The 139,643-nt window shown below is 41.1% G+C and overlaps 2 protein-coding genes, 1 long non-coding RNA gene and 1 other non-coding gene across 4 annotated transcripts in view; 2 read left to right on the top strand and 2 right to left on the bottom strand.

Moving 5' to 3' along the window:
* The first annotated feature begins 31,000 nt into the window (after window positions 1–31,000).
* prkcha (protein kinase C, eta, a) lies at window positions 31,001–86,849 on the top strand. The gene is made up of 14 exons (XM_007903837.2): window positions 31,001–31,375; window positions 52,070–52,133; window positions 55,197–55,371; window positions 56,099–56,133; window positions 57,068–57,150; window positions 57,813–57,942; window positions 59,832–59,971; window positions 61,482–61,625; window positions 62,102–62,275; window positions 66,565–66,719; window positions 75,846–75,984; window positions 77,958–78,146; window positions 84,094–84,240; window positions 85,990–86,849. Exons 1-14 carry the CDS (start codon window positions 31,031–31,033, stop codon window positions 86,122–86,124), a joined length of 2,055 nt encoding a protein of 684 aa, XP_007902028.2. The 5' UTR covers window positions 31,001–31,030; the 3' UTR covers window positions 86,125–86,849.
* Window positions 86,850–108,364: 21,515 nt separating this feature from the next.
* On the bottom strand, window positions 108,365–111,356 carry LOC103185382. The gene is made up of 2 exons (XR_488629.2): window positions 111,233–111,356; window positions 108,365–109,792 (listed from the first exon to the last, which is right to left on the bottom strand). It is a non-coding gene; the product is annotated as an uncharacterized LOC103185382 (long non-coding RNA).
* A 475-nt stretch (window positions 111,357–111,831) lies between these two features.
* hif1aa (hypoxia inducible factor 1 subunit alpha a) overlaps window positions 111,832–139,643 on the top strand; it is a 27,889-nt gene continuing 77 nt past the window's right edge. The window contains exons 1-14 of the mRNA XM_042338105.1: window positions 111,832–111,948; window positions 126,929–127,119; window positions 128,728–128,873; window positions 129,767–129,851; window positions 130,927–131,039; window positions 132,611–132,813; window positions 133,510–133,616; window positions 134,413–134,560; window positions 134,813–135,039; window positions 135,968–136,230; window positions 136,799–136,921; window positions 137,488–137,927; window positions 138,374–138,491; window positions 139,509–139,632. Coding sequence (XP_042194039.1) covers window positions 111,884–111,948; window positions 126,929–127,119; window positions 128,728–128,873; window positions 129,767–129,851; window positions 130,927–131,039; window positions 132,611–132,813; window positions 133,510–133,616; window positions 134,413–134,560; window positions 134,813–135,039; window positions 135,968–136,230; window positions 136,799–136,921; window positions 137,488–137,927; window positions 138,374–138,491; window positions 139,509–139,632 — 2,353 coding nt within the window. The 5' untranslated portion in view covers window positions 111,832–111,883. The remainder of the gene's footprint in view (window positions 111,949–126,928; window positions 127,120–128,727; window positions 128,874–129,766; window positions 129,852–130,926; window positions 131,040–132,610; window positions 132,814–133,509; window positions 133,617–134,412; window positions 134,561–134,812; window positions 135,040–135,967; window positions 136,231–136,798; window positions 136,922–137,487; window positions 137,928–138,373; window positions 138,492–139,508; window positions 139,633–139,643) is intronic.
* On the bottom strand, window positions 136,591–136,662 carry trnat-ugu. Its single transcript has one exon. It is a non-coding gene; the product is annotated as a tRNA-Thr (tRNA).

Below are 139,643 nucleotides of genomic sequence, written 5' to 3'. Positions count from 1 at the left end.
GGGTTGACCTTGACAAGTAGGACCGCACATGAGCCAGGAGAAGATCCAGGAAACACTACCCACTCCAATGATCCCACCGAGAGTGGTTTGTGCTGAGCTAGTCCAGACTCCTCTGAGTGATATTTCCCATCATCTGTTCAATCTGCAAACATGAGGCTGCATTGGTCCTGATAGACTGAAAACTCAACAGTCAAAATGCAGATGGTGTGCCCTCAGTAATGTGTAATATGCAGAGGAATAATACAGACTTTATGTGATGGGAAGACTTTTTGGGGGGGGGGAATTACAATACAGATATTATTAACTCTTACATTACCAGTATGTGGGATAAGTATAATATATATGTGCTGCTGTGCGCAATTGACTGTCGCGTTTCGCCCACAAAATATATAATCAATTCGCTTTACAGTATTTTCTGTGAAACACTTTGAGACGTCTCGAAGATGTGATAAAGCGCTGTATCAAATGCAAGGATTATTATTGTATTATATTTTTAAAAAGTTACAGCTTGCGCACTGCAACAGAACGAGCACTAATGTTACAGTAATGACACTGATTGCTGATTTTTTTTTAAGGTGCAATAATTCTGACGTCCCAAAGTGGAAACAAATCAAACCAGGAAACAAAATCGTTCTGAACATTTTTTTTAATTTTGAGAATGGTTCAAAGAAGTTTTCTCTGCTGAATTAAAATAGCATGGTTATGCCTGCGTGAGAGTGTCAGCCTGGCTCAGTTATTGTCAATCTCGCCTCTAGATCAGCAGGTTGTGAGTTCAAGCCACAAGTTAGCACTTGAACTTATAGTCTAAATTAATGCTCATGTACAATATTTCCTCAATTGGTCTAATTAATAATAATAATAATAATAATCCTTGCATTTGATATAGCGCTTTTCACGTCGGGAGGACGTCCCAAAGCGCTTCACAGAACGCACTGTAAAGTGAATTGACTGTATATTTGTGGGCGAACGCGGCAGCCAATTGCGCACAGCAATGTCCCACAAACAGTCGTAGATTGAAAATGACCAATTTATTATTGTTTTGTTTTGGAGGGATTATTATTAGGCTCTGTGTGGAGTAAGGAAACTTGCCCAAGTTTTCGCCCTCTGCCTGGAATTGAACTCAGGTCTCTCACTTGCAAAGCGAGTGCTCTAACCACTGAGCTACAGGACTCCACAATTGCTGCCTTTTGAATGAGGGTCCTGTCTGTCCGCTAAGCGGGTCACTAAAGATTTCATCTCACTATTCCTCCCAATGTCCTGCTCCTTCAGATTAGTTGGTGATTCACTCCATAGCTGTTTGTTAGTCCTTGCTGGCGCAAGAAAAAAATAGCTCCTACATTTGAAAATCACTATAAGTTTTGCTCTTGCATACGTTTCAAGCTGATAAAATGAATGTTCTTTCTTTGGCTTTGAGTTTGTAATTCATAATAATAATGATGAAATAATAATCCTTGCATTTGATGAAGTTCTTTCATGTCAGAGGATATGAAATTTGGCAGCCAATTTGCAGCCAATTTGCACACAGCAATGTCTCACAAATATGCACAAAGTGAATGATCAATTTTACCTGAGTGCCAGGATATTGGGAGAAACTCTACTGTTTTCGAACAGTGAAATGGGGTCTTCAACGTTTAATGTCTCATTTGAAGGAACGCACCTACAATGACCAGCTCTCTCCCAGCGCTATATTTGGAGTGTCAGCCTAGACTGGGAGTTCAAAGTCCTGGCGTGGGGCATGTCTACTGTCTAGTCCATTGATATCCCTGACTCCTTTATCGTGTGAGTGGAGGAAATCATTAGCTCGATTATCTGTCTGTTGGACAAGAAAACATTCTCCATTTTCTGAAGTTCTCCTTGTAAATCCAGAGACATCTGTGTTCTTTCAAACAGTGGTACAACGAACACTCAGTTGAGTTTTTCCAGATTTCCTCAAGAGTTTCTCGAGGACTAAGGAGCTGTTTCTGTGGACTGGATGAAACAATGCAGACTGTCTTCTAGATATTTCTCAGCTGAAGTTAGCACGGCCTTTCACTGATTTGACAATGACAGTTTTACTCCTTCCAAATGGACAGAATTATTGTGTTGACATTTAAAATATATTGACGAATACTTTTTCCTTTTTAAATCTATTTCTTTTCCCTTCATCCCTCTTCCCCCAACCACTGCACTGCATTAAAGGGGGAGTTTACGGCATAGAGCATGGCATAACGTTTATGCCATTTCGTAACCCATCCATGTGTTGATTAACACAAGGAACACATTATCACAGCAACCTTTGCCCTCCCATTTTTGTTGTCGAACAAAAAAAGAGCATTTGAAATGAATATAGCCCATATATGTTTGTATAGCGCCTTTCACGTCGGGAGCATGCACCAAGGCACTGGACAGTCAGGGATTTGGACCTGAACAGGGGGTTGGGATCAGGAGTGGTGGATGCTAGGGAGAGTAGGGATAGGAAGATGTGGTTAAAGAGAGGGCCTTGAGACAGGCCTTGATGGAGGCAAGGGAGGGAGTGCGGAGAAGGAACTGTAGGATATATACATGGGAGATAGATGCCTTATTTTTTCCTGGCTTCTTGGTGCTCCCCTGTTTGTCAAGTGACCACAAAAGGGCTGTATTTGATTGGTGCCACTTTGGTTTTTTGCACTACCCTAGTAAAAAGTGTCGTATTCTCATGAATAGCTCAGAAATTAGTTTGAATATAATCAATTGCTTTTATGGATCTCATGGAAAAAAAAACATTTGGCTGAAATTTTGAGTACAGCAGTAAAGTGCAACCTACTGATTCTCACACACACCAGAGTGTGGATGTTTAACGATCACAAAGATCAACAATTCTTGATACATTGGTGGGATAATTCATTTTAAATCCCAAGAAGGAGTCTATTCTTCCCCTTTGTATTGTTGAGATCTTCTGTTTTAGATCAATAGCACAACTGTTTGCTACTCGTTACATTCCTCAAATTCCAAACCAACTCTTAAATTAATGGCGTCAAAAGTGATTTGTAAAATTTTCTTTATTTACACATGGATTCAATTTCAGACCCCACTTTCCAAAATAAGGCAAGTCCCATAAGTAGACCTTATTGCAGTTCTGTTGACAAACCATCACTGAGTTAATACAATTGTAAAACAAAAGTGAGGGCCATTAATTTTAGTGAATGATGATGTATCTTCTGGCGCTTCACACGTTGAGAGCCTTGGCCTGTGGTTTATGGAGGTTTGACAAGAAGGAGTTGCTCTTCTTTACTTCTTCTTTTTCTCTAATCCTCCCAGTGTCCCGGCCAACAATCCTCCAAAATAAATTGGCCATTTGCCTTTTGGTTGTTTGCAGAGCACTGCTGCATTCCCATCAGATGCTGCGTTCATCCACAAATGCAATCACATATGACAGTAATTAACGTAAAGTGTTTGGAGACGTTTCAATGTTATAAACTCGATATCAAATGCAAAGTCAATAATAATAATATCATACAAATTACATTTGTATCGCGCCTTTCAAGTCGGGAGGATGTCCCAAGGCACTGAATAATAACAATAATAATAATCATCATCCCTGGATCTGATAGTGTCTTTCACATCATGAGGACATGCGTTTTGTAGGATTTGCTGTAAAGTGCAGTGACTGCGTAGGATTTTGTAGGCAATTTATTGTTCTTACGAACAATGAACTGACTTGATTGTTGAATGGATTGGGCCAGTCTAATCACGTGACTGTGTCACTCTCCTTTTATGTTTGAAACTACTCTGAGTGTCAATCAATACCACGCGTAGGATCACATAAAGGGGGAAGGGTGTTGTGGGGCATGCTCCCTCTTTGAAAAATTAGACCTCGAAATGTGCAGTTTCCTGCAATTTTAGCCGATACTCTCTGAGAGATCCCACATGGGGATGGAGAGAGGATCATGGCTTTTCTGCTACAAGTCAGTAATCTTAAGGTATGTGATGGTTTAAAAGCACTTTTACTTCTTTTGTTAACCTTTGCAGAGAGACTTATGTAGCACAGTCTATAATTCCACTGAACAGGTTTCCGGAGGATTTGATCTTCAGCTAAGACTCCGTCAAGGGAATTGAGTCCACTGTGAGAGGAGTTTTCAATATGTCAATTGTCTGTTTTAGTTATTTCCATTATTTCTGTAACAATTACTGAAGCATTTATGGAGAGTTCCAAGACGTCCAAATAAACACAAGGGGTTATTTCCAAAACGCTCAGGTTTAAACTGATCTTTCTCGCTGGGTGTATAACACACTAAGAGATGTTAAAATAAGGTGGTGGAACTTGAAACAATAATGAAATGTTGGAGAAATAATAAGGAAAATTAGTGACCTGGCAGAATGGGGGAAAAACTGCAATAGCTGTTCATGTGGCTTTGACTTACAGAACTGAGCCAGAGTAAACTTCACCAGCAAACGTGGAAAGTTATCTGATTCGTTGGCCGGCTTCCATTTCAGTTATTGAACATTACTTCAGTAAGTTTGAGAGCTGCAAAATCCTTTTATTTTTTTTGGACTACATCGCAAAGCTGGATTGCATATTAATTTCTCCTGAACCCAAGTATATTTTTCTTGCACTAGTCCGGGCACTTTGCCATTAATAAAAACCCTCGTAGGCCCAAATCGTACCTTTTTAGTCACTATTAAATGGATTAAACTATTAAAAAGGTCCCAAGTTTCCAAGCTCTTTCTCCTTCCTCTCTTATCTCCCAGAGTGCTGCAGGAATTGTAGGAGCAGCACCCATTTATATTGACATATATCAGAAGAAAGGAACTGTAAGCCGGTTTGCTCAATATCTTCTGCCTGTTACCTGCAAAAAAAAAGTAACAAAAACATTTGGGGTGAAGTGAAAACTACAGCATTACAAGTTCAGTATGTCAGGCCTTCGGTTGGCAGCAGTCTTGCCTCTGAGTCAGAAGATTGTGGATTCAAGCCCTACGCGATGAGTTTGAGCTCCTGGTCTCTCGGCTGACACTTCAATGCAGTTCTGGGGGAAGTGTCATCCACTGGTTGAGACGTTAAACTGTGGACTGGTCTGCCTGTTCAGGTAGCTGCTTAAAAACAAATCCCACGTCGCTATTCGAATAGAGAAGGGAGTTTCTCTCTGTGTTCCGGCCAGCAATCCCCCAAATCAAAATTGATGATTCACTTTATTATTAAAAATAATAATAATCCTTGCATTTGATACAGCGCCTTATCATGTCTTCCAGATGTCTCAAAGAGCTTCACATGATATACTGTAAAGTGAATTGACTGTATTTTCTCGGCGAAATGCGGCAGCCAGTGTCCCACAAACAGCTGTGGATTGAGTGACCAAATTATCATTTTTTTTGGTCGGGGGAGTGGGAGAATTATTAGTTATATGTGGCAAATTGACTGCCCTGTCTTTTACAAATACACAGCCACTACTTTACAGGCTTTGAGATGTTTCGATGAGATAAAGTGTTGAATCAAGTGCAAGATTTATATTTCGAGAATACAGAAAGAAAAGTTTTTAAAGAGGCATTAAATCTAGTTGGAAGTGGGACAGCCATGTTGTGTGTGAATGATCTGAAACTCACCATTTAAGGCCGTGTTGATAGCTGTCCATGTTGAAAGTTCTTCAGTACCACTGAAAGGCAAATGACACAGATGAGGATTTGAGTATAAGATGCCAGGTATAAGATGCTCAGGAATGAAAACCAGAGGAGGAATGAGAAGTGGAAATTCACTGCTGGGGCCAGAAATGTAATCTGACAAATGTGCAACCAGTAAAGTAAATAATGGTGCCTCGGTACTCTGGCACTGTAAGCCACATAAACAGCCAAGAGCAAAATTGGCAGAGCAACATTGCTGACTAAGGAAGGATGAAGAGAAACCCTCCACACAGCAAAATACAACGGGTGCAAGACTCGACATGGACAAAACTTTAAATGAGAACTAAAAGGATAGGGCACCCCCTTCCTCCACTCCCTCAAATCTAACAGAAGGCAATCCAACCAGACGCTATATCACACGAGTATGAAGGTTAATGCATAGAATTACATATACAACAATAATTTTGTCACTCAATCCACGACTGTTTGTGGGACACGGTTGTGTGTAATTGGCTGCCGTCTTTTGCCCACAAAATACCGTCAATTCACCTTACAGTATATCAGGTGACGCGCTTCGAGACGTCTCGAAGAAGTGATAAGACGCTATAACAAATGCAAGGATTATTATTATTACAGCACAGAAACAGGACATTTGCCCAACTAATCCGAGCCAGTTTATACTCCACATGAGCCTCCACTCGCTGCTTACTCCCTCTGATACCTTTCTATTCTCTTTTCCCTGGTATGTTTTCCTGGCTTCCTCTTAAATGAGTCTATATTTGCACTTCAAGACGTCTCACTTTGACTGTCAACTCCCCTCTCTCCTGGGTACGGAGTCCAGCTCAGCAGTGTAATTGTTGAACCCTTTAGCGCTGATTTAAAGCAAACGATAGGTGTTTAAACCCACAAACCTCTGACCGACTGAGCCAGGCCAGCCAATAATTGGGTGAAACATAAGCAAATGGTAATTAATGCTTTTAATATATACAGTATTTTAATTTAAGTCTCTAGGCACTCAAAGGGAAAAAAGCTTTTAACTTGGAGTTTTCAATTGCACTCTCCGTCCTAATCCTTTTCAAGCCCAAATCTTGCACGGCTTGTTGTTGCCTATTTCAGTGCTTGCAAGCCACTAATTGGGATGAAGACTGCCGTTCTGAAATGCTCCCCAAATTTTCTGTGGCAAAGGTTTTTACAGACACCCATTGGCACGGCCACCTTTCATGTTCCAACTCTTCCAAATACAACGGCTTAACTGTTCTGCCTCTGCAGGAGGGTTCCTTTGGGGGTTGGTTATGATTGGGTTAATTTTCAATGTCTAATGTACGTTTGGAATTTGGGGATTTTTTAATATATATAAACGCTGCTTCTCTTCAGTGGGAATAATTATGCGAGTTAAGTATAAAACCAACTTCTTGATAATGTAAGTGGAGACTAATTCAGCTGATAGCAAGACAAGAAGGTGGGTGGGTGGGTGGGGGTGGGGAGAGAGAGAGAGAGAGATGTCTGAGGTGACTCTGGCACTCACGGAGTCTGAACATCTGGCTTGAATTAGTTCTGATGAAAAGGTGACTTGTAAATATATGACGGAGCCAACCTCGGTTACCAGAGAAGTGCACGCAGAACACTGGGTCGCTCAAGTGCCAGGTTCAAACCTCTTGTTTTCTGAAAGAAAAAGTTCAGTTAAATTGCAATAAATTTTCCCAAGAATTTTTATGAGCTGCTGCTTGCAAATGCAGAACCGTACACATGATAAAAATGCTATTACATGCTTCTAAGACTTACTTTTAAGCCCGTCCCCTACCTTTGATGGAAAATTGCTCTCTCTAGGCAACCATGAAATGTTATAGCTATTGAAGTACTTTTTTTGCTTTAGCTCATTTCTGTTGTGATCGTTAAATGAGCGTGTCTCAGTTTTTATTGGTTCTGAGCCAAAAACCAGAAACGTTTAACTGAAACATTTACACATCAGAAAATATGTGCTTATTTAAGGGCACCCCCTAGACTAGTCTTAAACTGCTATTTAAAAACTACTGGTCAAACATAGATCAACTCACTGGTTTTAAGCTTCTGAAAATCCCAATATAATGACTAATTTATTTATTGTGTTCGAACAATGACTCCAGCAAGGGTGGGAGTAAATGCTAGGCAGTCATAAGCACTAAAGCCTTTTAAAATGGTCATGATAATAATCATAATAATAATAATCCTGAAAGATCTCATAGTGCTTCACAGAGAATTGCTCTCAGGTGAGAGTGAGTGTGTATTTGCAGAAGGAAAAGTGTTCACTACCAATCTGTGGGGAAGGGAAATGAGTAACTTTTTCAAGTACTTACGTAGCCCATTAACAGACCCCAAAAATTAATGTGTTAAATATTAGCCCATAAACAGGACACACCGAACAGAACACAAGTTCCACAGCCAAGTGTCAGCCTCCCTGAGTTGATGGCACTTTTGCTTCTGAGCGAAACACTCCAATACAGTGCTGACAGCCATTGTGTTGCCGGAGTCATCTCTGCTCTACCACAGGCTGTTTTACTGGAATAATTGGGACTGGGATAGATGCCCTGGTCCCAGCCTGGGGCAGAACTCAGGCACAGATTCCAAAAGCTGCAGTTTAATAATAATAATAATAATCCTCGCATTTGATAAAGCACCTTATCATGTCCAAGCCCTTCACAGGATATACTGTAGAGTGGAGTGGCTGTGTATTTTATGGGCGAAAGCTTTACTAAGAGTGACTTGAAGTGTCGGTATTGTCACTTGAACGTGACTCAAAGTCCAGTCAGCGGCGCAATATAAAACTGCAGTTACGTAGACTGCACACACCCCAAAACAGGCCTTACTGCCCAACTACTCTCCACATGAACCTCCACCTATCCTAATCGTCTCTCCCTATACTTTCCCCCCACGACCCACTCACTATTCGCTACTCCCTCACCCATGCAGGAAGCTTCCTCCCAAATTGCTATTTCTCTCCTATTTTCATCTATTTGCTCTTTAACAGATGGTTCTTGCTGCAAAAACATCTTCTCTTTGATCGCGTGAGTCGCCTGGCAATTGAAACTTTCAGGTGAGTGAGATTTGTTAAAATAATACTTTGATAAGACATATTTTGCTACTAATCGGGTCATTTGGCAAATAGCAACCATCTGAAACCATTTTACAGTTTCTGAGTATGGGGGTGGGGGAGACTGAGAGAGAGACAGAAATGCTACCTGCAAAATTGCAGACTGCATGATGTCTGCTTACAATGATGGTCAGAATACCCGGGGGGAGGAGAGAGAGAGAAAAAAAGATAATATCTCCAAGGGCAATGTTGCAGCTCCAACCCACTCAAGCGACTTGGAACATTTCCGAGGGCTGTGTTTTTTTGGTGAGTAAACTACAGAATTTAAATTGATGTTGACTGTAATTACAGTGATGTAGTTTAATGGCCTTCGAATGGACTATGAGTTGCATTGAAATGCAAAGTTAGATGAATTAAATTCAATTGACAAACTTTCTCTTGCGTACGTCAAATCCAGATGGAAAATTGCAATTTTGTTTACAATTTGTTTTGCTGCAGCAGTTCCTTATTTTGGGGGAAAACAATCCCACTTTAGCTGGAGGAGGGCCTGATTGGATCTCTAATTTTGATAATGAAAGAGGTATTTGGGGTTTGCTAAGCAATGTCAGATTGTACAGAGAATTTACGCTCGAAGCATTGCTTTATTTTTTTGTTCCTGTTGAAAGCTTTTCTTATTTCTCTGGCTGTAAAATCCCTGCTTCTTCCCTCTCTTCATCTGCAATACCTCACAATACTCTATGTCGAACATGTTACTGGGATATGGCAGTTTATGTAAGGCTATTAGTCATGGGGATACATAAGTGCCATTGAAACCATTTTTATTCCTTCTCTTTTTTTCTCATCCTCACAACCTCCGAGTCAACCTTACAACAATGCCCTTCACGTAAAGTGAGGTCTCGGAGCGCTTGACTGTGGTGGCGACAGGCGCCAAGCAGGGCTGGAGGTATAGGGAGGTGTTGAGGGAGTGAGTTCCAGAGGTTAGGGGTGTAGAATTGGAAAGCTCGGTCACTGATAGTGGTGCAGATAGGACCGGGGTCATTCAGCTATCCCGAGTTAGCCAAGCAGAAGGAGTAAGCAGAGGAGTGGGGGGCGGAGGAGATAGGAAGGTGCTTAGGGTGTGAAGGGATTCAACACTAACACAGTCTCTGTGGTCAAAGCTTGGTTTCACGTGCATTTCAGTCTGAAGAAGGGAGTCGCGTCCCCTTGCGTTTGCTCCGTTTGAAATGTCGTCCATTGTTACCGCTTGATTTGAGTTCGTCCCCTTCGCTGACACTGTTTTTGGGATGGGATGTTAAAGTGCGCTCCCTTTGTATCTGTTCAAGGGGATTATAAAAGATCCCATCAATACAATTGGAAAAGAGAAGGGAGTTTCTCCTCCTGTCCTGATCAACAGCCTTTCAGATAAAGAATTTGTCATTCACCTCATAACTATTTTGTGGATCCTTTTTGTGCGAGAGTGTGTGTGCGTGCACCAACATGGCTGCTACGTTTGCCCGCAGAACAATTGCTCCACTTGACAGTAATTACTGTAAAGTACTTTGAGATGTTTCCACGTAGCGGAGCAAGATAAAAATTCAAATTCTTTCTGTGAGTCTGTCTGTCTTTTACTAGGTTGATTTAACTCCTGAGACGGGTCCATTTAGATGATTGAACAGCATGGTTATCCAATGTTTGGATAGCTGAGGGCCTGCACTATTGATTTCAGTTGGGAATGCAACTTCAAAGTTCTCTTATTAGTGATGCTTTTCAGATCAATCACCAGTGTACTGTACTTTCAGTAATAAAGGTTTTAATAGATCAGAAGCGAATCTAGTTCAAAGTGACTTGAGATTTGCTGGATTTGTAGCTGGTTGTCCTGTGTCACTGTTCTCCGTTATTAATATTGCTGACTCCCTGTAGACCTCTCTCGGTGTCTGGCACAGTCTGGGCTGACACTCTAATGCAATGCTGGGGGAGTGTAGCGTTGTCAGAGGAGCCATTCTTTGGAAGAGAAACCGGTTAAACTGAACTCCGGTCTGCCTGTTCAGGTGGACGTTAAAATCCCGTGGGGCTCTGAAAGGAGCAAGGAGTTCCTCCTGGTTTCCTGGCCAACAATTCGCCAGATAAAATTGGTCATTCGCTTTGTGGCTGTTTGTGGGACATTGCTATGCACAAATTGGGAGCACTTGATCGCTCACAAAATACACAGTCACTACACCTTGCAGCATAATCTGACGTGAAGGGCGCTACGTCAAATGCAAGGATTATTATTTATTGTATAAAAGTTCTACACATATACAACAAGAACAATTTGGATTTATATAGCGCCCTCCACGCCGGACGGCTTCTCAGAGCGCTTCACAGTAACGGATCCCAGGGCCGAGCCGGGGGGAAGGGGGAGGAAGGTGACCAAAGGCACAGTCGAAACGAAAGGTCTTTAGCTGAGAAGAAAGGTGAGATACAGATACACCTCAACCAAGGTTGTCATTAATTGCACGTAGAACCACTTTGTCACCTGGAAACAGACGTGTAGAATGTTTGTGTGCTTAGAAACATTCATCTGACCCAGTCCTATTGGCGTATTGTTAGTAATTTTTACTGTTTAATTGTTTGCTCTGGTATTGTTAAAGTAACCTAGTAATTAGTTTTTTTCCTCTAATTGTCTCCTCTCCCTTCATCTCATCAAAGTGTTTAATTTTTTCCCTTTTCACTGACGTAGATTTCCACATAGTTAACACTGATGCTGTATAATAATAATAATAATCCTTGCATTTGATAGAGGGCTTCATCACATCTTCGAGACGTCTCAAAGCTCTTCACAGAATATACTGTACAGTGAATTGACTGTATTTTGTGGGCGAAACGCAGTAGCCAATTCTGCACAGCAGAGTCCCACAAACAGTCGTGGATTGAGTGACCACATTATTATTATTATTTATTTATTATTAGCCTAAAAGTGACCCATAAACAGGTCACTTTTAGGCTGCTGCAAATGCAGTCGGGATCCATGTGCAACAGCTGGAGAATTCCTGATACAATACTGTGTGGTTGTTTTAAACGTGTCGGTAGTTGTGCCATCTACTTGCGTTCCTGTTTATTCAGCCCAGTAGAGCAGGTCACCTAAAACCGACTGTTTACTTTTTCAACAAGAGAATTATTTAAAGTTGCAACATGATCTCCTTTAAAAGTTGAACAGCCTACTTCATCTTTAAAAATGTCAAAACTTTAAATTGTGAGTTTTTTTTCTCTCTCTCTCTCTCTCTCTCTCTCTCTCGTTCTCTCTCTGTCGCAACAACAATATATTCTGGGATCAAATTCTGTTCCAACATTTGAGGTTTCCCCTCCTAAATTTCCAAAGGCACTATATCAGCAGTTTGCAAGCGAAGCCTCAAATCGGTGGTGCTGTAATCTTGCCGAAGAAAATGTAGAATTCTTTAATGCTTTGAATGTTTAAAATGAAACCGTGTCAATGCACCTTATTATTATTTTTGGAAACCTGCTCAGAGATATGTAGAGCTGATCAGGCGAACTTGGGGTGTGATAATTTAGTTTCTGTGATGTCAGCACGCACCGAACAAATGATTCTCTCATTAGTCATTTGCTGGTTGCTGCTTTCATCTGCCACTTCTTTACTTGACTGGCACAGCTGTACTTCTCTTCCAAAGGTCAAACAAGAATTCCCTGGCAGCCACAGGAGCATATGACCACAAGTGTTTTCATAGTGCTCAAGTAAACAGAAGACCCAGAACACTATTTGTTTTAACCCTCCTCCACCCAGAACTTGAGAGACACAGAACGAGAGTGTGAGAGAGAGAGAGAGAGAGAGAGGTGGATGCTTAGCACAATGATGCACTAACACTTCATCTTCATATAGGGAGGAAAAGAAAGAGGATATAACACCTTTCATGTCAGGACGACGTTTCAAAATGCTTCACAGAGTTTTACTGTACTGTTCGAATAGTACAACAAGGTCTTTAATGTCCACTTGAACAGGCAGACAGGACCTTGCTTTAATATCTCATCCAAAGGAACCCCCTCTCCCCACCCCTATCAATTCAGCGCTCTCTTGCACTGTATTGGAGTATCAGCTGAGACTCTGAGGTAGACATCCTGACGTGGGACTTGAACCAACAATGTTTTGACTGAGATAACAATGCTACCAATTGAGCCAACAAACATGCAGCTCCTCTCTTTAAAGGGAAGATTCAGTCTGGACCATTCAAAGGCATTTTTCAATGACTAATTCTAGAGCAGTACTGCCAGACACCAGGGAATAGCCACTTTAGGTCTCCTTCTTTCTTTCTATCCTCAGCTGTTCTGACGTACGTTGTGTGCGTGTGTGTGTGCGTCCTTTTCTCTGCATTTCTGTCCTGGGGCATTTAAGGCCAAATACCACCTCCGTCCTGGGTGAGACAAGCAAATTGTACAGCCTGCTGTTTGCATAGGACATCTTGGAGATGAGCAACCCTCTCAAATAGAACAGGAAGGAATTGAACCCATTGTGGTGGTTTTGTACTGGGACACGCTTCACAATAAATACATATTCACATCGCCACTTAAAGGCATTTTAACTGCTGCAATAATTAATTTACTCTCGCTTAATTTTTTTTGAGAAATGCTAGAAATTTCTGACTTTCAGGGACGAGTGGGCTGGCTTTTGCCTTGTTGGACCTTTCATTTGTGGTTGGTGTTCCATCGAAAGATACCATTTAAGCCGCTGGTCTGGCTCAGTTGGTAGCATTCTTGCCTCCCAAGTCAGAATGTTTGAGGGTTCTAGCTCCATGTCAGGACTTTGAATTCACATTGACCGACTGACGTTCCAAGGCAGTACTGGGGACGTGTACACTGTTTGAGGGGCTGTCCTTTGAATGAAACATTAAGTCAAGGGTTTTTGTCTTGACTGTTCCGGTGGAAAGATCCCATGGCACTACTCTTGAGGGTAGGAAGAGTTTCTCTCAGTGTCCTGGCCAACAAAACCCCAAATAAAACATTGTTCATTCACTTCTTGGCTGTTTGTGGGACATTGCTGTGTGCAAATTGGGTGCCTGCGAGATACACAGCTACAGCCCTTTACAGTAAAATGCTGTGAAGCATTTTGAGACATCCTGCTGACGTGAAAGGCGTTTACCAAATGTGAAGATTGTTCATTATTATGAACCATCATAATAAGCTCCAGGCTATAATCGAATTGCTTCTGCTGAGCTCATTCTTGGAATGTGGTCTCTTACCAAGTATCAGCTCCTGCGCTCTCAACTAATACGATCGCAAGGTCCAGTAATCTATCCATTAATATTTACTAAGGGTTGCCATGGGATTTTGAGCGGTTATGAGAAATCTTGTTATTAGAAGTGACATCATCGGATGTCCAACACTAACAATTGCCGTAATTCCCTGACTCTCTGCTCTCGGGGCCTTGCCCCCAGACCTAAGCGTAATTAACTGGGATTCCAATAAATTAGAACATATTTAAAGGCCGAAGGTCATAACATGTATTTGTTTTTCCTCCGCCAACTTTCTGATTTAAGGCTTGCGATTTTTTCTTTCTTTTTTCTTTCCTTTCTCTTTCTCTCTCTCTCTCTCTGTTTCTCTCCCCCTTTCCTAATGATTTCGCTGCTTTCTTCAAAAATAATACTAATACTAATAATAATTTGGTCACTTAATCCACGACTGTTTGTGGGACACTGCTGTGTGCAATTAGTTGCTGAGTTTCGCCCACAAAATATGCAGTCAATTCACTTTACAGTATACTCTGTGAAGCACTTTCAGACGTTTAGCATAATTGATAAGGCTCTATATCAAATGCAAGGATTATTATTATTATATTCATTATTATGAATGAATCGATGAATAAACCAGTCTCTGGTGAGTTACTGAACTTAATTAATGAATGGAACACACATTCATCTTCCAAGTGCAAATGATCTTTTGAAACAAAATTCTTCGGGATGAAATACTAACGTCGATTTCTACTGATGATCATTACGTAAGCTCTAACTTTCATCGTTGGCCAACAAAAGACCAAGGTAAACGAGAAACTTTGAAATAGGAACGGTAAAGTTACACGTGAATTTAAGATGCTCGTAAGTGACCATTTCTCAACAGTCAGCCTGCAAATTGAGGAGGTGTGTTTTTTTACACCAAGCACGTAGCTTCATTAGCACACAGCATTTTTGCAGACTTTTGAGTGTTGAAAAGTTCTCATGGAATGTGGTTAATGAGGCTCACGTTAGCAACAAGTTCCCACAACTTTCACTAGACGGGGTTAACTGCTGGTCAAGTGGTGTTGCTGCTGGTCAATAACCCTGTAAATCTCAACCATGACTAGTTCTGAATTCAAAAGAGAAATAATGTGCGTTTGAAATCCATTCTACTCCGATGTATACTGTCAGCAAGGAAAGTGAGTAAAGTGCTGGAAATGAAGGCTCATTTTCTACCACTGGTTGCAAGTTGAGTTCTGTCCCAGAAATACTTTGATCACAAAAATGATTTACACTAATAAATAATAATAACCCTTGCATTTGATATGGTGCTTTTTATGTCTTTCCAGATGTCTCAAAGCGCTTCACAGAATATACTGTAAAGTGGATTAGCTGTATATTTTGTGGGCAAAATACGGCAGCCAATTGCACACAGCAGTGTCCCACAAACAGTCATGGATTGAGTGACCAAATTATTATTGTTTTCTTTTCTTGAGGGATTATTATCAGGCGTGTGGAGTAAGGAAACTTGCCCAAGGTTTCGCCCTGCCGGGAATCAAACACAGTAAATTATGTGAAGAGAATGCTCTAACCACTGAGCTACAGGACTCTGTAACTCAGTGTGAAAGACATTTATTTAATGTATTTAACATTGGGAGCATGTCTCAACTCATAGTGCTTCACAGAGCTTAATGGGAGCCCAAACTGTAGGGGGAAAGGTGACTGATAGTATGATCACCTACAAAATATATATCCACTACACCTTATAATAAATCCTGTAAATCTTTTAGAGAGACCTTTCCAACGTGGAAAGCACTGTATCAAATGCAAGTATTGGTGTTGTTGTCTTCTATAAACCCAAAGTACTCATTAAATTAAACAGATACCAGAAACTGTGTGTGTGTGTGTGTGTGTTAAATATCAGTATGTGAACACCTTTTGTATCTGTAGTTGATATTTTTTCCCATCTATTTCCTCTTCATTTGCATCGCAATCCGATCTCTCTTCGGTGGCAGACAGGACTTATTTTTTGTGCGTGGAGGGCAGGCAGGGAAGAAAGAGAAATTAGCTTCAGTTGGACTTTTGTGTCAGATAATACTTTCTCTTCAACTGTGTTCAATTATAAACATTTACAATTCCTTTAAACGGCATACAGACCCGACTGTTACAAAGAGCGTTTTGGTGTACAGACTTGAGGTAAAAAAAAATAAAGAACCATTATAATTTTTTTCCCCTTCCCAGTACCATCTGTCATAAAAATTGTTGCTTTGTTGTAGAGTCGGGGTTAACTTCAGGATCACATGGCTTGTGGATTGCTGTTGCTGACCTCAGCTCTTCACCCACTCCTCCCTCCCACCCCTCCACTCCCCCCCCCCCCGTTCCCCCCCACCCCCCCATGACTGTCACACAATTAGGACTTGGCGGTAAGAGAGGGTCAAAGCCACGAGCACAGAGCCTCATTCCTGAACTATAGCCAAGTGCCTGAGTTTCAATATTTTCATAACTGATTGAAAAATGAGTTTCTTATTCTGTTCCTTGTATTTCGGGATGTTTAGTTACAGGGCGGTGGTGGGATATTGCAGCTTTCAAATCTGTTTTTTTGGGGGGGCTGTGGGAGGTCTACAAGTGAATTTAAAAACTGATATGTACGTAGATTTGCTACTTTAAATGGACCTGGCCGTGCCCATTGGCACATACCTGCATCTCACACACACACACATAAGGGAAGGAAGATTAAAGTTAATGAGATTTGCTGCAACCTTTTCATTTGTTCTAAATGGGCTATTAAATGGAAGATTCGAAAACTTAGTGCCTGATTGAAGGCTTGCAGTCTTGTTACTGTCTGGAAGGCTCACCCATAAGGCTTGTGATATTGACAAGACTTTGGCATGCCACGATATAATGTTCTCACCCTCCTTTGGATTTTCACCACGTATTGTATCCAAAGAGACTACAGGCTCTACTGACCCATATCAATGGCTGTTTGGGAGGCTGGATTGTTGATGGTTAATCGCAGTGTTGAAGTTTGGAGTAAATGGTTTTAACGTTCGATCAATTTAAGGAGAAGGTTTGAAAGACTGTGTGTCTGGAAACCCTCTGTATTCAGACCTCGTTGCAAATTTATATTTCCTTATTGGAAGTACAGTTCAAAATGTTAGAGCTACTTTTGGTGCTGGGATTAGATGTTTAGTGAACACTTTATTGTTCTTCATTCAAAATTTGATGTGTACATTACAGAAGGGAAGGGTACATGTGACTCAACACACATGGATGGTGTTTTATGTTTGTTGATGGATTTTGATTTACATTTATTGGTGAATATGTTACCAGGGTTTATTTTTATTAGCACCGATGTATTTAACATCATCTCTCGTGTATATTGGTTTGACGTAGTATTTGATATATTCCGCTCAGCGGACTCCGACCCGCTTTATTTCCCCCTCTTTGCCTGACCCTCAGCCTCTCTGCCCCTACCCTCTGTCACTCCATCCCACAGTCCCTCTGCCTCGCCCCCTCCCTTGCCTCCTTCAAGACCCGGCTCAAGAGCCTCCTCTTCGACACACCTTGGGACATTCTTCTGACGTGAAAGGTGCTATGAAAATGTAATTTGTTGTTATTGTTGATATCATTTGTCCTCATGGAGTGATTGGACATGGGTTGGAAGCTGTGATACTCAGTGTGTTTCCCAGTCTCGCAGGGTGAACTCGACCAGACACAAAGGAGAAGGCATTGTGGGGAAAGCCAGATGGTGGGTCACCTCAGTTGCTGCTGCACATTGAGAAGCAGCTGGTTCGACAACAGCGACAGAGCAGGATTGACAGATCTGATTTATTCATATTTTTGAAAATGTTTGCTACACTTTAGCATTTGAGATGTTTAGCGAACGATCTGTGTATCAGCTGACTGTAGAATTTCAGATGATTTAGTTAAACTGAACCTTACTTCCCCTATTCTCTCCTGGTGCTTGCTTTTTGTGTTTTATTTAATACTATTTGTGCCAGGATCAGACGAAACAGATTTAAAAGGAACTTCAATAAAAAAAATCTGATGAGAAAGCAATATAAAGGGCAAAGGTTTTGGATTCGTAGCTCGTGTCAATGGAGGAACTCTTGCCTGTTTACACTTGATAGGCTGAATGACTTAAGTGGTGATTTCTGTGATTAGTGTTAATTTATTATTATAATAATAATTCTTGCATTTGATACAGTGCCTTATCACGTTGTTGAGACATCTCAAAGCGCCTCACAGAATATACTCAATTGACTGTGTATTTTTGTGGGTGAAACGTTGCAACCAGTTGCGCACAGCAATGTCCCACAAACAACCATGGAGGTAGTGAGTGAGCGACCAATTTTTTATTTGGGGGGACACTGGGAGAGAGAAACTCACTTCTCTTTTCGAACAGTGCCACGGGATCTTGAACATCCACCTGGGATCTCAGTTTAATGTCTCAACTGAAGGATGGCAAATCCGACAATGTAACGCCCCCGGCCCCCCCACCCCCAGCTCTGCATTGGAGTGTCAGCTTCGTCCGTGTGATTCCAAGTCCCTATGTGGGGGCTTTTAACTCACAGCGTCTGATCTGCTGGTTCTAGATGATCGAATGATGTAATGTTATCGGGCACTCCGGGTTCTGCTTTGTTGTCGTCCCACTTCCATCTGTAGTTGCCGGTGACCGATAATAATCAGGTACCTGAATAAGCAGCTCACAGTTATACTCGAGTCTTGTGCGCCCTCTCCAGGCTGAATTGATTGTATGCAGCACTTGAGAAAGTAGAAACTTCCCTTCCTTTTTCAAGAAGTGCAATGGGATCTTTCACATCCACCTGAACAGGCAGGCTTTAATGTCTCGTCCAAAGGCTGGCACCTTTGCAACGAGAAATGCAACGTTTCCACCAGTACTACTACACCAGAGCGTAGGTCTGGACTATGAGCTCAAAGCCCCGACGCGGAGATTGAACCTCTAGCCTTGGTCTCGGAGGCAAGAATCCTGCCAAAGGAGGCAAAACAACCTAGTTATGTGGTGTGAATTCTGTGTATAAAGCTGCACTGCCCTTTTGGGGGTGTTACTCAGCTGGACCACACTATTTAAATCGCAATCACCGTGCACAGAGCTAACTCCAGTAGCCAATGCCTATTGGGAGGTGCCCTGCATGAGGATGCCTGCACTTGACCTCTGTGCACTGTAACCACTTCAATGAAAGACCATATGGGCAGCAAAAGAACTGTATTGGAGAAGCCTGACATAAAAGAATGATTCCAGGCGTGCCTGGGATTCACTTCAGCTGCTTAGAGTAATTCTTTCCTATCCACATAGCCCTGTTGCTTCCTGGTACAGCATTTCATTGAGTTAGCCCCTCTGTTTCATTTGTTATCCATTGTAAGCCACGTGTTCTAATTCTAGTTTTACTTTAGTCTGCGTAATCCATCACACACTCTCTCTGCCTGCGTATCGGTTGCTAGACTCAACATTAATTACCTCAAAGTGCTTTTTTGGCTTGACGTAGCTCTATCTAAATACTGTTTCTTCTTTTGTTTGAATTTAAAAGCAAGAGAGGGAATGCTTGAAGAAAATAATAATAATAATAATAATCCTTGCATTTGATATGGAGTCTTATCACGTCTTCGAGACATCTCAAAGCGCTTCACAGAATATACTGTAAAGTGAATTGACTGCATATTTTATGGGCAAAACGGCCTCCTTTTATGCTAATTTTTAAAAAAATTCCCTGCATTTCATCAGGCACTTTATCAAGTTGAAACAAACGGAACAACCGTCCAGGTTTTCACTGGGAATAGGGCGCAGAGTGTATCAGGGCATCCAATTACACATGTACACTTACATTTCACATGCTCTTTGAATGATTTCCTTCTTGATCATGTTAGCCAGAGGATTTTTGCAAGAGCTGTTCACATTTAGAGTTCAGTTGCACTTTGGTGAAGATATTTTTGCTTACACATTTTAATTAAGGAAACGTGTTAAAAATGTAAACCAGATTTTTATTTTACAATGAGATGTGTGGTGTTGAGAGGACCATGCTGGGCTGCAACACCTGCTAAAAGTCAATCCCAATCAGTTTTCAGTTTCAGGGTCAGAAAAGGGTTTCTACTGGTTGTGAAGCAGTTCGAGCTACTTGACTCATAGTCTCACAGGGAGATGGGCCATTTCTTTGCATGGAGGGTGATTAGCGACTGCAAAGGGTTACCAGGAAGGATGGTAGCATCAAGGACATTAGATCTATTGCACTTAAGGAACAGCTGGGTGCTGTAATGGGAAAATGGGAAGGATGAGATCAAATGGGCTGAAAGGCCTTCATCATCTGAACCTCTTGTTCAGGACAGACACAATGATTACGTTTCAATATAGCATTTACTTATGTAAAGGAAAATTGGGGGTGGGTGTGTTATCAGACATTTGACAGAGAGAGAAAAAAAACAACGGAAAGGATTAAAAAGGAAAACAGCAGCAACCAACTGCAATCCTAGACTTTTGGGGGTTAAAAGGAACACTGAATGAAAAGCCAGCAGGAGAGAGAGTGCACGGCTAGCAAAGTCAGGGCAGACTGATGTAGGTATTAATGGGATTTATTGTGACCAGTGCCGCAGATTAAAATAAGTGCCTTTTTGCCTGTTGCTTGCTTCAAAGAAGAGCTCTTTGGGCTCATAAAATTGCAGAGTACAAATAGGTGCCTCTGAGCTCCAGTTATTACTCCATGTCCCTGTTCCCCCCCATCCCCCCGCCTCCCCCCTCCTTTGAATACAGAGACATATAATCTGTAAAACATCAGCTTCAAAGTTCCACAGAGATTGGCGTTAACCCTGACCCTTGACCCGACACTACTTGGGGGATGTCCATTTGTGCCTCCGCCAGGTGTTTTGAATAAGCACAATTCATTTGAAGAGTTGTAAGCAGAGCACAGCATTTCACACGTCCAAAGATATTCGCTTGATAAGGTTTGCTTTATTCCTCTGCACCCCACCCAGACTCCCTAGTTATTTTCCTGTGGAGTCCTGTAGCGTATTGGTTAGAGCACTCGCCTTGCAAGTGAAAGGACCAGGGTTCGATGCTGGGGAAGGGTGAAACGGTAGGCAAGTTTCCTTACTTCTCATGCCTGGGATGCACTTCAGCTGCTTAGAGTAACCCAGTTGTTAGTCGATTGGCAGATCGCTTTCCCGGGGCTAATAATCGCTTAAAAAATAAAATTTGGTCACTCAATCCATGACTGTTTGTGGGACACTACTGTGCACAATTGGCTGCCGCGTTTGGCCCACAAAATATACAGTCAATCACTTTACAGTATATTCTGTGAAGCGCTTTGAGACGTCTCAAGATGTGATAAGGCGCTATAACAAATGTAAGGGTTATTATTCAGCCCAATGTGTCTGTGCCACAACCACCTATACTTTATTATAAATCCTGCTTTCCAGCTCTCACCATATCCATTAATTATTTACTTCACAGATGATTATCCAGTTCCCTTCAGAATGCTTCTGTCCTTCAAGCCTCAACAGACACTGTCATTGACATCCTGACAATCCTCTTGAGTGAAGAAATGGCTTCTAGTTTCAGCCCCGATTTTACTTGGTCCTGAGATGGTGACCTCATTGTTGTTGGTTATTTATTTTGTACAAATTTGTTTAAAGCAAATCTAGGGTCTGGCAAGAGGAAGTCTCTTTGTGAGGCTACATTCAAATAAAACATGTGTTGAGCTTGGTTTTCAAGGTAATGTTTTGCCTAAAACACACAGTTGATCAATTTTACAATTATCGCATGTGAAGCGCTTTGAGACATCTCGACGATGTGATAAGGTGCTCCATCAATTGCAAGGATTATTAGGTTTTCTCCTGTTTGTCTCTCCAGTGCGACGCACTGTCCTGAGTCAGGAGACTGGACAGGCTATGTTATCATGTCAATTCGAGCAGCTTGGATGATGCCTCCTGGTGGGGAAATGTACAGCATCTGCCTTGTTTATCAGTGAAGAACATTGTGCACTGGCACACACCATCGAAGCTCCAGATATAAGTACAGAATGATTCACCCCAGTTGCTCTGAAAGAGATCCATGATGAGATAAAATCACATAATGTGGCAATTACGGAATCCCCGTGTTAATTTTAAGTGACTTGTGTTGAAACACAGATATTTTCAAATCATGTCCAACAGATGATAGAAGTATTTTTGGTTAAGTATCAGAAGATCAGTAGCATTTTTTGCAGGAGTGTGACGAGGACACACACACACACACACACATACACACACTGTCCCTTTTCCTAAAGAAATCCAGTGTCTTTTTGGGAGGACACCGAATAATAATAATAAAAGACAAATTAAACCTAGCATTTGATATGGTGCCTTATCACATCGACGAGACGTCTCAAAGCGTTTCACAGGATATATTGCAAAATGGTTTGACTGTGCTTTGCGGGTGAAACTTGGGTTAGGATTAGGTCTAGTGTAGTTTTTTTTTAACTATTCGTGTCACAACTTAGTGTTTTACATGCAGACAGCACCATAAACAAATTCTCCCTCTCTCCCTTTCCTCCCTCCCTACCTCTTGCACAATAGACTCTTTACCTTTGCATATTGTTTGCCTCTCTTATTGTTGTTTCTGACCGTAAAGTTTATATTCAAGTGGAGGTTCCAGCAATCAGAATATTAGTTGCAACTCTGAGATCGAAAGCGTTATTATTAAAAATACAGGATATTGCTTCTTTATTCCAGATATTTTCCACAAATATAACTAAACATGTGACCGGTCAACTGATCCATAACTGTCCAGAATTAGACTGTTGGCAGCTCTACTTTGTTTTTCTGATGTCACTTTGCCCTTTGATACCATTTCAACTTGGACAAGCCTCGTCTTTACTTGCGACATACTATTAATAAACCCTGCATTTGATGTATTTCACGTCAGAAGGACGTCTCAAAACACTTCACAAGACTTACTGTAAAGCGTAGTGACTGCTTTTTGTAAATCAGCAGCTAATTTAGGCACAACAATGCACCTCAAACCAATTTTATCTGGGGTGGGTGGGGAAATGGTTGGCCAAGGACACTGGGAGAAACTTCCTAGTTAACAGTCCTGTACAATTACCCCGTTGTTGAGCATTTGCCAATGATCAGTACAGGTGCATACTGTGCTGAATTCTCTTTATTATTGTAACTGCTTTTCTCTTTTATTACATTTTTAAAAAAAAAACTTTTGAATGTTAATCACATTACCTTTCAAGCCATTTTCAAAATCTGTAATTCAAGTGAAATTGGTGGCCAACTTACTCCAGCAACCTTAACACTTCAGAGGAATATAAACCCTTCCAAACCATCTGTCGTACGTACCCTGTTAGTCTTTGCAGTTGTTAATATTGTTTCAATTTTTTATTTGAAGTCGGGTTTTGAAAGAATGTGCATTTGTGGAGGGAGTGGGGGCAAAGGCTTGTGAAGTCAGTAGTCGAAAGGTTAATTGGCTTCTCTTTCACTGACTGCTCCTGGGTGGTAGCTGTTGGAGGTTCAAATGCCATTTACTTTGATCCAAATATAAAATGAGTGTGTGTAGCGTGTGTGTGGACTTGTTGACGTGGTAGCTGGACGGTTTGAAATTCCCAATGATTACACTCCTGCAATCCAAGAGATCAGTGTAACCATTCCAAAACTCACAGCTAATACCCCCTAATACGTTGTACGGTGGATATAAAGCCATTTTAATCCCTCCGTGCTTCACCCTCCCTCCTCGGTGCGTTTTATTTTAAAAGCTCTTATTACCGCGCCAATCTCTTTTCAGCTGAGTTAAATCTCCTTTTTTTTTGTATTTGACCGACGCTTTTAAATAAAACAATATTTAGTCCAAGTATTTATGGGGCTGATTCTCTGAATTAGAGTTCAGAGAAAATTACGCATGGGTGGGAATTGTTAATGATTTTTACAGCAAATTAAATTTGCAACAGCTGAAGAAGATTGATGCTCTCTAACAGCAAAGCACAGTTTTACAGACTTCTCTTTCTCTCCCACCCCCATTAATTTAACCCAAATTGTTCTTCACTAATAGTGACTCAAATTAAAACCAGCCTTGTTGTTCTTAAGGTAGTCATAATTTTCTAGGTTAAAACGATACCATTGTGTGTTTCTTTTTAAATGCCAAAATTTGTTTGGCTTGTAAGTTAAGATCAAATGTGTATACTTTTTTATTTAAATGAGAAATGATTTTGAAAGTGTTTAATGGGAGGACACCGAATAATAATAATAAAAGACAATTTTGCAATTTTCTGTACCTTTTGTTACCTGGTTACATACAGAACCAGTTCCTTATTTCTCTCCATGTGCGTTTTCTCCGCCCCCACCATCTCCAAATCTAAACCGGAGTCACAGACATGGTCTGTACTTTGTGAATGTCTGTTACCTCCATCTCCCCTGAGGGCACTGTCTGAATATGAGCAGCAGTCACCGTCTAGGCTGGTGCTCTGTGAATATTAAACCTCCCCCACTCTTCCCCCTTCCTCCCTCCTTCCCCCTCTTCCTCCCTGTGGGGTAGTGAATTGTTTCACTTTTGATTTTCTATCCTGTAAAGTAATTGTAAGCGTGAACCACATCTACTTGGTTTCGACCTATCATAGCTGTTAAGATGTATGTTCTCCATGGAAGGTGCTATATATATAGATATATATATATATGTAGTTTGTTGTGCCATTGAACCTGGACAGTCATTGCTTTGAACAACTGTACTTCTTGAAGTGTTTGAACACTGGGATTAGATAGAATCATCCTCCTGAAGGAAACAGCGCTGCATAAATAATGATTTTTTTTTGTTGAGCTGTGGGGATTGCTAACTGTGCAGTTATACTGTCAGCAATCGGCAAAGTAAATGTTTATTTTGACTTTCCAACGTAAATAAAACGTTGGTAAAAGGCCTCACCTCTTTTGGCAGACCTTCCGTTTAAAGTGCAGACTTGCTGTGTGTGTGAGAGAAAATGCCATTGTATTTTCCACCCACTTGGATCCCAGTTCCACTTCTCAATCAGACACATGTGTTGGGCACACCATTGTGTCTGTGTCCACAAAATATACAGTCAATTCACTTTACAGTATATTCTGTGAAGCGCTTTGAGACATCTAGAAGACGTGATAAAGCGTTGTATCAAATGCCAGGGCAGAGATGGACATAATAATAATTTTATTATTATTATTATGATGTCCATCTCTCCTTTGAACTGCAGACAATTCAGGGATGGAATTAAAGTCGGCAGAATCCACTGGCTTGAAATTAAGTCATGTTAAAAGATTTCCAAACTAATTTAAACAATTCTTTCTTTGCCCGGACCCCATCGAAAAATCATTGAAAACAATGGATGAAGGACCCAGGCTGATAATTACCTATGATTTTGCATGAGTTTGTTTTTTCTCTAAAAGTTGAAGCTTTAAATGGGAGTTATGCCCCATTGGGAGCCTTTTCTTTAGAATTAGGTCCTGGCTTCTGCCAGCGAAAAGAGTAAATCCAGTTCTATCTGATCCAACACCTCTGTTCAAAGGCATCAATGAGCACTCCATAGACGAATTAACTGTATTAGTCGCTCTGTGTGAGATTCATAGTTTCCGAGTGCATTTTAGGTGATATTTTGAAGTCTTGTCATCACATAGTAATCACTGCACTATACCAGCGCAACTTAGGTGCGTTGCCTTGAAGTAATTCATTCTCGAGTGACCTTCCCTCACCCAACAGCTGCTTAGTTCATTAACACAAACCATCAAAAAGTTTTAAGAACTTTCATCTCTTTAAAGGGTCAGAAAAAAATCAATAAACTGGTTGGCTGGTAGTGGCAGGGGACCTCACATGGCTCAATGGGTGGCTGTTCTGAACACAAACCAGATGCTAGCCTTCAGGATAAAGTCTGATCTGCACCTTTTACTGCTAAAATAGGACTGTAATTACAGATTGGTATGGCAACCGAGACTCAATACTTCGGATCAAGATTCAGAAGTTCTGGGGCCTGGAGAAAGATTTTAAGAACGACTGAAATAAATATTGAGAGAATGGGTTTTGAGCGCTGAGTGTGATATGTTTGATGGTCTATTAGCTTGATGTGTGCAACCATGGATTCCAGAGACAGTCAGCTGTGTGTGTGTTTGTGGGGGGGGAGGTTGGTGGTGGGGCTGGAGGAGAGGGGGGGTAATATTCCAAAAATGCATTGATTAACTAACTCACTCAGTAACTTGAATAGAATGACATCAATTTTGGGTGTTGGGTGGATGATACTTTTTGGAAACTCAACACCAGTGTCTTGTCTTCAGTCAGAGGAAGCTGGAGCATGCACTGTGTGAGGTCCATTTCATCTTTAATTTCTCTCTCTTTCCTCCTTCCAACCCCCCCTTTCCCCTCAAAGCCCCCTTAACCCCCCCCCCACCGTCTTTGTTCAACTCCCCCACCCCCGCCACTCTCCATACACACCTAAATCTACAAATCTTGTAGTGCCTACAAGCCTGAGTCCATGGGCCCAAATAAGGGAAGGGTTCCACTTCTCACTAGTAAAAGTAGTTTTGATGAGCTTTTAACGTCAAGACTGGTATTAGTTACAGGGTATTTTACTAACTCTGGTTGTTATAGAGCCAACCCACTGAAGCTCCTGTGCCATATCATCTACTTGGTAGGACTCACTAGAATCAGAGCAGCAAAACAATAGGAGCAGGTTTTTTGGTTAGCTGAGTGTCTGACTAATGTGAAAACCCATCACCATGTTTAAGATTATCCAAACCAAACAGAGGATTCCACGCATGCCTCCTATACGTGGAAATGTGGAATGGAATGTGACTCTCTCTCCCCAGAGGGAAGCATTCTGCTGACTTCATGCTGGAGATTATCAGCCGCTGGTTAGCAAGAGCCAAGGATCCCAGAGTGTACGTTGGGGGTACAGCTGGAGTCCAACCATCTAAAACCACATAGCTTGCCATTGAAAACACGGTCTGGCAAACTTTCGGCCTCTTGTTCAGCTAGGATCACAATACTGTTTGGCCAAAGTGAGTAAATCTGCACCTTTGTTGTCCTTCCCTTCAATAAGCTCAAACCTGTACCCCACATTTATCTCAGAATAGATCTCAGAATAATTTGTTGTGCCCAGCAGTTTCAAATTAAAGCCACAAAAATACAGGTCTAAATATTTATGTGAAACTCACCACGATCCGTGAGAGACTCTAAATCAGCAGCTATCACGAGAGAGAGAGAGAGAGCTCCAACTGACCTGAGCAGAAGATTTTAATGGAAAATTGCTTTATGTTTATGCGCAAACTCCAGCACAATTCTAAATACAATTTGAGACGACAGGTCATACGGGATTTAAAATCTTGCGTTTGACAAATAAAACCTTTACAGTCTATCCTGTGAAGCACTTTGAGATGTCTTGTCGACGTGGTAAGGCGCTACATGAAATGCGAGGGTTTATTTATTACAGTACAGTACAATGTAGTGTTAATCTTGCAGTGATTTTCAAATCCAGCAGGGGACGCATTATGATGGGACTCTATACGTTGTGAGATGCTTCTCTGTCACTGTGTTTGGAAACTATCCCAAAGAATTTGTTGAGGTTTAAAGACCCTGAAAGTTGGTCAAGATTATTGAAGCCCCGGATAATTAAAACTGCTTTTTAGTGTTTCTTCTCCTGTTTTGACCGGTATCCAGGATTACTTCCTTAATGTACTGGGTTTCATATCTGTTTCGTCCGATTTGAATGTTGGATCGACTAGAACAAAGATCGTTCTGTGAATATATTTGAATAGTGTTTCACTTTACAACACGCTTGAAGATGGAATATCGCATTCGATTTGATCCACTGATCTTAGCAAACAACAACTTGAAAGTTTTATATTGACCTTCACGTAGGAGGATAATGTCTCAAATTTCACAAGGACAGGGCTGGACATCCATTGAGCAAGGGAAAAGGCAGAGGGGCAACTAATCGTGGGTGTGGGTGAGGCAGGTTTTTAGGCAGGATTTAAAGTCAGGAGGAGATGGGGTGAGAAGGATGGGTAAAGGTAAGGAGTTCCAAAGGGTGGGAGCTTAGTTGCTGAAGGTTCAGCCATCAATGGTGACGCAGAGGAATCAGTAATCTGGTTGCTGAGCCAGGCAGGTCTGTGGTACTCTAAGGCACTGTTGATAATAATAATAATCCTTGCATTTGATATAGCGCTTTTCACGTCGGGAGGATGTCCCAAAGCGCTTCACAGAACACACTGTAAAGTGAATTGACTGTATATTTGTGGGCGAACGCGGCAGCCAATTGCGCACAGCAATGTCCCACAAACAGTCGTAGATTGAAAATGACCAATTTATTATTGTTTTTGTTTTGGAGGGATTATTTGGCCAGCAAGCCTGGTTCATTGGTGGGAGTTGGAGGGGTAGACCGGGCTTTGGGATTCTTCCTATTAGGCTCCTGTTAAGCTGGTAAGCCAAAAGCCTAACAGATAGAATTAATAAACTCCAGTAAGCAGGATGTGGCCATCTGGGAAGAGTGCTCAGCCCTATACCGAACAAACAGAAATATGTGTGTGAAACTTTTCAGTAGATTGGCCTGGAGATTCTTAAGCAGGGTTATGATTTTCTCCACTGCCCAGACATCCAACTAACTTTTTAAAAAAAACTCTTATTGCACAAAAAGTTCTCGCTTTGCCGCTCCCAAATACTGATTGCTATCTCAGAAATGCTAGGTGAATGAATGTGCACCGGCCAATAGTAGAGCAGGCAATGTAAACGACAATTTATATATAATAGTTAGTGCTTTTCAGAGTTGCGTAATTATATAATGCCTGTCAGGAGATCAACTCAAAGTGCTTCACACAAACTGACTGGAACTTGAGCTTGGGGAAGGGAAAAGATCACAAGATTGTTTTGGCCTTAAAACACAGTAGGGAATTTCAATTTTAATCCTCATATGATCAGTTTGGGTGAATAAGGGCCTTTGACCCATTTGATCTCATTCTTCCAGAAAACCCACCATACTGTCACAGAAACAAGTTTTGTTTTAAGACGAATCCAGGGTCCTGGGGTCAACCACCCTTCCTGGGAATCTGTTGCAGTTCGTTAATTTCCTCTGGGGTAGAGAAAATCTTCCTGGTGTCTGTCCTAAATGACCCTTTTGCAACTCTACAGCTATCAACAACAACAAAATTACATTTATAGAGCACCTTTCATGTCGGGAAGACGTCCCAAAGCGTGGTGTGCTGTTGTTCCACTGTCTTTGGTATATTTTCAGGTTTTATATATTTAACCCCATTTGAAATGTTACACATATATCTGAGATACCTCCTTTTGTGGAGTCCTGTAGCTCAGTGGTTAGAGCACTCACTTTGCGAGCGCGAGACCTGAGTTCAATTCCAGGCAGAGGGCGAAACCTCGGGCAAGTTTCCTTACTCCACACAGAGCCTAATAATAATCCCTCCAAAACCAAAAACAATAATTAATTTTTAATCTACGACTGTTTATAATAATAATAATAATAATAATCCTTGCATTTGATATAGCGCTTTTCACGTCGGGAGGACGTCCCAAAGCGCTTCACAGAACACACACTGTAAAGTGAATCGACTGTATATTTGCGAGCGAACGCGGCGGCCGATTGCGCACAGCGATGTCCCGCAAACAGTCGTAGATTGAAAATGACCGATTTATTATTCTTGTTTTGGGGTTTGGGAGGAATTATTATTTGTGGGACACTCCTCCAACGCCAATCAATCAATCAATCAAACGAATGAATGATAATAATAATAAGGAATGAATGAATGAATTGAATGAATGAATGAAGTTGGCCAAAAAAAACCCAAAACCTTTAAATAAGGAGGAACCGCCCTACAATAAAACCCAAACCAATGACAACTAAATGTGGGTGTCATTGGCCAAGTCTGAGCCCCAATGGTGGGGTAAGTTTCCTGCTTTCTGGGTGTTGTGGTTCGAAGGCAACAATGTGTCCCAAAAACGCCCAGAAAATAAGGACTACAAACCCCAGAAAGCGGTGGCAACAAAACAGACCTTATTTTGGGGGAGAAAAAAAAAAGGGGGAAAAGACATCAGAGGGGACGTGTACCTGTGGGGGGTGAAGGGGGACTGTTCCACACACACACACACACACACACCCTCTTGTGATGGTGAGAGCAGCTCTTGTGGTAAAGGGGGAGTGTGTGGGGGGGTTTTGGTGGTGTTTTAGGGGGAAAGAGGGAATCCTTTTTTTTTGTGGAGGGGATCGCAGTCGAAACTCAGTGACAAGTGGATGCGGAAACTTGACGTTTGATCGCTTCCTGGTTTTTGTTTCACACACTCACACACTCACACACACAGAGAGAGAGAGAGAGAGAGAGAGGACTGCGCGCAAATCCACAGCACTGTTCACCATCTCCAACGTCCACACAGTCGCAGACACGACACCACACAGAGGAGGAGGAGGAGGAGGAGAAGTTTTGGTGACAGAGTGGCATCAAAACTCCCAGAGCAGTGAGTGCAGCTCTCAAAACCCCCTTCACTGGGTCTTCCATTTCATTTCCGTTTTCCACCTGAAAAGTCCTCGTTATATTTTTGTTTGGTGGTGGTTGTTGTTGTTGTTGTTGTTGTTGTGTGTTACAAGTGGGGGAGAGAGGAACTGAGAGCCTTCACCAGAGAGAGAGAGAGAGAGAGAGCTTTTGCTGTTGTTCACACAACATCTGGACTTGTTTTCTAAACACCTGCAATGTTTAGCATTCTCTCTCTTTTTTGGGGGGAGGAGGGGGTTAAGACCCACAATTTTGGGGTAAAACCCCCCCCAAAAAAAGGTCTTTTGAGCCAAATGTATTCCTACATTTAACAGGTGATGTGCAATCTGATGAGTGTTTTTTTTATATAAATGCATATTGAGTGCAATGTTCTTTTATATGCAGTATATGTATATATATATTTTTAAAAAGGTTCTTTTTAACTTCCTTTTGACCAGGTTTTTGGCTCAACTGTCTCATCTGTGTGTGTGTGTGTGTGTGTGTGTGGGGAGGAGCATAGACCAACCCTACAATAATACAGAGCACAGCAACACCTGTGTGAACCTCACACACAACATACACATAACACACACACACACACACGCACACAGCACAGGAAAAAATCCCTTTGAAAACCAGAGGTTGTAAATTGGAGCGGAATTTTGCAACCCTCAACCTTCTCCCCCCGGCCGGCCCCCCCCCCGGCCCCCCCCGGCGCCCGCCGGCCCCCGAGACCAGAATGGTGGTGTTCAGTGGGTCTTTGAAAGTGAAGATCGGGGAGGCGGTGGGCTTGAAGCCAACACGATGTGCCTTGAGACATTCCATCTCCAGCAAAAACTACCAACTCCTGGATCCTTACGTGATCGTCAAAGTGGACAACCGGCGGATCGGACAGACCCTGACCAAACAGAAAACCAACAAGCCCACGTTTAACGAGGACTTCAACACTGAGATCTGCAAGAGCAGTGAGCTGGAGTTGGCCGTCTTTCACGACACCCCCATTGGCTACGATGACTTTGTAGCTCATTCCACCTTGCAGTTTGAGGACCTGCTGAAAAATGGCACCACCACTTTCGAAGGCTGGGTGAGTTGTTCATAGCAATATTTACTGAACGTTTAATGTTTGATTTGGAATATTGATATTGAAGCTTCAGAAGTCTCTCTCCCCCCCCCCCCCCCCCCCGCCCTCCCCCGCGCCTCAAACCCCTACTCTGCATCCCCGCTTATAGACCTTCCTTCTCGACCATGTTTGCGGTCACCTTTTATTTAAGCGGTGCAGGGTGTGTGTACGTGTGTTGATTCTTCAGAAATGATTTAATGTGATAATTACACAAAATCTGTTGTGCGACATTCATTCTCCCCCCCACCCCCACCCCCTAACACACACACACACACACAAACACTTGCTTTTAAAGCACCTTTTGCGTGGGATGTATACGACGGTATTTTCACTCGTTACAATATATTTTTAAAAAAAGCGAAATTTAGGACTGCAGTGTTTTAGCCTGCGTTATATCTGATCTGAGGGTGCTTGATGTTCTAAGGCTGCCCTGGTAGCGCATTGAATCAATGACCTCTCGTAATGTGTATTCCTCCCCCACAGATCAGCACTAACCTTTCACTTCCCCCTCCTCCAACTTTGTGTAAGTGGCCGTTCCTACTTATGGTTCCTCACAACAACACAACACAACAACAACTTGAACTATATAGCACCCTCTACGCAGGCTGGCATCTCAGAGTGATTAACAGTGGCGGAGCCTGACTCTGAGCTGGTGGGGCTGGTGGGCTGGTGGGGAGGCGAGCGTAAGCACGGTCGAAGAGGAAGGTTTTCAGGCGGATCGAGCGGTGTGGGGAGTGCGGGGGTCGGTGAGGTTGGGAGGTGCCAGGGAGTGAATGGATTTGAACACGAGTGTGAGGATTTTAAAGTCGAACATTGGCAGCCAATTGAACTGATTTCTTCTTATCTATTCGTCCACAAAATATATACAGTCAATTCACTTTACAGTGTATTCTGTGAAGCGCTTGGAGGTGTCTCAACAGTTTAATAAGGTGCTACATCAAATGCGAGGATTATTATTATTATTATTACGTATTATACAGTAAGTACAGAACAGGACAGGGTTGGTTCATTGCACTGTGGTGAATTAGTTGATCTTTGACCCCTCCTCTAGTTTAATAGACTCAATGTGTGGAGTTTGTGGGTAAGGAGTTGCTGCCAATAAAGCATAGTAGGAAGAGGAAACCGGTGCTTAGTTATTGTTGATAAGACTGAGTGGAAAAATCGAAACAACGTGCTCTATTTCCCAGCAAGCTTTCCTTTCACCTGAGAGAAATATTAATAAAGTTTACCTGTAGTTGCCTTTTTTTAAAAAAAAATCAAATGTTCTTTCCTGGCGCTTTGTTTTAGAAAGTGAAGAACTTTTTAAACGAATAATGTGATTGCCTTTTTTTGCCGAATGCCTTTCTTTTTTGGCAGCTGAATCCTGAGCAGATTTATTGGTGGGGATTAAAAGATGTTTTCATGAATCCCTGAGTCTGGAGGTTTAGTAATATCCATTATCCTGAATGTTTTCTGTGCACCTGCATTCACTCTGTGTGTGTGTGTGTGTGTGTGTGTGTATAGAAAGAAACATAAAAACAGGAGGAGGCCATTCAGCCCTTCAAGCCTGTTCCACTATTCTATAAGATCATGGCTGATCTGTACCTCAACTCCAATTACCTGTCCTTGCCCCATATCCCTTGAAACCCTGATCCAACAAATATCTATCCACCTCAGTCTTGAAAATGTGAACGGATCGAGCACCCACATCCTTTTGTGGAGTCCTGTAGCTCAGTGGTTAGAGCACTCGCTTTGCAAGCGAGAGACCTGAGTTCCATTCCAGGCAGAGGGCGAATCCTTGGGCAAGTTTCCTTACTCCACACAGAGCCTAATAATAATCCCTCCAAAAACCAAAAACAATAGTAAAAATTGGTCATTTTCAATCTACGACTGTTTATGGGACATTGCTGTGCGCAATTGGCTGCCGCGTTCGCCCACAAATATACAGTCAATTCACTTTACAGTGTGTTCTGTGAAGCGCTTTGGGACGTCCTCCCGACGTGAAAAGCGCTATATCAAATGCAAAGATTATTATTATTATCATTATCGTTTGTGTGTGCACCTGCGTGCGTGTGTGTGTGTGGGGAGGGGGTGTTCATGTATGTATTGGAGAAAATATAAATATATGCAGTGAATCAAGGGCACCTAATGAAAAGCTTTCCCGTAGCATCTATTTATTAAATCTTTCATTTGTAATAAGACACTATATCAAATGCAAGGGTGATTATTATAGATTCAATTGGCTGCTGCATTTCACCCACAAAATTTACGGTCAATTCATTTTACAGTCTATTCTGTGAAGCGCTTTGAGACGTCTAGAAAAAGTGATAAGGCGCTATATCAATTGCAAGGATTATTATTATTATATTCACTCAGGTTACTTTCCATTAGCATTGCAAAGCTCAGTGATTTGCTCACACATACACGCGTGTGTGTATGTTCTGACCAAAACCCTCTGATGGTTTTTCACATCTTTATTTGACTTTCAGACCAGGATACTTCCTCATTCCATTGTAAATAGTAATTCTCAGTGTTGTCACCAGCAAGCTACACAGAATTCACTTGCCAGCTCTTGCCTTTTATCCGAATCTTAGTGACGATGCTGATATTCAAAACCTATAATGCATCCTCTTTGATTTTTGTAACACTTTTATGACCCCAATAGCGCTCCGAGACACTATCCTGCTCGAAGGGCACTATGTAAATGCAAGTTATTGTTGTGATACAAAGCATTATAATCTTGCATTCAATATAGCAGCTTATGACAGTGACATTTCAAAGCATTTCACAGGAATTTTACTGTGTATTTATAGGTGAACTTTGTAAATGTGTTTTTGAATATTGTCAGTTTCTTTTTACTTGACTGAATATAAGAATTGATACATATATACACTGTGTCTCTGTGAATGTGTATATAATGTGTATATATATATATACAATGTATATGAAATAATTAATTTAGTGCAACCAGAAACCTTTCAACAATTTTTTTTATTTAGCAATTTTCATTTAGCCGTTTAAGGTAAGCTCTCTAGTCCAGTCAGCTGTGAGGAAACCTGATCGATGCAAGTTAACCATCTGACATTGTTCGAGCATCGATTTCCAGTCACTACTCTCTCAAGAGAAGAAATGGAATGTTATTACGCAAGGAATCGCGTAAGCACAGCTGTGAGAGATGCGTGCAAATACTGTTCCTCACACGTTACATCTTTTCCCTCCTTCCCTCCTTTGCGGAAAAGCTCTGAGGTGAAGCTATGTGTTGCAATATCATTACAGATTGATTATCTATTGAAATGTTATGTTGACACTTTCATGAGGGATGATATCAATGCATTTAAAACTGCACAGTCTCCGGCAAATGCAGTCACTACATTTCAGAGTAAATCCTGTGAAGAGCATTGAGATGTCCTTTTGATATGAAAAGCGTGACATCACATGCCAGGATTACTATTAGAAATGCAGGTCTTTGTGCTTAATGTCCTTGAATAGGCTTTATCTGCCGTTGGAGTGATTCAAATAGGACACCTTTGTAACCATGATAAATATATAGTTTTTAATTTAAACAGTGTATTTTGTATTTTGAAATGTCTATAGTTGGTTGCAGAGCAGCCATGTTAGAAAATGGTTTTCGACAATCTTTCATTGAGTGAAATCAAACTAGCCATGACATGCCTGAAATCTACCTCGAATCTTAAACGTTTCCACGTCAAAATATCTGTCCGTTTAAAGATTTACTCTTTTTTATTTTCTCTTTTTTCTGGAAGTTGAATAAACTGGTGATCAAAGTTTGTAGAAATGAAAGGCGAAATACTGCAGATGCTGTAAATCTGAAATAAATAAGAGAAGTCGCTGGGAACACCCAACCGGTCAGGCAGCATCTGTGAAGAGAGGCAAGTTTCAGGTTGATGATCTTTTGTCAGAACTGGTTTCGTCAGAACTTTGTTCACAGAAATGATCTAAGTTACAAAATAACAATTTCAAAATGTTGTGTTTCACCCTGACATTGAGTCCTTAGTTTGTGAGGACTGACCTAATAATAATAATAATCCTTGCATTTGATATAGCACCTTAGAACGTCATTGAGACATCTCAAAGTGCTTCACAGAATATACTGTAAAGTGAATTGACTGTATATTTTGTGGGTGAAATAGTTAGTTAATTACTCTAACCCTCGGCTCTAATCAACATGCAAATGCCTGAAGCTAAACACAGTTAGGTATTTTAACACCTCACTGAATGTAACCACAAGCAGTTACCACAATTGCGTTCTTGTTTTCCAATGGTGGTCGATTCCCACTGATGCCACCTGTTCCTTTGGAGTATTAAACCTGTTCTAACCACCACCATCACCACATCCTTCTGTTTTGTTCCATCATCTCTCTGTAATACCTTGCCTTGTTTCCATTCAATTCCAAGTGCAAACCTGCTTGGAACAATACTGAACAATTGGTCTCACTTCTCACCAAATATTATTTAGTGTGAACTGCAGATCATTGTGACCTGGGTTTGCAGTTGCCTGAAGCAGTTAAGTTTCCATGTCCTACCAAATTACAGTGAATCTGTGACTATTTTGCGACATAGAGAAAGGGGGTTTCTCACGGTGTCCTGGCGCAAAATCCCCAAATAAAATTATTATTATGATTATTATTTTCCACCCTTTCAACTCCATAACAAAATACTGTAGAGCTCACGTAGTCATTGCATGCTAATCTAGGTTTGAGTTGTACTTGTATTTCGTCCACTAAATCTACAGTCAGTTCACTTTACAGTATATTCTGTGAAGCGCTTAGAGACGTCTTGAAGACGTGATAAGGCGCTATATCAAATGGAAGGATTATTATTAATAATATGATTTGATATAGCGCTTTTCACGTCGGGAGGACATCCCAAAGCGCTTCACAGAACACACTCTAAAGTGAATTGACTGTATATTTGTGGGCGAACGCGGCAGCCAATTGCGCACAGCAATGTCCCACAAACAGTCATAGATTGAAAATGACCAATTTATTATTGTTTTTAGTTTTTGGAGGGATTATTATTAGGCTCTGTGTGGAGTAAGGAAACTTGCCCAAGGTTTCGCCCTCTGCCTGGAATTGAACTCAGGTCTCTCACTTGCAAAGCGAGTGCTCTAACTACTGAGCTACAGGACTCCACTATTATTATTATTACTTGTGCCTTGGAGTTTCGAGTCCAACATTACCACTGGACCAGTGGAAGACCTAACCAACCTACTCAAACCTCTCCAATCTCAAGAGAGGTTCAGATGAAGAAGACTTGATCAATTCCTTCCAGAATACTCACCCCTCCCTTATCACAGTATTGAGGTGTTTCTTAAATGAGTCCAGCATCCTGGCCTCACCCATCCTTCTGAGTAACTCAATCCAGCTGTTAGTTACCATTGAGGTAAATAAATACTATTCTAAAATTTCTCTCTGCAGCTTTGAACCTGTGCCCTTTTCTGCTGCGTTGGCATTTCCAAAAGTAATGTTCTGGGTATAATTCCTTGATTCTAATTCTTGTAAATCTTATTTCTAAAAGGTTCCACTAAAACATCTCTTTTCAAGACTGAAAAGCCCAAGCTTCTCTGACTTTTGCTTACAGCTCATTTCATATTCTCAGAATCGGCCTCATTTGCTTCTTGGGACTCCCTCCTCACATGAAAAGCGCTATAAAATGCAGTGTTGTTGTTGTCGTTGGTGGTGTTGGGCCTCAGCAGTTCTCCTACTCTGCAACAATCAAAATGTAATTAATACTCCAGGTGTGGCCTGACCTGATCTGAACTTGATTTGTGGGAATCTGATCCAGATTGCTTTAGCAATGTAGACCAATATCATATTTGCCTTGTTTATTGCTGCTTCACATTTTGATATACCGAGTGAGTTATCAGTCAATCTTTGGTCTCTTTCAGTTCATCCTATACCTCAGACATCTCATTCATGTACATGTGCCTCCTATTGTTTACTTCCTATACGTATTGGATTCCACTTCCCAGTCATTATCCATGTGCGAACACGAGCAAGCTTTTTTTTGTAAGATCTTTGCTGCCTCCCCTGATTCCACAGCTCTCCCAATTTGGTATCGCATGCAAATTTAACTACTTTAGACTCAGATCCCAATGCACTGCAGTTCACACTAAATGATTTTATACTTTGCAATGGAACTTTAACACCTTGTGAAACGGTGAGAAGTGAGATCAATTGTTCAGTTGTGCTGTCTGCACTTGGGAATTGAATGGAAACAATGACACAGTGTGAGTTACAAAGGGCGGGTGGAAAAATCTTATTGAGAAATGTGGCCAGGTCGAAATTCTCCCACCCACCTCTCAAAAGGCAGATCTTGTAGTTAGAACTCCATCCCACAGTCCCTTCACCTCGCTTCCTCCCTCGCCTCCTTCAAGGCCGGTCTCAAGACCTTCCTCTTCGATCGTGCTTCAGTCGCCCTCCCACTTCTCTGCCTTCCCTCACCCCTACCCCACCCCTCCCCCATGTTCGGGTCCTGACCCCTGACTGTCCAGTGCCTTGGGACGTCCTTCCAACGTGAAAGGCGCTCTAGAAATGTAATTTTGTTGTTGTTGTGGTTGTAGATGTGTTTTATCTGTACAGAGAGATCAGGACAGCACTAAAGTCATTGAGGAGATTTAAAAAGTTAACTCAAGTCAGTGTTTCGGACCCGAGCTGGGGGTTGGGATTGGAGAGGGTGACCGAAGGCACGGCCGAAGAGGAGGGTCTTGAGACAGGTTATCTAGGAACTCATCTGAATCAGAGGAGGGAAAACTCATTCTAAATGTACATTATTTTTGTTTGGGAATGAACCTATGGTAAGGTGATCATAGGAAAACACTTGTGTATTCTTCTGTCCATTAACCAATTTTTCCATTTGCTTGTAAAATGTCTGTTTCCATTGAGTGAATGTCATTTTTATCTTGGTAGTTACGAGCTGACATTTGCTAAGTGTGAATACCTTACAACAACCGGTCAGTTTTAGTGTCTTGCTTCACAACTTCCTGTTATATTGTTCTGTAATGGAAGAATTATTAGTCCAAAACCAAGCAATTATTCCCCCACCTACAAGCACTCACGCTGCAATCTAGCCAACCAGAGAAACGTGTGGGTGTACTAGCTTTCTGTGTTGTGCACAATTGATGTTTTCTGATTGTTTGTTCAAAGAGGCAGTTTTTCTGTAGAGCATTTCTGCATCTGGTCTGTGCCTCTAAATCCATCTAGTTCGTCAGTGTCTTCATTTGGTCTTACTTCCAATAAATTGTTACTTCTAGTTTAACCATCCTTTGGATTTTGGTCACCCTCGTACCAAAATAAATCACCAGTGATCTGCTATGTTAAGAAGTGCCTTTAACGGATAAAACAATAACCCAAAGACACACATTTAATAACCAAAAGGTACCCATTTTTACTGTGACTCTGTTTTTTTAAAGGCTTTGCTTAATCTGCTTCTTGTTCCACTTACCTGTCTGGTGGAGGTGAAGTGTGTTAACTTGGGAAAACTGGAGGACTGTGTGTGGGACTATATGATTTCTGAGTATCCTTATATATTTATTAAAAGGCTTGGCTTCGGCAAGTACCTGACAGACCTGCGGAACAGGTTATGCCTCTCATTCTCGTTCGGCCAAAATATTTTAACGTTCAACAAAAACAAGTGCTGGAGGTTTCATAGAGTAGCTTGAAGGATGAGAGCACACATACCACTGAGGTGTTGTGGGAGTGGTGTGCGTGGTTGAGCTGCCTGCTTCATTTCTCATTGCTAAATACAATTTAGAGGCTCCCCTGATTGCCTTGTAGATAAAGGCGCCATCCGGTGCAACTGTTAAGTGGACTTTGTCTTAGGCACTGCAGTCAAAAGAGCCTCTGAAATTCACAGTCTGGACCAACGACTGATGAAATACCAGAGGGCCCATAGCAGCTGTTGTGAACAGGTTGCTCCGAGCAGAGAAAAGGAGTCCAATAGGAGGAGAAGAGGACAATTAGTTAGGAGAAGGGAGAGCACAAAGTATACAATCAGTTCACTTCACAGTGTATCCTGTGAAGCGCTTTGAGACGTCTCGAAGACGTGATAAGGAGCTATATCAAATGCAAGGATTATTATTTGGCAAGGCAGAAGAAATATATTGGTTCATGTTTTGGCCAATCTTAGGCTCAGACGCCTGAAGCATCCAATGGTGCTGGCTTTGTGAACTTTGCATTAAAATTTAAGATTGTATAGAATTTGGCAAAATTCTGTGCCTTTATTTGGAACCCGATTTTTCTCCCCTCCAACCCCCCACTCCCTCGCCACCCCACATTCCTTGGGTTTCTTCTGGTTAAAGGAATGGCATGCCAGCTTCCAAACTACCACTTAAGAATTTTGCAAATTTCTACAGAATCTTAAATTATAAGACAATTGTCTTGAGGCTGAGACAACAAGCAATTTATGGACCTGTGGAATTTTGAAGGGTATAATTTTATGTAATGGTCGGGTCTGCCTATTTGTGGGTTCAGCCTTGCTTCACTTTATATCACATTTCAGTGGCTTCGTATGAATAATATTGATAACCATTGCTTTTGATATAGCACCTTTCAAGTCGAGAGGACGTCCTAAAGAGCTGTGTAAACAGACACTCACTATGCTTCACAGTACGCTTCACTATAAAGCGCTTTCAGACATGCTCTCAATGTTAAAGGCCTTATATCAAATGCAAGGAGTTTTATTTTGATATATTGTTAGGTAGAGAATTCTCTGGCAGCCAGGATCTCGGTTGATGATTGATACTGACCAGCAGAATAAAAAGATCGAGTGAAAGGGTGGTGGAGGCCGATTCGATAACAACTTTTAAAAACGCGGTGGACGGGTATTTGAGGAGGACGGGTTTGCAGGGTTATGGGGAAGGGGCTGGGGAGTGGGATTGACATTAATTGCTCTATTCAAAGAGCCGGCACAAACTCGATGGCCTCTTTTTGTGCTGTACGATTCTATGATTCTATGAGTGCCTGAGAACGAAGGGCACAGCATTGTCTGTGTCACACAGACCTCATTGCATTGTACATGCGGTCAGATTGTGGGTTTGTTTGCAAACTCATAAACTGGCTTGCAAACATTTTTCTTCACACCTACCATAGTATTGGAGCAGTTTCACCTGGGTCAGTTCATGTACGGTTTCAGGCATTCATATCTAAAAAGGAATTATTGTAGAGTGCGGTGACTTGTGTTTTCTAGGTGAACAGAATTTTTATCTTCTGCCATCACACCCCTCCGCTGCCCACCTATCAATCTGTCTATGTTTAAATTGTTAGGGATCAAGACAAAAGGACTGACATAGTTTTGCTCTCAAGCCCCATCTGGGCCTTGTTAATCTTCGAAGAAATTTCACAGCTTCACAGACTACCCGCTGGCTCTCACTGCAGGGACAACAGTTCATGCCAGGTAACTTGATCACCCAACAGAGAAGGTAGTCAATGCCAACTTTCCCCGCAACAGTTAAAAGCTGAAATGTAGATTCTGTGTGCGGATTCTATGTCTGCGTAAAGTGCTACAGTGAGAGAGTTCCATAACTCATTGCTCTGCATTAAGGAGAGGCAAGACTGGACTTGCGAGGTGTTCTTGCAAATCAGTATTGTGCATCGCTGTTTAAACCCAACCCCGAGGAAGCAAAGCGAATAAACTCGGTTGATTTTCTCATCATTTCCCATTTTTTTTCATTTGGAAAATTGTTCAGTGCAGGACTCTTTTTTTTTTGTTTGTTTGTTCAAAGAGTTCAGGTGAAACCGAGAGAAAATCGAAGCTGTCGTCTGGTCTTGAGCAGAGAAGACTAGACACGGATGAATCAGCAAGTGCCATCCCATTCTTTGGTGCGAGCAAGCATTAAAAACGGGCGATTACATGAGAAATTACACAAAGTATTTGGAACAAGTTGCTACAAGCGGGGTTTGAGGCCAAGTTAATTTCAACGTTTGAGAGGTGAGGATAAAAGATAAGCGCTTGAAGGATGAGGGTGTAGATGGTCACGGGAAAATCTCAACAATCCTTGCATTTAATATAGAGCCTTATTGCTGTGAGCAATTGGCTGCCGCGTTTCACCAACAAATATACATTCAATTCACTTTACAGTGTATTCTATGAAGCGCTTTGAGACGTCTCGAAGACGTGATAAGGCGCTGTGTCAAATGCCAGGATTATTATTGTTACTACATCTTCGAGACGTCTCAAAGCATTTCACAGGATTTTAACTGAAGTGCCATATGTGACATGGGTGAAGTGAGTGTATCTCTATGGCGTCGGAGAGAGGTGCAGAACAACACAAGCACAATGGGCTGAATGTTTTAAAGGTCTATCATCCTATGAATCAAGGCCAGGCCTTGAGATGTCTTTCATGGTCAGGGAGAGGTGGGGTGATTTGGGTGGTTCCTCAGCTTGCCCTGATGGGAGTTTAATATTTTAATTATCTGGGTGGTGTTTTCATTTTTTTGCATGGAAATCAGCCAAGACTCCAAACCCAAACATTGGGAAACATTACCAACCAGCCAACGCTGACGCTTCTGTTGCAAGGCAAACCTTGTACAACGTAAATGAGCTCTACAACTGCCTCACCCATTTGCTTTCAGACACAGACTGTTGTGTTAGTTCCCAGGGAATGGGCCAGTTTGTGTGGTCTCTCTGCTAAAGGGTGTGGTGTTTGAATGTAAGTAATGTCACTTACTCACTCAACTCACTCACTCACTCACTCACTCGATAATGCATAAATCATAGAAATAAAGGAGTTAATTGCAAAATAGCTGTAACTTGTTCTGGAGGCTCAGAAACCGTTCTAGAGAGGGAGGGATAGGCTCAGAACTATTACTAGGGAAACAACAGATAATAGAAGGAAACAGTCGGAGGAAAGGATTAGGGATAGAGGTTTGTAGAGGAGTGAGAACCCATTTCCAGAGGCCCAGAAAGCTATTCGAAATCAACAGCACGAGTATTACTGGACTCATTCCAAAATAAGCACCCATGTTTATTGACTTCTTTGCCCATTAATCATAACCCAGCGATAGTATTGCCAACAAAACAGTGCAGGATTTCTGCATTAATATAAGAGAAGGACTGACAGACAAATGTGTGTGCGTGCGTGTGTGTGTGTACACGCCAATACAGTATTGTATATCTTTTTCTTGCATTATTTACAGAAGCCTGCACACTTGAAGGGTGTAGTTGTGTAGCTTGTTATTTTTCAGGAAGAATAACAGGGTTGAATTTGTGGCATTTTGTAACCATTCGTTCAATAACATATGTTTTAACTGAGATTTCTAACATATTCGGCATTTTTGAAATTGGATGGGAAATATCATCCAATTGCTGGGAACAAAAACAGCGTGGTGAGACCATACTGTACTGTCTACAGTTCTGGTCTCCGCAGTACAAAAAGGATATTGGAGAAATCGAGAAGGTACAGAGGAGGGCAACCAAAATGACTGAGGGAATGGAGGGACTCGACTATGAGGAGCGACTAAGTCAATTGGGCATCTGCACGCTGGAAAAGAGAAGATTGAGAGGCGACATGATTGCTGTCTTTAATATTCTAAAGGGGCAAGACAATATAGATCCTGACGGGCTGTTTCAACTTATCCAGAATAATACAACCAGAGGACACGGCCAGCGATTGAAGGGGGTAAAATCACACTTTCCAGCAGAGTTTACTCCTTTGGATTTGGACAATGTAGCTGATTTTCCCCCATTTCTATCTCAGGTTCCTGCGGTCAGTAATGTCCCTATTGTCCCTATATTCAGGGTTCGACCTTGAGACTTTCGGATCCTGTACTGTTCAGTCTTGCACCAGCCGATGGCTTTATGGACTGAGCTGTTAGAGGAACAATGTGCTTTCTATCTAATTGGAAATCTGAGACCATAACCTCGGTTAAACTTGTGTACATTCAGTACTATTCTCTGACCTATTGTGTCAGCTTATGGCTTCAGTGGAAATAATGCGAAAATACTCAGCAGCAGCTTTCAAAATCCCCTTTCAGCAAAATCGGATTGAAGCTGAATTTTCATTGCAAAACTGGACCTTCATAGATTCAAGCTTGCACTCTGAGTGAGGGGTGAAAGAAACTGAACAGCTGTTTCACTTAATCTTACTTGTATTCGCTGATGGTGAAGGCATTTAGTCCTTTCTACGGAGTCCTGTAGCTCAGTGGTGAGAACACTCGCCTTGCAAGCAAGACACCTGGGTTCAATTCCAGGCAGAGGGCGAAACCTTGGGCAAGTTTTCTTACTCCACACACCTAATAATAATCCCTCCAAAACCAAACAATAATAAATTGGGCATTTTCAATCCACGACTGTTTGTGGGACGCTGCTGTGTGCAATTAGCTGCCGCATTTTACCCACAAATATACAGTCAATTCACTTTACAGCATATTCTGTGAAGCGCTTTGAGATGTCGAGAAGACATGAAAAGCACTATATCAAGTGCAAGGATTATTATTATTATTACTACTAATGTTTTTCCAAGTGCCCGTGGGTAGCAAGTTGTAGACAATCCAATAACTCGAAGAATAAAGAGATTTGCACGAGGGAGGACTTTAGGATGGGTATTCTGGAAGGATGAGATCAAATTGGTCAAATGGTCTTCTTCTTACTCCGAAACTCTCTTTTGAAGAGATTACAACATTTAAAGCTCTTCCATGTGTCAGTCAGGCTTTTTTTTTAATTTAATGTACATTATGCAAGGGTGCTTTTATTCCATTTGGATCTGTGTTTTGCAGTAAAATATATTAGGTTAATAGCCAGGGAGTTTGGGAGTCGTTGATGTAGGACAACAGCCGAGAAGGACATAGTGGGTTTGATTTAATTACTGCATATTTATCGAATGATAATCTACAGTCAATTGCCAGGTACTAGAAGACAAAGCACATTACAAAAATATAGTTCAGAGACTCACCTGTTATTTTGCCTCATTTAATCCCTTAAAAGCGTTCTCGCTACCATTTTTGACAGCAAAGAGGTAATGAAAAGGCTGAGTGTCACACACTGGATAGGCACAGCAGATGGCTGGAGGTGTGTTGCGAGGTTGGATGCTGTCCACTTTTGTAGTACGCCATCAATTGCGAGATTAATTTCTACAGCTACTTCTAAAGCCTGTAACCTTGGGTGTTCCCAGCATCTTTTCTAATAAATCCACCTCCCAGCTTGCTGTTTTAATTAAAAATTCACATCCACTACACTTAGGGCAATTATCTTTTTTAAGATGTTTTGATCTTCTAATCTAGACCAGTGGTGGCCAACCTTTTTGGGTAATAAATCTTCTTGATTGAATATTTCTTGATTTATGGCATAAATCGCCATTGGTCTTACTGCTCCTCGCCTCCTTCAAGGTCCGTCTCAAGATCATCCTCTTTGTCCGTACCTTTGTGAGGCTTGAACTGACTCTGGAGCGAGATTGCTGTAGGCTGAGCCAGGCGAACCAGATCCCTGGCGTTGTCAGGTGACCTCAAGTAACGTGATCCACACCAACAACAACAACGTGCCAGGACTTAACCAGCTCAGACGCAGAATCCATGTTGCATGTTCGCATCCGCCTTCAAAACACACGGTCATTACACTGGACAGTAAAGCGCTGTGAAGCACTTCAACAATGTGAAAGACACTCTACCAAATGCAAGGATTCTTATCATTGTTACCCTTCCCTTTTTATTTCACACTGACAAAGAGTAATAGAGAAATGGAGAAAATCCTCCACAATTTCAAAATTGAAGATGATGATTTTTAGGATGAGATAATAATAATAATAAGATGTTGCATCTTAGCCTCCGATCTCCATTCAGAGTCCACCCTACTGAACAGTGTTTGTTTATGTGTGTGTGTGTGTGTGTGTCTGTCTGTCTGTCTGTGTGTGTGTGTGTGTGTCTGCCTCTGTGTGTCTGCCTCTGTGCGTCTCAGTTTGTGTGGTGAGGACAGAATTGAACTCAGCTACAGCTAAGTAAAAACAATTGCCATCAAGGCTAATGCATACTCAAGAGTGAGAATTGCTGCCAGTAAAAAAAAGGGAATGAGATGTCCCTCCACGCCGGGCAGCGGCTACCGATGGTGGAGAGGAGGATTCGGGGGACATGGAGGAGACTGGACCCAGTAGAGCAGAGGCAGCGGATACTGCTGTGGGGAAAGAGGAGGTTAAAGAGATGGGGGGGGGGGGGGAATAGAGGGATTTAAACACTACAGTGAGGATCTTGAAGTCGATCTGCTCTGTGACAGGGAGCCAGCGGAGTTTGACAAGGACTGGAGTATCGAGGCACGAAGATCGGTGCGGGTGAGAATGCGGGCGGCGGAGTTTTGAATGAACTGGATTTTGTGAATAGTGGAGGAGGGGAGACCGGCGAGGAGGGCATTAGAGTCGTCCAGCCGAGAGGTGACAAAGACACGGTCAAGGGTTTCGGCAGCTTTTGGGGTGAGGTATTGTAGGAGACAGGCAATGTGGCCGAGGTGGAAGAAAGTGGTGCTGGTCAGGGACCAGATGTGGGGGTGAAAGGAAGGAGGTGAGTGCACCAGTTGAGTAAGGACCTTTCAGGAGGTGCTTGTGTAAAGTTGCAATTTACCTTTATTTAAAATTCATAGAACACTTCAAGCAAAAGCAGAAATCAGAATAATTTTGCATGTACCAAACTGCTCTGATGAATACTCACTGAGCGTTTTGTTAGCCGATGAAGCTGATGAGCTCATTGAGTGTTTTACGAGCTGATTGCTACAATAAATGTATGATTCAATTTTTCCATTACCCCCAGCTATTGCCATTGTATAATAATAATCCTTGCATTTTGCACAGCACCTATAAAGGTTGAAACATCTCTGAACGCTGAACAGGTATTTACAATCAAGTTCAGTGACTGTATTTATAGCCAAAAGCAGAAGCCAATCTGTGCACAGCAGGTGGTACAACAAGCTATTGGTAGAGATGGACATAGAGAGTTCATTTTAGGGTGTCAACAGGGGATCTGAAACTTCTCTCTTTCTCTGTCTCCCTCATTCGCCCTCTCCCAGGTGTGGATTGGAAACTTCAGAGGAAGTGGTTGAACGGTAGATAATTATTCAGGTACAAAGGGGATGATAGCTTATAGACTTTAGTTGAGATGGTTCCGAGTCATATGCAACTGGCAGCTTAGTTTGCAGACTGCACCTCTGTGCTCTAAGCCTCTCTTCCAAAACCACTTTGCCTTGCTGCCTCTTATCTCGCCTTCAAAATCCTCCTTTAAAACCATCACCTCTTTATGGCAGTGCTTTGGGTAAACTTTCTCACTTGCATTGTCAATTGGTTGAAACATTCTGCAAAGACAGCAGTGATATTTCTGTACGTAACCTTGACGTGTTGCCACATGGGAGGTCACGTAAGCAGCCCTTTAAGTTCAAATAACTTGCCAACTCATTGATCCCAATAGAGTTGTTTTCCTTCCTTATTCTGATAACTGAGGAAATGGCCTCCTTTTTTACTTCCTCTCAAGGCCACAGTTAGAGAACTATGTAAAGCAGACATTGACATTGGAGAATCATTGCTGGAAAAAGCTTTACATTGTGTTGACATAATTGATTTTTTCCCCCCCACTTTCCTCACTGTTTCTGCGTCTTTTCCCCCTCTGGTTGTCCTGACAAAGATTTTCATTTATAACATTGAATGAGATCGCTCTTTGCGAGCGCAACTTGGGTTTTGCAAAAGTCCACGTTTTTATTTGATGGGTGGGTTGGTCTGGATCTCAAGGTACCTTGTTTATATTTTGCACAGGTGTTTAAGTGGATTGTGATGCAAGTAAGTGTGTGTGTGTGTATTGACATTTTCCTCTGGAATGGAGTGTGCATTCTCTGCTCAGAGTGATGCACTTTGCTTACCATATTCTGGACAGTATTGGGAAAATTTGGGCATGACTTGGGGAACCCCAATGTGTGCCTCAGGGGCACTGCTGGAGTTCAAACAGCTAAAATCGGGTAGCTTCAAATGAGACACTGTCGTGTCTGTGCCAGTTAATATGAGATTGCAAGGAAGGCAATTCTTGTGCATGCCTAGTACTCATAGAGGAGGAAGGAAAATAGCAGAACAATCAGCCGTTCATTTCTAGTTCCAGATTTCTTGAGATTGTTTCCTTAAAAGGATGCCTCCAAAGCACAGTCGTCCATAAGTTTATGCTTGAGTGCTTTCCGTGTGTGACCGATAGGATTATAATCAGGCGTTTGTGTCAAACATATATCCAGTCAAAGACTCCCAACAAGAGGACAAGCAACAAAAACAACCACAGCAAATTGCATTTGTTTAGCTCCTTTCACGTCAGGAGGACGTCCCGAGGTCCTGGAAATCTCGTACTTACGTTTAGAGTTGGATGGAGAAATTTCAGGAAGTTTTTCTTTAACCAGAAAGTAAATGACAACTGGAATAGGTTACCAGGATGAGTGGTTGAGACCAGGACATTGGACTCATTTTAAATTAAACACAGCTTGATACTATGATGGGAAATCAGTTGGGTGGATATTCTGCAAAATTTGATCATATGAGCCAAAGGGTCTTCATGATCCAAGCTAATCTTGTGATTTTATGATGCGGTGAAGATATTTTCCCCAGCTGATGTTTGTACTTTGAATAATTCAGTCTGTCCATTGTACAGGTACCTGTTCATCCTTCAGATTTTCCGCTTATGAATATTTCATGAAAATAACTTGTTGGCTTTTCTTTGAAAGACGGACACCACATACAATTGAATTGTGGTGCTCTTGTGTTCGCTCAGGAGGAATGGCGACATTCAGTTTGTTTTGCTTCAACATCAGGGTGTCAGCCTGACTCAATTGTTAGCACTATGAGTCAGAAGATTGTGGGTTCAAAGCCACATCTATGTTGATACTGCAGTGAGATGCTTTCTTCTCTTTAACATCCTCCTGAACTGGCAGAGGGGACAGAGAGTCAGCCTAGGGTATCCAAATGCGAGACACTGGGTTTATGGTTTTTGACAGCTATTAAGAAGAACCAGCTTCCAAAATAAAACCGAATATAAGAATTTTTCATAATTCCACGCAATCTTAAATTTTAAGTCAAAATTATCTCGGGGGCTAAAACGAGGTGGAATTTCAGCCATCAGATGAGGTCACAGGATTGTGTGGAATGACCCCTTCCCCCTTCTTGGGGTGTTTTACAGTTGCACTTTCAAAGGTTGTTTAAGTGAAATTTGGGGATCGTTCGATGGTTTAAGCTTGCAGTGACTGCCATCCCCGCATATGTTGTCTTCTATTCACTGTTTAAAGGTTGCTCCGTGGTAGAATATTATCTGGAACAAGTTGAATTATTATTTTAGACTGTTTTCATACTCAAACCCTAAATTCTCAATGCCTTGCAATCTCCCTCCCTGCCTTCACGCACCTTGGGATGTCCTCCCGATGTGTAAGGCGCTATACAAATGTATTTTGTTGTTGTTGCTTGTTAAAAAAACTTATCTCTTCGACTGCACTTTTGGTCACCTCTCTTCTTACCACTGACACCATCTTCTGTGAAGGACTTTGATAAATTTTCTTATATGAAAGGCGTTACTATTGCTATCAGTACTATCAATCCTTGCATTTGATATAGCGCCTTATCGTGTTGTTGTGATGCCTCAAAGCGCTTCGCAGAATATATTGTAAGTTGAACAATAAAACCAAAATAAAATGCAGGGATAAATTTCACGGTGCCGATGGTGTGTGGAGCTATCCAGCAAAGCCACGTCGAGCGAAGTGTTACCTTTCACCATCGTCCACGAAATCGACAGCGTTTTCACATTGCACCAGAAATGAGTTTCGTCTGCTCACAATGCCAGACCGCAGTGTGGATCTGAGCTCAATGGAGCGGTTTGTCACCCAAAGGCTCGACAGATTGTGTTTGTTTTCCACATTTGTGTCGTGGGTGTAAGAAGAAGATGGGATTCAGCTAAAGTCACTCAGCTCAGGAAGTTCCCCTGTCGATGTGGGCAGATTTTTTTGCTGTTCCCACCTGTGCTGGAATAAAGCCCATCTTCCTCTCTCTGTGCCCTGTTGAATCTGGAAATCTGATGGTATTTCCAGCCTTCCGCTCTGCAGTCTTTCCTGGCTCGGAGTGGAGTCTGTTACCTCCGTGAGCATCTGCTTCAAACGCTGCCTGCTGAATCGCTCTCTATCCAGTTCTAAAAAAAGGGCTTCAGTTAATTTGCCTCCTTTCACTCTCCAGGCGCACTGTAATATGACATCTCATTCCCTTTTTTTTACTGGCAGCAATTCTCACTCTTGAGTATGCATTAGCCTTGATGGCAATTGTTTTTACTTAGCTGTAGCTGAGTTCAATTCTGTCCTCACCACACAAACTGAGACGCACAGAGGCAGACACACAGAGGCAGACACACACACACACACACACATAAACAAACACTGTTCAGTAGGGTGGACTCTGAATGGAGATCGGAGGCTAAGATGCAACATCTTATTATTATTATTATCTCATCCTAAAAATCATCATCTTCAATTTTGAAATTGTGGAGGATTTTCTCCATTTCTCTATTGCTCTTTGTCAGTGTGAAATAAAAAGGGAAGGGTAACAATGATAAGAATCCTTGCATTTGGTAGAGTGTCTTTCACATTGTTGAAGTACTGCACAGCGCTTTACTGTCCAGTGTAATGACTGTGTGTTTTGAAGGCGGATGTGAACATGCAACATGGATTCTGAGCTGGTTAAGTCCAAGCAAGGAAAGTCTGTATGTAGTTCCTTTTAATAAAAAAAAATCATTCAGCAAACAAAAGATACTTAACTACAAAGGATTCGGCAAACACTGAGAGATTATAATGCTAGATTTGAGAGGTTGATTTGACTCCCGCAGAACACGAGCAAAATACCAACCCATCCATAGCAGTGATATCACATGCAGCAACACTGAACATCTCACAAATTGATGCATGTCATCTGCCAAATTTAACACAGGCTGACCAATTTCCTTGACGTACAGTACAATATTTCCTGAAGTGAACAAACTGAATGTGATAAGTGAGAGAGAGAGAGATCGTGTCCTTTTATTGAAGTTTATTTGGAGTGCTCGTGGCTGGAGTGGCTGAATCCGAGTCAACTGAACCCTGAAGCTTGGATTACGACCCGTAGGTTTCACCTGACCTGACCCCCCACCACCACCCCCAGCCCCCTTCACAGTCAGAGGCAAGACGCTCCATTCTCCTTCACTCTCTCTCATCTCCTCCGCGTGTTACATTCAATCGCTGGCTTTTGGGGCCATCACTCGTAAGGACCATGTCAATAATTCCGTTAAATTGGCCTTGAATGCCCATTGGCTGACCCTGAGCGATTCTCGAACCCATTCCCTGTTAAAACATCTTTTTTTAAATATCCCATTAACTCCCAATTGTCTTATAAAAAGTAAATTTAGGAGATTGCAATCTGTAGGCTAAGTAGGGCAGAGAGATTTTGTGGTTACAGATAGAATGTAAACACACTGATGTCTGCAGGTTAAAGTCATTTAGTGATTATATTGACAACAGATAACTAAAATAGTGATATTTAACTGGTGGTTCAACCTCAGAACTTGCAGAGAAAATATGCGAGCAAACTACTTGCAAGTACACGACTGGTAATAATCCGTCAAGAAAAAAAATTGGTCACTTCAATCCACGACTGTTTGTGGGACTCTGCTGTGCGCAATTGGTTGCCGCATTTTGCCCACAAATATACAGTCAATTTTACAGTCTATTCTGTGAAGCGCTTTGAGACGTCTTGAAAAGCGTTATATCAAATGCAAGGATTATTATTATTATAAGTAGATGTTTGTGTCTGTGAAAGTCAAATGACAAAAACAGTAATAATAATAGATTAGATATTAAATAATCCTTGCATTTCATACAGTGCCTTTCATATCAGGAGAATGTCTTAAAGTGTTTCACAGAATATACTGTAAGTGTTTTCTTTAAATACAGTCAAGTGTGATCCTCTATGCGATTGTGCATCAGAGATGTGTGAAAAATGCAGTCAGGTCCTTATTCACAATTGTTTCTGCCTTTCTGCGAAATTAAAGCTGCAAAATGTGTAGAATGTGTATGTACCGTTAAATAAAATAAAAACAATAATAAAAATAATCAAAAAATATAAGGACAGGAATGGGTTATAGGGACAGTGGTTGAGGCCAGGCCACTTGATTCCTTCTTACAAAAAAATCTTGATTCTGTGATGTTAGAATGATCGGGTGGATGTTCTCGAAAGATAACAATCTTTGCATTTGATATAGCGTCTTATCACATCATTGAAACGTCTCAAAACGCTTCACAGAATATACTGTAAAGTGAATTGACTGTGTATTCTGTGGGCGAAAAGGTGAGGTGAAAGGGCCCAAAAGGCCTTCTTCTTAATCCAAACTAATCTTATCAACATACAGTTTTGCTGCGATAAACACAAAGGTGAGATATTAAAGATATCTAACGACTGTGGATATGACCTGAGCAGAAGGTATGCCCTCTGGTGAGCAGGGAAGGCGATGGATGGGCATAAAGTCTTTGGCTGTTTTGAATTGGCCTCATTGGCAGTTATTTTGCATGGAATTGCTATGATCTTCTTTTATCCAGACCCATAGCGATCAGTGGAAGATTGTGCGTTTCAGTGTGTGTGTGCAAGGTCACGAGTGCTGTAAACTAGGACATTTTGCATTATGCACATCTCCTTGATCACCTCCATTTCTTTCCTAGATTGATTTGGAGCCTGAGGGCAAGATTTACATCATGGTCGAAATGAAGGACGTTTCTTGTGAAGGTAAGATCCTGGTTTGGGTCTTGGTAAACAAGACCCTATTTAGCACAGTTCCACTTTTTAACTGCGTGAAATGATACATATCTAATTTGCAGCCACAACAAACAAAANCTTGCATTTTTTAAAGCGCTCTGTGATGCTACCCTGAATGAGGGGCGGACGTGAGGGTGGAAAAGGCAGGGAAATGGGAGTGAATGGATTGCTCTTTCAGCGAGCCAGCAAAGACATGATGCACTGAAGGTGCATCAGTGCTGGGAATTTCAAGGAGCTAATTAACTGTGTGCCTATCACTGTTACTTAACGGTACCCGATTCACTTGATTGTCATGAAGTGTTTTCATTTGTCACCGGGCCTTGGTTTGTGCAAGCGTCTTCACTGATGTGTTGCAGCTTTGCTTTTTGTTTGTAGAAGTTAACACTACTTTCTTGCATGTGTTGGGCTGGGTGTGAGGCGAGTGGCAAGAATGTACGCGACTTGCTTTACACTTGAAGTTCTGATCGAAGAACATGTACAGAAGCCTGAGTTTCTATTTCCTGTAAGAGAACCCACTTTTCAGATAATAAATAGCACGTTTGCTGTGCATCCAATGACTACACTGCAATTTAATACATGTCATTTGCAAAGGCATTGCACTGCTGATCATTCTCTCTTTTGGATGCAAATGTTATTTCTGAAATCTTCTACTGGGGGAAAAAATTCTTGTGAAGAACTTCAACAGCCAAAAGTCACTCGTGAAATGAAACGCTTATTCAAAAGTCCCTCAAAGAGTTACCTATATTTTGGGCTGCATTCTGCTGATTTCACGTCTCCTCCACTGGAAAGCAGCTCTACTTGTTGTTGTGGCTACTGAGCCTTGCATGGGGACAGAAAATTGCACAGGACATTAACATTTTGGAGTCTGTCACATGCTGTAGGTGTGTGACAGCTCTGGTAATATTGTAATCCTTTAAAGTTAGCGAATAACAAGAATTTTATAGGCATCCAGCTAGTTTCGGTAGTTCTAAATCCGTGTTAATGAGAAAACTTTTTTTNGCATCGAATTCTCTACACAAGACTTGAATTTGCTCTTGATTTACCAAAAGCTATTTTGTGTGAAATTGTCAGGAACCCAAATCAAGTATGAAAGTTTTAACTCAGGCACTGCTGCTCAAACCACCACTCGAATCTGATGCAACTTAAGTGCATGTAGCCGGTTAAAAACCACAACCTCACTGAAGCTTAGTGTAAAACTAGGGGTGACCTGCAAATGTCTCTTACGCCTACCCTGCGTGTATGTATGTGTGCGTCTCTCTCTCTCTCTCTCTCTCTCATTCTCTTTCTGTCTCAACCCACTCTTTCCTCCTCCCCTTCCCCCCACCTCCCCCACATCACACCACCACCATATGATGTGGATCACATTTGCTAAATAACACAAGTTTACAGCCAGCTCTTGAAGCTTTTGAGAAAATGTCAACTTGTTTTTTTGTTAAACGAGGTGCAATCAAAGTGGATTTAAAATAAACAACAAACGGGCATTTATTTAGCGCCTTTCAAAGATCTCGAGGTTTCAAGTACAATACAAAATTACATTTGCGAAGCGCTTTTCGCGTTGGGAGGACGTCCCGAGGAGCTGGATAGTCAGGGATTTGGACCCGAGCTGGGGGTCCGGATTGGGGAAGGGTGGAGGGCAGGGAGGGTAAGAGGGTGGCCCAAAGCTTGGTCGAAGAGGAGGGTTTTGAATGTCACGTCTCGCTCCGCATTTCGGCATTAATTGACCTCTTTCTCACACTGAACAGGAGGCAGTATTTAACACTTCACTTCAGAAGGTGTTGATGATAACTCAGACCCACAGAGGGAACGAGCCTGGTTTCTTCCGTTTGCAATTGGCACAGCTTATAGTTCACAAATAAATATGTCACACCCAGAGAACAGTTTAGCTTCAACTAGTGATGGACACTGAGATCTCTGTGGTTTATCATTCACAGTGGGACGCAGCACTGTCTAAGATTAGTGTAGCTTATCTTCCAGAGAGAGAGACACACACACAATGACATCTCAACGAGCGAATGGAGATGCAAGATAGGATTCAGTCCACATTCCAGCAGGAGCTTTTCTGAGTTGCTGAGTTTGAGAATGTGAGCCTCATTCTCAATGTAGTCAGTCGATAAATTACCGACAGTGGCAACAGATATGCTCTTGTTTGCTTCTTTTCAAAGATCTTGGCTGTGCGATGGCCAGACTGGGAGAGATGACTCCTTTAAATCCCATAGCAACACAAGCACTTTACCGTCTAAATGGCCTCAATGCTCTCTTGATGGTCTTCAGAGACGATGGTCTGCTGCCACATGGTGGCAGGACAAGCACATTGACTGGATCAGTACACGCAGTGTTAGTACTACTTCTGCATTTTAACGCTAAGTCTTGTCCCAGACAGTCATGCACACACGACGGTAGTCAGCAGCTCTCATTCATTTCTTTTCCACAGCTATTTGTTCTATTGTCTCAGCTATTCTCTTATAACTTTAATAAATGCTTATTGCAGGGTAAAATTAAAGAGGAACTGTGTTTATTTATAGATCGACAGAGAGAGTGTCGTTGTGTCATGTCACTTGCAACTGACCCCATGACCTGTTTTGGTGACTTAAGTCTAAGCACGAGTTTGCCTAATGCTTTTTCTTGAAAAGCTTTAAAGTCTCTGCAGTGACTCATCCTTAACATGGTTTTAAGAGGTTGTGGGACAAAGAATAATAATAATCCTTGCATTTGATACAGAGCCTTACCATGTCTTCGAGACGTCTCAAAGAGCTTCACAGAATATACTGTAAAATGAATTGATTGTATATTTTGTGGGAGAATAAAGGACCTCAAATGTTCTTAAACTTTATTGAAGGGAATATTCAACCCCTGACTATCTTTGTGTTGTGCTCTATGACCCTGCTCCCCCCAAATGGGGAAAAGGCAGGGAAGTAGGATTTACATTAAAAAAATTGCTATAATCTAATAAAAAGCCGGTGGAAAATCAGTTGCATATTTTCAGATGTCCCTTATAGCACTCGCTGCATTGTGTCTTGCAAATTCATCTCATAGATCCAGACGTGCAATTGGTGAACGGTTCAAATGGGAGAGCATTTAAGGAGCGGATGTTTTCCAGAAAACGCCAGGGGGCAATGAGGAGGAAGGTTCACGAGGTCAACAACCATAAATTCATGGCCACCTACCTGAAACAGCCTACATACTGTTCCCACTGCAAGGAATTCATATGGTAATAATAATAATATTAAGCCTTACATTTCATATCGCGCCTTTCAAGTTGGGCGGACTTTATAAAAGCACCTAATTGTAAAGTGTACTGACTGTTTTTTTTGCAGACGAATGACTCTGTTAATTTGCACACGGCAAATTCCCCCAAACAGTGAATGACAAAATTTCTCTGGGCAATTGTTGGTGGGGACAGACACCGGGAGAGAGAAACTCTTCTATTTAAATATAACATCCACCTCAACAGGGTTGGTTTAACGTTTCATATGATGGCACCTTCGAGAATGTAGTATAAGCCCCATTCCAACCTGACCCCCTCCCCCTGCCCCCCCCAACCCACACCCCATACACACCATGGCATTGGAGTGTCGGCTTAGACTATGACTTCAGAGTCTCAAGACAGGGCCTGAAACCACAACCTTCTGACCCTGAGCCAAGCTGACACCCTTTAGTGCTCCCATACATACGTGGTTTACTGCGTAAGATGATTGCTCCTGCATATTTTACATCTGAGAGAAATAGTTTTAACAATAGTTTAACATATTACTTTGACAGGATGAAGTATTTTTCACATATAATATTAATTGTGAACACTGAAAATGCTGTTTTCTCAGCCTTACGGGGCTGGTTTCCTGGGCAGTGGATTATGTTTGGCAAAAAGAAATCTACCTTATGTTCTTGAAAAGATAAATAATACTGTTACCATCTCACGGCTCTTGTTTCTTTTACAGGGGAGTCTTTGGGAAGCAAGGATACCAGTGTCAAGGTAATCCTTCCATTTGATCAAATAGGATTGATGGGAATGATTGAGTTTGAACAACTAAAATCCTGAAATCAACTCCCAACCCAACACCAGTTCAGAACCTCAGAAGCAAACCGTTATAGGTGAAGTCCTGTTCACACAGGACAACTCAGTGGAGAACACAATACAGAGATAACAGTAGAGGTCAGCACACACTTCCTCTCGGAGACCCAGATTTGAATCCAGTCCATAGTGTTGGACTAATGGTCTCCATTTGTCTCCCAACTCTTAGTTGAAATCCGACATAAAATCAGTTTGGGGGCATTTCATCAACTTGTATGCTAGTCAGATCAGCAGTGCAAAACAACATCAACAACAAAATTGCATTTATAGAGCGCCTTTCACATCGGGAGGACGTCCCAAAACTACCAAGATACAGACACAAAGTTGGTATACAGTAGAGGTGAAGGTAGCTGATGTTGACCTTCACACGGGAGCAATTCTTAGTGTTCTAAGGTTGGGGTGTATTGGTGAGGCAATGTAAAGGGAGTTACACTGCATCAGGCTGTGTAGTACTTGGTCTGGGAGTGACCAGCGCTGATCTTTAACTTTGCTCTGGACATAAATCGTATTCCCCTGGTGTAACTATGGCATAGATCCACTTATTGGTGGGAATTGGTGGGACGTCCTCCTGACGTGAAAGGCGCTTTATAAATGGAATCTTGTTGTTGTTGTGGAATCCCAATTTGCAAGATTTCTTGATTTCCATTCCTGCAGATCAGATACTAAACATTGCAGATTAGACACAGCCATGTTTGCCAAACTGCCAAGATACACCGCTAAAACCAAAGACTATTGGCATGTACAAATCTTGTTGTTCTAGTTTTCTTTAGCAGACTTGTGATTGGGCCTCGGGTGTAACCGCTTGGTGCTGCTAACCTGTTCTCTCGTTCCGCAGTGTGTACGTGTGTGGTGCACAAACGTTGTCACCAGTTAATTGTCACAGCCTGTCCTCGGATAAAGAAACAGAAGAAAGAGGAGGTAGGAGCATGGTTCTGAAAGCCTGGGTTGCTTTAGGAAATGATGCAGCTCCAGTGGTGTGAATGTACATGAAACATGTTGTGTTGTAAAAATGATCTGTTGTAGTGTGGTTTATGAATATAGTAATAACAATAATAATCCTTGCACTTTTTAAAAATGTGTTTGGGGGGGGAATGATTGGCATGTGTATGTGAGGAGTGATGGTGCGTAGGTGTTTAATATGAGAAGTGTGTGCGTGTAAACTATGTGGATGGGTAAGTCCTCAACGACATCTATATACAGTACATGTCATGTGTATGTAGGAGGGTGATGTGTATGTGCATGTGTGTGTATGTTTGTGGTGTGGGTAATGTGTAACAACATGTGTGTGTGAGGAAGGGAGGGAGGGGTAATAGTATGTGTTCAAATGTGGGGGCTAGGGGAGGGTGCAATGGATGACATTATATGTTCAGTGGTGACTGATAGCTGGTGTGTGACCATATAAGATTGCACTGCAGGAGCCATAGTGAGAGAGATCTAGTTAGATGTGTCTTTAACGATGTTTCTCGGTTACGTGGGGGAGGGAGTTTTGACGTCCTTAATTTTGACAAGAAAATATTGAAGCAGGAATCAGCCCAGCCTGGGGGTGATTGTCTGCTTTACCTGGAGATTGTCCTTTGCAGGCGTGTGAGCAACGATTCAGCATCAACGTTCATCACCAGTTCTGCATCCGTAACTACAAAATGCTCACGTTCTGCGACCACTGTGGTTCTCTGCTGTATGGACTGTTGAAGCAAGGAAAGCAGTGTAAAGGTAACCTGCGCCATCCTTTAACTTGCAGCACAAATCCTCATAATCCTTGCGTTTGATACAGCGCCTTATCACATCGATGAGACGTCTCAAAGCATTTCGGAGGATATACTGCAAAGTGGATTGACTGCAAATTTTATGGACGAAACGCAGCAGTCAATTGCGCACGGCAGTGTCCCACAAACAGTCGGGAATTAAATGACCAATTTAAAAAATAATTTTTTTGAGAGAGATTATTACTCCCAGAAAGCGATCCAGCAATCGACTAACACCTGGGTTCCTATTTACTGTTAGGTAAGCAGAGGCATATGGAGTAAGGAAACTTGCCTAAGGGTTCTCCCCGCCCAGTAATCAAGCCCGTGTCCTCTTGCTCAAACTATAGGACTCCATGGTTAGACTCCAGCAGTTACCCCAACGCACACTCTGTGTAATGAATAAAATAAACATAAGAACATAAGAATTAGGAGCAGGAGTAGGCCATTCGGCCCCTCGAGCCTGTGCCCCACCATTCAATAAGATCATGGCTGATCTTCAGACCTAACTCTAATTACCTGCCCTATCCCCATATCCCCTAAACCCTCTATTTTTTAAAAATCTATCAGTCTCAGCCTTGAAGATGTTCAAGGACTGACATCTACAGCCTTCTGGGGTAGTGAATTCCATAAATTCACTACCCTTTGAGTGAAGAAATGTTTCCTCAACTCTGTTCTAAAAGACTGACCCTTAATTTTAAGACCATGACCCCTGGTTATAGATTCTCCTCCTGGGGAAACAGACCCTCAGTGTCTACTTTATCAGCCCTTTAAGAATCTTATATGTTTCAATAAGATCTCTCCTAATTCTTCTGTACTCCAGAGAATACAGCCCTAGTTTATTCAGCCTATCCTCATAGGTCAGTCCCCTCATCCCAGGAACTAACTGAGTGAATATATGCTGCACCCCCTCGAGGGCAAGTATGTCCTTTATTAAATAAGGAAACCAAAACTGCACACAATACTCTCGGTGCGGTCTCACCAGGGCCCTATACAGTTGCAGCAAGCCTTCCCTACTCTTGTACTCTAAACCTTTTGCAATGAACGCTAACATGCTTCTTAGTTGCTGCTGCACCAGCAAACTAACGTTTTGAGACTGGTGTACAAGGACACCCAAATCCCTCTGAACACTAACACTATCTAATCTTTCCCCCTCTAGAAAATAATCTGTTTTTCTATTTTTTCTACCTAGGTGAATAACTTCACACTTCCCCACATTAAATTCCATCTGCCACCTACTCGCCCACTCCCCTCACCTATCTATATCCCAATCTTTTTGCATCATCCTCAGAGCTTACTCTCCCACCTAGTTTAGTGTCATCCGCAAATTTAGATACGTTACATTCAATGTCCTCGTCGAGATCATTGATGTAAATTGTAAATAGCTGAGGCCCAAGATAATAAAATGAGAAAGGGTGTGGGTCACTCATGAGAGCTTCTGTTATTTCCTGTGTACCTATTAAAGCTGGTTCCAAGGAGGGGGTGTTGCGTTATATGTGAATTCCTCGGAGTACGTTAGTTATTCCTTTCACTGTGAAAGTGCTGAAAATTGCGCATGGTGAGGATGGGTTGCTGGGAAGCCCACCGTGCAGAATGATTCACTTTTCTAATATTAGATAAATATCACGCTCGCATTTGATTCAGCGACTTATCACGTCTTCGAGACGTCTCAAAGAGCTTCACAGAACCTACTGTAAAGTGAATTGACCGTATATTTTGTGAGCGAAAAAAAACAGCAGTGTCCAACAATCAGCTGTGGATTGAGTGACCAATATATATATATATATATATATTTTAAGGGATTATTACCCCCGGAAAAGCGATCCCTTTTCTCATTGTGTGGTGTTGTGTTGTCCGCAGTTTGTAAGATGAACATTCACATCCGGTGCGAGAACAACGTGGCCCCAAACTGCGGGGTCAACTCAGTGGAACTGGCCGCGAGGCTGGCCGAGATGGGGCTCAGCGCTGGCGGCATTTCCACCTTGAAACGAAAAGCCAAGGTAAGGACCTGCTGCTGCACAGGGCAGAGCAACTTCATTTCTGTCACAGTAACCTTAATGATTTATTTCGCTCTCAAAATACAGTCACTCCGCTTGACAGTATATCCTGTGAAGCGCTTTGAGACAACACCACCACCACCCACTTGCATTTATATATCGCCCCTAATGCATGGCAGGGTCCCTGACGTCTCAACCACGTGATAAGGCGAGGCCACTGGAGAATTGTAGAAATCTACAGCACAGAAGGAGGCCATTCAGCCCATTGTGTCTGCACTGGCTCTTTTAATAATAACATAATGATAATCCTTGCATTTGATATAGCACTTTTCACGTCTTCTAGGCATCTCCAAGCGCTTGACAGAATAGACTGTAAAGTGAATTGACTGTATATTTGTGAGCGAATCGCGGCAGCCAATTGCGCACAGTAACGTCTCACAAACAGTCGTGGAATGAAAATGACCAATTTATTATTGTTTTGTTTTGGAGGGATCATTATTAGGCTCTGTGTGGAGTAAGGAAAGTTGCTCAAGGTTTCGCCCTCTGCCTGGAATTGAACTCAGGTGTCTCGCTTGCAAGGCGAGCGCTCTAACCACTGAGCTACAGGACTCCTTTTAAGGGCAATCATTTCAGTCCCATTTATCTGCTTGTTTCCCCCTCCGCCCGCGCCCCCCTCCCCCATCCCTGTAGTTTATTCCTTTTTAGTTATTTATCTATTTCCCTTTAGAAAGTTTATGTGGATAAATATTTTTCCTAACTTCCCCTTTTGTTTGCTAAATATCTTAAATTGATGTCCTCTGTAGTCACTGACTCACCCACCAGTGGAAATAATTTCTCCATATTGACACTCGTCAAAACCCCTTGTGAGCCAACTGTTTATACCTAGTTTACCTGCTTAATCCACACACTGGGGAGAGAGCCGATGCAGTGTATCCTTGAACAGACCAAGGAGGTTCAACCATGCTCTTATCAATGTGAATCTCTAACCAGATGCAGCACATTTTATTACATGTGATACGTCTTTGCTTTTGCTGCCACCTCCCTCCCCCCCCAACCCTCTGTACACCCACACACCCATTCACAGCAACCCCTCACCCACTCCCGCCCCCCCCCCCCACCACCCACCCCACACACACATCTGATCAATTGCTTCCTTTTAGCAAAGCAAAACCAACTTTTTTTGTAGTAGTTTTCACCCGTTTGTGTGGCAATATCCCCGCCAATGTTTACATGTTAAACGTTTTCCTACGGTTTGCTCGTGGTGAAGAGCAACACAATGGGACGTAGGGTTTTGTGTTCTAAACCAGCCCGCACCCCCAACCTAGCCACTCGCTCTCTCTTACTCTCATCTCACCCTTGCAGAATACCCACCCTATGGTTTGTCCATTACATCAAGCCTCGGGTTTCTAATTGAGCCAAATTGTGTCGTGTTAATTACCGCTCTGTAAAGCAATGGTGTCTAATTACCTTACGGGCGACAGTAACAGTTTCCACGTCTTATTCCTCGAAAAAGAGTCTGAGCCAGAAGCTTCAGGAGGAGAGCCCGCCACCCATCGAGCAAGGAGGGAGCAGTGAGGAACAGCAACGGGTACAGTGCAAGCTGGGCATCGATGATTTCACCTTCATCAGTGTGCTGGGGAAAGGCAGTTTTGGAAAGGTAAGACTCCCAGTTACGCTCTGGCAAAACACCGAGCAGCCCTGGTTACGTCTATGTGTAATGTCCCAGGCTGAGGGAATCCCAGGACTGTCATAGAACCAGATCCAAATCAAGGGTGTGTTAGTAGCTTCTTTATTTGTCAGTCCAAACTCTCAATAATCCACCACTCTAAACCACACACTCTGCCCCACTCTCAGTGTCCATCTGTACTCCCTGCGCTTCTTCTTAATGTCCCTTTTGTTAATTGTCAATCAAAGGAGTATCCGACAAGGATGAGGTTCTACCTCCCGGCCTGGCTCAGCATCTAACTGCCAGCCAGCTTCTCATTCTCTTTCAATCGCTGTCCTAAGCCGTGGAGAAACTCAGTAGTCGAACCACAAGCGCAGGTTGGACCTGAGTTTCTGTTGGGAGAGGGAGTAGGGAGTTTTTATCCAAATCTGGAATTGGCCCACCTGCCACTTCCCTGTTCCCTGCAGGTGATGCTGGCTGAACGGAAAGGCATGGAAGAGGTGTACGCGGTGAAGATATTGAAGAAGGACATGATTCTCCAGGACGATGACGTAGAGTGCACGATGACCGAAAAACGCATCCTATCCCTGGCCAGGAACCACCCGTACCTCACACAGCTCTTCTGCTGCTTCCAGACTCCGGTACGTCAGTGATTCCTACTCTGACCACACGCCAGAGGAACTTTCATCTCCACAATAATAATCTTTGATTTATTTCGCTCTTCAAGTAATGTTCATAGTTGCCAACAGGTGGCACTGGTAACAGTGTGGAGGAGATGCAATCCCAAGTCAAAGGGACTTTTATAAAACTGTACTTTATAATTCAGAAGTTTATAAAGCACATGATTCCAGTGACTAAAACCTTGCCCCTTTCTTTCCCCCTTCCCCCTGCTTTATATTGATTATACAGCAGTTAAGGATAGCAAAAATGGACATTAAGAAAAGGATTCCATTAACTTGGCTCCTATCACAGCCATGCCAAACAAACTGTGTGACTGACTAACCACTCTATCTCCACGGATAATGTTCTATGTAGATCCTTCCTGCTCTCAAAGATAATTCAGAATATTCATCCATCTACAATACAGGAATTGGCATTTGTAGAGCTACCTGTTGAATATATACGTGTGTGTATATTAAGAATTGACCAGTATGTATACCTGATGTGTATCTATGTTTGTATAAACATAACCAATTTGTGTACCTGGTGTGTGCAAGCTCAGGAATACCACATTGCAAGTTACCAATGCATTGTGTTTTATGTTAAATTCTTCATACTCTAAGGGGATTTTCAGGCTGAGAGCCACAGAGCTGATGTGAGTGGAGGAGAGGGAGAACTTAAGATAAATTCTCCAAATGATGGAAGAGAAAGCGAGTGTGGAGAAGGTGATGTTAAAGTTGCGTAAATTAGATGATACAATACAATACAAAATTACATTTGTATAGTGCCTCACACGTCGGGAGGACGTCCCAAGGCATCTGACAGTCAAGCAGGGTGTTGGGATCAGGAAGCGTGGAAGAGGAGGGTGGTCGAAGGCACGGTCGAAGAGGAGGGTCTGGAGACGTGCCTAGAAGAAGGCAAGGGAGGGAACAAGGTGAAGGGATTGTGGGATGGAGTTCCAAATGGTGGGGGTAGAGAGGCTAAGGCTCAACCTTAAAAGTAAATATCTTAAAAGTAACTTTAGAAGGGTGTAACAAGGAGGAAATCATACTTGCTGGAAGCTGTGTCACAAAGAACATGTTTGCCAAGGAAGGCAATTGTCTGGAATATTGCACCATCTTTCCTAGACTGGGCAAGGCATGTGTATTTACACAGTATTGTCTCGTCATAGTCTCTTAGAGAATGACTAATTGGGATTTGGACTTTTATTCCAAAAGGAGCAGTTAAAATGCTACTGCCGATGTGGCAGTCTTATATTTTGCGCACCAAATTCCAAATGCTATTATTATGACTTCATCCTGTTCCCATGTTTATATTTTCCCTCCCACTCCTCTCCCAGCTCCTAGAGCACTGGCCCTGAGGTCACAGATCGACGGATGGGCTTCGAGTTAAAGGTCAGGGCCGTTGTAATTTTCAGTTCAACCACAACACAAACATCCCCTATAACATACTGCCAGGTTAAGCGCTCTGAGACTCTAACCTGCTTGGAGGGCGCTATATAAGTGCAAGTTGTTGTACCGGAGGATAAATGAATCTGATCATTATCTGTAGTGTGGGTCCAACCCATTAATAAACCTGGAGCTAAACCCCAGGGATCAGTGTCTGCTTTATCCTCTTCTGACTTAAGCCGTTCAGGGTTATGTAAACAGCTCCATAGCCCCTGCGCTGTGCAGGCCTGACCTTGATGTAGCAAGAGATTGAAATCAATGCTGATGGACAACAGTTATGGGGGCTACGTTGTGGTGTTCCTAAATACATACCGTTCCTTAGTAAGGTAACAGCAATAAAATATGTTTTTAAGCCTTCCCCCTCCCCATTTCTGATGGCTAAAAAGACCTAAACATCAACACTATCTTGGATTCACACAATTTTGAACGTTGGAAACTGCCTTGTTGAGATTTCCATGGTCACAATGACCTGAACTCAAGGTCATAATGATAATAATCATTTTGATACAGCACCTTATCAGGTGGTTGAGACGATTCAAAGCGCTTCACAGGATATACTGTATATTTTGTTAAGGAGACTTGTTATGGAGCCCCTCTGTCTGTGGGTCTGCCTGAGTGAACCTCCTCGAAACTGCAGTGTTCTGCTCTCTGTACTAAGCCGATTTCCACCATCGATTTGGGAAGCTGACACTAATGCATTGTAACAGCAACAAGGCAGGCTTTGACGAAAGGCTATTACACTAATGAACCGTCCAAGTGAATTACCTGAGCAGTGAACCAGAGTAAAACTGATCTGAAATTTATGTCCGTTCCAATTATAGTCAGGTGGAAACACCTCTGTTTGTCTTCTAAGTTGCCATTCAACTTTTGTGGATGCAGCCAATCGCAGCCCTGTTAATTTCATCTGCTCGGTGTTTTGGGTGGCAGTGCAGTGGGTAGCATTGATCAGAAGAGCAATCCTCTTGCTAACGGAGCTTGAACTCATTAGAACGCTGGGTAACTGGTGCAGAAACTACCCCAAAGGGATAATTGTTGAATCATTTGGTGAGGTTGTGAGAAAACGAATCTTTGAAAACGAAGAGGTCTACCTAATCAAAAGTGTAACTGACCACACAGGGCTCGTGTGTACTGGTTAGCTATTCATAGTAAGCCTTGCATTTGATATAGTGCTTTATCACGTCGTTGAGATGCCTCAAAGCTCTTCACCAGAATATATTGTCAAGTGGGATTGACTGTGTATTTTGTGGGAGAACGTGGCAGCCAATTTGCACACAGCCATGGAGTAAGTGACCAATTTTATTCAGGGGATTGTTGGCCAGGACACCCTTCTCTTTTCGAATAGCGCCATGGGATCTTTAATGTCCACCTGAACAGCCAGATGGGACCTCGGTTTAACCTCTCATCCGAAGGACAGCACCTCTGACAATGCAACACACCCCCATCAATACATTGGTGTGTCAGCTTAGACTATGTGATACCAAGTTCTGACGTAGGGCTTGAACCCACAGCCTTCTGACTCAGAGGCGAATGTCCCTGTTAATAATGTTGGCTGCAATATTTGGTTTAATTTTTCCAACTCATGACCATTCTTTATCAAATAATTGGACTTGATACGGTAAACAGGAAATGATGAATAGTGGCCTTGAAGTTTTTTTTATATACAGTCAGGATGTTTGCCACTGATAAGGTGGTGATAGCAATTGCTTGCTGTCTGAGCTTTCTTGACTATTTGCCCAAGTTTGGTGCAGATATTAGGAGAGCTGCTGTCAGCTAAGGAGCCTGAAATTCATGAGCTTTAACACAGCAGTCAGTCTGCTATTTACACTGCAGATGGACGCACCTGTCAAGTGTGGAGGTGGGCAAAGCAGGAGAAAGTGAACACAACTTGTATACATATAGCGCCTTTCCAGCAACAGTAAGGCACATGTCTCAAGACCCTCCTCTTCGATTGCGCCCTCTTCCACCCTCCTACTATCCCTGCCCTCCACCCTCTCTAATCCCAACGCCCCCCCTCCCCCTGCTCAGGTCCAAATCCCTGACTCTCCAGCACCTTGGGATATCCTCCCGACGTGAAAGGTTCTATACAAATATAATTTTGTATTGTGTTTTATGATTGATGTGTGAATGATCATATCATGGATCGCATGTTTCACTCTGAAAACGGATGGACTTCCAGCATTTTAAATTGCTTGTCTCTGGGGATCGGTTAATATTTCTACAGAGCTTGAAGGTGCCCAGGAGGATATTTAATTTGTGGAAGAGTGTTTTTTACAAAGTCCCATGGTTACTGTATTTCAGCCTAGCCCATTTGGAAGAAATACTAAAAGCAGTTCATCTGAGATTTCTTTGTTGCTTGTGACTTGGCAACCACTCGTAACCATTTGGCTTCTTACGAAATCCTTAGTTAGCTTCAAGACTCAAACATTTCCCCTCCTTAAGCAATCCTGTTTCAGCACCACATTTGGCCACTGATAGACCATTGTTTTAGAACTAGGCAATGATAATTGAACATGACAAAGTGGAGGATTTGTTCCTAGTCATCGAATTATTTTGCTGCTTAAACCATTGGAACCAATTTCCTTGTGGTTGCCAAATTAAACTTGCCCTTTGCAATCTTGATACCATTCCATGTGAACCTTTCAAACTAACATGTGTTGCAACTGTGGTCCTCAACCTCTCTGGTCACTAATAGCTTCCATTTACATCTCTGGCAAATTCTGAATACGTAGGAATGTACTGGACGGGGAAAGACCACTGCGGTCCAGCTTGGCTGGTTACAAAGCCAAATAACAAGATTGATCTTTGCGTGTTGCCTTTTGTAGGATCGGATGTTTTTCGTGATGGAGTATGTAAACGGTGGGGACCTGATGTTTCAGATTCAGCTGGTCCGGAAGTTTGATGAAATCCGTGCCCGTTTCTATGCTGCGGAGATTACATCAGCTCTCATCTTCCTGCACAGTAAGAAAGTCATATACAGGTGAGGAGAATTCCCTGCATTTGATGCTAAGTTATCATGCTTTTTTTGTGTGTGACCTTGACTTTGAGGTGCGCTGCGGAAGCTTGCCCTATCCTAGATCGCTACCGTTCCATGGTATCTTGCAGGTGTTGCAACTGTGGTTCTCAGTCTCTCCAAAAGCGTAAAGCCGATTCCAAGCGTTTCACAGGCCATATTAAAAATAATAATCATTGCATTTGATATAACGCCTTTCACGTTGGGAGGAAGTCTCAACGCGCTTCACATGGTTTACTGTAAAGTATAGAGATTATTTATTTTGTAGGTGAATGTGGCAGCCAATTTGCACGCAGCAATATCCTAGAAACAGCCATGACCAATTTATTCCAAGAGGCCGTTGTTGACCAGGACATCAGGAGGCACTCCTTTCCTTTATGCCTCACCTACCAGGCGAGATGTAGTTTTAGTGTCTCAACTGAAAGATTATTCCCATTCAGACCAGGTCGTCCTTTGAAACAAGCCAACATGACCCACATTAGTCACATCAATCTTTTACTCTCGTTCCACCATTCACCTCTGGAGCAGTTTCCAGATTAAGACTGAATTTAAGAATTCTGACGTGACGTTACATTGTAAAATGATGGTTTTAAGGCTCAAGAACACAAGGGATTTCGAGCCTCTGGAGTCTTCGTTGTGTATTTCCAGGAGGTATTGGGGGAGAGCAGTCCAGAGCAGAATCCCTAGCCAACTTCAGGACTGTATTATCCCTACTGATCTTGAGGCTTTAGAGGCGGCATGTACAGGGAATTCTGAGAAGCTCCAGAAGGTGACCTTTAATTGCTTCATGTCAATTGGAAGTGATTCAGCTGCAGATTTGCTTCACATAAATTTACATTTTAAAAGTTGCTGCCTACTTAAGCGAGTGACAACAAAAAAACTCTACATTTTGTAATGGTTTCCATGAATCCTAGCCCTGTAGCTTTCTTTTTAATATACACAATGCACATAATCTAATGTCCCTGAAGATTAGTAAATTGTTCCCAGTTTACTCCTATTTAACAGGCAGTGGTGGAGCATAGTATTCGTATTATTAGTCTGATTATTAAAGTAAACCCAGGTGGTAAAGTCAATCCTCCAATTAGATTCACTCTGTTGCCATTAATTATTGTGGTTGTTTCTTGCTCCACAGTCTGAATGCTTTGTACTCACTAATGGGTAAATTATACATTCGAGTGCATAGTTCCCACATAATGATCCAGTACCATAATAATAATAATAATAATAATAATCCTTGCATTTGATATAGCGCTTTTCACGTCGGGAGGACGTCCCAAAGCGCTTCACAGAATAGACTGTAAAGTGAATTGACTGTATATTTGTGGGCGAACGCGGCAGCCAATTGCGCACAGCAATGTCCCACAAACAGTCGTAGATTGAAAATGACCAATTTATTATTGTTTTTGGATTTTGGAGGGATTATTATTAGGCTCTGTGTGGAGTAAGGAAACTTGCCCAAGGTTTCGCCCTGTCTGGAATTGAACTCAGGTCTCTCACTTGCAAAGCGAGTGCTTTGCAAGTGGTATCTATCTTTCTTTGTAAAGACACTTTCTCTGATTGTCAAACGCTACCATTTGCCAAGAAAATAGGCAAGTAACCTTCTCCCAAACACCTGCGAACAGTGCTGTGAAGCTGGCAGCTGGGAAGCTTTTTTTTTAACATGATGAGTTTAAACAATTTTTTATTCACTGGTGCTTCAGTGAGTTCTTGCACTGTGCGCTGTGGTATTGAGCTATATAGACCATAAAGGTCTCTCTTTTGATTTTTGTTCTGTGCTTGCTGGTCTCACAACCTCTGTGGGTGCTGGGCTCCACCTCAATGTCTCAGGCTTGGAGAAGGGGAAACATAAGGATTCCCAATTCCTGATCATTGCCCAATGACCTCTTGCCAGTAGCACATTTGTGTGGAGATTGGGTGAGGATTGGTTTGAACAATCCCCAGAGAGTGGGAAAAAAATGATCATTCGCACTTCATGGCTGTTTGCGAGGCATTCCTGTGAGCAAATTGGCTGCTTCGTACACCCACAAAATATAACCACTACACTTTACAGCAAAACTCTGCGAAGCGGTTTCACATGTTTCGACGTGATAAAATGTTGTATCAAATGTAAGGATTATTCAGGGTTATTGTTACGGTGTTACCTCTGTCATGACATTGCCTGGATAGAAACACAGGCTATTGAGTACAAAGACTGAAAAGTGAATCTAGTGGCAGTTCATAAGCTAATTTTCCATTACCCCTGAGGTTTTCCTTCAGGATTTCACTTAGAAAGGCCAAATAGCCAAAGAAAGTCTATAACCATTTCTGCTTCAGTTTGTATATCAGAATCAGCTGTATCACTGCTTGCCATGGATGCATCATTTCACTTAGTGTTTCCACTATTCGCCATCGCAGAACTGCCAACACATGCAATATCACAGATTTAGAAAAGCCTTTTGAATTATAGATGTCGAGCTGCTCTATAGTTCACGAGAACTGAACAATTGGCTGCCTCACTTCGGCAAACAAAACAACAAAAGGAGTCAATTCTCCTTACAGTATATTCTGTTAAGCACTTTGAGATGTCTCGAAGATGTGATAAGACGCTATATCAGATGCAAGGATTACTTATTTATTTTATTTATTATTTACATTCTTAAATTCAGTCTTAATTTGGAAGCTGATTTTGCATAATTCTTAAAAAGAACTGTGGATAATTGGAAGCCAAGTTGAGATTCAATTTAAGAATTTTCACAGTCTTAAATGTTAAAATATTAAGACCAAGGTTTTAAAGATTTAGCACTATGAGGAATTTCGGGCATCTGGTAATTTTCTACACAAGTATTTAAAATTTAGACCGACTGCACCAATCAAAGCCTTGTATGAAATATTAATCCAAGATCACATCAACATCATCCATAAAAGTGCAGTTCAAAATCAAATACATTTTTCCGAAGGAGATTGTTCAATTAAAAATACTAAAAAGATTAATTAAGCACTTTCTCTGAAGCTGGCTGTCTTCATTCAGTGGCCTGTGTGTTTTCCCTCAGTTGAAACGCACAAACACATTTTTCTTGTCATTGTTGATGAAGTATTGTTTCAAAATCTGAGTAAAATCAAGTCAGCATTGGCCTTGCACAAAATACTGTGTCAACTTGCTAATTGCACTGAGGGTAATATGCCTTTCCTTAGACACCGTGAGCTGTCTTTATGTTGAATCGTGTTGAATTTTGTTTCACAGCCTTTGCGTTAACCTTTCCTCCTTCCGCGCTGAATTAGATTATTAAGTAAACAGTATTTGCATATGTGGTTTTAAAGAGAGATCAACCCCTCCCAAACACACACAGGTACACACTCTCAGCCAGCTTTTTATTGAGGGACTGTTTTGCAATCTGGAGACATCTCTTTCAGCCCAATCTGTTCCTGGCACTGGCTGTGTGACCTCAGCTTCCTTGTGCTAAAACAAATTAAAAATATCTGTTGGATTTCAATGTCTGTGAACTTTCGATCGCTGAGCTGAGTTTTGATCTTGGAATGAGTGCAGACTGTAACCAGGAAATGCTATCTCAGGAAATCCAAATACACGATTTTCAGATGGAATTAATGGAAACGCCAAACATCGTACAGGGCAGGCAAGGTTTTCTTATTGACTTTGAGGTACTTTTGTAGCAGTCCAGGATGACTGGGAAGAAACTGCCTCTTGTGACCCTATAGTTCACGTTTGAGGGACATTCTAACTGACCAGCTATTATTGCAATGACCCCAATATCTCCCCATTCTGTCTTGGAAGCCAGTCCAGTGGGATTCCATGGGATATTTGATTGGTCATAAGTTTCTTTTAAGTGGAAGACCATTTCTTTAAAGTTAAGAGCGGGCGGAACTTTTGAAAGCAATCTTAAATTTAACACCCATTTGGAAGCCTATTTTTCACAGCACTGAACACAAACATTTTTAATGACTTTACACAGTAGAGAGTAGAGTGGCAGTGTACGTGGAGGAGACACAGTTAAGGCAGATGGTGTCAGCAAATTTTGAAGATGGGCTTGGATAGGTATTTTGGCGAAGAATCAGATTGTGAGGTTTGAGAGATGGAAGTATGATTGATTTTATATACAGACTTGCCAGGCAGACAGACCACAAAGGTTCACTCATTCCTATATTGTTATGGCACCATTAATATTTCAGTAAACTGATGCATCAAAGAAAAAAAATCAAAATACACAGCCAAAAATAATAAGGCAGTCAAATGAAAAAAAGCTGAGGTCTGAGACCTTACCACTCATTGCCCATCCCTTCATGCAAAATGTCCAGGGAATCTACAGGCAAAGTAAGTTAGTGCAGGTTAGTTATAACAGCAGGCAAACGTGAACCACTTGCTCAGAAGAACTTACTTAATTCATAGGCTTGGTCTTAAGGCAGTCAATGGCATGTTATTGGATCACCCCAAATGAAGGAAAAAATGTTTATGTAATTGCTGTCAAATACTATAAGAAGCTTCACATTACCAATGCTTAATAATCTGAGGTGACATTTCACTCCTTTGTTCAGGTAGTGACCTTCTATGACTCTAGTGCTATTTATGTTTTTTTCTTGTTTGTATGTAAATAGCAGTAAAGCTCTCTAGAGAAATATGTGAGTAAAATATCAAGTCTAGATCTTTGATAAATGGTAGTATAGTTTTACGTTTGATTTTATTTATCTCCATTTGGGACTCCAGATCCTAAATTCATAGCTTTAAGTTTATCCTTGTGAAGCTCTTGTGTACCATTAATCTTCTTTTCAAGGTGAAGGTTAAATGCGCATAAGAATTTGACCTGTTAATGTACAGAAGAGAAACTTAAGCTTGATTGATCCCAGCCCTGATCGCACCAGAGCAATGAAAGCAGCTTGAAGAGCTGGCAAAACAAATCGCAGAAAAATAAGGTCACCTTAGTGTCAACCTGTTATCACTTACCTGGACCCCAGTCAAGAAAGTTACTGATACGAAAGTTCATTAAAGCCATCAGAGTTTGGACAGTTAACAGGCCATGGTTCCACTTGCTGCACAGATCAGGATTATTAATAATGAATCTCGCGTGTTCATGCATCTTTCATATTCACATGAGGTGGCTGTGAGCTCATTGTCTGAGCTAAATGACTGGAGGAGCCTCTGATAAATTATTTCAATGTCGTAGGCTCCATTTCAGATTCAAGAATAATTATTATGTTGAGGAACAAGGGACCATAAATTGATTGTGCAGTTACTTTAACACGTGTTCGGAATGTTAAGCAGGGAAGTCTTACGAGTCAGAAATCAAATATTGGCAAAATGTTTTGATGAATCAATCTCAGGCAAGTGATGATGAATTGCTGAGTAAATTAAAACTGTGGCTAAATTTATCACTTCTAGCCACTGGCAATATATCCCCACAGTGGCTGAGGGAAAAGCAATGCGTTATTGACTTGCGTTCAGCTGACTGCAAGTTGGTGACGTACTCACATGTATTGGAAAAACCTAAAGTACATTTAACACGTGTCCCTGAGAAAGGAAGCTGCCAGTAAATGTTTGTCCATGGTATTTTTAATGAAGTGTCACGATCGGAGTTGAGAATTGGGATGAGGTATTAAAAGCTTCCTGCACTTCAACATCACTTTATAACCTCAGTGTTTTGTATGAGGCTTTGATTGACATCTACTCCTTTAGCCTCTCCAATCTCCGAACACCAAGAATAGGTATTTTAGATTTCACCCTAAATCGCTGCAGTAATACCCTGGTTTCTTGCTTCCCCCCCCTTTTCATACCGTGTATTTGCCCTGTTTTATGTTTAATTTCTCTTTGCTGGGTGATTTAAACCCATGCCTTGACCCCGATATTTGTCAAGCGTGCTCTTGACGTGGCCACTAGGAGGTGCCAAAGAGTGGCTCAGGAAGATCTGCGATGTGATTACCATCCCACCATCTTCCACCCCTCCAGCAGGGATAGCAACGGCCTTCTGCCCACTGTCTTCCTCACGCACCTGCCTGACATGGGCAGTCTCAAGAGGGAGAACCGATATTCCAACCCTCACAATGGAGCACGTTGTGTATCACCAGATTACTCTCACATTCTTTTCTTAGTTTTGAAAGGTGTTGTGTAGTCCAGGAGCATTGAGTTCTTTGGTTCCGGTTTGGACTCTTGACACAATACAATACGTTGGGAGTGCTGGGGATTAGGACTTGATATTACCAGTGATGTGGTGCTTTCACTGAGGGCCTGTGCTATCTGGGAGCTAGGGGTAGGCTTGACTGGAAAATTGGCTTGGGTTGAAAAGGCATAGTTACATAAACTATCCTAAGTTTTTCCACAAACCAGAGGGAGCCCTCACTAGTTCTAGGTGGAAAGCTTCCCATTTCTTTTCTTACAACAACAACAACTTTCAGGTATATGGCACCCCTCACACAGGGTAGCGTGAAGACTTTTGCGGAGTAAAAATCCTGGCACGGACTGGTTGGGACGAGTGGCTTGTTTCTGTGTCGTACATTCTTTGTAAACCTTTGTTAATCTTACGTGAAGAGCTCTCTATAAATGCAAGTTGTTGTTGATGATTGCCCCTTCCTAACCCAGGATTCATGTTCCATTTGTATCACCTCTAATGCTGTCCTGGCTGAGAGAGACAAATTCAGGAGATGAGAGGATTGAAGGTGGGTGCTGGGGAAACCAACAGAGCCCTTAAGGAGGATTTTTATGGCAAATTAAGTTTAACGGAGAGCTCACTGTGGGTGAAACTCTATTTCCTGCATACTTATTTAAAAAGTCAGGCAATCAATGCCGTGATACATTCGGTATGAGTTTACCAGAATTCCACTGGCACAAGGAAGTGTCGTTGGCAACTTAGAAAGAACCACAAAATCCATATCAGCACCTGATCTGAGCCACTCCTGTGACATTTAGACTGGAAATGTTGCACCAGATTGGCAGTGGACCATGTTGTCATTCGTGGCGTGATCTGTAGCCCACAACGCCCATCCTCGCTGCTGGTAATTCTCCGCAGTAATTCTTCGCACTAAGTTCCGACATTAAGGCTAGCCTGCAATTTTGAAAAATACTGACAATGATTTCATTGATGGTGTAAAAACCTGTGCTTTTAGTGCCTATGGAAAGTACTGTAATGCAGCATTGCACATGCCAAGTACAGCAAAATTCTCTTGCAAGCAAAATTGTAGATTAATGGTTCTGTCTACGGAAAGAGTAACATTAGCCTCACCCTTTAACTGCGGTGCATTCTGTACACTGCTACGTATAAACACAAACCAACTGAATAGCTTTTGCCAAGAAATGTCTTTGATTCAGGCGTCCCCATGTCCAACTGTTTCTAATTGATCCCAGCCAACGCTCACGCACAAAGCGATTAACTTTTTCTCAAACGACATGGTTTAATTTGCAACTTATTTAACCAAAAAGATGTGGTAATTATATTAAAAAAACGCAACAGTCAGACACCACTCTCTGTTCACACTAATCACTTTGTACACTCAAAAAAGAAAGCTTGCTTTGCTCTTCTATAGAGTTGAGCTGTCATGAAAGCAAATTTTCTACTAAGTCTGCGATGCTTGATACCTGATTTGACGTTAATTATTATTATATCAAATCGGTTATGAAATGTCATTTTTCACACAATTTCAATGCTACATTGAAAGGAGGAAGAGAGACACAAGTTGGGTATATTAAACAGTGTCTCACTCACTCTGTGTGTGTGTTTGTAATTCACTTTACAGTATATTCTGTGAAGGGCTTTGAGACGTCTCAAAGACATGATAAGGCGCTATTTCAAATGCAAGGATTATTATTATCTCAGCGAAACTAAGTGGAGCCAGTAGCATCATCTCGAACAGTGTTACTCTTTGCACCAAATGAGCAATGCTACAAAAGCCAAGATTTATGTCAGCTTTTCCAATTAAACTTTCCTTTGATAGATACAAGATGCTTGAACCTCAACCAAGGATATTCTTCTCTTTGCTTAGTTGCAAATAGCAGTGTGTGTTGCCCGGGTCTGAGTGTTTTGGAGAGGGAAGAGGGTACGTGGACGATACGGAGTCTATCTTTTTATCTGGACACTTTTTCCATTGTTCCCATGTGCCTATTGCATAAACATTTTGAACCGTTTAGCTCTGAGGCTGAAATAAAATTGACAGGACAAATGCAGTTTTTTTCCCAGTAAAAATAAACTTATTGCAATGTATCCAGGAATAGTCATTTAAAAGGAATCTGCACGTATTTGAAGTCAGCTCTTACTGGAAGCATCCTGTCCCTCATTTCCTGGATGCCGCCAAAGTTAGAAAAAATGTCTCCAAACCTCAGTCAAATTTGGCCCACTGTTTTCCCCATGTTTCTAGTGATGACATTTGACTCTGCTGTATTAAACGACTGCGGTCAGCAGCCAAATCTCCAGCACATCAGTAACTGCAAAGAAAGTATTCATAAAAAAAACTCCAGCTACATGTACTTTGGCAGGAAGCCAAGAAATATTCCAGCCATGTAGAGAGTGATTCTAATGATGACTACCATGTGTATAATGTCCAATATTAATGCTAACTACACACTATTTCCTCCCAACTGCAATTAGAAGCTAAAGTTATTTGCCCAACAGAAGAAAGCACAGCAGGGCTATTCTTCGATGCTGAATTCTTTCTAACAGGATTTTCATCTTAAGCGTACTGGGTGATAATACAGTATAACGGTAATCACCCAGCTTTGCCAGTGCTCAACACTGCTATGATTTCACGCCATTCGTCAAGCTATGACTAGACTATCCATCAGGGCTTTGGCTCGCAGAGCAGTGGACGTGCTTACACTTCCAAACCTCACTGAGGAGCCAGACAGGCTGGTCAGCCACCAACAATGTTTGATTGTTTGTTGCTTGGATTACTGTGAACCTTTCCCTAGGCAAGTCTCCTTGGAGGCTGTTCAAACCCAGAGAGAGCCGCACATCCACACACACGGCAACTTGTCAGCAACGGTCACTGCCTACCGATGAGAGAGTGCACATAGATTTGAATCTGGTCGCTCTCATTGCGGTTAAGGAGTTGTCCAGCCAGTAAATTGAATTGTCTCTTATGTAACATGAGCATTTTATAATCTGTCTCTGTCTTCCACAGAGATCTGAAACTGGATAACGTCCTCCTGGATTCCGAGGGTCACTGCAAACTGGCTGACTTTGGGATGTGCAAGGAGGGAATCCACAATAACTACACAACTGGGACGTTCTGTGGCACTCCAGACTACATAGCACCCGAGGTAGGGGAAGGTGCAAATTGGAATTACAAATTGGAAGCGTTCACAATAAGCTCTTTTCTCAGCGTTGCAGATGGGGCCAAGGTTACACAGCAGCCAATACCTACACACTCCACTATTTCGGTCGTGCCAAGCTTCCAAATATAGTAATGGTGCTTTTGCATCTGATATAGCGCTGGTGTGTCGAATGTCTCAAAGCGTTGCATGGGCAACTGCTGTCAAGTGGAGTGATTGTGTATTGTGCAGACAAATGTGGAGCCTGTTTTTCTACCCGAACTGGGCTTGGCTGGACGAGCAACCTAGATTATAAACTCAATGTTCTAACTTTGGTTGAACCCACCTTGTGCCCAGAGTTAAGGCAAGCTTCCAAAGTGAGATTATCGCTTCCAATATTGAGATTGAAAAATGGGGTTCTGAAACAAGAGATTCCTCAATGTGAATAAGAAGAGAATGAACGCAATGTGTGGAATGTGTAATCCCTCTCCTCATCCCCCCCCCTCGCCCGCCCGCCCCCCCCTCAACAGAATTCTTAGCATTGACACATTCATCTTCCCAGCCTGCAGATTGCAGCCTTCACAACTTTACTGAAACTTCAAACAAAACAAATGAAATGACCGAATTAACAGTGTCTATTAAATAGGGCATTCAATCCTGCTGAGAATCAGGTGGGAAGTGATGATGTTCCTCGCATCAAAACACAGGAACCCCCAAACCTCTCATTCCAAGCGTCCAAATACAGGTGCACTACTATAGCAGTAATCTTACATTTAAAATCGATGCGACGGACTGTCTATTTATACTGAAGCCGAGAACATTAAGAGGAGGAAATTCATCGAGGTCTTCTGTAATCCAATAGGGGAGAATAAATGAGGGGATTGAGAGGATAAATAAGGATAAATTACTCTCACTGAGTTGATATGATCTTTTGGCACCTGTTCGCTCCAAGACAGTGAACCACCCTGCAATAAATAACAAATCGGTTATTGCAGCATTTTATTATAACATTCTTTCCTGTTCATTTCTGCTTTAAACAATTATGTAACGTTTAAAAATGAATTGTGGAATCTTACAATAAATTGAAGCTCCTGTGGGTTAAAATTTGAATTGCTTTGTTGAAGTACATTTACTCAAAATAATAGTTAGGGTAACTTTAATTCGCTTAAACTTCTTGCCAATTAGATGCCGTAAAGAGCTTGGATATTCATTTTTGTCTGAAAGCCGTATTATTATTATTATTATTATTATTGAGTATTATTTTCTCCCTGAGTGAAGCTTCTTGCCTTACTGTAATGCTGTAAAGCTTAGCAAAATAGTTTTACTGGGTTGGAATGAGGCACTGGGGGAGTAAGCACAACCATCATCCAAAGGCTTAATTAATCTGTGTGTCAGCCTGACTCAGGCGGTTGCCTTCAATCATTTTGTTATCAGAATTTTACTAAAATGATGATTTTCATCAAATTCACCTGAGAAACGTCTTGATCAAAATATCCCCCCCCCCCCCCCCCCGTTTTGGTAACCAGGCCCATTTTCTCTATTTAATTTGTCGATAAAGGGTACTTTTTGTGAATTTTTTGGTCACTAAAATGGGGATTGTGAGAGCTGAAAATGTTGGATGATATTACATCATTTATTGTTAGCACCAAGTCAGGTACAGTCATTTACAGACTAAGTCTCTCTCTCTCTCTCTCTCCAAAGAAGCAAGAGTGCGATTGAAAAGATAAACAAATTTCAAGGAACTTAGCAAACAAGATAATAAGATCTAAAACTATTGGGATCATTCGCAGTACACTTAGATTCCTTGATGGGAACATAAAGTACTGGAAACTTTACCCATCGCTGATTTATTTTTCTCAATTAAATGTAGATTTTGGTTTAAAACCGTAGCACAAGGGCACGTATGCTTTGCGTTTGCGTGGCTGGTTGAGATGACTGTGTGAGGGAGTGCTGCGATGACAGGAGTTGTGTTTTGTGGACAGATTTTGCAGGAACTGCAGTACGGTGCCTCTGTGGACTGGTGGGCTCTCGGGGTGCTGATGTACGAGATGCTTTGTGGTCAGCCACCGTTCGAGGCTGAGAACGAAGACGACCTGTTCGAATCCATCCTCAACGATGACGTCCTTTACCCAAACTGGATGGCGGAATCGTCGCTCGCTATCCTGAAGGGCGTAAGTTGATGCTTGTTCCCCAACCGTGGCTAAGCTGCAGCCACTATCCCTTTTTTTGAAGCGTAAAATAATCTTCAGCAATCCAATTAACGTCCTTAAAAAAAAAAAGGAGGAATTTTCCAGTAAGAGATCACATCACCTGGTGCCATTCAGAGCAGGAAAGCTCCAGATTCAAAGTGGATCTGAAATGCTGTACACTGTCCAGTGCCTTGGGATGTCCTCCCGACATGAAAGGCACTATACAAATGTAATCTTGTTGTTGTTGGAGTGACTGTGTATTTTGTGGGCAAAACCCGGCAGACAGTTGCACACAGCAGTGTCCCACAAACAGCCATGGAGCGAGGGACCAATTTTTTGTGGGGGATTGTTGGCCAGGACACCGGTGGAGAGAGAGAAACTCCCTTCTCTTTTCGAATAGCGCCGCGGGATCTTTAACATCCATCTGAACAGGCAGACGGGACCTCGGTTTAACGTCTCATCTGAAGGACCGAGCCTTGGATGAACCTTGCTTTGAATTTTATGGAACCAGTGTCTTAGCTGAACAGGGCTCTCCTCACAGAAAAGTGCTGTGTTGGCAAGTTCTGGTACTTGATGCCTCACAGAAACCACAGGTGCTGAAATCAGATCCTGTGTACAGTGAGCTTGTCTGCAGCTACAAGTTGCTCTTTTCCGAAGTTTGTGTTGAAACATTATCCTTTTGTCGTGCTTCCCCTAGCAGATCCTGATTGATCTCATTTCGGGATGGTTGGGTTGCAACACAACACGTTCTTTCCCAAATTCCACCCTCAGCAGTGATAAAGCTGATTTGCACTGATTGCACGTCTGCTGAGCTTCCCACTTCCAAGTCGCCCCGTGTAGTGAAGCCCTTTTATAACACAGCGATTAGGATCCATAAAATCCCAACCCCTCGTGCCGTAATGATGCGTGAAAGCCTATTTCACTGTTCGTGCCAGCAGCCGGCAGTGAGCATGATGTGATGACAAATTAATAATCCTTGCATTGATGTAGCATCTTATCACGTCTTCGAGACATTTCGAAGAGCTTCACAGAATATACTGTAAAATGGAATGACTGTGTATTTTGTGCCCGGAAGCTGGGCATTTCAATGGGAAAGCCCCATGATATGCACATTGAATGGTTTCCACGCTGCAACCATGTTATAACCAACGGTATGCTGTAAAGAAGCGGATTTCAAAATAAATCCTAATAATCCGCATGTTGGGAAGGATGTCTCAAATAGCTTCACGGGATTTACTGTAAAGTGTAGTGAGTGTATGACATATAGGTGAGCTGTCATAGCACTTCCCAGTGCATCTCACGAAGGTCTTTAGCTCTCTGTTTTGTACCATCTTGCTGCTATATAAAATCAGCTTTCCTACTGTTCTCTATGTTAATTTCTTTGAGACATCCTCCCAGCTTTAGTTGTCCTCGACAAATATTTGTTCCTTTCATATTCTGGCGTTGCTTCACCCACTGCACATTTGCCCCTTCGGCAGGAGGAGCGGGATCGGGTAAACCAGAGTTTTCTCAGTAGCCCTTGACAATGGCAGTCCGTTACCAGCCGGCAGACATGCTTCCTCAGGGCATGGTGGGTGTGCCTGGCACCGCTGGTATTCCCTTTGCCCTGTCACTGTACAACGCTCCATCTACTGCCAGAGGAAACGCTGCTAATGTTTCCCCTGGTGAAGTTAACAGTTCAAATAATCATTGAAGGAATTCAGAGGTCTGGGTTTCTGGTTGAGTAACCAGTTGGCAGCACTTTTCTTCATTTTTTCCCCAATAATTCTTTTTGTACATTTCTCTTTCCTTTCCCGTTTCTAAGTCTTTGCCCCCCCCGCCCCATCCCAATAATAATTCTTGTATTTGATACAGCGACTTTCACAATGGGAGGATGTCTCAAAGCGCTCCACTGGATATATTGTAAAGCGTAGTGAGTGTGTGTTTTATAGGCAAATAAAAGTACGAACCCCTATCAAACATGTCTCGCTCCAGGTTTCAGTGTTAGAAGAGATGCAATGCACAGGATACGTTTTGAAAAGTCCAATGCAATTGCTCACTTAAAGACCAGCGCCTACCCTATTTGAAGTAAAATTCTATCAAGCTAGACTGATGATTGATGTCAGCCCTCTCATGTTGAAACAAGAATGTTGTCTGACCAAAGCTGACCTTGTGTTGGGACTTTCCGTTCATAGCTTTTGTCTTCCATCATTGACTGTGTAGGTTTTAACAGCTCTGCACAGGAAAAGACAAAACCGAACCCATCACACAGTCCTCTTGTTTCCTCTTATATTGTCTTTGCTTCAGAAGTCTGTAAAACCACCAGACAAGTAATGTGAATCACCTGGTGTTTGATGGGTTATCAGCCAACATTAGATTAGACTGCTATCTGGCCTTGTTGCCTTAATACTCCCATGAGCTGTCTGTCAATCTATCTATTATCTGTGTGTGTTGGTGGAGAGATCTGATCCTTCAACATTTTGAGGTAGGAAAACATATCCTAGCATTTAACATAACGCCTTATCACATCATTGAGATGCCTCAAAGCCCTTCGCAGAATACACTGTAAAGTGAAGTGACTATATATTTTGTGGACGAAACATGGCAGCCAATTGCACACAGCTGTGTCCCACAAACAGTGGTAGTTTGATTTACCAAATTATTATTATTTTCCTTGCATTGGATATAGCGCCTTATCGCGTCATTGACGCGTCTTAAAGAGCTTCACAGAATACACTGTAAAGTGAATTGACTGTATATTTTGTGGGAGACAAGTGGCAGCCAATTGCGCACAGCAGTGTCCCAGAAACAATCATGGATGGAATGACAGCATTTATTTTGTTGAAGGGATCATTACCCCTAGAAAAGCAATCCACCAATTGACTAACAACCGGGTGCTAACCCTTTCCTCCTCCCAAATGCTGTGGTGTATGTTGATGCTTGATAGTTGATGATGAGGTTGCTTTGCTGAGGATCCGGAGAAGCTGTGTGCGTAAGATGGCATTGTGATTGATTTGAACTGACGCACAAGTCTCAACCACATTGACGTACAGCACCCCACACCACACAACAACCACTTAGTAATTTAGGAAGTGAAGCTTTTCACTCCATATCACCAATGCCATCAACGTACTTTAAAATCAATTTTTTTTTTCCTTTTGTTAAACGTCAAACTGGAATGCAGTTTCCATGGTAGGCATGATGATACACAGCTTATTCGCAGCACTCAATAAAATGTTGTTGTGAGTTTTGGCTTAGGAAATGTGCAATTGTTCTGAGTTGTAACGCGTCCAAGTTAATGTGTGTAAAAAAAAAAAAAAAAAATTGTTTCCTGCACACTGTTTCCTGTGCCCACATATGTTTCTGTGTCTTCAATTCTCTAAATCTACACAGGCCAAGTTACTACAATAGTTAAAGGCAGGACAATAATTAATCCCAGAAATACACTATCTTGGGGTTAACGCAGGAGAGGTTTGGATAAAGAAGGCCTTTTGGCCCGTTTTATCTCATCCTGCCAGGATACCAACTTGCCTGTCTTTCCATTTGGGCATCAAATGGATCCCATGTCCTGACCTCAATCGCCCTTCCTGGCAATCGGTTCCAGCTGTTAAACTGCTCTCTGCGTGAAGAAATACTTTCTCGTATCTGTTCTAAATTTGCACATCACAATCCAGCTTCTCCAGTTTGTTTCTACTGCCTTAGCATGTCTGAAAGTATTGCTCTGCCTCTACTTTCTCTATGGCATTCAGTATCTGCCTCCATAATGCCTCCGATTGAGAAGAGATCTCTTTTTGAAGCTGAAGTTCCTTAGATAATCAAATTCATTCCTGTGGTACTGAGAATCAGCCTTGTTGCTCATCTTTGCTGCCTCTATGATCTGAATGACTCATTCCAGGCAACTATATAGTCTGAGCATGTCTTAATAATAATAATAATAATAATAATAATGCTTGCATCTGATATAGCTCCTTATCACGGTATTGAGATGTCTCAAAGTGTTTCACAGAATATACTATACAGTGGATTGACTGTATATTTTTTGTCGAAATGCGGCAGCCATTTGCGCATATCAGTGTCCCATAAACAGTCATGGGTTGAGTGACAGAATAGTGCCTGGAAACGGCAGCTACCTTGGGAAATGGGATACATCTGCTGAGAATTGTGCAAACAGTGGTTGCAAGCCAGCAGTCAAGGATTGACACAACAAACCCACTTGGTGAATATTTATGTCCCAACTTGTATAAAACGTTACTACATGTTGCATCAAAGGAGTTTTCATTGAGGCGTCTCACTGACACATGGCATTTCTTCAAGGTAATCCATAAACGTTGTGTCAAAGCCATTAAACCACATAACCCAATAAACGGCTTCAGACTTCAAGGTCAATTTCTCTGTGTGCAATGTCCAGTCTAGTCTGTTCCCTGGTGGTTGACTTCATGGAATCGTATGTTACACCAACTCTGCAATTTACTGACGGCCATCCATTCACTCTCTCGTGCACTCAGTTTAGCTTTTTTTTAAACCTTTTTTCCCTCTGTTCACTTCCCTTGAGGCATCCACGTCAGCAGAGCTGTGGAGGGCTGCCAGCACTGCTGAGCAAGTATGAATGAGCAACCCTTGCTCTGGCCTGAGAGGTGCTATCGCTTTCCTGACGCGCTCCTGCCTAGATCCTCGATGAGAGTCAACATGACTGGTGGAGGCAGTCGCCTCTCAAATCCTTTGGCGTTACTAAAAATATACTGTGACCCCTGTTGGAAACTGTTGTTCTGGGACTTTGTACATATTCCTTCTTGCTGGAGTGTGGTGCACAGTAATTCTAAATCACTTGTCTTATCGCATGAATGAGCATCAGCAGGACTTCATTGTGGCAGCCTCTGCCAGTGTGCTGCCTTCACATCAGTGCCTTGTGGGCAACAAGAGAAGAAATCTGAGCCTCTCCTCACCCACTGATCCGCCCTGGGACCGACTGCAATAGCGTTCCTGCTTTGTAAGCACAATTGTCTGACCCAGTGGATATGCAGTGTCAGTACTTTAAACTGACACCCGTGTAATTGAGAATCAGACAATTGAGCGACCAAGTTTAATCTAATTTGTCTGTGACAAAACGGAGCTCCAATTCTGTGTGTGGTTGAGTGGGGGTTGGGGTGGGGGCAGTCCTGATAGTGTGGTATATCAGTGTAAAACTAAAAAATGATAAGAATCCTTACATTTGATACGGTTCCTTTCACATCGGGAGGACATCTTACAACAATTTACTCTTAAATGCAATGTATTTTGTAGGTGACATCTCTGCATCCTAAATCTAAGTGCTACTGTTTTTTTCTACCTGTCTGAATGTGAGTTTAGAAAACTGGCTTCCAAATTAAGCCTGGATATATGTCTACAAAAAAAAATTGAGCATGATCTCAAATCTTAAGTCAATGCTTTTAGGATTAAGACTAAAGAATTTCAGGCCACTGAATTTTGCAGTAGAGGTCAATGGAATACAAGTTTGGCTGAATTCAGTGGATTTAAGTCTAGTTACAGGTTATTTGTACCAAAATCAAGAGTGAAATTGGGAAGATTGTAGAGTTGGTATTCTGGAACAATGAGAAAGGCCTTATGTATCTTAACATGTTAGGGGCAAGGAATGGCAATGCCTTTCATAAATAATAGTATCTAGACGACGACTCAAAGAGCTGCACAGGATTCACTGTAATGTGTAGTGACTGTATTTTTGTATGCAAAAGTGTCAGCCAATTTGCGCACAGCAATATCCTGCAAACAGCCACAAAGTGAACGATCAATTTTCTTCACTTCCTCAAGGAAATGCAATTCACTATAAGTTGCAGGTTTTAGGAAAGGAAGAAAGGGGGCAAAATGTGTTTTGAACTCACTGTTTTGTGCGTGATTATCTTCTGAAATGGAATGATAACAGTTGTGTGCTTTTCTTCCTTTTATTCATCCACAGTTTATGATTAAGAATCCCAACAAGCGTTTAGGATGTGTCATAGCACACAGTGGGGAGCAAGCCATTCTGATACACCCGTTCTTTGAAAGTATTGACTGGGAGTTACTTGAACAGAGGAAAATCAAACCGCCTTTCAAACCCAGGATTGTAAGTGTCTTTTTTTCTTCTTCTTGTCGAGGTGAATTTTTTTTAAACTGTGGAATCCTTAGCAACTTACCTTAAAGCAATCTCGTAACTCCAAGCAATAACAAACTGTTCTCTGTCGATCCGCCACTGCATTGTTGACCTCTGTTGCTGCTTCGCTCATATTTTGGTGGCTTGAAACCTTTATCTGATGAGACACTGGATATATTGTGCACTAAAACCAGCAAATGGAATTTCCCTTCATAAAGATGTCATGGGAAGATTACTATTGATTTGCTAACACTGAGGCTCGACTCATGGCTGTCGGGATCTGTTCATAATAAATTTAGTAAATAGTAAATGATAAATTGGTGACTCAATCCATGACTCTTTTTTGGGAAACTGCTGTGCACAATTGGCTGCCACGTTTGGCCCCAAAATGTACAGTCAATTCACTTTACAGTATATTTTGTGAACCACTTTGAGACGTTTCAAAGCAATGATAAGATGCTATATCAAGTGCAAGGTTTGTAGGATTATTATTCTTCTGCACATGTTCAATAATGCCTGGCCTTGTTCTGTAATGTGTGCAGAAGGTTAGAACTCCTATTAACCGAAAGATAGGAGTCACTTGTGCATGTGGTTTCATGGGCAAGACAAGTCACAGTCTGCTTATTCACACCAAGGTTAGGAGTGAAAAGGTTGAGATGTGCTTCTATTGTGGCAACTGTGGAAGTATTTTAAACGGGTTAAATTCCACATGAAAAAACGAATTCTGAATTAGTCACCTATGTGACCCTGAATTGGTTTGGATTTAAATCGAGTTCCGACTCATTTTATTTTGGTTCACCTATGCATGTGATTTTTTTTCCAACCCCTTTTTTTCATTCATAAGAAATGATGCAGGTCATGAAACAAGCGCATACTATCTGACGTGGGAGGTAGAAAATGACATGGAAATGATCAGCCTGTTAATCTAGTGCAGATTACACAGATGTAATTATCCAGGAAATACATAGGGAGTAAAGTACCTTTAGATATGTTCTGTATTGAGGAACATTGGTTTGGAGTTACTGTGGAAATGCACAGGTTTCATAGGGAAGCCTGCTTATTTTCCACTGCTTGAGGCAGGTTGTGACCTCTGTTTGTGTGACTTAGAATAGGAACCCTTTAATGATTCTGCGGATGCTGTAGCAAACTGACTTCTGACCAGGAAGGAAGCACCTCCCATTTCCTACTTAGTGTGGAGAGGAAGAGTTAGGGACATATGGTGCTATAGGTCGTCGAACTGTAGGACTCATTGCTGAAGATTTAGCTGAGGTTTACCTGGAAATTTTTAATAAACTGTTTGAGCTTAAGAATTGCTACTTTCCTCAGATGTTCACTACCTGCACACAGATATGTAATTGTCGGTGCCTGTAATTCTAAGCATTAATATATAATAATAATAATAATAATAATAGCATTTGATATAGCGCTTTATCACGTCTTCAAATAAGCGATCCGCCAATCGACTGACGACCGGGTTCCTACTTACTGCAAGGTAAACTGAGGCATGTGGAGTAAGGAAACTTGCCCAGTGTCTCACCCTGCCCGGGAATCGAACTCCACTGAGCTACAGGACTCCATGAGGAGGTCAGGCATAAAAGTAGACTTGTAGGTGGAGAGGTCTTCCTTTGGATTTTTCCACTTATTTAAAGACCACTCTGCTCGGCACGACATTACAAATAAGAATGATGGCTTCTAATCTGTCTTATTTTCCTCTCCTGTCAGAAAACGAGTAGAGACGTAAATAACTTTGATCGAGACTTCACCACGGAGAAGCCTGTACTGACGCCGATTGATGAGTCCCTGGTCCTTATGATTAATCAGGACGAATTTAAAGGATTTTCATTCGTTGCCGAATGAGTGCTTGCCTGAGTTATGAACCTCTCTAAATCCTTCAGCAAGCGGAACAATTCAGAACTGGTTCAAGTTTCAATCCTATTCAGATCCACCTGAAACAAACTGAATGACTCGCTCTCTCTGGGTGACGATGTTTTAAGCAACATAGAAAGTGTGTTCAATCTCTCAGTACAATAGTGTGTAAAATTGCTGAACTGGGAACTGGCAAGACATTTATATTATTGGGTCCTACAGTCACTCTTCCTTCCTTTGCTTTGTGCAAGTAAAAATAAAATGGTGTCACCTTTGTCTATTGTCTCATCACCGATGTCTTGTCTCGGTATCAGAACTGAAAGCTGTTATGAGGTTGCTGTTTACAAAAAAGTATTGTGTTCTGAGGTCATTATTAAATTATAAGTTTGTTCTGTAGAATATATACCAAGGTACTTGTCAACTCTGCATTAGAGACCTGAAATCAAGTTGTTATGAGTAGGGCTTTCTGCACTTCCATCTACTGTACTAGAATTGACTATCTTCCTGGCCATATGCTCCATTCAGAAACCTGTGTGTTCATTTCTTCTCTGTGTCGGATGGGATTAATTAACGTGCTCTAGTCTTGCATTGTGGTTTGCTGAGTGCTTGAAGCAATGTTCTAATGTGTAACAGAGAAATTTAGCTGTGGCATGTTTTGTGTGTATATAAGTTGCAGATGTTGGCAAATTTTGTATTATAAAAAACAAAAAAAGACATTTTTTGTCTCCTGAAATCTGTTGAGTCACTGACACAGCAAGATCCACTGTATATACGTAGGATACACCTTACAGCAACAATAACTTGCATTTATGTAGCACCCTTCACGAGGGGTAGCGTCCCGGAGCGCTTGAATTACTAGGAGCACCTTATTACTATACTCGCAGATACATGAGCCCATTTCCTGCAAACAGTCACATCTTCATTATGGACATATTTGCATAGATTACTGACGATATCGGGTGAAAGCTATGTGACGTTGAAGGAATAGCTCAGACTTAAATTGCGCTTCCTTATGCAAACCCCATCACAAACATCACTGAGAAGGGATCAGATGATAAATAGCCTTTGATTTGTTTCACACTTTTTAGTTTAAAAGCACAAACAAAGCTTGCTTTCAAAATGAAGAATCATTGGACCATTGGCAGTTTTTATTGGAATGACCTCAACCAACACAAACCCGGTCTTATGGAATCACCAGTTAGTTTGGGTACAGAGAATGTCTTCTTGAGTCTTGGCCTGATTTATTTTCTTTCCATTCTGCTTCATCTTGCGGTTCAGTTTCACTGGCACAAGTGAGCAACCCATTCATCTCTCCTCCATTCTTACCCTGTCTGAGAATCCAACCCTGAGGCATTGAGGTCCTTATTGGCTCAACTTCACCCTGAGCAGTGACTTTGCTCACTGAACCAATGGAGGGGATTTTGAACAACGAGTTGATGGTGTGGACTACAATTTGACATTGTTCCTGTGTATTTTTTTCCTCCAAACTATATCTGTTGAGGCAGGACAGCAAAATAAGGTTTTCATTGTTCTTGCCCTTTTTACAGAAATAAATTGAGCTAATATTCAGTTGGCCACATAACTGTAGGGAGTATAAATGGAGGGTTGATTCCCGTGAGAAAGAAGGTGATGATTATAAGCATCACAAAGACTGAAAAATGAATTTCAAACACTGGGCTTATTGTGTTGGGTTTCCGATACTGAAGGGACAAGCATGAAAGGTTATGAATGAAGTTAGCATCACATCAGCAATTATGGAAAATTTCAAGTGCAAGTCATTGTTTTGAGCCACAAAGGCCGTGTGATGGCTATTTTATAATAAGATTTTACTGTACTGCCTCAAGAGGTGGGGTTTCAACTGCAGCAGAAGTAATAGTAGAATTAATATTTTATTTGGCCTCCTCCCTCACCCCAGCAGCACCTCACCATTTGTGTTCCGTAAAGGATAGGGCAATAAGATACAATGGTAAGAAACAGCAGTATTGTAGATAGCATTAGGATATGGATCTCCTGTGGCTTTATTATACATAGTTCTGACTGCTGAGGTCAATTGCTGCAGAGGTTAAGAAATGTAAGTGACCTGCTGGAATGGAAGAGGTTTAAAGGAGATTAAAATTCAGGCATGCCTGTTTTTGCTGGATTGAGAATAAATGCTGTAAATATAGAACTGCCTGCCTCATGTCACTATTAAAAGTTGAACAATGTACAAAGATATTTACATACAGATTCACTTTTTATATATTATAAATGTTGTTACATCCAAGAAACCTATAATCTGCTCTTCAAATAGACAGCTACTGTTCTTAATTACATGATAGTTGCTTAGACTGTGGTTAACAATGTGAGTCAGGAATCCGGCCTGGATATAATTTCATTAAGGTCTTACTGCAGAAGTGGTTACACATGGAGACTTTTGAGTGACGTGAAGTCAAGGACATTCTAAAATAAAACCTCTTAAAGAAAATCAATTCATGGAAAAAACACTCCAGAAGAGTCGGCCATTCCCACATGTCCACGGTTCAAACCTTGGCTCTTAATGGCCCCTTCCTCCACTCTCCCAGTCCAGCAGCGGAGAAAACATTTTGTCCTTAGCAGAACTATACATAGTATCTGTACATCTGCACTTAGTCCTATATCTTCCAATACTGTCCTGCAACAAATACATATTGAGCTCATATTTGAAGTAAGTCAGTTGACAGAACACCAGCTATTTTTATTGGGAATCCTTTCCACAAACCTGTACTTTCCGAGAGAGAGAAATAAACTGTACTTTTCATCTCTATTCCTGCTTGAAACCTCGTTAATTTTAAATCTTGACCATTCTGGTTGACTCATAATTTGTCGACTAGCCTGTTATCCCGGTACAGATCAGCACACCGAGTCTTCCTATTTGTCTCGGCTGCACTCTGAGGCTTCGGGGAGCTTGCCACAGTAAGTATTAGTTTTCCATTAATAATTTAGGGTAACATTTTCAATGCAACTTAATTGTTTTCCAAATGTCATCCCTCCTAAAGGAGTACAGTTCCATGGGTTGTGGTAGCCTCCTGTTACCAATTAGCTGGTCTTCAAAGGTGAGCCAAGTCAATGAATATCTTTACATGTCTACAACACTCTTCCCTCCTCCTGAAAGCACTATCTCCTACTGAAAACACAATGTGCAGTACAGTAATTATGTCAACATATATTTTGAGGGGGAATTGTTTGCTACAAGATACAGTCACCATGCTTTTCAGTAAATCCTGTGATGTGCTTTGAGAAGTCCTCCCCACATGAAAGGCGCTATATCAAATGTAAGGATTATTATAATTAGAAAGCTATTTGGTGAAGAATTCAGCGGAAAGGGAATGAGTGATAGAATTGTGGAGGATTCTTTTTTTAAAATGTCTTTTGTTTGCATTTGCACTTTTGACTTCACAAATGGGCTGCAATGTTCTTTTCTGGGTCTGTTGATTCTGATTTTAATAAAACACCTTGGAGTCTGCTTACAAGGCTAAGTAATCCCTTATTGAGGGGTTGAGGGAATGTCGTAGACCACAAGAATACAGTTGTCGTTGCCATTGACTCGTTTAATAATGCATCTAACATGTGCTGGCACATTTTTAAAATAAGCTTGTGGATGTTGCAGTGGGACTCAATCTACCTGAAAGGGATTAACAGTGTTTAAAAATTGATTGGAAAATATTAGGCAGAACAAACCCTTAGCCTAATTGTAAGGATGTAGCTCAGATATCATTACTACTCATAGCAGTCATGCCCATCCTGAATTTACAGTGCGATATTAAATAATTCAATGTCTAGTAACATGAAATAGCAAGAGCATACTGTCTTCTGTCCATCCATCCATTCAAGCAAAGGAAAGGTTGCAAGATTTTATGTTTGTTACTTTCACCATTTGTACAATTCTCAGTGGTTAATGTGGCGTTAGATTCTTCTCAATAATCCACCGATATGGTGAAAATGAACTTTCATTCTTTGTGTAAGGTGCACTTTGCAATCGGACAGATGTATCATTGTTTCTTTATTGTGGAAAAAATCAAAGAGCTGCAGTATTAGGTTGCTGCACTTGTTAGCTTGCGAGATGATAAGCCATTTAGTTGTGTTCAACAAGTAATCTGAATGAAGAATGTTAACAGTGCCTAGATAATTATGCAAGGTTTGCCATGTTTCTTGTTAGAATTTAAGCATCATACAATCCTATAGCACAGAAGGAGGCCATTTGGCCCATCGTGCCTGTGCCAGCTCTTTGGTAACGCTATCCAGCTGGTCCCACTTCCCTCGCTCTTTCCCCATAGCCTTGCAAAAGACTATATTTTCTGTTATGTCATCTCCGGTTCTACCTGTTTCAGCAAGAACATTACTAGTCACAGAGGGTGTGCAATATTTGTGGCAAATGGGGACAGAGGCAGATGATGATTGCGTGATACATTAATTGTATTTCAGTAAATTGCAACCCACGTGGGAAGGGAGTGTAGATGAATTGAGACAAATGAGGAGGTGCAGCTTGAATGATAAATACATAATCTGCTGGTTTTCCCCAAGCCTTAAAAATGATCAAACAATAAAGGGAGTGTATCAATCTGCACTGTCTTGTTTGAATAGAGCATTGTTCTTTCATTCATTAAGGACACCTGTTCAAATGGACTCAAAACATGTGCAAAAATGGTCACCCTCGTTTCAAGGCCATTTCATTAGATAAGGAAGTTTTCATCTTTTTTACAATCTGATTTCCCAAACTATCATCATAACTTCAATTAGCTAAATTCATTCCATCAAGCTACAAACACAGAAACTATGAGGAGCTTGCAACTGTGCAACATGAGTTATTTCTCTCAGTTGACGTTTGGTTTGAGGACAACGTGGGGAAGTTGGCAACACATCCGATCTGTCTGGGCAAAAGTAAACTGTATGAAATAGGAGATCTTTTCAGCAGCATTTGTACAGGTGGATCTTTCACATCACTTTGCAAAGATTATCACTTGAATTGCTCATTGTGTCTTCTATTCTTATACACATAAATAGGGCATTGCAGCCTCATGGCAATTGAGATTAGGTGGCCTCAATGTAGCACATTTAGAAATTGGTCATCTCATTCTAAGAGGATAATAAAATAGAGGGGCTCCAATGGAGTTGAGGTAAAGGATCTTTGCATTCTACCTGACCTCCCCTGCAAGAGTACCGTACGTAGAATGGGAATCTGATGTCTCAACAAAAAACAGCTGGTGCTTTGTCGATTAACAAAAAAATGGTAAGTAATTGCTTGAGAACAGTATTTGAAAGATGTAATTTATCTTGACTAAACATACTGGCCAACAATTCCAGCCCCACCTCCCCCTCTCCCCCTTCCCCGCCATATAAAATGGTCATCAAGAGGGGGAAGTGGTGAAGACATGATACGTAGGGTTGCGGGGTAAGTATTCAGAGAAGTCTTGAGGGGAGGTAACAAAAGAATGAATGAGATTTTTGGTGATGGTTTTGTGTTGGTTGGAGCCTGAGCCGGGCAATCTGTGGAAGGTTACGAAAAGTATGCAACTTGTCCAATCTATTGGAAGGGGATCAACAACAACAACAAAATTACATTTATAGAGCGCCTTTCACGTCGGGAGGATGTCCCAAAGCGCTGAACAGCCAGGTGTCGGGGCCCGAGCATGGGGGAGGGGTGGTGTAGAGGTGAGGGAAGGCAGAGAGGTGGGAGGGAGACCAAAGGCACGGTCGAAGAGAAGGGTCTTGAGACCGGCCTTGAATGAGGCAAGCGAGGAAGCGAGGTGAAGGGACCGTGGGATGGAGTTCCAGAGTGTGGGGGCAGAGAGGCTGAAAGCCCGGCCACCGATGGTAGGGCGGGTCGGGTGGGAGACATGGAGCAGCCGGAGCCTGATGAACGGAGGGAGTGGGCAGGCTCGTAGGGAGTCAGCAGGTCAGAGAGGTAGGAGGGGCAAGGCCATGGATGGCCTTAAAGGTGAGGATGAGGATCGTGTAATCATAAGGAAATATCATTATTAACTTTAAATAAAACTATAAAACTTAGAATAATGTCCTGTAAAAAGCAAATAAAATGTTAAGTGAGACTATTAGATATGGTTTGCTTCAGCTGCGATACATAGATTGTGTTGTTATCTGTTAAATTGCAGCAATAAAAGGAGAAGAGATTTTGGCTGAATCAACAAGTCAGCAGTGTCCTAGTCTAATTGCTGAGGTTATTGTACAATAGTAACCACTGTTTGGTTCGCAAGTGAGACTGGACTAGACTAAACTAGTACAGAGTTTTTTTTAATGTTCCTCAACAAATCAGTTAGCAGGTAAAAAGGTCAGTTTAGGGGGAGTGGTTTGTTCCTTTCTGAGGTGTCTTCTGATTTGATTGCAGTGAGTAAAATACTAGGAATGCTGACAAACCAGTTTGAGATTCTGTTGACTCTCTCTCCAGCTTCTTCTTGGGAGTAGAGCAGTGACCCTGTTTGAGAGATTGCTGTCGAACAGCAATATTTAGATATAAACCCATTTTGGCACAACCTTAATGCAAGGGGAGGGGTGACTATTGACTTATGATATTGATATTCAGCTGCTAAATTAGGTCTGTTTCTAGAAATTTGTTTGTCTAATCCTGCTGTACGTGTAGATAACTAGAGGACCCGTGTCAGTAAAGTTGACAAGTAAATGAGAAGAGGGATTTGGGATGTTGCAGTCTATAGGTCTATGGGGCCAACTGTCCTCCTGTTTCCAATGTTTTATGTTCCAATGGTAAAATATAAAGGTACCATTGGAACATAAAACATTGGACCTGGTATTTTATAGAGGCTTCATTGTCTTCCTCAGACAGCAAGCTACAACAACTTGCATTTATATAGTGCCTTTCACATAGTGTCATAGTGTACAGTGGCAGGGATGGAGGCCGGGCAATGGAACCAATGGTATCAGTTTTGTTAAAAGCAAAGCTGTGAACATTGTCAAACAGCTGTGTTACAGGAAAACTTTTACGAACTTATTGTACAAGTGTGGAAATGTCATTGTGTTGGCACCACCTGTCTCTTCTAGTTTCATTTCCTTTTCTATATTTTAAGAAACGATCACAGACAACGCCCAAGTCTATAATCAATCCTCACCGATATCCGTTGAGATTTCTTCTGAAGAGGGAACTGACGCAATATTACTCGCCAGTCAACGGTTGGGCTCATGTGTCTGTTGCCCTTGCACTTAAAGAGTGCCCTGAGATGCAGCTTAAGCTTGTGGATTTTCTCATTCTACTCACACCTTCCAGGTCAATTTCCAGAAAGTGGAAAGAGGGAACAAAGCAATGAGGTTTTAGGAGTGAGTTCCAGAGAGCAAGGGTATGAGTGACTGAAAGTTCTGCTTGGGGTAGAGCGTAGATTTATATAGCGAAATGAAACATTTGCTAATGTTAAGTGTACATTGTGTATTAGGTCCTTCATCTAACCGTTGCCTGAGATTTGCATCATGTCGTTTTAGGATGATACTAAAAATATTTGTCAGTTTTGTTCTTTTTTGCCTTGTCATGCATTGACCACACTTTTCTTCCTTTACTGTAAAGGAGGTTGTGTAAGTGACTTCTGCAAAACCTATTTGCAACCAGCCTTAGAAAACTGTATGAAGATGGATTGGAGTAAAAACAACAAAATTCCATTTGTATAGTGGCTTTCACATCAGGAGGACATCCCAACTGATATCAATCCTGATAGGCAGAAAATCACAATTTAATTAGAGCATTGCTGGTCATTGTGCCAAAAGGGGCAGCTCCGGTCTTAACAATAACAACAATGAGAACAAAATTACATTAGCATAGTGCCTTTCACGTCGGGAGGACGTCCCAAGGCGCTGGACAGGCAGAGTTTCAGACCTGAGCTGGGGGTCGGGATCGGGGAGGGCGGAGGGCAGGCGGGGAAGCAGGGAGATCAAAACCAAGGTCGAAGAGAAGGGCCTTGAGATGTGTCTTGAAAGAGGCAATGGAGGGGGCGAGGTGGAAGGACTGTGGGATGGAGTTCCAGAGGTGAGGGCAGAGTGGCAGAAGGCCCGCCTCCCCTGAATAGTGGGGCGAGCAAAGTGGGGGACGTGAAGCAGGCTGGAGCTCCCCGGGCGGAGGGAGCGAACAGGATGATAGGGGGTTAGGAGGTCACAGAGGTAGGGGGGAGCAAGTCCATGGAGGGCTTTCAAGGTGAGGACCAGGATCTTGAACTGTATCCTCTGTGTGATGGGAAGCCAGTGGAGTTGGGAGAGGATGGGGGTGAAAGGGTCACAGAGCCTGGTGTGGGAGAGGACATGGGCTGCAGAGTTCTGGATGATCTGCAGCCTATGGAGGGAGAAGTTGGGGAGGCCGACAAGCAAGGAGTTTGCGTAGTCAAGCCTCGACGTAAGGAAAACGTGTATGAAGGTTTCGGCAGAGTGAGACAGTGGTAGAGGTGGACTATGTTGTAACGTGCCTTTGAGTAATTTCCTACTTGACACTTGACAGCTAGTTTTACACAAGAACTTCTCAACAACTTCTGGTGTGGATGACTGCATCAATGTTATGTTCAATGCACGGAGGCTTTGATGATGATTGCTCTCGACATACAGCAGGAATAAGGTGTTCAACTTCTGAAGCAAATATTAAACAACACACATTACTGTAGTGTGTCATGGAGAGTTTGCATTAGCCATTATAAATCTTACACATTTGACATGACTGTAATTGAAAAGTAAACCAGCGTGCATGTAGTTGATTTAATTAGTGAGCTACCTTTATTCAGAAAATGTGCTTTATGTACATTGATAACGCTTAATCTATTCAGCAGAATGGAAAGCTCAAAGGACAATATGGTGCTTGAGTTCAGCTGTACACTCATATACACACACACCCATGAATTAGTGGCTTTGCTCAAACTCAGTGACCTCCCATTTTCCCTGCCCATGTGTTAAAGTGGTTGTTAAATTATAGATAGACATAGGATTTCTACTTTATACCCCAAGCTTGCTTCACCAAGCAGTAAAAAACAAAATAATTAATCTTTGATTTGATATAGCACAATTCATGTCACAAACCACTTTACAGGATTTACTGTGAAGAGTAGTGACGGTGAATTTTGTAGTGCCAGCCAATTTGTGCACAACAATGTCCCACAAACAAGTGGATAATCAATTTTATTTGAAAGAAACCAATCTGCAGTGTACGTTCGGTGTTGTTGAGTGTTTGTTTTCATGGCATACAGACGCTCCAGTATTAGTTGTGTCTTTTTTTGGTCCCATCTTTCTAGGATCCAGAGCTCTGTTCACTTTACCATCCTGCCCTTGAAGGAGTGGCTTGAAAAAGCCTTCAGCCCCTGCCACTTGTCACACATGGTATAATTTCCATTCTAAAACTGCTCTTTAATTATGAACTTGTGATTACAACTGGAACAAATTTGTACGTTTTAGAAGGAATATTTATGTTTTAGAGTTATGTAATTAAATTATTTATCCCCAGGCGATACAGTCATTTGTGGACCAAATCCTCGGCGTCCAATTAATTCACACGTAATGTCATCAGCATTTACTCAATTTGCCTGAATGGCTGTTTTTACTCCATTGTAACTAAACCCGAGATCAAAGCCTCTGAGAAGACAGTCAATAACAAACTTGGCATTGCTCCAGTAAAGTAAATGACATTTACTACTGTGTGTACATTTCTCAGCAATGGCAAAGCACCACAACAAGAATCCACGTCTGATTATTGATTTTCAGCCTGCAATGACCATGTTTTCTCACTTTAGGCTTCCTCTGATTTTGGTGCTCGTTCACAATATCACAATAAAGGTTCAGATCAAGAAGGCCTTTTGGTAGCTCATTTAAACTTGTTCTTCCAGAATACCTACCCTGCTATCCTCCCATCACGGTGTCAAATTGTTTTATTTAGATGAGTCCCATGTCCCAGCTTCAACCACCCTTTGTGGTAACCAGTTGTTAATGACCCTCTGAGTAAAGAGGTGCTTCTTAGTGTCTGCCCTGAAATTGGCCTTTGCAGTCCTAAACCCGTGTCCTCTTGTACTGTCTCGGTGCATCCAAAAGTAGTGTTCTGGGTTAACTTTTTTAATCCCACACATTAAATCTCCAATACCGCTATTAACTCTCTTCGGGGATGTCTCGTTTCAAGACTGAAGAGGAATGAGCTATGAGCTTGTCTAATCGTTGCTCAAGGCTCATTTTTCTAACACTGGTTGTTGCTCTCCTTTCTATTGGGCTGCCCCTTTATGTTGCGATGACCAGCAGTGTATACACTACGCTAGTTAAGATGTGATTTTCTGCCTATCAGGATTATGATGAATTGTTTATAAGAGCCAGCAAAAATATTATGCTAAAACTGTCTGTGCTTTTATGCAAGAACATGTATGTTTACCATCTGTTGCAGAAATAATATTTGTGCTTCTTGGATGTGAAACATGTGGATATTATTCTTTCTACAATTTCCTGTAAAAATTCCAAGCTGCTGCAGTTTTTAGTTGGAATTTTTTTTTCTATCGTTTTATATTTCAATGCGGAAAAATCCTAATTTGTCTTGTTTGATGGAGTTTTGTTTTTATTTGTTTGGTAGTGTTTTGTGCATCTCATAAACTAATTAGTTATTCTGTAAGTTTGGTTTGAGTTTATGTGGGTTACTCCACAAATGGAGGTAATTACACATTGAAGGAGGCATAGTTACTCAAGCCCTGTGTTGGATTTGAGCCCATAATCTAGTCTGTTATTCATTACACATGTACTGAGGGAGTGGCGCATCGTTGAAGATGCTGTCTTTTAGATGAACTGCTAAACCAAAGTCATACAAGCGTTCGTCACCACGAGACTCGACTATGGAAACTCCCACCTTGTCGGCCTCCCTAACTGTTCCCTCCACAAGCTGCAGATCATCCAGAATTCTGCAGCTCGTGTCCTCTCCCAGGCTCCGTGACCCCATCACGCCCACCCTCACCCAGTTCCACTGGCTCCCCATCCCCCAGAAGATAGAGTTCAAAACCCTCTAGCCTGCTCCATGTCTCCCGCCCGACCTGCCCTACCATCGGCGGCCAGGCTTTCAGCCTCTTTGCCCCCACTCTTTGGAACTCTATCCTACAATCCCTTTGCCTTGCACCCTCCCTTGCCTCCTTCAAGACATGACTCAAGACCTTCCTTTTCGTACGTGCCTTCAGCCGGCCTCCTACCTCTGTGCCCTCTCTCAACCCAACCCTGACCCCCCACCCCACCCTCGGGTTCTGATCCCCGACTGTTCAGCGCTTTGGGACGTCCTCCTGACGTAAAAGGTGCTTTACAAATGTAATTTTGTGGTTGTATAGAAAAAGAATAATTAAGGGTAATTCCTTCTGGAGGGCTTTGAGACTTTTTGATCTGATAAAGCACAATAAAATTTTTCTTTGTAACATCCTTTTTGGCGTTACCTAGTCAGACAGAGATGAAAGATCCCATAGCACTACAGTTAAGCCCTGGTTTACTGGACTCCGGGTGTCTGGAATTTATGTCTGTAAATATTTATATTGTGTGGGGGGAAAAAACATTTCAGAAATACAGTACAGACACTTTAAGAAATTTCTAATTCATATGTGAGTAAAAATTTTCTTTCACTCAGTCATTTATTCAGGGAAACTTAAACCCACAGCCAGTGCTTTAAGTTGTATGAAGCAATAACTGTAAAAATATATCTTCCTTGGTCAAGCACTAACTAGTCTAACCAAAATGATTAAATGATAGTATTACGGAAATCTTCAGAGACTGTACATTCTTGTTTTGACGCACACTCTGACATACGGTTTCACCATCCATTTGTTAGTATTCCCTTCTGACAGATCGACAATGCTACCCCATGCTGTGCAGAATGCATTTCCCCGTAAATGAATGCATTTGCAAGATAGTGCTTCCTTTTCACTTCCAGTAACGTCCTGTTCTTTATAGGCCCAGTACTGCAAACACTTATACCGTAGTTACGAACAGCCAAATGTTTCCTAGGCTTCTCAGGTAGCTCATGAAATTTATCTGAGGGACACTTTGGAGCATTATTTCACCGATAAAATACATGGTCACTATGATATATTTTGAAGCACCTTTAGACATCTCAACGACGTGATATGGGGCTGTTTCAAATGCAAGGATTATTATTTTATTATTGAAAGTGACCTCAAGAACCTGTCATGGAGAGGTCAAAATCAAACCGTTTTACAATGATGCATGTTGGCAGTGCACTTGTGTGAATGTTTGCTAATCATAGGATTGGCTTCAGATGTGCTCACTTTTCAGGCTACTTGCGACTAGACAGATGATTAGAAACATATTCAACTATAATGTGTGCCTGATAATAGCTTGGGAAGATCAAAAATCAACGATTTGAAAATATTCCTATCAATAAAATATAGAAACGAGATTAAGCACGCACAAAGCTGAACTGATTTTACAAGTGCCAAGGTGGCTCAGATATAGCCAATGTAGCTTTAGAGCTGTAACTGTTGAGGCAACTTTGGCTCTTATTCACATCTCCATGGGCTGGCTCCAGGAACAACATCTCAGGATACGGTATATAGTTTGGCACACGACATGTCAAGTAACTGCCAGGATGATGGAAGGCGAATTAGATGGAGCTTGGTCTTCTTTCGCCAGCAAATTCATTATGTTCTAACATTGGGGATTGCTGAATTGACTCCAAACTAATAAAATTGGCTGAGTTGAGCCATGTTTCTCCTCATGTTGGACTAGATGGAGGCTTGATCTTCCGCTTTGTTTAGAATCAAATACTGTGAGTACATTGATAAATAATCGGGTCTATTGGTAAAACAAATAGAACTCTAAAAATCAAACAGGCGACACTTAAAAAACACAGTTGTGGAGGAAAGCTGGTTGTCCCTAGGTGGGTGAGTGACTAATTTATGAAGCTGTGGTGCCTCACACTTAGCTCCTGGCATTGCCATGTGTGCCCACAATAACAGACACTCTCACTTGTTCTGTCATTCTAGGGTGCTGGTGCATGCACTGACTGCTGTTATGCGCTAACCGTGCTCCAGGGTACCAGAACTGACCTAGTTACAGTTCACATGCTCTTTCAGGAGCAAAGAGTCAAACTGAATCCATCGAAGAAAGTCTACAAACCCCTTCACAGGATTTACTATGAAGTGTTTCCCAACGTTCATCTTCTCCTAAATATAAAAAAAACTGCATTATTACAGACACATACTTGCGTCGGTCATGGCTGTTTGTGGAACATTGCTGGTTGGAAATTGTCTACTGTATTTGCCAACAAAATACACAGTTACTACACTTGATATTAAATCCTGTGAAGGGCTTGTAGATTTCCTTCTGATGTGAAATGCATATTTTATTATCCCAGTACTGTTACAGTTTTAGGCTGGTTTCTTTTGATGTTTGCTGTGGCAATGCTCTCTGTGTGCTCCATATCCTTGATACAAAAGGATATTTACATAATAGCAACAACAATAGTGATATTCAGTTATAATTTGCTAATTAAATTGCACTATCAATTCCTGGAAGAGTGACAGTTCCTTCTAGAAATGGTGCTTCGAAGCTGTCTCAGTTTTGAATTCTGTAGCTTATGGTTGTAATTTTTTATGTTGCCGGTGGAAATTGTTCAGCGTATCATTGTAACCTGGAATATTATCCTCCTGACTGTATAAAATTGCTAACCTTCCTGACGAGCATATATTGCATGTCGTCATCCCTTTTCTTGCTCAAGTTTAACCTATAAATCATTCACTGTGATGCCCACAAAGGCACTCACGGGCTTCATTTAGATGTCAGCCATAGATATATTAAGATGGTAAGTAATGTAGACAGTAAACTTATCGCTTTAATCCAACACTAGTCTGATTAATTCCCTGATTTAAATAGTGACTGGCTGGTCGCTGAGGTAGTACATAGGCACGATTCTAGTCAATTATACATTGGCTGATATTGACTGTCGCCTTATGGAGTGCAGTTTTTTTTCCCCCGTCGTCAATTTCTGTACTTTCCAGCAAGAATCAAACCAAGGTCATAAATATGAGATAGCTAGGTGTAGATCTAATGGGGTGTTTAGCAGAAATGTCTTCATTCATGGGGAGAATGTGGACCACGATGCCAGACGCTATGGTTGAAGCAAAAGCAATCAACGTATTTAGGAGAAAAACGTGCTGCCTACGTGAAGGAGAAGGGGTTAGAGGGTATAGGAAGGATGGGGAATCGTGTAGATTGTGCACCAGTTGGGCCAAATGGCTTGTCTCCGTGCTGTAGCATTCTATGTGATACCAAAAGACTTTTGCAGCTTGGCAATCAAGAACATGAAGGGTGAGGTATTGCAGAGTACAATGCCTTGCTTTGTGCTGCTGTCTGGAGCTCCTCCAAATTCATGATAAGGAGTCCAGAACACTGAGTCTGTGTAGCAGGTCAACTGACTGCTTTCTGATGATGCAATCAATTCATCTTATTTCAAGCAACCTCAGCATCGAACGGTGTAATTTTCTGCCAGCGGTAAGGTGAGAACCAGTGGGTTAAAATATTTAGCATTAAGAGCTCGGTGGGAGCTGAATGCAGTCATGGAGGACAGGACTTTGAGGTTTGGTAATAAGTCGCTCAGATGGTGACCTTGACATTGCATAGGTTTTATTGCAGCACCTCAGACACTCGTTTACACCCCAGATTGCCTGTATTAGTAGAATTTGTGTATCACCCATTCATTGAATCACATCCACATGAGTCTTTTCTATGGCATCGGACTTTGCAGTCCCAATGATGCCGAGATCAAGCACGAAATGGGATTGAGAAAGTAAACCCAGAATAATACTTTCATTAGTGCTGGCTATACTTTCATTGAGCCAGCAGAACAGAGGATGCAAGTTCAGGATTTCAAAGGAGTACTGCAGAAAGTATTTCTTTACACAGAGGCCAGTTGGAACAGGTTGAGGACGGGAATCTGGATTCATTTAAACAACTTGCTGCTGTAAAGGGAAGAAGTGATCTTGGACATGGTTTGTTTAATATGCTGAGGGGAGAATAGCGTCTTATGGAGTCCACTTTGTGGAGTCCTGTAGCTCAGTGGTTAGAGCACTCGCTTTGCAAGTGAGAGACCTGAGTTCAATTCCAGGCAGAGGGCGAAACCTTGGGCAAGTTTCCTTACTCCACACAGAGCCTAATAATAATCCCTCCAAAAAACAAAACCAATAATTAAATTGGTCATTTTCAATCTACGACTGTTTGTGGGACATTGCTGTGCGCAATTGGCTGCCGCGTTTGCCCACAAATATACAGTCAATTCACTTTACAGTATATTCTGTGAAGCGCTTTGGGATGTCCTCCCGACGTGAAAAGCGCTATATCAAATGCAAGGATTATTATTATTATTATGTGCTGGATAGACAATGAAAAAATAATTCACTTGAGGACATTCTATGGTCATCATTTGCAACAAAGAAAGCAATATAGTTTGATTTGCTTGTGCGCTGCCACTTTGCTTAACGTCCTCACATCGGGAGGATGTCCCAAGGCGCTGCACAAGTTCTTGCAGGTCATTCCATAATGCCACAATAGAGATACAGGAATAATCCATGTCACTGTGGGTCACGCAAAACAAACAGAGTGAAGCCACAACCTTCAAAGCGATGAGTTTACCGTCTACACTACCTACCTGCTGAACATGAAAGTAGAAAAATCATGAAGGGTATTTGGCTGAATAGATGCTAATGTATATTTCTCTCCCCACCCACAGACCCCATGTTTCACTTAATTTAAGCCCATTTTGTCTCAAAATTTGAAATTGTGCACGATTGTGGGAAATTCTTAATTTAGATTCCCGTTATCTGAAGTTAAAGGATCATCTTTCAAATGTAAAACTTAATTTAGGAATTATCCACAAAATAATCTTGCAAACAAAGATTACGTGAATTTTCAGGCCTACTCTTTGCAGTGAAATATCCTGTTATTTATTTCTAATGTTTGAAGATAAATCTTTTGAATCTGAATACTTCTACATTGTTCTTGGTCAACAATTCTCTAAATAAATTGGTCATTCACTCTGTAGCTAGACTTTGTCGATTTGACTGTGTCCAAATTGGCTGTCACATTTCCCTACAAATATACAGTCACTATACCTGACAGCAATTGCGTGCAAACCACTTTAAAACCTTATAGAAGCACCTTATATCAAATGCAAGGATGATTTTTTTATTATGACATTTGAGAGTTATTATCTGGTATTTTAAATGTCTTATTTGCTTCAGATATCTTATTTCTGGGGTGATGGTCGACAACTTTTAAGAGCAAATTGAAATTGAAACTTTTGTTGAAAGTTTGCGAAGGATAACAGATTGCGCTGAATGTATAATATAATAGATTCACATGTCCAATTTGTATGATAGATTTTCATATGATATGATATTCTATATCACTTTGGTTCAGCACCTAAGGGGTAATTAGAGACGAATAATAAAATGAGATCTCATGGCCTAAGGTGTTTGACTCCTTGGTTTTATTTGGTGTAGTGGCTTTTTGTGGGAAGGACCTAATAGTTGCTTCTCTTTAGAGTGTAAAAAGTTGGAAGGTTTAATGAGAACTGAAGCTTGCAATTGCTGCTGATGAGCTTGAGGGCACATAATTCCCCTAAAGGAGAAGTTGTTCAAAGAGGAAAGATCTTTTGACCTCAGATTTCCTGGTACTAAATGGCTACCTCCCGTGTGTGTTGATATAAACCCTGTTTTAAGGTTTCCTCTGCTTTGTGTCTGCATTTCTTCACCCACTTGTAGAGCAGAAGCATTGTATGCTTTTATACAGAGTAGGTATGTGTGCACTCCAGTTACTTACAGGCCATAGAATAGCCACCAACCTGCTCTGGAGCTGGATAGATTGTCTGAAATCTATGGGATGTCCTCCCAATGTGAAAGGCGCTCTATAAATGTAATTTTGTTGTTGTTGTTGTTGAAAGTTGTCTTTGCTACCTGGTCTGGTTTTGAACTTGGCAAAGTGTGACAACCCTATATGGGTTATCCACGTTACCTTTGATCCTCTGCGTGAGCTTATTGAGTGATGGTTCTGTAACTGGAAAGTAATGAACCTGTGGTTGAGTGGAAATATTTACTGTCTATATTTTGTGCCACTGCTGCTTCAACTCATACAGAGCATCATTCAAAGGTGATTTTATTGGTTACGAGAAAACTGCTGGTAGGTATCTTTCCTGGCTGTCAAAGGGCTGCGTATTGATTTATTCTCTCTTTTTCTCTCTCTCTCTCTTTGGCATGTGTACACCTTTCCCTATCTGTTAGAAAACAAATATGACAGCAGAAATAGTGACAGCAAACCGAGACTTTGGAACAAATCTGTTTAAACGGCCAATGAATATCCGTTGGCACTTCTGTTTTTTTTAAAACCAAATTGAACCAGAGGTAAAAGTCAACTGGGTGAGGCTGAACAATGAGTAGATTATGCTTCCGGCAGCAAATTTATTAGCAGCAGAAAGCTTGACATTCCCTGACTGCACACTTGGTGCGCAGCAAAACCATTTCAAACCCATGTGAAAGAAATACAATTATTTTTAAATGCAATTATTTTTACTGTATGAGCTTTCCTGTAGGTAACTGTGAAGAAGAATGAATTTGGGACAGCTGTAAATTCACAGTCTCCCTTGAGGACAAAGTCTTGTGTGGAATGGTGGGGGGTTAAATTGTGAGATATTTGTTTTGTTTTTTGACTGTAGCTAATTAAAAATCACGTCATTTGAACTGTTTACTGAATTAATAGCATCAAGCAGTAGTCTTGGAATAATGTTGTAATGTCAACACTTCTGTCCATATAAGGATAGAAATTTAAGCCAGATTGGAGTTGATCCAAATTGGTCGGGTGAAACAGAATGAAGTGAAAAAAGAGCCATTCAGAGGCTCAGAGAAGCATAGCTTCCAAGGTGGCTATTAACGGTATAAAGGAAACAATAGGTTACAAAGCCAATATTTATTTTGTCTTGAGAGCTCAGGTAGATGATAGATTTTAGTGTTTGAGGTTTTGCCTGAATTTCATTGGAGACTTTTTGCTCATCCCAACTCATGTGACTCCGTTCTTGGCTTGCGAACTTCCCTGCTATATAATCACATCAGGACTTGGAACCAAAGTCAACACAGAGGCATCCAAGGTTATTGAATATCACTTCTGTGGCTGAGACCATGGAATGTACATTTACACACATGTCCTGAAGTGAACTATCTCAAACGTCCTCCACCTGTGCTAAAATGTGCCTTATGCCTACATTCGAGTTTCATTAAGCAAAAGGAGATTTTAATACGTGGCTTTTACCCTTTGAAGTACAGTACTTCATTTCCTTTGCTGGATATAACCACTGGTACCACAGGCCACTACTCATATGGCCTTCATTCAAATTGTGTGCTGTGAATTGAAAATGACATCAGAAATGCTAGTAATCCGCCATTTGTATGAAGAACTGCACCCAAACTATTAACTTACTTCTCTCTTTGTAGTTTTCTCTCTATTTATTTCAAATGACCACCATTTGGTTTCCCTTTGCATCTCTATTAACCATGCAGTTTTCTTTACAGTTGTACCAGTAATGCCAGAACTGTGGAAGGAGGAAAAGAATCCTATTCCTCTGTTCCCGTATTCCTTCCGTGTTGCTTACTCACCATTTTACATCTTCCAGGTTCTTAAGAAAAACTGTTCAATTGATTTGCAAGAAGAACAGTAACTTTGCTGTTATTCCAGACACTTTTGTGGACTATTTTGTAAATAAGATAATGCTAATAATGTTTAGAAGCTGTATTTCAGTTTATTGAAAGGGTGTAAAATACAATTCAGGACAGAAAAGCACAATATTTCATTGTGTTAATTATGACATTGAATCAGTTGTAAAATATTGCGTCTTTTTACCTCATTATTTCACAACGTCATAATGCATTCAAAAAATACCATCTGTGAAAACGTACTACAAATGTTGTAAACTGGAATAGTTTACAACAACAAAAAATAATTTTGTCACTCAATCCACGACTGTTTGTGGGACACTGTTGTTCGTAAAAGGCTGCTGTATTTCGCCCACAAAATACACAGTCAATTCACGATATAGTATGTTCTCAATGACATGGTAAGGTACTATATGTAAAATGCAAGGATTATAATATTATTTTAGTTAAGAAGGAGGTGTAACTTATTCCAAATTTGTACTGGTAGCTTTGGCCACAAGGCATGAGTCAGTAGGATGGGCACTGACGTGTTTAAATCACATTTGTTGAGCTAGGGTAATGATACACATCAGCCCTTAGGCCTCAGGAGGCTTGTTGGTAAGTGTGTGTGTTTTCATAATCTAGCGGTACAGAGGCAGGGAATGAGTGGCATTTAAATAACATTTGGCAGCAACGTGTTTACTGCTGGTGAAAGGTTTGCATTTTACAGGCTCGTGTAAATAACAAACATCCAGTTTCTCTTGGTTATTGCTTGAGTTAAACTCAGCAAAAATATTTTTCCGCTAGCCTTTTGCCAACACTCTGTTCAAACCAGTTCAGCATTTCCCACCTTCCGGATCTCCAGGATGCCCAACTTGTTTTTAGTTTTGCTCCAAGATCAGAGTTATTGGGTTATTTTTGTTCTTAGGTGAGAGTTATTTTTGCCCACAAAAATATACAGTCAATTCACTTTGCAATATATTCTGTGAGGCTCTTTGAGACGTTTTGATAACGTGAAAAGGCGCTATATCAAATGTATTATGTCATGCGACTGCCAGGATGGTGGAAGGCAAACTGGATGAACCTTGGTCTTCTTTCGCCTAGCAAATTCTTATGTTAGAACATAAGAACATAAGAATTAGGAGCAGGAGTAGGCCATACGGCCCCTCGAGCCTGTGCCCCGCCATTCGATAAGACCATGGCTGATCTTCAGACCTAACTCTAATTACCTGCCTATCCCTTATTCCCTAATCCCTCTTTTTTTAAAAAATCTATCGGTCTCAGCCTTGAAGATGTTCAAGGACTGAGCATCTACTGCCTTCTGGGGGAGTGAATTCCATAAATTCACTACTCTCTGAGTGAAGAAATGTTTCCTCAACTCTGTTCTAAAAGGCTGACCCTTAATTTTCAGACTGTGACCCCTGGTTATAGATTCTCCTACCGGGGAAACAGACCCTCAGTGTCTACTTTATCAGCCCTTTAAGAATCTTATATGTTTCAATAAGATCTCCCCTAATTCTTCTGTACTCCAGAGAATACAGCCCCAGTTTATTCAGCCTATCCTCATAGGTCAGTCCCCTCATCCCAGGAACTAACCGAGTGAATCTACGCTGCACTCCCTCGAGGGCAAGTATGTACTTTTTTAAATAAGGAGACCAAAACTATACAGTTGCAGCAAGACTTCCTACTCTTGTACTCTAAACCTTTTGCGATGAACGCTAAATGCCGTTCTCCTTCTTAGTTGCTTGCTGTTCTTCTTATTATTTGATTGTGAGGCCCTAAGCCCAACCCTATTTCTCATCCGGCTTCCAAGCAATTTCAGGAGCAGAAAACATCCTTTTTTTTTAGTAATCTTGCATTCCTGACTTAACTGTGCAATGATGTTTGTTATTTCCCACGCTGACCACTAGGCGGCGTATTTCAGGCACTGTGTTCCATTGCCCATGGCCTGGGAATGGGCTGACAAACTGCTGTTGCCCACCACATGTGCTGTGCGTGTTAGCCGAGATTGGCATGACACTTGTCAATGGCTTCCAACTTGCTTGTGTGTTAAACCTCAGTTAACTACAAACTTGTGAAATAAATGTTACCTCTCGTTACCAGGGGCTAGATATTTTGAATATGTAAAATATTAGCAGTCGGCCATAAGTTCAAACTTCCACTTAATGCAAAAGAATTTTGCTCCAATGGTAAAAAGTTGCCTTTTGCTTGCACGAACATTGTGTGCACTTTGCTGCATCGGTGACTGGATAGCAATAGTTCAGAGTGGTTTGTGGGTGGTTATTTTAAGAAACATGACCTACATCAAAACTCATCACTGTGGGGATAGTGATTATATTCCTTTGTTTCCTCTCCTGGTCTCTCTTGAAAGCACTGGCATATACTGGCATCCATCTTCCCATATCATACATCTAACGGGCAATGGTTCATGTGATTCCCCTCACCCCGACAATGAGTTTCAGCAGGCTATTTAATCGATCTTAGGTTCACCCAATAACTATATTGGATTTTAGAGCAAGTGACAACCCTAGTGTCTGAATTATATTCCCTCCCTAGCGAAGAGACTCCAAGGCTAATTGTAGCTTCCCAATTGCTGCCCTTGTCTGAGTCAGCACAGATGGAGGGTCAATGTGGAGCCTCCTGATCTGTCCAGCTGATTTTCACTCCAGGTACTGCCTTTACCACCCAAGCCATCGGAAGAGCTTCCAACCATGTAACGTAACTGCGAATAACAAACCTCAATTTGTTCCCTGTTCTCAGTATCCCTCCAATCTTTATTTGGACACTGGTATGTTAAGTACTTTAAAAATAGAAAATTCCAGTTTTTAATTCTGCTTCTCATTCAAAAGCGATAACTCTAGATTATGTAAGGTAGCTCACTCTTATCTGTAGAGTATACAGTTAAAAAAAAATCAAGTGTCTTATTTAGAAATTTATGATGTCAGTTTGGGTACAAGCAGCTGGTGTGAGTGTCACTGGAATGCCAAAGGCTGTTTCAGAGGACATTTTGGACACAAGACAGAGTTTATTGCTAGCATCACCCTTTGTTTCCTCTCCTCAACCTCTACATTATTTAATAAAAGAAAATCCTTTTTAATGAATGAATGTGATTATCTTTCAATATGTTGCATCAAAGAATAAAATATCTGAAGTCCGGTATTGTATCCTCTTTCTGCAAAGAGCTGGAAGCATGTAGTGTGGTTTAGTGTTTGTGCTTGACTTCGCATTGAATTTGACTTTGTAATGACTTTGACTTTGTCATGACTTTGTGGTTTGACTGACCTAGCAATTTTTCTTTCTTGCATCTCACAGAGATAAGCCCTTGAACAATGACTGAATCCAATGGTTTGGAAGGAAATTAGGTAAACTGAACTGAAACCAAATAAAACAAAAGGGTGAATGGAGCATATTATGCCTGACATGACAAACCTGATCTGTTAAATATATTCCAGTCCATTATTACAGTAGATTATCCAACTTATTGTATCTACCGAAGTATAAACTGGTTCATTCACTTGATGGGACATTGCTGTGCGCAAACTGGTTGCTGCATTCGCCAACAAAATATACAGACACAACACTATAAATCCAGTAAAACACTTTAAGATGTCCTACCGATTTTGAAAGGCTTATTTATAACTTGAAATGGCCAATTTACACGGTAATGTATTACAGCGGATGTATAAATAATACTGTATAGCATTGTAAGTGTTCTGGCTTTCTGCAAAGTTGTCTGGATGATGTATTTGCTGCATGGTGAAATAGTGTATGCTGACCTGTCTCACACTTACCTTGTCAAAATGAAGCAGAGATGATGCTTAGTAAACATTTTACAAACGTGCTTGTGATGGAACATTGTACTTTTAAGTGCTTACTGAACTTCACACATGACTATAGAAATGGAGAGCATTGGTTAGATGTGATTGTGAGTTTACTAATCTATATGATCATTTGCACAGGTCATAAATAATATAATAATAAATATCTTGTTTCCAGGCAACTAACTAACAATGTTCCTTTGTAACCAGCCATTTGAGGTATATTGAATCAGATTAGGTTAATTGCTCTAATTTCCCCACCTTTCTTCCTAAGAGAATAACTTTATTTGCCTGGTTCCTCTTTCAGAGCTCAGGCAGGATTCAGGTGTGACTATAAACAGAATTGCGACTCGATAATTTATTTATTTTTAAAAAAAGCTATGACTGAGGGGACTAGTGATAACCTGCTCCTGGGCCTACGTGGCAACCAGGACAACAACAACTTGCATTTATATAGCGGTCTTCCCGCGGGGCAGCATCTCGGAGCGCTTGGAGGACACGCAAGATCAGAAGAAAGCATAAAATAAAGCCGACCCTTTCAGGAACTGAAGTGATGTTTGTCACTCAGTGCTCTACGGTTCAGCGGTCTTACCAGCGGAGTGTTAGGCAGTATTAACAGAGAAACCCTGAGGTCCACAGTAGCTGGAGTGCAGATACTCAAACACTGTGAGCATTGACAAATTCCCCTAATGCCCCTGTCTGTAGTGGCTGGCTCTAATCCAACTGATACACCCTGAATCAAGCACATCCTCAAAGGTCCGTTATTCGAATAATCCTGTAATATTTTCTCTGAGAAATAACCACATAAGATGTCGGTTGATTCTGAACCCGATTCCACTAATTAGGTTTTTCTAGGCTTGGAGAGATCATTAGGTAAATATGCACCTTCAATGGAGATCTTCATTATGACAGGGTTTGTTTAGGTTGTAGGTCTTGAAGACAAAATGTTATCTGTTCTGGAATGAAGGTTGACGCCATGTTTCGTCTCTGGCAGCTACAGTCTTTGTATCAGCAGAGCCTTTGGCACCATCTTCGATCACTGTTGAATGATTCCATCCTCTACTTCAATATTTGATGAATTTATGTTTGGAAGCTTGGAAATGCTTTTCTGATTAAGATAGGTTCAATCTTAAGGCTTGAAAAGACTAACTGTAGATGAACAGTTGTGGAATTTCTGGCCTCTTGCTCATGCAAACCCTGTGAATACAATTCATTAATACACCGAGGAAAGATATTTGTAAAAACAATGGTTAATGAGCGCATGTCTAATTTTGCATTGCAAAATCCCCAGGTGAAAAATTGTCCACATATAGACGGGCTGAATAGCAGCATTGTAGAATACTGGATGTAGATAATGTGGTGAGATCTGTGACCTTTGTAACATGTCCCTTGTGATAATCATCACAGGTTATGAAACGTTGCAAATTTTCCCGAGTGTTATACTATTGCCATTCGTATAGAGAAGCAAATCATTTTACAGTATCGAAGACATTTTGAACAGAATCGATGCTGAATATTTATTAGCTGTTTAACACAGCAACAGAAGTGATTTTATCCACGTGGTTTCACTCTGTTATCCTACTTACAGTAGTTTTATAGTGTTAAGATTTAATCCAAGATTTATTCTGAATTTACCTTCCCCTCCGCCCCCACCACATTCAATCGCAGGCCATGTCCTCTATAATAAATAATCCTTGCATTTGACATACAACAACTTGCACTTATATATCGCGTCCTTTACGCAGGGCAGCGTCTCAGAGCGGAGCCCGGCATTAGCGCCTTATTGCGTCTTCCGGGACGTCTCTTGAAGCGTGGAGTCCTGTAGCTCAGTGATTAGAGCACTCGCTTTGCAAGTGAGAGACCTGAGTTCAATCCCCGGTAGGTCAGGGCGAAACCTCGGGCAAGTTTCCTTACTCCACACAGAGCCTAATAATAATCCCTCCAAAACCAAAAACAATAATAAATTGGTCATTTTCAATCTACGACTGTTTGTGGGACATCGCTGTGCGCAATTGGCTGCCGCGTTCGCCCACAAATACACAGTCAATTCACTTTACAGTGTGTGATCTGTGAAGCGCTTTGGGACGTCCTCCCGACGTGAAAAGCGCTATATCAAATGCGAGGATTATTATTAGGATTTTTATTATTATTCCACAGAATATACCGCGACCGTGTAATTTGTGGGCGGAACGGCTCGCGGCCCTCCGGATCCACTGTCCAGCACCAGATAAACCAGGGCAGCCAATACCACATGTAAGTAGTCCAGTAGTATTGTCTTATATAAGTGCAAATAGGAGTATTATATAAGTGCAAACTGCTGTGGGCTGTGCATTGGCTCTGAGTGGAGGGACTTTTCTGCGCATGCGCACGCTCCCGGGCCTGCTGCTGTCGGGCGTGTGCGCGCGCAGCTTGGGGGTGGGGGGCGCGGCGCGGGAGAGAGGGGGCTCGGCTGCGTGACGTCAGGGTGGTGGTGGTGGGGGGGCGGGGCGTGAGACGAGCGTGACGCGAACGCTGACGCGGACCCACGCCACCCGCGCACGCAGCCGCGCGAAGTGAAGCGGCCGTAGAAAGTTCTCAGCCTTCCCCCAGGGCGCAAGTTTTTTTTTTGCGCCCTCCCGCGCGCGCGGACGAACCCACCGACGCCGCCGCCGCCGTTGCTCCTCCCGCTCCTCCTCCTCCTCTGGTGCTTGACGTTCGTGGCGTCGTGTCGCGCGATTTATTATCAAAGCGGGAGACGAAGAAGAGAGGAAAAGAGAGAGTGTGAGAGAAAAAAAAATCACCTCACAGAACTATTGTGAGCAGGCGGTGGGGGGGGTGGTCCGGCCGGCGTGAGGCTCGACTCTCCACTCGACTCGATTGGACTGTTTTGAGAGTGCGATTATTTTTTTTATTTAAAGGCAATATTTATATATATATATATATACATAATATATATTTTAAGATTAGTTCAGAATTTTTTTTTGATGGTTTGAGGGGCTTTTATTTTCTGTTTTAAAAAAATATTATTATTTTGCCCCCCCCCTCAATCAACAACAACCATCACCACCACCACCACCACCACAACAACGGCAAAGGCTGATAGATTTTATTAAGAGAGGATTAAAGCGTTCGGAAGCGTTGGTGGTTTGGTTCGCGTTGGTTGTTGGCGGTGTTTGCCGGACACGGACCGGTGAGGCTTGAGGTAAAAACCGAGGAGAGGAGGGGAGGGGGGGAAAGGAAGAAGAAGAAGAGGAGGAGGAAGAAGAGGAGGAGGAGGGAGGGAGGGAGAGAGAGAGAGAGAAGAGAGAAATGGAAGACTCTGAAATGCAGACGGACGACGACACCGCCGGTCAGGTCAACCCCGAGAAGAAACGGTGAGTCCCTGTCGCTGCTTTTTTATTTATTTATTTATATATCATATATATATATATATATATTTAGGGGAGACCTGATCTTACTCACCTGACCTGTGTGTGGGGGTGGGGGTTCCTGGCCCGGGAGAGCCTGGCCCTCGGTTATGTATGTGTGTGTGTATGTATGGTGTGTGTGTGTGTGTGTGTGTTCGCCATTTTGTGGAGCTGAAGCCCCCTTCGCAGCTGGGCTTGAAGGGAGCGCGCGGTCTGGCGGCTCTGGCCGCTCGCTGTGTGTGGTGTGTGTGAGAGAGAGGCACCGGGGAGGAGGAGAGATACCGATCTCAATGACAGGATAACTTACCTGCTTGACCTTGGGCCCCTCTCTCTCTCCCTCTCCTTCACAAAGGCCCCGCAATACGCGGCTGTGACTTGGTACAGTTTGGTGCTGTTCGGTTTGGTTATAACGCTGCTGCTTCCTCGGGAGAGTTGGCACAGGATGAAGTGCTGTTGTTGTTGGTGTCCGGGCTTCTCTCTCTCTCTCTCTCTCACACACACACACTTTCCTTTCTTTCTCTTTCTTTCATTTCTTCTTTCTCTCTCTCTCCCCCTCTCTCTCTCTCTCTTTCCTTTCTTTTCTCTCACTTTTTTCTGTGTCCTTGTTTCACACGGGATTATAAGTTTCGTTAGTTTCAAACCCGAAGCCCTTAGTCCCCTCTCAGCGAAAGAGTTTGGATTTGATTTGTCTGAGAGAGTCAGTTGTGCGGCGCACTAACGTGGGGGTTGGCTGGCGCTGGGCATCGCGCTTTGTGTGGTGTAAGCGCTGTGAAGTCACACCAGTTCTCGGTGATTCGTTGTGGAAATCCGTGTGTGTCGGGTTGCATCTCGGATTTTTTTTTAATAAACAAAAAGCAAGTGTTTTATGAATCACCTTGCTGTTTACTGTGGTTTGGATGCCCCGGGGAATTGCAATTCATCACCGTAGTGAGTTTGGGAATCGAGCTCATATTCCAGACTGACACTCCAATGCAGTCAGAACCCAGGAAGCGCTGGACTGACTCTCTGAAATGCCTTCCGTTGGATGAAGTGATTCCGTCTGCCGATCCTTTAGGTGGGTGTTTCGGAAAAGGGACATCAGACTTTATCATAACTTGCAAAGCACTTTGAAGCATTTAAATGCGACGAATCCAAGTTTTTTTTTTCTAGGCAATCAATTGCTATTACTACTGTATTTGAAAAGAAAACGGGGGTTCTTTTTGTGTCCCAAACGTCAATACTTCAGATTAATTGGTCATTCACCTCATGTCTACTGATGGGACCTTTCTGGTGCAAATAGCTGCTGTTTGCCTACAAAAACAGTCACAACACTTATTACTTGTGAAGCCTTTTGAATGTTTTGATGTGACGAGGAGCATTACAAAGTTTACCATTTTAAATGAAGGGAGGTTGAGATCAGAGAACAGGACTTTCTCTGCTTTCAGCTGGTTTTCCTTTAGCTTTATTGTTAAGCGCTCCAAGATGCTGCCAGTGTAAGTTGTTGTTGCCGTCAACCATATCCTTGCAAAGTTTGGTCCTCCTTTATTGTGGGTTGCTCTAAAGATTCTTTTTATGCCTTTCTAATTGGTTACATCTATTAGTTTTATTATTGTTTTATCTAACTTTGATTGTCCACAATCATAGTGAAGCAGATGAGTGAAGGATGAGGTAGCCAGATTGTCATCAATTTCTATAGAAAGTGCGTTTGATGATAAATAAGTGTTTGTGAAGATTATATAGAAAGTATGCTGATGATCTGTGGTTTGAGGAAAATAAACTGGAGGTTTGCCAAAAATGCACAGTACTGCATTTGTAAGTGAACAGTTTTCTTAAAACTGTTGGACCTATTGCTAAATATGCTATAAATTTAATTCATATTAGGAATTGGGCATTAATGGCATTGTTGCTTTTGGAAGCCACCAAGTTGGTTGTTTTTCAACTGTACCTGACAACAGCACTACTTCAGTTTAATGTCAAACAGCTTGTCATCAAGCTATAAGATGCTATATCAAATGCAATGATTATTATTGTTATCGGGGGCAGAGAAGGCCATAAAATATTGCGGCTTTCAGGCTGAGTGATTGGTTAATTCCAAGCATCTTCATACAGGTGTTCAGACATTGGGAATGTTTAACACTGACAAAATACTATAGTCACCAGCAGCAACTTCATCTGGCTGCTGAGGAAACTGCAATGGGGTTGGTGTGTGGCATTCAGGATTTATGTAATACAATGTGTATCATGGATACTTAGTATTTAATGGCTGTAAAATAATTTTCAGTAGCTTGGGCTATTTATTTAATGGCTATGTTGTGCTTTTTGTTTACCATTGATATCTATGCAGTCATGCTCATTATTTATCTGATTCACTTTGGGGTGATAAATTTCTGATGAACTGGTGGGAAAAATAAGTCACTGTTGTATAAATATTTTCAAATAGTGAGCAATGAGCCTTTAATTTTGACTCTTGGAGCAGTTTCGTCTGTTTAGTGCTTGCTCTCAATTTCATTTGGATCCCAAGATTAGAGCACTAGACTAGAGCACTCGGCTGGGTGAAACCTTAGGCAAGTTTCCTTACTCAACATGCTTCTGTTTACCTAGCAGTAACCTGATTATTAATCGATTGACTGATCGCTTTCCAGGGGTAATAATCCCTTTAAATAATAATTTAGTCATTAAAGCTCCGACTGGTTGTGGGACACTGCTGTGTATAATTGACTGCTATGTTTTGCCCACAACATATAAAGTCAATTCAGTTTCCAGTATATTCTGTGAAGTGCTTGAGATGTCTCAACAATGTGATGAGGCGCTATATCAAATGCAAGGATTATTAATAATGAGGTTAAAGAAATTTTCTTCAGTTTTGCTATCACAACCATTGAGTTAAGAATTACATTGTTGAGATGCTAAGCCCAGGGAGGGACAATTTGTCTAGTAGACATTCATGTCTGGAATGATGTCCTTCAAATTAGTCACCCTTTCCCAAGGCTTTCCAGTGCTTGTGTTAGCTCCACAGGCACCAAGAGCTCTTTGACATCTTGTATCTGACCTTCATATGAGTTTTAGTAGTTATTTGGGGAGTGTCGTCATCAAATGAACACCCAAATGCTTTCCAGAAGTAATTATTGAATGGTGTTCAGGATTAGGAGTGGAGTCCTGTAGCTCAGTGGTTAGAGCACTCGCTTTGTAAGCGAGAGACCGGAGTTCAATTCCAGGCAGAGGGCGAATCCTTGGGCAAGTTTCCTTACTCCACACAGAGCCTAATAATAATCCCTCCAAAACCAAAAACAATAATAAATTGGTCATTTTCAATCTACGACTGTTTGTGGGACATCGCTGTGCGCAATTGGCTGCCGCGTTCGTCCACAGATATACAGTTAATTCACTTTACAGTGTGTTCTGTGAAGCCCTTTGGGACGTCCTCCCGGCGTGAAAAGTGCTATATCAAATGCAAGGATTATTATTATTATAGGAATCCTGGTTGTTTTCTCTCTCTGGAAGTCTTTCGTAACTGCAGTTGGAATCAAATCTGTGACCTTCTAATCTTGTATGCTTTAATGCTACTTCATATCAATGTCAGAGCTCTTTGATGTCATTTTTTTGAAGGGTCAACGGATATTGGGGATAATGGTGATTGTCATTTACCTGAAAACACGTTTTAGGTGACTTGTGCTCAAGTATTAATGAGTTTGACTTCACATCACTAAAATGGTGCATTGCCTTTAGTTATTGTGTTCTGAAGCACTTTAGAGCTCTAAAGAAGTACATTGTAAGATTAGATGTTCTGAGGTTTCAGTTGACTTGCAATCTCAGCCTATTTTAAGATTACACAAATTTTATTGTTGAGACATTGATGGATCGACAAGGAACAAGCTTGATGTGCCTAATTTCCTTCAATTCTATCTTATGTTATCTAGATTTGTATACCTATGCTATGCTTGTCATATGAACATCGCTTCTAAGTTGGAAGTGCAATTAGAATCTGTCTTGGTTTTACGGTGATTGCTATTATAATTTTATGTTGCATAGTAGTTGCACACCATGCATGTTTTCCGCTGAGCTTGTATTTGGAGTGGGAAATTCTTCCTTACTGTAACTCTTAAATTGTTATATTGCAATGGTATCTAACATCATGAGGGCTCTGTTTATCTACTTTAAACAGTTTAAGAACAGTAGATTCAATGTTGTTGATTTCTGCTTATTGAAAGTAAACTGATACATTACTGTAAAAATATTTATCCTAATATTTGGCTGTCCGATTTTAAAAAAAACACAGATCTTGTTCAACTCTAGTCACAATAATTACTCTTATGGTCTCTTGTGTTTATTGCTGCGATGTAAATTGTAAATTCTGGAAACTGAGTAACAGATTAGCAGTTTTGTTTTGCTAATAATGAACCTTCATTGAGTTTTTTTTGTAAACTATCTTAGCTATACAATTTTACTTCTGATGACATAGAATGCCCTTGATCGTTTGTGAAGAAACTGTTTGTATGGGAACAGGACTCCACCAGAATGCTGACTACCCCAAATCAAAATGTCATCTTTATTTTGTTACTGTAGTCTGATGTAAAAATACAGTCCGATTGAAATATGGATCAGCTGGTACTGTAGTACAGGTATTTTAGGAAAATTTTGCATTTAATCAAATTGTTGTTACTGAACTACTTCTTTTCCTCTCAGGTTCTGTCCGAAATTTGTATGGTATTGACTTTCCTGATTAGTAGTGTTGATGATCACCTTTTTTTAAAAAAAGTTAACTTATTTTTAGGTTACTTTTCATATGTAGTAAGTATAAAATTGAAAGATCAGATCTTGATTCAATTTTTAATAAAGCATTTATCTTAAAATGTAGGGTCTGATTCCCTTGTTTTGTGTTCCGTTTCTATAGTTATCTTGCTGTAGAAGTTGTCTATAATTCATCTGTGTATTTTTTGCTCATACATTTGAATTATCAAGATGTCCCAGTGTATATATATATATGCCTAACTCGATATTCAGATAACTCGCCAATGAGCCCCTTTCTCTTGGATTGATCAGTTTTCAGAAATGTATTGAACATAAATATTCTTTTGCCAATAACTTTTGCAAGTGTTTAGGCATGCAATAACTTATTGTCAAAAGTCTGAATCAGTGTAGACAATTTCATAGAAATTAAAGTGCTTCAAACTTATTAAATGATTAGAAGATATCTGATTGGCTGAGTCACCTGAAACTTGCAATGTTTTAAAGACCTTGGTGACCCTTCTGTGAAACATCATCGGTATTTGCTTATGGAGCTGAACTATTCTCTAATGACTTAAGTGCACCTGTGTTTTGAGGACTAGAAACCTTTTTTTAGTTTTAAGAGTAAAAAATATGGGACTGCTTCACATTATGTGGCACTGACTTTACGAACCAGTGGGTCCCAGATGGCACATCTGGAAATTAGATCCGCAATAGTGTATGTCCTGGATGTTTAGAAATTGCTCAATATGTTAAGACTTGCCCCATAGCTATTTTCATGGGAGGTAGTATTTCTCCTTAAAATGACAAAGACTGGACATCCAATAAAAAATAATTTCCAAATGTACATATGTGCTCTCAGCTCATTGAAGTAGCAAGGGCTTTTGACAGTGATATTTGTGTTTGACATAGTAAACTCAAATTAATTGATGGTAGATTCTGTAAATTGTAAAGTATCCTATCTAATTTTAAAGCCAATTATCTTTAATTAAAAAAAAACTAGATTTTCTACCTTGTATGAAATGGTATTCTCCATTCCTATGGAAGCCTTCTCTATATTTCAGTGGAGCTATTGGTCTGATTGAGTGGTTGTACATTTTGTTCTCCTGATCAGCAGCCTGTTCTGTTTGGGAGGTGTCGAAGCCGGTAATCTTCAATTGTAGTGAAGGATGAGTGGGCAATAAAAAAGAAAAGCATAGGGCATGAAATGGAAAAGGACCATTTGGTTCATAAAACTGACTACTTCAAAATCCGGTCTGCCTGTTTTCATATACATTTATATTGCACTAGGTCTCTTGCGCACTGTGTAATCTATTTTAGTGCAAATTTATCGATGGCTTAGGACAGATTAATGAGGGAAGCTCTGTTTTTCCTCCTTGGGTTCATACTACATAATTCAGAGGATATGGTTTTCAATTTGTATTTTTAAAATTAGGGTGTTAATCCCCTAATCCATCTGAAGATGCTGTCTCATTTCATCCAGGTCAGGGTCAGATGAATTGTTGTGATAGTGTTGTTGGGTGCTGCCAGAGAAACCGGGTCAGGCTGCAGGTGTGTTGGAATGAAGAATGCAGTAGTCGAATCCTGAGCAACAGTGAAGGAGTTGTCTCAGGAATAAGAATTTAGCATTGCACATTGAAACATTCATATTTAGAAAATATTTTTCTGACCTTATCATAAAGTTTCTATTCTAAATAAATTGGCTTTGAAGGATGGTGGATTCACTATAGAGTATCTAATGCAATTGAGTCGAAGCTTTCAGTGTACTGTAATCTCCTTTATTTGGATATACAAGCAACAAAGTTCTGGGGAATGAAGTCGGGCAAGTGGAGCTGGTTTCAGTGGGAGAGCATCTGAGCAATAGTGGTCACAACATCATTAGATTCAGAGTGAGTATGGAAAGGGACAAGGAACCATCTAAGGTGAAGATACTCAACTGGAAGAGGGCAAATTTCAGTGAGTTAAAAATGGACCTAGCCAAGGTGGACTGGAAAGAAAGATTGGCAGGTAAAATAAAGGTAAAGAGCAGTGGGAAGTCTTCAAGGATGAGCTAGCTCGGGGACAGAATAAATACATTCCCACAAAAGGGAAAAGTAGAGCATCCAAACCTCCCTGGATGATGAAGGTAATTGTATCTAGAATGAAGCAGAAAAAGGAGGTGTATGACAAATGTCAAACCTAAGATACAGAAGACAATCAAATAGAATATAGGAAGTGCAGAAGATAACTAAAAAAGGAAATAAGAGGGGCAAAAAGATTCTAAAATATTTTACAAACATCAAGAAAAAAAGGTTAGTCAAAGGTAGGATGGGGCCAATTAAGGACCAAGGCGGAAATCTTATTGTGGAGGCAGAGGGCATGGCTGATGTACTGAATGAGTACTTTGCATCTGTTTTCACAAAAGAAGTGGATGTACCAAATGCCGCAGTATCGGAGGAGAGGGTAGAGGAAATGGATAGGATAAGTATAAACAGAGAGGAAGTACTGAAAAGGTTGACTGGGCTGAAGGTAGATAAGTCGCCCGGTCCGGACGGGATGCAGCCAAGGTTACTATGGGAGGCACGGGTACAAATAGCGGAGGCTTTGGCTACAATTTTTCAATCTTCGTTGGACACAGGGGTGGTGCCAGAGGACTGGAGAGTGGCCAATGTTACTCCCCTGTACAAAAAGGGACAGAAGGACAAACCTGGGAACTACAGGCCAGTCAGCCTAACATCAGTAGTGGGGAAACTCCTGGAGACTATAATCCGGGACAGAATAAATCTTCACTTAGAAGAATATGGGTTAATTAGGGACAGCCAGCATGGATTTGTTAAAGGCAAATCTTGTCTAACAAATCTAATAGAATTTTTCGATGAGGTAACGGAGAGGGTGGATAAAGGTAGTGCAGTTGATGTAGTTTATATGGACTTTCAAAAGGCATTTGACAAAGTGCCACATGAAAGACTTGTAAGAAAGATAGAAGCCCATGGTATAAAAGGGACAGTGGCAGCATGGATCCAGAACTGGCTGGGAGACAGAAAGCAGAGAGTTGTGGTGAACGGCTGCTTTTCTGACTGGAGGGAAGTGTACAGTGGCGTCCCCCAGGGATCGGTATTTGGACCACTGCTCTTCTTAATATACATAAATGATCTGGACTTGGGTATACCAAGTACCATTTCCAAGTTTGCGGACAACACAAAGTTAGGGAGGGTAGTAAACAGTGAGAAGGATAGCAGCCAACTGCAGGAAGACATAGACAGAATGGTAAAATGGGCAGACACATGGCAGATGAATTTCAATGTGGAGAAATGCGAGTTAATGCATTTTGGTAGAAAGAATGAGAGGCAATATAGGCTGGTAATACAATTTTAAGGGGGTAAAAGAACAGAGAGACCTGGGGATTTAGGTAAATGAATCCTTGAAGGTGACAGGACAGGTAGATAAAGCTGTAAAAAGGGCTTATGGGATACTAGGCTTTATAAACAGGGGCATAGAGTACAAGAGTCAGGAGGTTATGATAAAACACTGGTTAGGCCTCAGTTAGAATACTGCGCCCAGTTCTGGGCACCACACTATAGGAAGGATGTTAAGACATTGGAAAGGATGCAGAGGAGATTTACAAGGATGGTACCAGGAATGAGGGACCTTGATTATGAGGAAAGGCTGGAGAGACTGGGATTATTCTCATTGGAGCAGAGAAGGTTACGAGGAGACCTAATAGAGGTCTTCAAAATCATGAGGGGATTTGATAGGTTAGAAAGGGAAAAACGGTTTCCACTAGTGGATGTGTCCGTGACTCGAGGTCACAGATTTAAAATAGTCTCTAAAAGAAGCAGAGGGGGGGTGAGAAGAACTTTCTTCAGGCAGTGAGTTGTTTGAATCTGGAACTCATTGCCTGAAAGGGTGGTGGAGGCCGATTCGATAACAACTTTTAAAAGTGTGGTGGACGGGTATTTGAGGAGGACTGGTCTGCAGGGTTATGGGGAAAGGGCTGGGGAGTGGGATTGACGTTACATTGCTCTTTTGAAAGAGCCGGCACAGACTTGAAGGGCCGAATGGCCTCTTTTTGTGCTGTACGATTCTGTGATTCTATAATTCTATGAAATGTACCATAAACACTATACAAACATTTTTGTAACAATTTATTAATTGATATTTCAAGTTTCCATAATAAATGAATTTGGCTCAATGTTAATTTCAGATATTGATGCTCCAGTTGAATCCATTCATTTTCCTGTGGGACAATCACAGTTAGAGTAAAACTATATTGCAGGAGAAAGTATGATTTTGACCTGATGAAAACCTTCGATTTTACTGTTTAAAATAAAACCTCAAAGTACTTCCTCTTGGACTTCCCTTCAACTGTAGTCTAGGGAGAACACAATCTCTTACCCCCCCACTGGTTTTAAAAAAACATACTGAATTATAAAGAAGTACTTCATTTCCTCTCAACAGCTGGTATTAAGTACAAAATATTGTTAATGGAGACATGGGACATTATAAGTAGGAAATGGCATGTTTATGGATCTTTCTCTTCCGAAATGAAATTGTCATTAGCTGTCAAGTTGTGGGAAGTTTTGCACTTTGGTCCATATCCTTAGAATTGAGCTGAGATGAAGATATTGTAAATGCCTTGCAGTCATCACAGGGAGGAAACTTCAGCACTTTGAAACTCTGGCATCTGATTTTGCACCCAGCTCAGAGCGATGGAGTCAAAATGCTTATCCAATGAGTCACCAGGCTTTAGCTACAATTTACCAAAATTGCTTGTAACTGGTCTGTTCAATTATATTTGCTTGTTGAGGTTTGTTTTAATTTTTCGATTAAAACCAAGCTCATTTCATAAATGCTGAAAATCATTTTCTCACCTTTTATCTCCTGGTGAGCAACCCGCATCTAACATTGCAGTGCTGCTGTGAAGTAACTGTCCAATAGGAAGCTCGTTTGATGGGTGCCTGCAGATTTCCAGTACCTTGCCCAAGTCATTAATTTGTCAACTTGAGCATCACCTGGTTTCAAACTGGGAGGAGCGCTTAAACATATTGACTTGTCAATCTATTGAAGTGTCAGAATTGTCTTAATATCAGAGGTAGGAGAGCAATGTTGATGCCTATTGGTGAAAACCCATTGAAACAACAAATTGCATGAAGCTATTGTGGCTTTACCATCTCGGTATCTTTGGAAGGGAAAATACTGGATGCTTTTCCATTACCTCGACTCACTGGTGTACACACTGTTTTACGAAAAGTTGGTATTTTTTCAAAGGTTAAATGATCTTTTAAGTCACTTTTTTCCCCAAAAGTTGAAATCTGGTTCATTTGTATCAAATCCAACCAGGGGAGACTGATGCCAATTAACTGGTAGTATACAAGTGTGATTTTTTGGGGTTCTCAATATCCTCCAGTTTTGCAATTGGAAATTTTTTATAATATTTACATTAGTTAAGTTGCAGGTGAATGTAGAGTTTTCGGTAAGGTTACTAAGTCTAAAGGTGAAAATAAATCAGCCACTAAATTGAAGTTTCCTATCATTATTTACTCAGTTCTATGATTATAAATCAGGTCAGTGTAACATTTGACAAGGCTGTAAAGATTATAATCTCAGGCAGTCTATGACATTGAGACTTCTATGACAAGGTTAATGGAAATAGATGAGATGGATAGCTTGTTGAAGATGGGATGTCTGTCACCTTTAATCCAAATAGGAAAACACTATGTCTGCCTGCAACCAGGAGTTTGGAGATTGATTTAAATCATGTAGTGACATGTCCACTTCAGGATGGATTGCATTTATCCTGGCTTCTGATAAGCTTCTTTGAAAAATTGCTTTCATTCCCCTGTAGTTGATATATTTCTGCTGCTTGCAGTACTGTAGTTTTATGAGTTACCTGAGGATTGACTAAGTCTTGAGTAAGAATCCATCAAGGTGAATACAAAGAAATATGCACTAAAAATAAGCAAAGCAGCCTATACCCAGTTCATATCAAAATTATCAGTGACATTATTTGGAAATATGTGGGGCTCTCCTATGGCTGACTTCGAGGGTAAAAATACTGTATTGGTAAATGACGCACAGCAAGTCACTTGTTCAACTGCTGATCTTGGTGCTCTGGTGCAAAGTGTGAATTGGTTGTGATAGCCCTCCAGGACGAATAGCTTACCTATACTCACCAATAAGATGAAGAGCGGCCACTTGATCAGCACATTGGAGGGTCGATGTAATGGAGGGCTATTTGCCCAGAAAGAATCAGGAGAGGCGGTAAAGAGATTTTTTAAAAATATGGCTGAGGTCTGAGTAATGGATTTTCTGATTCACATGGTGTGCTTACAGTTTACTTCAGTTAACTTCAATTGGTGTGCCAGTTGAGGGTTTAGAAATATAATGCCAGATTTAGATTGCCCTTTTCTATATTGATCCATCAACAACCATCCCAGTGGGCATTAAGTGGTTTTCAGAATGATGGTAGAGGCTAAACTGTTATAGTATTAATGTCATTTCCTAGTAGTTGCTTGAGTTGGATGCTAAACACATTGTAACCCACTATTTCTGAACAGTGTAACTACTGTATTTGTAGGAACAGCAATTCCTGAAATGACAAGTAACTGCCATTAGAATGCTCATGATTTGAAAAAAAAATTTTTTAACAATTAATTAAGCTGTTTTTCTTATCTCTATTTTTGTATTAACATATAGGAGGCGCATTCAGACTTTGCAGAACCTGAAATTAAGAGGTTCAAAAATTACTGATTGTTGATCTTTATCACTCTGCAATGATAATTACTGATCTTAAATACTGATCCAAACTGATCCTTAATTTTTCTTTTCCCCCCATTATCATCCATATTTTTGATTCCTGAAGTCTGCTTGCTCCTGCAACAGAAACCTGGCTGGTCAAGCGCGATCACTGTCATGAGTATTTCTTTTGCTAGAAACTGTCACAAGAATGGCTTTGGCTGACCAGAGGACACCAACTAGAGGCATGATGATTTGGGGTCTAATTTATGGACCTAAAACATTGCTTTATAACTAGGTCACCGTGTATTTGTTTCATGTTGCATTAATATGCTAGCCAAACACTATCAAAAGGATCCAAGCTGATGAAATTGGACAGTGTCGGTAGAATGAGATAAGGTTTGATGAAGTATTGATGTTCTGTCACTAGATATAAAAGTAAGTTGAAGACCTCTAGAGGTAAAAAACTTCATTACAAACGTCTAAGTTCAATCTCTGAAAGACTCACTGGCTTTCAGGAATTGAATTTAGAAATGACTGGGTAGTTTGTAATTGTATTTAATTATATTGCTGAGTTTCTGTGTAGTTCAACTTATTTGCTAGAGTTGTTTCCAGAAAATAAAACCTTGGAACAGAATAAAAGGCCATTTGATTTGTTATCGAGCTGTTCCATTCACAAACAAATCACATTTGATTGTAGATTGTACTATACTATACCTATCCTGGTTATCTTTGATGTTATTCCCAATTCATAGGTGCCCAGTTTCTATTTGGAAAAATATAATTGATTTAGCATGGAACATTTTTTTTCCCAGATATCTATACATCTGTTCCAGCAAAATTCCATATGGGATGGAGGAGTATATAACTTCTGATCTATGGTTTTACTTGTCATTCAATATTACATTTTGAGGGTTTGCTTTAATGTTTGAGCTGCCGTCCTTCAGATGAAACATTAAACCGAGCACTCCATCTGCCTATTCAGGTGGACATTAGAAGTTTCCATTCCACTATTCAGAAAGAGAAGAGAATTCCTGGTCTCCAGGCCAACAATCCCCCAAATAGAAGTGGTCATTCACTTCATGGCTGTTTGTAGTACATTGCGGTTTGTGAATTGGCTGCAGTATTTGTTCACAAAACAGTTGTTACACTATAGTCCTGTGAAGTGCTTTGAGATGTCCTCTCGACTTGAAAGGCGCTATATCACATGTAAGGATTATTAACAATAATAAACCCATTCCCTTAATACTTCCACATGCACAAATCATTGTTTCAACATTCTAAATATTGAATTCAATGCTTTGGATAATGAAAGCTACTTATAATTTCCTTTTCCCTTAGAATGATAATTGCATCAAGGAATTCCACTTTTAAACGTTTAAGATGTTGTACCATAGTTCAATTAAAAAAATATGCTATTTACTGTCTCACTCACTGGAGCTTAGGGATACCTAGTGTATGAAATACACTGGTGTATAAGAGGGTACTCTTGGGTTGTGCTGAGGCAGAGTGAACTGGCCTGTACTCTGCAGCTAATTGTCCTATACCTGACCTGGGAGGGCTTGATACTGACACTGGATACTTGAATAGTGAAAGTGTTTCATTTCACAGCACAAATATCCCTACCTTGATGAGCACAACATTCGCTAAGTTTTAAACACTTACGCTTGCCCTGTTTTCCCCATCTTTCCCTCTTCCCCTCTCAAAGTATAGTACTATTGGATGGGTGTTACTGCATACTCACCAGTACCGTGCTTTCCCAGAGTCGGATCAGCTTACAGGCCCATCCAAAGCACCCGTCCTGTTGAAGTAAATGGAGCAGCTCCGGGTTGCATGTGGCTCCTCCCCGTCGGTCACGTCAGTGGAGTGGCCTACCCGTGGAGGAGGCAGATGCCAAGGATTTCTCAATAAAGGTAAAACGTTTTTCTAAGCATGTCATTTTCGAATCTAGCTGGAAGGAATATTTTAAGCACTTTATTTCTCTTTCAAATAAGTTTAATATTTAAACTTGTCTGTTTCCTAAGAATCTGGATTCCCAGTGTCCAATGTGGAAGTGGGATTTGGATTGTCCAAAATTGGTTATCAAAACAGATTTATTTTCCAACCTGGGCTTAGAACTTTAAATATTGGTCTGTTTGCCCTATAGAGTGTATGGCTACAATTTTTATATGTGTTTGTTGTGATTTGGACATAATATCGGGCTGTTTAGCAGAATAACTTGAGTGGAAAAGGCCACACTTGAACTTATTTGTTTTTACCAAAAAATTAAATAGCCACAATGTTTTGTTTATGATTATTGTGTATTTTGCAGACTAAGGAATCATTACGTTGACCTTGTTCAATATTTTAGTCTGACTGTAGAAGTGCTTGGAGGTACTGATTTCAAGAAATGGTTGCCAATACCTGATGAATTAAAACTACCAGTAGGGCCTTTTTTCATTTTAAAAAAGTTGGTATGCATCTACCAACTTCAAATAGATGGCTGTTTTTATATCAGGTAGCATGGAGCATGGGATCAGAAGTGATCATACCTAAACAATAGCTGCTGGGAATGTAGACTTAACGAATTATACCAGTGTGCCAATAGTAAGTCAGATCCTGCAGTCTAATGCATGCTCCTGTATATGTTTTTTTCAAAAAACTTCTGTACGTAAACTTCTGTGTGCAAAAGACATGCATTTCTTCAGAGATGAGATAAACTAAAGCTTTATCACTGTTGTTTCACATGTATTTGGATTCAAAGTACAGTACAATGTGTATGATTCAGCGCACTTAATTAAGCTGTTGGTTGAAGATTGGTTTGGTCAGACCGTGATTTGTCAAGTGCATTGTTGTTAATGCGCAGTGTATTTTTTTAATCCAACTACAGTTTAGCAGGAACACAAGTATGTCTGGAGTGATTTCGATAGACTTGGACATCAATGGGAAAATGGGTTGCTAGTCTTTTTAAAAAGAGCAAAGTTTGTAGTTGTACAATAATTATAGAGGTTGTCTAATTTGCAGCTTGGTAAATGTTTGAAAATATTGTGAATAAAAAGCTGTTATCTGCTTACATCTATAGTGAATAAAAAGCTGTTATCTGCTTACATCTATAAAGGCTTTCTATTATTAAAATAAATTGGATTTTCTTTGAGCTGAAGATTCTTCATCTGCAAGAAGAAAAGATTGTTTCAGTGAAACTACCTTGGCCCTTAGCCAGCAATTTACTGGCAACTCGTGATGACAGTTGTCTTTCTTAATTGGACATTAAAATTTCACTGTTAGTCATGGGAGTTTGTGTAGTTTCTATTCCTTCAACCCAATGACATTGTAGGTCATCGAGTTTATGCATATATCCTGCTGTTTGATTGACTGAAATTAGAGAACATTTCTGCTTCCAATATGCTGTAGATAGCAATTGCTAGACAATCTCCTGTATTCTGCTTAACAAAAGCAAACTAGGATGTTAAACTGCTTGTTGCACTGTGGTATGTCAAAGTGTCTTGTCTGAAGGTGTTTCTGATGAGCATTCCATTTTTAATCTTCTCAGTGTTAGCTCAGAGCGGAGAAAGGAGAAGTCTCGTGATGCTGCCAGGTGCCGAAGAAGCAAAGAATCTGAGGTCTTTTATGAGTTGGCCCATCAGCTGCCATTGCCTCACAGTGTCAGCTCTCACCTGGACAAGGCCTCCATAATGAGATTGACCATCAGCTATCTGCGAATGAGAAAATTACTTAGTCCTAGTGAGTAAAACAAAGATTCAGAAAATGATTGTGCAGTGCAGCTCAATGTGTGCACTGATGCAGATATTTTACGAAATTATGCTTAAACTGTCCTTGAAGTGGATAATTTCTTAACTATTTATTGTTGTGCAGAATGCCTTTCAGTTTGTAAAATGATGGGACCATAACTATTTTATTTCTGTAAATGGGTTTATGAAACGATCAAATGATTTCTAAATGTACTGAAATTAAAGTAATGAGGAATTTGCACCTATGGCTAAATATTCTTGAAATTCAATTATTGCTCTGATTCAAAATGTACTTAGATTTTGCCAGCTGATTTACAATACATTCTAATGTATAAACACATTCATCAGTTAGTAGTTTGAAATTAACTGTACCTCCTGATTGATTCCTTTGTATTGTTCAATGTTACAGTATAAATACTGTTCAAAAAGAAAAGGCTGAAACTGTTTAGTAGGGTTCATTTTGTTTTGGCAATTGAAATCCCACTCCTTTGGATCTCTTTAAACTTTGTAGTTGCTAACCCGTCTGATTTTGAACAATGATATAGAACACGGTTAGACATGATGGATGCATATTCCTGTAATTAAAATTAAAAGCCTATTAACATTTCAGGCTTTATTGTTATATCCAATACAACGAGGTTTATATCATGTTTGACCATTTTTTTGGGGGGAAGCATATTTTAAAACTATTTAATATTAGGGTGAGAATAGTTCTAATTCCTAGCAGGGAGTTAGTTTCCACTTAGCAGAATACCCTAGTGTATAAGAAATAAATGTATTTTAAATGTATCACAATTTGAATTCCTAATCACTTTCCGCCTCAATGGAAGATGTAGCAGATGCTTATTGTGGCAACTTAATACCACTTGCGTTTGGAGACTTTGCTTGACTGGACAGCCGAAACCACTGATCTGAGCATAAACTCCCTGGTACACGATCATTTGTTACACATTGTATAGAACTCTGGTTCACAGAATGTGCTCCCAAGATTTTTTTCCAAAGAAAAGTTTCCACTTTTAGTTCTTCCACCTCTTTTTTCTCCCCCCACCTTTATTTCCCCTTCCTGCCATTAGTTTTATAAATGTGAAAAAAATCTAAGTAGCCTAGACTCTAACTTTCCTTTTCTTCCAATCATTAGTTCAAATGAAAAAATTCTCTGTGATGCAAACAGATTATACCAGTTTAGAAGTTTAATTTTGTGTGAAATGTTGCATGTTTTTTACTAAATGGGTACCTTATTTGAAAAGTTTATTGCTCTTTTTCTGATATTTTTACAACTTGTGTATCTTGGATTTTCACCCATAAAATATACAGTCAATTCACTTTAGAGTATATTCTGTGAAGCACTTTGAGATGTTTCAACAATGTGATAAGACGCTATATCAAATGCAAGGATTGTTATCAGGATCCTGAACTCATTTGTCGGAGTAGTCCTCTGCAGAATTTTGAAAATTTAATGTTTCTTTTCCCTAACTTGCGATTTGTCTGCTCATTACATGTTTAATTACAATTTACAGTAATTGAATTTTAAGTATTCAATAAAAGTAAACAGTCTTTAATGATGAATTCTCTTGACCCAACTTGTTTGCATCTACTACAGGGGATGTTGAGGTGGAGCCTGATCGAGAGAAACAGCTCAACAGCTTTTACTTGAAGGCCCTGGAGGGATTTGTTTTAGTGCTGACACAGGACGGAGATATGATCTACATGTCTGAGAATGTCAACAAGTATATGGGACTAACCCAGGTATAATTTGAGATAGAAGTCAACTCTGTTTTCCTGTACCATTTCTGCATAAGCAAAGGTGATCAGATAAGAGGTGGCCAGATAAAATGTACTGATGATCAGGGCTATTTCCAGGCAGAGGGCGAAACCTTGGGCAAGTTTCCTTACTCCACACAGAGCCTAATAATAATCCCTCCAAAAACCAAAAACAATAATAAATTGGTCATTTTCAATCTACGACTGTTTGTGGGACATTGCTGTGCGCAATTGGCTGCCGCGTTCGCCCACAAATATACAGTCAATTCACTTTACAGTGTGTTCTGTGAAGCGCTTTGGGACGTCCTCCCGACGTGAAAAGCGCTATATCAAATACAAGGATTATTGTTATTATTACTTTAGCACTGGCATCATGTGACTGGTGCCTTTTAAAAGAACGGAGAAGTGGGGCTTTGCTGGCAGTGTTTTTTTTCCTCTCTGGTCAGCGTTTCAGAGTCTGTCCTGTTGTGGATTTAATGAACAACACTTATCGGCATGGTGGCTTGTATTGGGAAAGAGAAAATGGAGAGAACAGCACATAAGCAATATAAGCATTGCCCTGAAAGGGCATAAATGTGCCTTGCCAATCTGCATGTGATTGCAGACTGAAATATTTAATGATTTATACAATGATTTTAGTTTTACCATGGCTGAACTAGGTTTTGAGTAAAATTAGCTTTGCCACTGCTACAACCCTACTTGTTGAATCATTCCTCACTCCTACGTAGTAGGTGCTTTGGATACTAATTCCCCATGTTTACGATCTTCAAATATTCTTTTCTGGTTATAATTATAAATCCATTCATAGAATGCAAAAAAAAATTATCTTTGTATTCATACACATCTAACTTTTGTCATTTTTTTTCTTTTATGAACAGTTTGAACTGATCGGGCACAGCATCTTTGATTTCACGCACCCTTGTGATCATGAGGAAATGCGGGAAATGCTCTCACACAGGCAGGGTAAGAAAAATATTTTATCATGATTAATCCTATCTGATGATGATTTTCCGATTGAACATTGGCGTTGTCAGCTGAGTTATGTCAGGAGAGATCTAAAATGTGACACCCCTGTAGTGGAAGAAGTGAAACACTAGCCGTCTCTACTAATACGTGAAGAATTAGCATCTCACAGAGGGCCTGGAGGGCTTCTGGCATCTTTATTGCAGCCCAGCAGGAGTCAGTGTTCATGATGGTAGAATCCTGAGTTACAAACTCCCTAAATTTTAAATCTGTCATAGAAAGTATGAAACTTACAAGTGCTTTTTTAAGTACTTTGGAAGAACTGTATTGAATATTTAAGATTACTTTTGATTATGCATTGTTAGATGAACTTCCAGCATACCATGCATTATCATATCTTGCCCGGGGTTTGGAATGTGATGCGTTTCCTTTCTAACCCTGACGAGGTGTTTTTTCAGATAACCATATGAAGATTGATAAACAATTGAATGCCTGTGGAGATTGTAGTTATACAGTCTCATTTTGATGATAAGTTTTTCAAACAACTTGTGTTTACTTGAGGCTATTATTGTAATGTTTTCTTGTTGGCTATTTGCACCCACGCATCATTCCCAAATTGTTAGTATCTTTCAAGGCTGTGTAATAGAAATGACGTGTTCTAGTACCTATGTTGTTCTTGAACTGGCTGCTAGGAGATGAGTAAAAACAGTGATTATTATTTTTCCTCATTTTCTTTGCCTTTGCACAGAAATTTGCAAATATAAGACCTGATTTAGGAACTACCAATGTGGGCCATTGGGTTGCAAGGTTTAGTCATTTGATACCCAAAAGTAGTTCCTTTGTTTCTTTATTGGCTGGGCATAATTTTTTGAAGGCAATGTTTATTCCTAGATCTGATTTAATTGAAACAGCAATGCTCCCTTGTTTGTAGGTTGTACCATTGCTTTTGATGTGAACATATTAACTGCTTGCATGCATATTGAGTCCCTACATCAGTTTTTGTAACAACAATATTTTTGTATTGTTGGACCGAAATTGCAGTTTGTCAGTAAATTTGGTGACTTTTATCCTTTAGGACTTCAGAAGAAGGGGAAGGACCAGATCACAGAACGCAGTTTCTTCTTGAGAATGAAATGTACACTCACCAGCCGGGGCCGGACTGTCAACATCAAATCCTCGTCTTGGAAGGTGTGTAACTTGTGTTTAAACTCCTTTTCCAATCCTAGTTTTGTTAATTTGAAGAGTAGGGTAGTAGTTTTTAAATTGTGTTCAACGGATGCTACTTAAACGCTCTTGAATAGCATGAATGAAGCTAAATATTCGGAAGTAATTGGTTGCTGGGAGTGTCACCCAATGAGAAACAGAAAGTTTAGAAAACATCACTTCTTAAAAAATATCGACAAGCTTTTCAAATTGCTTCACTTTCATTTCATATTTATTTGCCAAAATTTGCTTTTATTACTAGATCTTGTGAAAGCAGCATAAATTAAGATATCTGTAGATAACTATCCTCACAGGCTATCAATCTGAGTTTCACATTGTTTTTGTCTCCCTGTTGATTAATGCAGTCGAACTGCTTTGGTAACATTTGAGTTGGATTGATTATATGAATGGCTATGTAGTGACCCCTCCTGGGAACTGGATGCTATGACGCAAGTATAGCCATTCACTCATCAAATTACCAGCTGACCTTGCCCGCCTTTGGGCATATATGAGTAATGGCTGAGTGCTGCCTGTAAATACATCAACCAGTATTACTCATCCCCTTCAGAACAAAATTACATTTGTATAGCGCCTTTCACGTCGGGAGGATGTCCCAGGGCACTGGACAGGCAGAGTTACGGACCCAAGCTGGGGGTCGGGGTGGGGGAGGGTGGAGGGCAGGAAGGAAGCAGAAAGGATATGGACAGAAATTGTCTCAAGCCATTATTTCTTCTATAATGTCATGTTCATCTTCCTCAGTGTGTGTGTGTGCTTTTATACCTCAGCATCTGCATTTAAAGGCGGATATGATCAATAATCCTGATATAAATCTAGGTTTTCTTCTTAATGACATTTTATTTTACATGAAGATAAGCCTTATCTGAGGAAATAAAACATACAAAAATAAAACAGTATGTCAAGTGCCAGATTCTCCCTATTTATATACTTAGCGGTGGTGAACACTTGCAGCGATTCCATATAAAGTATCATACTGCATCACAACTCCATTAGGTATAGTTATTAATCTCTTACTGAACTGGTAACCTGCTATATTACTCCCACTAAGTATTAAAGCCACAAAATCAGAAGCTATAAGCTTTATACCCATCTGCCATTTAATTTTTTTGGGCTACATTGAAGAGCTGCTATTTTCGCAAATTTCATTGTTTATAAGAGAGAACGGACAGTTTTATTTGTAAAGTTGCTGCCAGCGAATGCTTTTTATATGTCAACTTCAAAATATGTCCTAATAGGGCATCTTAAAAAAAACACATACACACACACAAATCCATGGTATTTCCCACGGAGAGAGATTCTCAATTATGCATGCACTTTTGTTGCTATGCATAGCTGACTGGTTTGGAGCTGCTGTTCCAACTATGTTCTATGGAATTACTGTTTGCAGTGAATTTCTTAAAACAAACTATGCTGTTAACATCCAGTATTAGCTTGTGAATAAAATGTATATTCAAGCTGCATAATACATTTTCATATTCTGAGTAAAGATACTTTAAACCTTGGCAACTATTGTCTCATTTCATGTGGTGGTTCTATAGGTGCTTCACTGCACAGGGCACATTCAAGTACATGAAGGCAGTGATGAGCAGACCCCTTGTGGCTACAAGGAGCCACCCATGACCTGTCTGGCATTGGTTTGTGAACCTATCCCACACCCATCCAACATTGAGGTACCTCTGGACAGCAAGACATTTCTGAGTCGTCACAGCCTAGACATGAAGTTTTCCTACTGTGATGAGAGGTTAGTCTCGTAGCTTTAAAATCTTATACCTGAATCAGTTACTACAATACAGGCCATTATAAAGGTATCTTTATAGTGTGAATTTAATTATAAAGCTTTTGCACTATTGCTTGCCTCCATTCACTGCACACGTGCGCAGCCAGCTGGCTTGCTTCTTGGGCGCCAGCTGGCTTTTGGGCTAAAATGTGCGACTTTTGGGTTACTAAGTAAGCTGATATGCAGTGAACAAGAAGTGATACTGGTGGTGACTTGATAACCTGGAAGTTGGCCATTTTTCTCTCACGGTGGAAACTAGTTCCATGCATAGCTTGACTTAACCAGCTGCATGCATTCACAGTAAAACTTGTCACGCTTCATTACAGCACAATTGGAGATTTTATAGATACCAATTCATCTGCAGGCAACATTGAGTAAGCAGTGTCTTTGTAAAAATAAGAGGCAGGAGCGATATTTACTGCACTTTAAACACCAAAGTTTATATTTTTTATTTCCAGCTGCATAAATTACTTTGTGCATCTGGTTTTGTTTTCAATTCGACTTGTAACAACCCAGTTCTATCGCTTCCTTCCTCTCTTGTCATGAGAGTGCCACCTAGTGGAGATCGACTGTCTGGAGATCCTGATTTACAAGCTTCATTGCATCAGTGAATCTCGCTATTTCTCTAGCTTATACAAACATTGCTCTTTAATTGTACAGGATAACTGAATTAATGGGATATCAACCAGACGAACTGCTGGGTCGATCTGTCTATGAATACTACCATGCTATGGATTCAGATCATCTGACTAAAACTCATCATGACTGTAAGTAAACTACACATTATAATCAATAAATGTTATAATTTACAAAGTGCTGCAGAGATGCTCATCTCCACTGGGTTCTCCAAAAGCTTGTGCCCTGAGAATAACCCTATTACAGTCATAAAGCTACTTAAACAAAATAGTTATTCCTCCCTTCCTTAACCCTAGTCCACCAAAAAGGTTAAACCACTTCATATTTGCTCACCATTTTATAATTTTTTTCCCCCCCTTGTCCTTATTCCATCTTTATTTTATCTAATTCATCGCATCAAATTGCGGACCTTATACCATCTACTTCTAACTTTAAAATTTACCACTGTCCTGCTGTTGTCCATCTCCTACAATCCATTTTGGAAAGCGAGAGCAACATTTTTTTTAAATGACTTTATTGGCTCATAATTGACTCAACTGATCGGTTAAAAATTGATTGACAAGCCTCACAATCTTTGTAACATGTTGGCATCCACTCAGATCTGAGAGCACTGGATGAGTAAACTAGTTCTGTACTTACCGATGGCTAAACCCTTTGATGTGTTAAAAACGTCCACTTTTGTATGTTCAGTCCTTTTAAAGTTTAAAATTGATATGGTTTCATTGAAATCTCCACATTACAATGATTTCATATTGTATTATACCATTTGAACCACATACTCTAAACATAGTACAAATTTTCTCTAACCTCATGAATTGAGGCAATGCTGTTATCAAGAACTTGAGATTTAAACATTTACAAAATCCACCTATGTTGCAGTGTAGCATTTAAACACTGTTGCTTTGTTTTCTTTTTGCTTCACTTCAGTGTTTTCTAAGGGCCAGGCCACCACATGCCAGTACAGGATGTTGTCCAAGGAAGGTGGTTACGTTTGGGTCGAGACTCAGGCTACAGTGATCTACAACACAAAGAATTCCCAGCCACAATGCATTGTCTGTGTGAACTATGTTTTGAGGTAAGGGTTTTCGAGGCTTGCTTTTTACTTTAGTGAGGATTGTGCATGAATGTAAGGTTATTCAAGAATATCATAATAATTTGCCAAGTGACCAAAGTCATTTTTGTTTTGACATTTTTGTCAAAGGCAAAGAGAGCCTACCTGGGTTGTGATTCTTGATATGGTAATGCCTTATGTTTTGCAAAATGGTTCATTGCGATTGATTTTACTGTGTGGAGACCTTCAACTAACCAGTGTTTTTTATTTTTCCAGTGGTGTTGTTGAAAAAGGGGTTGTCTTTTCACTGGATCAGACTGAGAGTGTACCTGTAACTGATGAGTCACCTGACACAATTGAGACAACTGGCAAGAGCTATAATTCACCCACAGATCAAGAATCTAATGATCTTTTCAACAAACTGAAGGAGGAGCCTGAAGCTTTGACTCAACTTGCACCAGCTGCAGGCGACACAATTATCTCCTTGGATTTCAGTCCTTCAGGTTGGAGCCTGTTGCTGTACACAGTTTACGTGAAGTTCTGACGCTTTGTCACAGTTATGAATTTCAAAGCTGTACTGTTCTATTGAAGAAAGCCCTGGGAACTAGAGTTGCTGCTCAAGTCTATTCAGAAATGAACTGGCTTTTCCTGCCATCTATCTAGGCTGATTCTAGAGATAAAAAATCATAAAAGTTGAAATAAGTTGGAGCCAAATGTTTTAGAGCTTCTGATAACAAAGAGTGACTCTGGGATTCCCAGCAGATATTTCAATGTTTAAGGCATATGGCTGGGGTGCCAGAGTTTACCTTGAATACCCCACTCTTGTCTATTCAAATGGCCTGATATTTACTGTCAAGACTCATGCATGAAGAATTGCTAATCAGGTGAGGTATCAGAGAGAATGATATGGAGCTACATTGAGGCATGAGTCATTAACTTAAGTAGAGAGGGGGTAAGGAAAGATTATTGGAGAAAGCATGAAAATGTCAAAAGAAAATTAACTGAAGAAAATAGCACACTTGGTAACAAGCTTGCCTGTAGAATTTAGATTTTCGAAATGTGCGACATCTTTTGGTGGTTTGGCAGTATATCTTAAATGATACAAAAGTAATGCATTCTCCTAGCTGACAATAGCAATCCATAGATTTTACTTACATCTTGTGTAAGATCAAATTTTAGAAACTAAATTTTTCTTTGAATTGCTTATAAAAACTTTTAGAGAGTCTCTGATGGCTCAGTGTATCTGAGCTAAACAAGACTGGGAGTCATACATGTTTAATCTTTGGTCTGGACCAGGTAGAAGGAAGAAATCGAGCATCTTAAGACGAGGGTAGGCAGAATACGTTTAGGTTTAAGGCAAACTTTTGAAAAGTTGTGTAGAAAAGTAAAGCACATGAGGCTTATAAACTAAAACACATTTGTCTCTTATAGATTCAGAAATGCAGCATTTCCCACTCTACAATGATGTCATGTTACCATCCTCAACAGAACAGAAGCCTGTAGAGTTGTCGCCCCTTCCTCCCTCTGACCCCACTAAGTCGCTGTGCAGCACCACGGACCCAGCCTTGAATTTGGAAGCAATTACCAAGCTTGAAACAAACCCAGAGTCACTGGAACTTTCATTTACCATTCCACAAATGAAGGAGCAGCCTAATAGCCCTTCCTGTCCCAGCACCAATCAAAGCTCACCACAAGTAAGTTGTTTTTTTAAAAAAACAAAAAGTCCAGACATCAGGATTGCATCTTGACTAATGTACCGATTTATAGAATTTAGCAGAGCCATCTATCTAGTGATTATATGCACTTGCTACTTAGGCCTCAATCTTATAATAATAATCCTTGCATTTGACAGAGTGCTTTTCACGTCTTCTAGACGTCTCAAAGCGCTTCACAGAATAGACTAAAGTGAATTGACTGTATATTTGTGGGCGAAATACGGCAGCCAATTGCACACAGCAGTATTCCACAAACAGTCGTGGATTGAAAATGACCAATTTATTATTGTTTGGGGGATTATTATCAGGCGCGTGGAGTAAGGAAACTTGCCCAAGGTTTCACCCTGCTGGGAATCAAACCCAGGTCTCTCGCTTACAATGCGAGTGCTCTAACCACTGAGCTACAGGACTCCACATTTAGCTATCCTGGCGATCTTTCGAGACTGTAATATGTACTTATGTACTTAATATGTACTGTACTTCACCATTTTATAGAAATTGAATCTTTTTCAGCTAACATCAAAAACCTTAAAATTTGTCTTCACAGCCCAGCAGTCCATCAGAATACTGCTATAATGTTGATACAGACATGTCCAATGTGTTTAAACTGGATATTGTTGAAAAGCTCTTTGCAGTTGACCCAGAGGCCAAAAACCCATTCTCTGTTCAGGTATGAAATGAAAACTCCTCCATACAATCAGCAGAGGGAAATACTTGGTGGAATATCCTCAATTATTAAAAAATAGATGGGATTGAGAATTCCTCATTTAGACTAAAATAAATCATACTAATTGTAGAATTATATAGTACTTCAGTTACTTGAGCTGTCAAAATTCATATTTACAGGAAAAAAGCAGAGCTGGGTGTTGGGGTTAGAAGGGGAGGTGGACGGGGGCGCGGGAGGGTGGCCGAAGATGCCCGGCTGCCAATGGTGGGATGGGAAGTGCAGGGGACCTGAAGCAGGCCGAGCGGAGGGAGCAGGCAGGCTGATATGGAGTGATGAGGTCGGAGAGGTGGCGAGTGAACGTGGAGGGCCTTGAGTGTAAGAATGAGAGTTTTGTACTTGAGACTAACAGAAACTAAATTGACAAGATACTGTGCCCTTGATGCATTAGGCAACTGAAACCTTTTCATTCATTGTGGACACTTTGAATTGCTCAGCGCACAGATAACTTGTACACAAAACGTACAACATTTCAAATTTGACAACTTGTGTTAAAATATTGATTTCACCAGGATGTTGATGGCTTGGATTTGGAGATGTTGGCTCCATACATCCCAATGGATGATGATTTTCAGCTTCGATCATTGGACCAACTTTCACCCCTCACAGATATTCAAGCCAGCCCACCTCATTCACAGAGTGTAAGCAGTATTGTGAACCTCTTCCAGTCAGCCCCAAAATCTGCTAAGAACTCCACTGAGAAATACGCACCAGCGTTAAAAATTTCTTTGGAAAACACTGAGTCTCTCTCTGCATCCCAGTCTTCCCCTTCTCCCCTGCACATGATGGATGAAGTCAGTAGTACTCCAGGATCACCGTACAGCAAACCAACCAGCAGAACCGCTTCTCCCGTCCGAACGATTGGAAAAGGATTGCTGTCTGAACAGATGGATGCTTCACGTTCAGGAAGTCCAATGTCTCCAGTGAAACCAGTGCTGACTTATAACAAAAGGTGAGTCATCTCGAATCCCACAGTAAATGGATTTCATAGTCCTTCCTTTCCCGGGCCATTGCTGAGCAGTAGAAATATAATGCAATTAATCTTTTAACGTGTCCTGAACTGATCAATAATTTTAAAAGAAGATTTCAACTCGCGTTCTTGAAAGAAACAAATGGCAGTAGATGATGAGCATAATTTTGTAACGATATTAGCCCTACACAATTAAAATAAAGTTCTGTCCTTTGAGTCCATTAAGTTTGAACATTGCAGTGAGCAAGTCGATGAGTAATGACTTTGTCCATATGACCTGGATGGTTAAATTGGACAAGATAACTTGAGTGCAATACTCAAATAGATTAACAATAACCCCGTTGACCTTTAAATATTAGGTTTGTAACAACTCAAGATTCCATACGATCTGTCTTGACTTTGTAGTCATCTTATGATTTTTATTGCAGATCTGCAGCAGGAGGAAACCTGCAGGAAGAGGTGGACGCCAAGTTGCTGTCTTTGCACAACTTGCAGCGGAAACGCAAGATAGAAAATGCAGCCTCTCTTTTTCAAGCCGCTGGAATTGTAAGTGATTTATACACTGGTGGCTGGTTTTCTATTACTTTATGCTACAACTATTTTTCATTTGCAGGCTAGTGTTTAACAGGTGCTAAACAGGTGGAATTTTGTCCAAAGGTTCAAATAAGCTAGAAATAGGGTGTTTTTCTGCAGAAGTATCAATTGATGCCCATTTGGTCTGCCATACTTGCAAGTAATGGGGTGTGGAGGAATAGTATAAAGTTTATAGTCTATTGGTATACAAAAGAGTTCCTCTTCAAATTAGATCTCTATACCTTCACAAAATACAAGAAGTTAATCAAAGAAAAGCATGTTATGTTTCATAATGGAAATCTTAACTGTTGCTGTTTTTGGGGTGGTTTAATATTAATATCAGTCTGAAATCCCCATGACTATCCTATTTCCCTGATTACACCATTTTTGGGGGCTCATTGCAATGGTTTCTGCTGCCCTGAATCAAAATATGTACCAGACAAATTTAATAGCTCCTTATTTTTTGGCAGTGTGGGCCCCATTACTGTACATGTGTGTCAACTACCTCTTGTGTCATAATGGCTGACATGCAGGGTATTAGATCTCCACCAACGTTCCTTCTGATGTGCTATGCAAGCACGGTGCACAGGAAATGTCGGCAGATATCTGATGACCCAAAGTCGGCCATTTTAGCTTTCTGAGCTCAAAATAAGGTCACCTATCAGTCATCAGGTTGTCATTGAAGTTGCTTCCTGTTTTGCATATCAAATGGATAGTGTGGTTGGTGACAACCATTGGCCTATCTTTTCGTGCAGGAACTGGCATGTATGTCAGGAATGAGCTGACTGCTTGCACGTGCTCCTTGTAAACATCTATCATGCCTTGTTCCAGCACGGAGTTGCTAGGATTCAACCAACCATTGCATTATAATGGGGTTTCACTCCAGCTGGTTGACCTCTCTCTTAACTGTAAATAAATATGATATAGTAACAAAGAATAAACAGCAGCAGGAATGGAGAAGACATGAGTTTTTTTTTGTGTGTTTTACAGGGGTTGTTGTCCCAGAATGACATTATTCCTCCAGTGACAGCACCGCAGATTTGGAAGCGTGCAAAAAGATCTGATACCACGAGCATCGCAACTAAAGAAAAGACGTTGGCGTCGTTGCCCACAGGCAAGTTTGGC

The sequence above is a fragment of the Callorhinchus milii genome, unplaced genomic scaffold (assembly GCF_018977255.1).
Source record: "Callorhinchus milii isolate IMCB2004 unplaced genomic scaffold, IMCB_Cmil_1.0 Scaffold9, whole genome shotgun sequence".
Classification (NCBI taxonomy): Eukaryota; Metazoa; Chordata; class Chondrichthyes; order Chimaeriformes; family Callorhinchidae; genus Callorhinchus; species Callorhinchus milii.
Note: the sequence above shows the minus strand (reverse complement) of the source record. Positions and strands in the feature narration are given on the sequence as shown.

Coding starts and splice junctions, on each gene's coding strand:
- prkcha (XM_007903837.2), top strand. CDS start 31,031: ATGGTGGTGTTCAGTGGGTCTTTGAAAGTGAAGATCGGGGAGGCGGTG. Junction 62,276..66,564: donor TCTGCTGCTTCCAGACTCCG/GTACGTCAGTGA, acceptor TGCCTTTTGTAG/GATCGGATGTTTTTCGTGAT. Junction 66,720..75,845: donor AGTAAGAAAGTCATATACAG/GTGAGGAGAATT, acceptor TGTCTTCCACAG/AGATCTGAAACTGGATAACG.